The 144,179-nt window shown below is 32.3% G+C and overlaps 9 protein-coding genes, 1 non-coding gene and 2 pseudogenes across 31 annotated transcripts in view; 4 read left to right on the forward strand and 8 right to left on the reverse strand.

Moving 5' to 3' along the window:
• Positions 1-701, reverse strand: part of LOC129303921 (oligopeptide transporter 5-like) — a 7,682-nt gene extending 6,981 nt beyond the window's left edge. The window contains exons 1-2 of the mRNA XM_054943504.1: positions 602-701; positions 1-32 (exon numbers count right to left, since the gene is read on the reverse strand). The exon at positions 1-32 is cut by the window's left edge and continues 429 nt beyond it. Coding sequence (XP_054799479.1) covers positions 1-32; positions 602-671 — 102 coding nt within the window. The 5' untranslated portion in view covers positions 672-701. The remainder of the gene's footprint in view (positions 33-601) is intronic.
• A 20,383-nt stretch (positions 702-21,084) lies between these two features.
• On the reverse strand, positions 21,085-22,787 carry LOC129302162 (protein TRIGALACTOSYLDIACYLGLYCEROL 1, chloroplastic-like; annotated as a pseudogene).
• Positions 22,788-31,880: 9,093 nt separating this feature from the next.
• On the forward strand, positions 31,881-33,817 carry LOC129302385 (red chlorophyll catabolite reductase, chloroplastic). The gene is made up of 2 exons (XM_054941228.1): positions 31,881-32,360; positions 32,885-33,817. The coding sequence occupies exons 1-2, from the start codon at positions 31,998-32,000 to the stop codon at positions 33,497-33,499; spliced, it is 978 nt and encodes a 325-aa protein (XP_054797203.1). The 5' UTR covers positions 31,881-31,997; the 3' UTR covers positions 33,500-33,817.
• Positions 33,818-33,917: 100 nt separating this feature from the next.
• Positions 33,918-40,669, reverse strand: LOC129302383 (uncharacterized). Of its 6 annotated transcripts, none has more exons than XR_008591270.1 (7): positions 40,010-40,669; positions 39,297-39,382; positions 38,866-39,171; positions 38,649-38,732; positions 37,282-37,761; positions 34,146-34,361; positions 33,918-34,054 (listed from the first exon to the last, which is right to left on the reverse strand). XR_008591270.1 is itself a non-coding variant. In XM_054941226.1 (6 exons), the coding sequence occupies exons 1-5, from the start codon at positions 40,628-40,630 to the stop codon at positions 37,323-37,325; spliced, it is 1,536 nt and encodes a 511-aa protein (XP_054797201.1). In that variant the 5' UTR covers positions 40,631-40,669; the 3' UTR covers positions 33,998-34,361; positions 37,282-37,322. The 6 variants fall into 6 exon arrangements, 4 of the variants coding, with proteins under 4 accessions (XP_054797201.1, XP_054797200.1, XP_054797202.1 ...); XR_008591271.1 differs by having other exon boundaries at positions 33,926-34,048; XM_054941226.1 differs by having other exon boundaries at positions 33,998-34,361.
• A 956-nt stretch (positions 40,670-41,625) lies between these two features.
• Positions 41,626-41,727, forward strand: LOC129304279 (U6 spliceosomal RNA). Its single transcript, XR_008591649.1, has one exon. It is a non-coding gene; the product is annotated as a U6 spliceosomal RNA (small nuclear RNA).
• Positions 41,727-46,226, reverse strand: LOC129302303 (WEB family protein At5g55860-like). Its single transcript, XM_054941079.1, is given in 4 exon segments — positions 41,727-43,750; positions 43,935-44,105; positions 45,040-45,198; positions 45,832-46,226. Coding segments are annotated over 4 exon segments (1,944 nt in total). The 5' UTR covers positions 45,859-46,226; the 3' UTR covers positions 41,727-42,163.
• A 2,716-nt stretch (positions 46,227-48,942) lies between these two features.
• Positions 48,943-55,802, reverse strand: LOC129302504 (uncharacterized). 4 transcript variants are annotated; one of them, XM_054941446.1, is made up of 3 exons: positions 55,663-55,802; positions 50,699-51,053; positions 48,943-49,822 (listed from the first exon to the last, which is right to left on the reverse strand). In XM_054941446.1, the coding sequence occupies exons 2-3, from the start codon at positions 51,018-51,020 to the stop codon at positions 49,107-49,109; spliced, it is 1,038 nt and encodes a 345-aa protein (XP_054797421.1). In that variant the 5' UTR covers positions 51,021-51,053; positions 55,663-55,802; the 3' UTR covers positions 48,943-49,106. The 4 variants fall into 4 exon arrangements, with proteins under 4 accessions (XP_054797421.1, XP_054797422.1, XP_054797420.1 ...); XM_054941447.1 differs by having other exon boundaries at positions 50,699-51,127; XM_054941445.1 differs by lacking the exon at positions 55,663-55,802 and adding an exon at positions 51,839-51,978.
• On the reverse strand, positions 51,760-53,659 carry LOC129302503 (pentatricopeptide repeat-containing protein At5g50390, chloroplastic-like; annotated as a pseudogene).
• Positions 55,803-59,951: 4,149 nt separating the features above from the next.
• Positions 59,952-62,882, forward strand: LOC129302613 (transmembrane emp24 domain-containing protein p24beta2-like). Its single transcript, XM_054941526.1, has 4 exons — positions 59,952-60,170; positions 61,145-61,331; positions 61,925-62,032; positions 62,719-62,882. The coding sequence occupies exons 1-4, from the start codon at positions 59,952-59,954 to the stop codon at positions 62,850-62,852; spliced, it is 648 nt and encodes a 215-aa protein (XP_054797501.1). The 3' UTR covers positions 62,853-62,882.
• A 1,643-nt stretch (positions 62,883-64,525) lies between these two features.
• LOC129303238 (poly(A)-specific ribonuclease PARN) lies at positions 64,526-70,599 on the forward strand. 14 transcript variants are annotated; one of them, XM_054942405.1, is made up of 8 exons: positions 64,526-64,975; positions 65,825-65,955; positions 66,383-66,717; positions 66,858-66,971; positions 67,402-67,528; positions 67,612-67,882; positions 69,521-70,275; positions 70,416-70,599. In XM_054942405.1, the coding sequence occupies exons 1-7, from the start codon at positions 64,605-64,607 to the stop codon at positions 70,251-70,253; spliced, it is 2,082 nt and encodes a 693-aa protein (XP_054798380.1). In that variant the 5' UTR covers positions 64,526-64,604; the 3' UTR covers positions 70,254-70,275; positions 70,416-70,599. The 14 variants fall into 14 exon arrangements, with proteins under 14 accessions (XP_054798380.1, XP_054798381.1, XP_054798379.1 ...); XM_054942406.1 differs by having other exon boundaries at positions 69,521-70,261; XM_054942416.1 differs by lacking the exons at positions 64,526-64,975; positions 70,416-70,599 and adding an exon at positions 65,489-65,678 and having other exon boundaries at positions 66,383-66,511; positions 66,583-66,717; positions 69,521-70,329.
• Positions 70,600-73,286: 2,687 nt separating this feature from the next.
• On the reverse strand, positions 73,287-75,651 carry LOC129303699 (probable L-type lectin-domain containing receptor kinase S.7). Its single transcript, XM_054943177.1, has one exon. It carries the CDS (start codon positions 75,516-75,518, stop codon positions 73,479-73,481), a length of 2,040 nt encoding a protein of 679 aa, XP_054799152.1. The 5' UTR covers positions 75,519-75,651; the 3' UTR covers positions 73,287-73,478.
• An 18,603-nt stretch (positions 75,652-94,254) lies between these two features.
• LOC129301190 (NAD-dependent protein deacetylase SRT1-like) lies at positions 94,255-108,291 on the reverse strand. Its single transcript, XM_054939771.1, has 14 exons — positions 108,066-108,291; positions 105,094-105,123; positions 104,893-104,985; positions 103,364-103,483; positions 102,962-103,062; positions 102,206-102,314; positions 101,498-101,577; positions 101,168-101,246; positions 98,868-98,921; positions 96,950-97,046; positions 96,201-96,283; positions 95,637-95,704; positions 95,249-95,351; positions 94,255-94,713 (listed from the first exon to the last, which is right to left on the reverse strand). Exons 1-14 carry the CDS (start codon positions 108,162-108,164, stop codon positions 94,411-94,413), a joined length of 1,419 nt encoding a protein of 472 aa, XP_054795746.1. The 5' UTR covers positions 108,165-108,291; the 3' UTR covers positions 94,255-94,410.
• Between the last annotated feature and the right edge of the window lie 35,888 nt (positions 108,292-144,179).

Raw genomic sequence — 144,179 nt, forward strand, 5'->3', positions numbered from 1 at the left:
ATTTACCTCTTCTTCCCCGCCACCACCATCATCTTCATCATCAACATCAACACAACAGGTTTTAGTGACACAAATATAGAATATATAATTAAAAAAAGATGTGCGAGAGAGAGAGTGGGGGGCCCATTGGTACTGATATATAGGCATATAGATAGAACCAGAGAAAGAATCCGAGCCCTCTGTTCATCAACAACAACGATGACGAGGCTTCAGTCCAATGAGGTTGTGTTAGATGATTAATCAAGATAATCTTTTGAGTGGGCCCCATTAATACTGTTATAGCAGAATAAATATAGAACCAGAGAGAGAGAGAGAGAGAGAGAGAGGAGGAGGAGGAGGAGGAGGAGGAGGAGGAGGATTATGAAAGCCCATTATCATTTCTCGAAGTATCTTGTGTAATAGCTACCTGATAGAGATGAAACTGTTCATCATCACCTTACTTAATAATCTCGTGGTTTCGTTGGAGCCGCACATTATTATGATGAAGCTGCTAAAGGATCAGAACGACGAAGGAGAAGAGAGAAAGGGAAGGGAATTTTAACATGATGATGAAACTGAGAAGGATTGAGAGAGAGAGAGAGAGAGAAGGAATTGGGATTACCTTGGATGTGAATCTTGGATGGTTCGTCGGAGTTTGGCTGATCAATACCATTCACGGCGACTCCTGCCATTGCGGTGGGTCGCCAATGGCGCTAAGCTTTCCTCTATTTTTGTTTAGCGCTCAAGAAATATGATAATATATACACACACACACAGTCACAAACACGCGTCTACTTTAAAAAATTAATTAAAAAATCTTTTTTTTTTTATAAGGAATTCATTAGTTGATATTCTTTTTTTTTTTTTTGATAAACCCATTGGTTGATATCCTCAGTCTTATTATAGTAAAAACCTATCATATTATTAGGTGATGGTTATTCGTTCAACTCATAAATGATGAATCCTCCCTGACTCTTGGCATTGTTCACCGTAATTAATACAGCTTCCTCTGTTAATGAATTAAGATGAATTTTTTCATTTCAACTAGGAAATACATAAAACCACTCTAATTGATATAGTTGTACATAACCTCCTCATCTTTAAAATGTTAAAATAATTAACCTTGTTAATTTTTTATTTTTTATCACAGACTTTATTTCTTAATTATCTTATTAATAAAAATTGTCATGTTATATTAAAAAATACACATTGTAAAATAATAATAGAAAAAATGTGGATAAAATATATAGAATGTGGAAGTACTGTAATATTGGCTATGTTATTTATTGATTTAAAATTATTATTTTATATATATAATTTTTATTTATTTTTACTTTTGGCTATAATTATAATTTATAAAGACTATTATGAGATAGACTATAGTATAGATAGAGTTTAGTATAGTATATATTTTATTTTTTTTTAGGATGATGCTTGAGTCAACAAATTCTGAAAAAAATATATTTTTTTTAATTTGTAAAAGGTGTGAAATATATTTTTTAACCTACATTAGGCCCTAATGAATATTAAAAAGTTACCCTTATGATAAGGGTAATATATTTAAAATAGAAATTGCTGCTTAGATTTTAATTTACGCTGAACAATCAATCAAAGAGTCGAGAATATTTCTCGGGATAAATTTTTTCTTTGATCAAATGTGAGGGAAAACTAAGTAGAAAGCATATTGTTTAACTTGATTTCAAAGTTTTCTCACATATTAATCAAAGGAAAAGTGCAAACATACCCTAAGGATAAAACATTTTAAGATAAAATAAGTACTCCCTTCGTTCAAAAATGTAAGATATTTTTAACCGAATCTCACCCTCTAACAAAGTAGTTACCTATTTTTAAACTAACCCTATCTTTTTATATTTATCCTTATTAAATACCCTACTATAAATATAAAGTTATTATCAATAAAGATATTTTTGAAAAAAATGTAATGATTACACCTAAAAAAACTAAAAATACCTTATATTTTTTAACATCTAACTCTTCAAAAAATGTTTTATATTTTTTTATGAAGGGAGTAATTTTTTTTTATCTTTAATATCCATGAGGAAAACAATTTTTAATATGATATTTTGAGTACACAAAAATAAATTATTTTTGTAATTTATAAATTTTACATTATTTTTATCTTTTAAATATACAAGGGGAATAAATCTAATCTACTTAATTTTAACTAAAACGCGGATTTTTTTTGTTAGAGTTAATCTACAAATAATCTCAGCTATTTTCTTGTTGGTTTTTTTATTTTTTGGCCAATTATTTTCTTGCTGGTTTTTAAGGTACAAACATAGAGGAAATATAGTCTATAGCCCCATACCCTATAGAACAGCTGTACTTGTTGGGGGAAAAAAAAACAGCTGTAATTGACAGTGGTTCTCCCGTTTAAAATCTAAATACTAGGTTTAAATTTTCTTTTAAAAAAAAAAGTAGGATGCAAAATAAAAATAAGAAAACTAACAAAATTTAATGGTTTAGATAAAAGTGACATCCGTTTTTAATTATAGTAAGATATTTTTGAATAAAATTTTATATATCAATAAATTTTATTAAATATAAAAATATAAATTTTTAAAAATATCTTTCATTTAATATGTAATTGGTAAAAAAATTGAAAAGATAAAATATATAAAAAATATAATATTAAAAAAGTATTCTTAATAAAATTTTATTTTTATCAAATTGTTTTATAATTTAATATGTTTAATTTTTTTAAAAAGTGTTTTATAACTTAAGAGGAATATAGTATTAAATATGCTTTTTTTGTTGCACTTTAAATATGTACACCGCACATTCGAACCTCTAATAAGATTGATAACTGTGTATTACACGAATTACTGTCATCACCAAAATCTTAATGTTTTTTGTTTTTTTAGCCAACAACCAAAACCTTAAGTTGGTATTGTCATAAATTGTATAAGAGTAATAAAATGATATCCTCTTTATTTTATCTTAATTATAGATACTTTCCCTCTATTTTTAAAATCCATACAAACCTCTTTTAAAAACAATAGTTACAAAATACAATTTTTCTTTTTATTTTTAAGATTTTATTTCTATCAATCTAACCATTAGTTAATCATTAAATGACAAATGTTGGATCAAAATATCCCTCTTTAAATATAAATACTATCTAAAAATTATTTAAGCTATCCAAAAAATATTCTGGATATATTTATACTTTTTTATTCATATTTTCATTTTTTTTAGTTATGCAAAATTGTTTATTTAGTAATTTATTAAAAAAATAAATAAACATGTTGGGTAAAATAATATTTCAAACACTATGAAAAAAATTAATAAAATGGGAATTTGGTATAGTGAAAGAAAAATTAGTCAATATAATTTATTTTTATTTTTCAATAAATTGTAGAATTTTAATACGGTATTTTAAAATGTTTTATTTAAATATTTTTCATATTTAATTTTTTAAAGTTCCTTAAAATGAGGGGAAGGGAGAGAGAGTAGACAATTAAACTATAAGGGCAAATTAAAAATTTACAATTTTCAACATAATTACAAATAAAAAATTAAGTATTATAGAATCTTTAACAAAATATTTTTAATTATTTTAAAAATTGGACTAAAGTTTATGTTCTAAAAATATAAGGGAAACCTCTGTAATTTTCAAAACCTACATTTTAGTTGATAAATTTTAAGGATTAATAAAACAAAAATTGTAAGTTCTAGAAGTCAAGACCATGAATTTTATTAACGGTCTGTTAAATATCGATCATTATATTTATCATCAATATAACATCGATATTTCTCATTATATTGTAAAAACATGCCATTCATTAACATTAATAAGCATCCGTTCAACGGCTGAATCTCCCTGTGTTTTCGCATTTTTCGTTGAAGGAAATGTAATAGATATTATTATTATTGTTATTATTATTATTATTACACTGTTACCTTGTCATGCGTTTTTTGTCCCATCAATACTTACCTTCATGGATATTAATGTTAATTATAATTATAATTCTAATTATGAATTTATAATTGATTAGATTAGATTTACAAAATTTAAAATACTTTGCAAAAATTCAATAGCAAAGCTAATTAAGATGCATTAATTTTTTTGGTAAGTATATAAGGAATAGGTTTCACATACAGAAAAGAAATATCTTCGTTGAGGTTCTGAAAATAACTAGTAAAGTTTACAACAATATTTTTAAATAAGTGTCAATATTGCAAGAAAAATCTCTCCCAATTAAATTACTACATATACAAGAGTTGAAGTTTGAATTTCTAAGTACTTGTTTAAATGATGAGAATTACATCAACCACTCATATAGCCTTATGCCTCGTTAGGTGCATTGGAGATAATTTTGATAAAAATGAAAATGGATATAGGTTTAAAAACTATGTTTGGTATGTGTTGCAGAATCATGCAATAATTTTTATTAAAAATATATACATAATCTTGAAAAAAAAAAACCAAAATACCCTTGCTAAAAGAAACCCCAGTCTAACAAAACCACCATCAACCATTGGAATCCTTATCAACAACACAAATCAAAGAGCCTTTAAGAAAAACAGCAATCAACAAAACAAAGCAATCGAAGGTGGAGGAGAGGGTAGAATAAAACATCAATGGTGAAGAAATTATATCACAACTGGAGGTGGTTATCGCAAGATCGTAGGTCTAGGGTTCGACAAGGATTTCCATGGCGTCAACTAGAATGTTGTATTTAAGCCTTCAACCACAAGATCGAAAATTGAGAGGGAGGGAGGGAGTTGAGGGCGATGGGAGACAAGGATGGACTACGAAGAATGGTACAAGTGAAGTTCTCATTGTCATCATCATTCTCTAGCCTCATCACTGTTGTAGATCTTCTATGGCTTTTTCATTGGTGGAATCATTGCTATTGGTAGGGGGAAAGAATGATGGCAGAGGGTTGGCTGGGATGGACGATAGCATATCATTGCCGTTGGTGGCGTCGAAGACCAACGCCGGTGAAAATGGTGGTGGGGTGGGGATGTTGAAAATTTGGGTGGGGTTGTCAAAAATGGGAGGGGCAAATCTATCTAAAATTTTCATTGAAAGTACAATCCTATGAAACCCATCTCATTTCTATAAGTCTGCTCATGGAACTCAATTCAACAATTTTTGTTGGAATTCAATTCCACATGGAAGCCCAAGTACATGCAAACCAAACATGTCAAGATCTCAGTTCCATTTTCATTTCTTTCTTCTCAATTCCAGCATACCAAACTATCCCTTAGAATTAAGACATATGGTTCATTTCAAGAGATTTAGACATAATGATTTAATATGTTAAACTATCTAAATCAAGATTCTTTTAAAGAAAAAAAAAATGCTTAGTCATGTTTTTTTTTTATTTGGACTCAAACAAATTAAAGAAGGGCTCTCGCAAATTAAGTAAAATTCTACTATATGACAAATGAAGTCCTAGGCCACTTTTCAAGTTCAACATATTGCAATCAATTGCCCATTAGATATTTCTAGAATAGGGATAATAACTTTAGTTGACTTTTAGGTTCATTGAGATGGATGAATTTGGATTGAAAATTTAAATTTGAAATTCATATATTTTAAATTTTTTGTTGTTTAGATGATATAAAAAACTTGAAATTATAATGTTAAAATCCTTTTATTTGGATCTTAAATAAAATTCTAAATTTAAAATTTTATGTTTAAATTTAAAGGCAACTTGTACGACGTAGATGATCCGATCCTTATCAAATTTGGCGATCCAATCCCGATTAGGGGTGACAGCCCGATCTCGATCAACTCCAATTGTTTGAACCCAGACAATGTCAATGATCCAGTCTTGTGACAGTGCGATCCTAATTGACATCAATGGTTTGGTCTCAAATAATATCTACAAATTAGCATGGGATAATAATAGTAATTCAAGGGACACAAATTAGACCTTGATGATGACACCAAACCATTCTTTTTTACAATAGTGCTTGGCGTCAAATGACAAAGGAGGATGGATTGAAAGTGGTGATCATAGACCGTCCTTGAAAACGACGATGGTGATAGATTGACACTAGCTAGATATGATAGACCGGTAGCTAACTAGAATTGGGTGGCAAAGGAGGGTGATTAAAAGCGAATTGAAATTTAAAATTCCTAAACTCAATCAACATTAGGTGTCTAGTCCTAGTCAAAATCGGCCATTCAATCCTATTTAGCACTGATAGTACAATCCTAAATGGCATTTGTGGTCTGATCCTAGTCGAAGACGGCCATTTGATCTCAATTGAAGTTAGTCATCTAGTCCTGATTGGCCCTAGCAGTCCAGTCCCAATTGACGATGTCGAAGTTGAGAAGGCAACAAAGTCAACATATGAACACAAAAGAAGAGAGTGACTTCCATGAAAAATTTGAAAAAACATAGATTTAAAAAGATTTTAAATTACAAACAGATTAAGGTAGGATTTGGATCAAATCCAAATCCAAATTCATATGCATCTAAATATAGCATTTTTCAACTTAGTGATAACTCACAACAACTAGCTATTTATCTTTAACATATTTTAAATTTTTGTAATTATGAAAATTTATTTATTTAATATTTTTTAAAATTTGTAAATGCATAAGTTTGCTAAAATAATATTTTAGACACATTAAAAAGTTACTCCTTCCATTCAAAATATAAGGCATTTTTAACCGAATCTCACCCTAATAAAGTAGTTACTTGCTTTTTAACTAACCATATTTTTTTATATTTACCCCTATTAAACATCCTACAATAAATATAAAGTCATTATCAATAGGGACACTTTTGAAAAAAAGACAATAATTACACCTCAAAAGACTAAAAATGCCTTACATTTTTGAACATTCAACTCCTCAAAAAATACCTTACATTTTTTAACGGAGGGAGTAATAAAATAGGGATTTAATTTAATAAGATATAAAGTAGTCGATATAATTTATATTTATTTTTTAGATGTTATAATTTTAATACATATATTTTAAAATTATTTATTTAAGTATCATCATATTGCGTAAAAATAATATGACTTCTCCTCCATTTTACCTTAATTATAGATGCTTCTTTTTAATTTTTGAAACCTATACGAGCCTTTCTTAGCATGAATAGTTACAAAACATAAAAATTTTCTTTATTTTTAATATTTCATTTCCGTCCATCTAACATTAATTGATCATTGAATCACAATTGTTAGACTAAAACACCCTTCTTTAAATATAAACGTCTAAAAATTATTTAAATTACCCAAAAAAATAGTGCATATTATTTTAAATTTTTATAACCAAATTACCCTCATCAGCCATTCGAAAAAAAAATTACCCTCATCAACAATATTCCACATTTTATTTTTTTAACTCATTAAATGTGGTTCTTGAGCTTTTTTTTTTTAAAAAAAAAAAGATATTTACCTTTATGGCTAACTTCATGATTCCGCGTCGGTTTTTTTTTTTAAGCTCCTCCATATTTGCTAATTTATTCTAGCAAAAATGACAATTAAGGACCTCAAAAATTGTTAATTATAATTAGAAACCCTGAATTATTGAAATCTCAATAATGAATTATGATTTTTACTTGAAATTAAAAACATATATGAGCTTATAAAATTACACTTAAGTAAATGTAGAAAAGATATTACTAAAATTATTGTGATGGGTTTGGATTATTGTTAATCTTAGTTAGAAAAAATAGGATTCACACTTGGGAATTGGTTGTTTTTCAATATAAAACTAAAATTTACTTGTAAAAACTTTAAAAGCTAGCTACTTGTGAATATGTGATAATCACTTAAAAATTTATCAAAGTTGCTTATGAATGAAGTTAATCATTTGTGAATTTTTTTTTTGTCAATATATAGGTACGCTACTTAGAAAATTAAAAAAAGAAACTATTAAAATTATTATCATGGGTCAGGATTATTGTTAATTTTAATTAAAAAAATTATGATCCCAAGTGTTTTGAGTTGGGATATTACTATTATGGGTTGGGATATTGTTAATATCATTACCAAGTGTAACTAATTTTTTTAATTGAGATTAACAATAGTCTCAACTCATAATAATAATTTTAGTACTCGAGGATAATTTTGTAAACTTATCTATGTTTCTAATTTTAAGTAAGGGTCATGATTTATTATTGAAATTTTAATAATTTGGGATTCTTATTTGTAAATAATGGTCTTGTAGGGTTCTTAATTGTTATTTTCCCATTATTATATGGTCATTCATCAAATCTATTTGTTACTTTTTTTTCCCTAAAGAAAATCGATTGTCGCACAGTAAGGATGAAGCGCTGATTAAAAAGGGATGAGTTTTTCCAACAATGATTAGTTTAAAATAGGGCTAGTAATTTAAGTGGATTAAGTTTATTTGGGTTGACTAGAATGGGCCTGAACTTATAAAAAAAGTTTAAATAGCTAAGTCTTACTTGAACCTCACTAGTACAAAAGATGAAATTCAAGGGGTACTTTCTACATCGATTGAAAGGCAAACGATGTAGAAAGCTAAGGCGGTGGCATTTTTGTAATTTTGGTAATGCGTATTATAGTTTTTACACCGGGTGAAAAGGCAACCGATGTTAAAAATAATTTCTACACCGGGTGCATAGATAGCCGCTGTAGAAACTTTATTTTCTATAGTGGGTGGAAGCCACCCGCTGTAGAAAACTTATTTTCTACAGCGGGTGAACACCCGCTGTAGAAAGTGGTTTGAATTTTTTTTAACTGTTAATGTGTGCTTCTCCTTCCTCATTTTCGTGCCTTCAGAACATTCTTTTGTGCTTCCCTCCCTCATCCCCTTTCCCATACTCCCGTCCTCGACTCTCGCCCCCCGCCCCCCATCCCCGATCCCACCGCCCCTTTCCCCACCCCCCTTGGTCCCTCCCCTTTCCCCAACCCCCCCTCGGCCCCCACCCCCGTCCCCACCCCCCTCGGCCCCCCTCCCCCTTCCCCACCCCTATTCCCCCCTCGGCCCCCAGCCCCCCCGGTCCCCACCCCCCACCCCCATTCCTCCTTGGTCCCCACCCCCTTCCCCACCCCCCTCGGCCCCCTCTCCCGTCCTCACCCCCCTCTGCCCCCTCCCCCGTCCCCACACCCCTCCCCCTTTTTACTGCCATTTCCTCCCCCTGCCTCCTCCTCCTCCTCCTGCTTGCTCCTTCTCTTGTTACTGCCGCCACTTTTGATTGATTAGGTATGGCTCTTAATTTTTATAAAGATAATTTTTTATTTGATTGTATTTTTTTGTTAATTTATTAAGCTGATATGTGTATATATATGATAATAATGATATTGATTATTGTTGGGAGTGCTGTTAGTGGATTTATAAATCCTTAAGTTGTTGCATGTGATCTTTAATTTTATTTAAAATTATTAATTTTCTCTATTAAAATTTTTTAAAAGTCTTGGGAGGTCCAATTTTTAGGGGAGACTCTGTCGAAAATTTTTAAAATTCATTCTTTTCCCTTGAATTGCTTAAATTTAGTTTTTAAGAAGGCCTCATCAAGTTGTTTGCATGTGGTCATTTTTAAGAAAGTCCAATTTTTAACATTAGTATGTTCTTTAGGAGTTGACATATGGATCGTACTTGGATGAATGTTAGACGAACGAATGATGAGTATGATAATGGGGTGAAAGAACTTTTAGAATTTGCTAAGAAAAATGCTGTTGACAATAGTGCAAGGTTCTATTGTCCTTATGTTAATTGCTTGAATGAGAGTAGATTAGGTGCTGCCGAAATAAGAGAGCACTTGATTTGTGATGGGATTTGCAAGAATTATACAGTATGGATTTGGCATGGTGAACGATTGGAAAATTATAATAACACGTCTCAATACGTGAAAATTATCGGCTAGCGGACATGATCCGTAATGTGGGGGAAGAAGCTTTTGAACGAGCACATATGTATGATAACTTGTGTACTAACGTGGAGAAGCCTCTATACCTGGGGTGCACTGATTTTAGTTTGTTATCTGGGGTGTTAAAACTAGTTACCTTAAAGGCAAGAGCTAGGTGGAGTGACCAAAGTTTCACTTGGTTGCTAGAGTTACTTCAAATAATGTTGCTGAAAGGCAATGTACTACCAAATCGTTATTATGATGCCAAGAAGATCTTATGTCCAATAGGTATGAAGTATAAAAAAATACATGCATGCCCTAATGATTGTGTGTTATACAGAAAAGAGCTTGAAGAGGAGAAGAAGTGTCCGAAATGTGAGGCACCACGGTACAAAGAGAAGGGGGCTCCTGCAAAGGTCTTATGGTATCTTCCAATTATACCAAGGTTCAAGCGCTTGTTTGCAAATACTAATGATGCGAAGAACTTGATGTGGCATGCAAATGAGAGGATATCTGATAGAAAAATTTGACATCCAGCCGATTCTCCTCAGTGGAAGAAAATTGATTAATTGTTTCCTAAATTTGGTAATGAGCCAAGAAACCTGAGGCTCGAACTTTCTACTGATGGAATGAATCCTTATAGTAGTCTCAGTAGTATACATAGTTCATGGCCTGTTTTTTTGGTGATTTACAACCTATCACCTCGGCTGTGCATGAAACGGAAGTACATGATGCTATCCATGTTGATTTTAGGACCAAAACAACCTGGAAATGATATTGATATTTACAATTTGAAAATGTTGTGGGAGGTAGATGTGGAAGTGTTTAATGCAAATCGAAAGGAAAATTTTAAGTTACATGCTATGATCTTTTGTACTATAAATGATTTTCTTGCATATGGAAATTTGTCTGGCTATAGTGTGAAAGGTCATAAAGCTTGTCCAATTTATGAAGAAAGCACAAACTATCATCAACTTCAACATGGAAGGAAGACAGTCTACCTTGGCCATCGGAGGTTTCTTAGACGAGATCACCCTTATCATAAATTGAAGAAAGCTTTTCATAGTCACCAAGAGCACAATCATGCTCCGGATGCTTTGACTGGGGATCAAGTGTTTGAACGAGTGAAAGATATCAATATTATCTTCGGTAAGACTAAAAAGAACATTGGTGCAAAAAACATATGGAAAAAAAGGTCTATCTTTTTTGACCTTCCATATTGGCACAATCTTGAAGTGAGGCATTGTATTGATGTTATGCACATGGAGAAAAACATGTGTGATAGTATTATTGGAACGCTTCTAAACATACCAAGAAAGACTAAGGACGGTGTGAACGCAAGATTGGATTTGAAAGAAATGAGAATACGAGAGGATTTACACCCGAGACCAAAAGGTAAGCAAACTTATTGTCCCCCAGCCTCTCATACATTATGCAAGTCTGAGAAAATAAATTTTTATAAGTATTTACATGAAATTAAAGTTCCTTCAGGGTATTCTTCAAATATTGGAAAGCTTGTGTCTGTGAAAGAGTTGAAACAGGTAGGCTTAAAGTCTCATGATTGCCATGTCTTGATGCAACAACTATTACCTTTGGCTATTTGAGGTATATTGAAAGAAGATTTAAGACTTACAATAACTAGACTCTGTTTCTTTTTCAATGCTTTATGCAGTAAAGTTATAGATCCCTGTAAACTAGAAGAGTTAGAACAAGAAGCTTGTATGATTTTGTGCCAACTTGAGATGCACTTTCTTCCTACTTTTTTTGACATTATGGTTCACCTAATAGTGCATCTAGTGAGGGAGGTAAAATTGTGTGGCCCTGTTTATTTACGATGGATGTACCCAGTTGAGAGATATATGAAAATACTAAAAGGGTATTTCAAGAATCCATATCGACCTGAAGCATCGATAGTTGAAAAATATGTGGCCGAAGAAGCCATGAAATTTTGTTCTCATTACTTGTCAAGTACAGAATCAATTGGACTTCCTAAATCTCATCGTGAGAAGAGGCAATTAGGTCAAGGCACACGTGGAGTATCAGTAAAGAGCATGAGTCATGATGAATTACAAGAAGTACATTTATATATCTTAAATAATATTGATGAAGTTAAAGAATACATTTCTTCTCACAAAGAACTTCTAAAGGCAGAAAATTATCGAATGAGAATGACTGAACAAAGGTTGTTGAAAGAGCATAATAAGACTTTTGTAGATTGGTTCAAGCAGAAAGTTTTGAATGAAAGTAGCGTTTCTAATACAATTAAATGGTTGGCAGGAGGTCCTAACTTTGATGTTATATGTTAGAGTGTGTATGATATTAATGGGTATTCTTTCTACACAAAGTCCTTGGATGAAAAGAGTACAGTGCAAAATAGTGGGGTTATGATAGTGGCTAAAGCCGTTCACTTCTCTAGCTCAAAAGATAAGAAACCTAAACTAGCAGCAAGGACTTATTTTAGGGTTATTGAAGAGATTTGGGAGGTTTATTATACAAAATTTAGAGTTCCTGTTTTCAAATGCAAATGGGTTGACATCAACAGTGTTTCTGATGATAAGTTAGGATTTACAATGGTTGATCTTAAAAAACTAACTTATGGGGATGAGCCATTTATTATGGCAGACCAAGCTAAACAAGTTTTCTATGTGACAGATCCAGAAAATAAAAATTGGTCAATAGCATTGAAAGGAAAAATGGTAATTGATAGTGATGATAATCAAGAATCAAGCTTCAATATTTCTGAAACCCCTACCTTCTCATCAAGGCTACCAATTTTGAACGTAGTAGATGAAGTAGATGACGAACATGCTACAAGAAATGATCACCATGAAGGGATATAGGAGAATATTCCTATATGAATTTAGTTTTTAAATTAAAGTATGTTTCCTAAGTTTAATTAAATTTATATTATGTTTTATAACTATGTTATATTTGTTTGTTTTTCTAATTAATTTAATCTATATGAATTAATAGGAACATGGAGTATCAGAGTAAACATGGTGATGACACTCAGAGCCAGCCTACTATTGGCCATCCACTTGGTGATGACTCAAGTCAGGGTACCCTTAGTGAGAGCCAGTCTGTGAGGAGAGGTAGACGTGGCACACGATTGAGAGATTTGACATTAAGTAGGAGTCCTGGGCATAGGTTACCAATCCAATTTGATTGGAAATGGAATCCGATAAGGGAACATAAGGCCAAGTTTGTTAGTTTTCTTGGTCTCCTATCTCGTACCAAGCCCCCTATTGTATTTAAGGACTAGTTTGATGTGCCAGAACGTGTGAAGGACCAGATATGGGAAAGTATTTAGGTACGTAATTAATTTATGCATATAGTTATATATTATTGTTAAATTACTAATTATCATCTTGTGTTTTTATTATAGCTCACGTACGATGTTCCTTCTAATCAAGATTGCCGACACAGGTTGATTTCCTACTATGGAACACGCTGGAGAAATTTCAAGACTGATCTTACTAGGAGATATATCCATATTGAGGTGCCAGAGGGTCAGGCTCCTCCTAATCCTCTCGACACATACCAGTTCCTTGATGAAGATACTTGGCAAGAATTTGTCAGGATTCGAACTTCTAAAAAAGCTTTAGTTTGTTGATTTCTAATTAATTTAAGTTTTGTTTAGTTTTACTTCAACTATAAAATTTAAAGATAATTTTTTTAACAGGAAAAATGAGCTAGAGGGTAGGAAATTGCTCAACAGAATCAATGCCCCCACACGCTGTCTCGTGAGGGTTATACTAGGGCTGACAATATATTGATGGTGGAGAAACAGAAGAAGAGAGAAGAAAAAGCTAAGTCTGATCCTTCCATACTCCTTTCTCTACCATCCCCCGTCTCTCGAGAGGAGAAACGGAGATATGGACACCAATACAAAAAAGGAGGCAAAAAAGGCTATACAAGCGAGACGGCGTGCGAGATTGCTGAGAGGCTTGTAAGTAATATTATTATTTCTTGTCCCTTTAAATTTCTATGCAATTATATATAATATTAATTAATATTGTTATTTTTATGTTACAGGATGCTCTTAAGGAGCAACAAGCCCAAGGAAGTTTCATTCCAAAAGGCAAAAATGATATCTTGACGGTTGCAACAGGAAAACCAGAGCATCCGGGTCGTGTGAGGGGCGTTGGACATGGTATGGATATAAGAGACTACTTTGGAGCACCTTTACGCCCAAACTCAGGAGGTGTAGTGACTAGAGAAGAACTTGAAACAGTGATATCCACTATGAGACAGCAAACTAAAGAAGAGTTTGAAGCTTCATTTGAGGCCCGGCTTTTACAAATGAAGGAGCAAATGAAGGAAGAGATGATGAACCTGATGAACTCACGATAGGAGACGCCTACTGAACCAGTTCATACATCTCCTAGATTTCATAGCATAAAAGGGAGTAATGTTCTTGAGCGTGTGTCAGAAGGTCCTTCTGGTGACAACATTGGTGAACCATACGAGATGTTTCTAGAAGATCCTGATAGACGCTTGGTTGCTCTTGGTAGTATTTACAACTTGGGGTTAACCATCTACCATAAGCAAATTCAAGATTATCAAGTAAGAGTGGTGGTTGAAGATCCAAAAGTACCAAACGCGTTGGTTCCATTCCCTACTGATAAGGTGAAGACTGTAGCAGAAGCTGTTGGCAATTTTATCCTGTGGCCCAAGAGACTTGTGAATATGGTTCAACTTGTGGTATGTAATTTTATTATGTTGCAGCTTTTATAAAATGTTTTTTTACTAACTATTTCTTTCTTTTTTATTATGTATAATAGCTTTTCTCGTCGAATCTCCCGAAACTTCCAGAACCCTCATTAACTCCACACCAACAAATGATCTTAATGGCGTATGATCCATCATTCAAATTCAAAGATTTGGAAATGGATTCGGAGGTTGTGGGTAAGAAAGATATGATAGTGACAATTGAATGGGAAGATTTGCTTGGACTTTTGTCAGATAGTCAGCTTACCACACCACACATTGAACTATTTATGATGTAAGTTTGTGTTTCTTTAATGAAATTAACTTAATTATCAAGTCTAGTGATCTAACACAATTGCATTACTGTAGGTACCTTCATCGTTTGTGCATCACATCGGGCAAAGGTGATAAGTTCAGATTCCTTTGCCTACATCACATAACAGAGAAAGGGAATACTCCAGAGTTAAGGGCCAAGTATCTCCAGCAAAGAATATGTGAAGTCAAGAAAGATGTTTTTATGGCTTCATACGTGTACTCGTAAGGATCAATTTGTAATTAATAGTTTTTTCGATGTAGATTTACTTTAACTAGTCATGTTTTGCAGGGATCATTGGCAGTTGTTTGTTCTTTCAATGAAGAGCAACACTATTATTTTCTTATGTTCCCTCCATTACAAACTTGGGAAGAAAATGAAGAAGACGATAGACTCATAAGTATATTTATGCAAAAATATTTAATATAATTTACACAAAATATTTTAGTTACTAACTTGGTGATCTTGAACATAGAGCAATGAAAACATATCAAAATGTGGTCTTGCAAAAGCACAGACATGAGCTTAAAGATCCTACATGGATCAAGCCAAAGGTAATGCTATACTTTATGAATATGTTCAATTACTAAGATTTTTTTATTGATTTCTTATAATTTATTCTTATACAGAGTCGTAGACAACCAGTGAAGATGAATTTGTGCGGCCTATATGTCATGAGACATATGCTCAACATTATCATATTGGGTATGACGGAATTTACAAAAAAGGTAAATATATTTTTAAGAGTTTTATTTTATTATGTTATTTGAGAGTACATAATAAGTTTCTTTTACAAATTATACTTTAGATGTTTGACAATTCGAATCCATTCCCTGAAGCTGAAATTGAAGACATTCGCATACGTTGGGCAACTTATTTTGGGGAGAATTTGTGAGTTTTGTAAAAAGTTTTGTACAATTTAAGAAGTTTGTTAGTTATAGATAACTTTTGAAAACATTTGTTGACACAATGTTTTGGATAGCTCAATATATAGTTCTTAGATAGTTCATAGATAACTTTGAGTTTTGGATAATTGTTTATTTAAATTTATATTGAAAATTGTAAATAAATTGAGCTGTCTGATTTGGCTGTGGTAATTTTTGTGCACAGAGTAGGGTAAATTTAAAAATATGGATGTTTATTTTAAAAATAAAATACATTTTTTACAGTAGTTATTACCATAACCAATGTAGAAATTAATATTCAACATCGGTTAATGAAAAAGCTGATGTAAAATAGTAAACTTTCTACAGCGGTTGGGGGGCCAACCGGTGTAGAAAGTGTTTCAGTTTTTAGTTTTTGAATCGTTGAACTATTTTCGACATCGGTTATTGTTAGCCGATGTAGAATACCTATTTTTTACAGCGGTCGTATAACCGATGTAGAAAGTTAGACTTTTTACATCCCCTGTAACAACACCACCTATTTAACCGCTGTAAAAAGTCATTTTTAACTGCTGTAAAAAGTCATTTTTGTAGTAATGCCTATTCAAGCCTTAAACTTATTTGAAACGGCTAGAATACTTGAATTGTTGAATTTCTTTAAAAAATTTTAAAAACAATTTGCATTTTTACTTTAAAATTAATTATTTTTTATTTTATAAAAATATAAAATATATTTTTTAATACTTAAAAGAACATAGAAGACTCAATTTTTTTATAATACAAAGATTTATAGGGTTTAAATTTAAAAATCAATATTAAACTATATTTTAAATATTATTTTAAGATGTTTTATACATTAAAATTAATACTTTGAATTTTTTTAAATTTTTAAATGAAATATCTATAATAATATAATCAAATATATGGTCAGTTAGTATAGAATGGACTAAAATACAAAGGAATTAATTAATATTTAATATTTATTCTGAACATAAAAAATTTAATATTTTGCCGAGCCTACCCTAAATTTTTTTAGGCTCATTTGAGGGCCTAAATTATTGCCTATGGTTTTAAGGGTTATAATTGCTTAAACATGAGATCTCAAGTTCGAATATGTATGAATGCAAAAAATATTTTTAAAAAAGTTACTCTCATTAATCATGATAATACTTGAATCCAACCTAATCAAATAGCAATGATTATTTTTGAGAGTTTGGGGCATGAGTCAAGAACATTGGCTATATATGTATTCAGTTATGCATATCTTATAAATAATCGTTGGAGCACATTTTTGAAGGATTTTTTTGTCCTTAATATAAGTCACTTAATGGAGTGTTAATTACATTTTATAATACTATCCTTATTTAAATTCATCAATTATGACATAAAATGTAATGTAAATTAAAAAAATAATTTAAATAGGGATAAAATTAAAAGTTTATTCTATTTTCAAGAAAAATTAATAATTTAATCACCTTTTTTTATTTTAATATGGTAGTTAGACGTATTTTATAATAGAAAATAGAGAGAGTATATATTATCAAGTTTTAACCAAATTAATTTCTTAATACGGCATCATAAATATATCATCAGTTAAATGAATAAATTAAGATTGAAGCCATTTATTAGACCAAATAATTTTTTCTTGAAAACACATATTGATAAAAAAAAAATTGAAATCTAATAGGGATATAACGGGATCAACTTATTAATTATTAGTTTACCTCTGATCTCCTCCCTTTTTGAAACAAACAAAATATCATTAAAATTCCTCCCCTCCACTCCATTTGAACCAAACATACCCTTAAGTTCTTGGTAAGAAAATGACTTGGAAACTAAAATGACAAGGATATATTATTAGTAAATTCACATTTGATTTTTACTAAAATGCCAAGTGCAGTTAAAATTTTAACAAGTAGACATTAGGTTATAATGATACTTTCTATTTATTAAACCTTGTTAACAAGTTCTCCTTAATAATTAGCAAGTAATCATTAATGAAATAACAAGTTAAATTAAGGGCTTAACAAGTAAATGACTTGAAAACTAAAAAATTAAGTTGACAGCATATATTAACTTTTGCATTTTATAACCAAGAAGCCATGGTCGCTTGATGGCTCCAATGCCTTTCAATGAGTCAAGGGGTCTTGGATTTAAACCCCCTAACTAACTTGGAGATTGAATGGGTGTTTGGGATTGAAACTTCGACAGCTAGCGGCTGTCCAATGATAGTGGTGGGGGTGAATTATTATTTTAAAAAAAAAACGGGGGTAGTTTAATCTTTTCGAAACCAAATATAATTTCACTTAGGTCTTTTTGATCCTGCAAAGCGAATTCCAAAAAAAGAAAAGTTGATCCTTTTTCAAAAATAATGTGCTTCATTAAATGCAAATTTTCCTAAAAAAATGGTAGGAACGTTACTATTTCAATAATTTGTCTACAAGGAAAACACCTCCAAGAGTAGTAATATGAGTAGAGCTGGTAATTCGGGCGAGTCAGATTTATTTGGGTCTAGCCAAGTTTATTCAGATCTAGCTTGAAGTATCATACTCTTTTAAAAAGACCCATATAGCCAAGCTTAATCTTAACTTTTTTCAGCAGGGTTCAGGCTAACTCGTTGGGCTTGGCTAAAATTATTAACTTTATATACATATAGAACTAAAAATTTCAGCAATCAATTTTATTCAAGCCGGGCTCAATTTAGGCTAAGTTTATTCGAATCAGGCATAAAGTATTATATCCTTTTAAGAAGCCCCTATAGCTAAGTCCGGCCTTGACTTTTTTTGGTGAGTTCGGGCTGACCCATCAAGCTTGGCCTAAATTACCGACTCTAAATATGAGAAGACACAAATTGATATCAACAAAATTCTTGAAATCTTAAAATAACATATGTTATGTAGGCCCGTATCTTTGGGTCCTTGATTTTAAAAGAAGACAATAACCTAATCTTGGTTGAATCCACAAGAACAGATTATCAAAGCATGAACCCATGTGATATTGTCTCTGCAAAAATCAAATCTTTCCATGTTAAAGAATCATTCCTGAAAGACATGATAAAAATCATCAATCATGATGTTAAAGAATAACTAACACCACCAAAGTGTCAAAAATTTATCTAATGCAATTTTTTGGCAAATTTTTCCATGTTGCATCTTCTATGGGCAGTTCTGGCATTATCACATCATTATCATGGGTTGAGGTTTTAGGTTAGTCCATACTTCTAATTCTTGAAAGAGAAATATATAATTATTCATGTGTAAGAAAGGCATTAGAAGGTATAATTCTACATAGATTGCCTTTGACTTTTATTTATTGTCGCAGCAAATAAGTGAAGGATTACGTTGCATATAATAATATGATCATCACAATCTTCATCGATTTCAGAGTAAAGGAATGATATTTACTTGAAAGAATTCCCATCCATGATATCAACACAATTTTACAAATTTAGATTTTGAGAAGAGTTTTAAATTAACATGAAATAACAATTAAAAATCATATACAACATAATTTGTGTAGGAAATTGTAGAAAGGACAGTATTATTCATGGCATGTTGAACACACACACACACACAGACACAATCTGCTTTTTTTGGGCTACAAATCTATATGATATACAAAATATGCAAGGCCCAACCGATAACAAAAGTCATAAACCCAAGCCCAGCTCGAGCTTGTGGTCAAATTCTCCCAACGTTCGAAACTTTGGTGTCATAATTCATTTGGTCCTCCTAAGAAATAGTTGAAGTTATTAATTTGTAATGCAATGACTATTTCATTTTTATTTTGATTTATAATTTTTTGAATCTTGAAAGGAAATTATAAACTAATTTTTTAACCGGCAATTTAAAGTGTAGATGAACTAAATGAAAGTTAAAAAATTGATACCTCACACTTAAATATAATTAGAGAATGCAATCCGAGAGAGAGAGTAGAGAATACAAATGTTAAACTAATTTTATATTTGTCCTTGTTATCATAAATTGTCATTTTTACATGGCAAGAGCATCAAACTAAGATGTGTTTGGGTATGGACAAGAAATATAATTCAGCATCCATCCATGCTCTTGCTTTCAACTATTTTTAATCCTGTTATTTAAATGATTCAGCATTATTATGCACAAGCATGGGACATGTGTTTGTCACTCAAGTTACCAGAACTTTGTACGCCTATTAGTATTTTCACATAATAGAAGGGGCCTTGTAACTTTTCCAAAAAAAAAAAAAAAAAGCAAGAAGAAGAAGGTGCTTTGTATCCTGTAAATATAAAATAATGACTATATCACGTAATAGATGAAAAGAGTAACAAAAGTGGAGTTTGAAGGGATCACCACATAGCACATGTTTGGTATATGAACAAATATTTTTTTAAAAAAATGAAAAATATATCTAAAAAAATAGGATAGGAACATTTATTATTTTTTTTAAAAAAACATTTTTCTACTTTTCAAACATTACAATATTACTCATAGTAAAGATATCTAAAAAACATAGGATAAATATATTTATCATTTTCTCTTTTCAAAAAAACACTTTTTAACCCATCAAACATTGCAATGGTACTTGTATCTTGCAAGCATCATGCAAATAGAACATAGATCTGCCTTTGGAATGCCACTTTTAAAATTTCGTGGCATCTTAAGCTACATTTGGTTGTTTGCATGTGTGAGTTCACATATGTGCACTAGCATGTGTGTGGGCATGTAAACTTGTAAAAATATATATATATACTTAATTTTATATATTTAATATAATAATTTTTAATTAAATCAAAACATGTTAATGTTTTAAGATTACTTATTTTTTAATAAATTCTAGTTATTAACATTATTAAACTATTAAAATCTAATTGTGGGGATTTGATTCAATAGAAGTATACTAATTATACAACAACAACAAGCTTTTATCCCACTAGATGGGGTCGGCTACAGAAGTATACTAATTATACAAAACTAAATACATAAATCTTGCTCAATTGTAAATATACAATTTTGACTTTCAGGAGACTCAAAGGTTTTGGATCTTTATGTACATATACACTTTAACTAAGGAAAAAATTACACTAACAAAGCACATTTCCATTTCCAAGATTTTCTTCAGTAAATCTTCAAGCAAATATAATCAACAATCAGAAACCCCAATGTAACATAGAGCTCAGATCATGAATAAATTGACGCCACGGGGAAATTTAAATTATCTTAATTGCATCCAGAAAAGAACATTGACTCATGAAACCACAATATATCTATGAGAAGGTTCTGATAGAAGACGAGAACCAGTGCATGAAAGAAGATGAATTTAATGAAAGATTCACTTTGTATAAATAAGCAAAGTTGCATCAGACAAAAAAAAAAAAAAAGTGCAAAGTTGCAGACATACCAGTAGCAACTTATATGCAATTCTCTAGCTGATCTCCTACCCCTTGGAAAGAAGAAACAAGAAAGAGCAAAATCAGCAATAAATATGCCTACAAGAGAGATAACCACTGCCGACGTTGTTGATTCTCCAACACCTATAGCACCACCTAAAGTGGAGACCCCCCATGCACAGCTCACTATAGATATGATGGCATCAAAAACTTGTGACTTGATCATCGCACTAATGATATCCCACGATCTGAGAGCTCTCCGAGCAGAATCCATGATAATGTTAATGCTCACACCATAAACACCTTCAGCAAGGAGACAACTAGATGCCATTCCTAATGTAAAACATAATAGAGTCAAAAGAGTAGGGCGATACATGTGGCAACCACTCTTGGAGTTATCAGGTAATCAACAGGGTCAGAACCAAGAACTCTCAACGTGTCAGTTTGTTCAGAAACCTGCATAGTTCCTAATTCTGCTGCAAATGCACTTCCAATCCGCTCAGCGACCACAATTGATGTAATTACTGGACTTAGCTCCCTTGAGAAAGACAGAGCTAAGACCCCACCAACTGATCTGTTTAATCCTAACCTAGTGAATTCTCTGACAAATTGTACTGCAAAGGCCGTGCAAGCAAAGGCAGAAGTTAAAAGACAGACCCCAACTGATTTCGGACCAACTCTCCAATTGTTGAATTGTATTCCTCCAATGAATCTTTCCCTTCAAAGTCTTAATGATTACCTGTCCTGCAATGATAGGAACCGATAATCCCCTCCACAGGTGCCTTGGAGGAGATCATTTGCCGAGAATTGTTTCTGATTTTCCATTAGGAGCATGGTTTGTGTTTATTTCATCATCTGTTGCAGAAGTAGATGGATGGCCATCGCTTGTGTTTGGAAGCACTAACAGCCTGCTTTGCTTTAAAGGGATGGGACATTTATGATTCTGGGTTCTCCTATTGAATGCACATTCGGGAACAATTTGAGAGCGAGTTGATGCATGAAAGCTCACTGTGCTAGTCTTCACATTTGAGATGAAGTTTCTGCAATATGGTTCATATCTAAGCCGGTTAACATAAATTGAAATATTACAAGCATCATGGCAAATAGCAAAGAACTAAGGAATGAGAGTAAACACCTGCAAGTGATATGGAATAAGGGACGACTATATGATGCTGTTTGCATGGTTGGATTCTTGGTTTACAGACCCTAATTGAATTATGAGGATAATCCCATTTCCTACATTGGAGAGATAAATGAAAACCCCACTGATAGGATCAAATGTCTATAATCTGTAGGACACATTCTCAGGATATTCATAAACAAGTAAAATCAGAATGAAGGGACATGTAAATAATAAAAGAGCAGCAGCAGTTTAAGGTTGGTTCCAATGATTTTTGATAAACTATTTTTATACAATCAAAGCAAGCAAAATGTGCATGCAAGAACATACAATATACATGCAGACTACCATCAGATCTATGAAAGTTATGAATCGTGAGTATCTTGACAATTTACAATGTTCTGCGTCCTACAAGCTGCCCGAAAACATAAATCATGTGACAGGTTTTAATGCTGTCTTCTTTACATGGATAAATTTTTCATAAAATTTTTCATAAAGAACTTATTTTTACAAGCTTTCTGTTCCATTCTTTTCATTAAAAAAGGAAAAGAGAAGCAGAAAAAGTAGAGTGACAACAGTACTAACATGGAAACCAGGATCTTAGCCTCCTCCCTCTCTCCCGCCCAGCACTTCCTCCTCGAATATTGGCTTCCAATCTCTCTTACATTGTGTTTCTCTTTCTTCCACTTCTCTTCCTGTTTTTTTTTTTCCCCAGAATTTTGCTTTCAAGTTTTCTTTCTCAAATAAATAACTCTGCCGCTCTCCAAAAACATTGAAGACTCAAGTTTTCATTCCATGAAGCCGTCGCTTGTTTATCGAGGTAGCTCCACTAGTGCCCGCGCAACAGAATCAGAAAGTTTTAGGCTGTGAAGTGTGTGCGACTCTTCTTTCTTTCTTTTCAATGGACGGTGCAGATTCATCGACAATTGACAGATAGAATGCTTTTGGAATAATCAAACGGTGCGCATCTTCATGCTGCTTGCATCCCAAACCAATCGCTATTTTCCAATCACTTTTTGAATAATCAAACAGTGTGCATCTTCTTATTTTCGTTGATGCTTTTGTTCGATTGAGGTAGCTAATTAATATGTTAGTTTGCAATTTGCAGTCAGATTATTGCTCAGTTCTGGAAAATATATGTTTCTTCTGGGTTCCCAAACTGTACGTTTTATGGGTTTGGGGAGATTTCTTAGGCTTCTGCTTTTTCTTTCTTTCTTTCTTCTTTATCTGTTAATTATACGACGTTTCAGATGTTTCTGGGAGTTACCAGTCATAGTATTTTTATCATTTGATGAAGATTTGGAATTTTGACAGTAATTTCATCTGCGATGGCTAGACTAAGGGAACTAAAAAGGATTGTAGGTTTATGGCTATATGCTTCCATTGACAGAGTCTGAATTCCTTCATTCATTTATTTATTTCATTTTTTTAATCAGCTAACTAATAAGGAACTTCAACTATTGCTTTAAATTTGAATATTCTAATTGGCCCCAGATAATCTTCTTAACATAATGTAGTAGCTGTTAGAGCCTCTATACTGCCCATCGTGGCTCTATAAAAGGGCCATAAAACTCATGTCAGCATTGTGAAGTGAATAATAGAGTGAATTCTTTACAAGTCTGTACCCAAAAAAAAAAAAATCTGATTTGGTCATGTTTCCACAAATTTTTCTTCTGTATTTTATTGACTTTTTGCCATGTTTTTTATACAATACTTGAGAGCTGTGATTATCTAAAGGCAGGAGATGCATAGATTTTAAGTTAAGGAGCTATAACTGGTTGATAACCTCGTATTAGAAGCTTCTTGGCTTTACTTAGTTTTCAGTATTGATCTGACAAAACAGGCAAGTCAACGAGGATAACCTCTTACAGTGAGTGATATCACTATGTGGACCTATAAGATGATTACCCCTGGGTGTAGAAATTGCAGTGTTCAATATGTGGACCTATAAGATGATTACCCCTGGGACTTGATGATTTCCATTACATGTTTCCATATTTCTTGAAATATTGGGAAATAGTGAGATATTCTATTCATTCAATGGAACATAGGATATATGATTCCGTTGCAAACTTGATCATTGAAATAAAGCCTTTTTTTTTTTTACCTGGTTTAACGTTCTGTTTATATAAAATGTTTGATTAGATTAATTGCTAGTTCAGTTAGTTTTGAAGGACTTGCAAGGATACAATCGTAATCATAATTTCATAATCATCATTAATCGAAATCATCGACTTTCAAATTTAATTATCATTTTTCCTGCCTTCAATGTTTAGGTTAGTCTACAGTTTGTTCTGTCAAAATAAACTGAAAAGCTGAGAGAGAAAGATGGTTAGAAAATAATACTATTGAGGAATTACTGGTGAAATATAGACATCTATTCAATAGAAGTAGTAAAATTCTTATCTATGAGAAATTTTTTTTCTTTTGTTCCTATTTTGTATTTTGTTTTGCCAGCATCTCTTTGGATTTGCTACTGAGGGTCTTGAATCGAATAGTTCAGGTTCAAGTAAACCACAGGTCATAAATATCATTGAAATTGTAATTCAATCAAACAAACAATATAAAGGAACGTTAAGTAATAATTTCACTGAATGAACCTAGTTTACAAATGGTTGTGCCCTGGGTCTGTTACTGGTAAAAGCTTTTGTTTGGCATGTTTTATTCATTTCTACAGAGTCATTAGTAATAATCTGTTTAAAAGTTTCAAACTAATATTTTCCATTTCTGCAGCATCATTTTTTTTATTGCATTTTTTAGTGGCTTGAATATAGAGTGCCTATTATTTTGTATTTAGTGGCTTGAATTTAGATCTTTTAAAGGGTTGGGGCTGGAGAAGCCAAGCTGATAAATTGTTTTGAAGGTGTTTAATAATAGCAAAGAGTGCTAGATTTCAGAACCACAGAAAAACATAGAGGATATGAAAGGCACTGCCTGCAACAACGATTCAGAATCAAGCTCAGTATGAGAGCAAATTCTTTTGTGTCCAATATGACACCAAATTTTACTTTGTTCAATATGAAGGCCTCTTTTTTTTTTTTTTTTGGTTCCCAATTGCTAAGCAAAACATAGTTTTATCAAAGTATAGTTTTGTCTAACTTGCATCTCCCATAAAATGGTGCTTGTGAAAGCAAGAAAAAAAAGCATGCATTTTTTTAACAACAATGTGATACAGAATCAAATTCCCGCACAAATATTCAGTTTGGAGTATCCAATCTAATATAGCACTATCAACTATTGAACCATTTTAACTACAAGACACTCTAAAACATACGAAATATATAAAGGAAGACATTCAGATATACAGCATTTTCGAGCATTTGTGGCCTCCTTACAACCTATAACAAAATTTGATCGAACGATATAAAACAAGAGCAATTAAACTCGCAGATATACAGCCCCTGAAGGACAGAGATGAATAAAAATTGAAAGCAAATGAGAGATTGATAACGATAGATAGAAACAGATGGAAGAAAGAGGAAAAGAAAGAGGGACGAAGATTTGGAGAAGAATGAAAGATGAAGAAGAGTCGCGTAGATAGAGGAAAAGGAACCTGAATTCCTTTTTTTCTTTTCTTTTCTCTCCACTTCTCCCATCTCCATCATTCATATTATTCCATTAAATAATTTTTTCAATTAAAAATATAACTTTTAATCTCTACACTCTGCACACGATTTGTTATTGATCTTTACATTTTATTTTTGGTATTCCAAGTCTCTACAGTTTTCTTCGTCTGCACTTTAGATCCCTACACTTTTAGAGGATTGTTGATATGGCACTAACAGTATACTAATGTGGATAATAACACCATTAATTATATGTTGACGTGTCGGTTAATGGTTTGTGTATTATTTTTTATAGGGAAAAGAAAGAAAAGAAAGCTTATGTGTATTTTTTAATAAGTATTATATATATAAAAGTAGGGTTTAAGGCTACGAGAAAATGTCACATATCTATTTTTAGGTTTGCTACAATTCTATACTTCAAAGCACCTTTTTTGTGATTTTGTGCTTCGAAATCAGATTTGAGGTTAGGTTCGAGATGGCTTATTATTTTTTAATATATATATAAAATATATTATTCATATTTGGAATAGTCTAAAATATAAGTTGCTTTGTAATAATTAAATTACTTTTTTTAATTTTACCTTTTCTTAATTAACACGAAAGTATTTAATATAATTTAAACTACTTTGTAATCATTTTTTAAAGTAAAAGATAAAAATGAAAGCAGAAATCATCTTTTATGATAGAAAAAAACTAACTTCTTTAAATATGCATGAAATGATTGAAAGTATCTTATAACAAGGATCGGAGAGAATACATATCAGCTTTTATTTCATTTTTTTCTCAAAAAAAACACATCAATCACTAATTGACACATCAGCGTATAATTAATGGTGTTATTGTCCACATCAATATAATTAACACTGTTAGTGCCACATTAATATCCCTTTGAAAAAGTAGGAACCTAAAGTGGAGATGAAAAAAATTGTAAGAACTTAGAACATCAAAAATAAAATGTAAGGACCAATAATAAATCACGTGTGAAGTGTAAGGATTGAAAGTTATGTTTTTTCTTTTTTTAATTATAAAATTAATGAATGGTGAAAATTGAGAAAGTGGACAAAAAAGGAGAGAAGAAAAGAAGAAAGACCTTCTTCCCATTTGCTTTGGGACTCGGCTTCGACCCTCCTCTACACCAAATAAAATCAAACCGTCAAGATTTAATCTAAATGGTATAGAGTTAAGGCTTTTAATTTTTGTATAAAAATTATTAAAAAAATATGTTGGGTCATCAATTTGGACAATTTATATTTAACACGGATGAGTTAAATTTAATAGAAAAAAATCTCACTCAAAAACACTTGGAGCCTATTATTAGCGAAAAAGGATTCTAAGATTCTCAATTCTCTCTACACAACAAGAAACCTAAATAAAAGTAATATTTTAGGGAAAAATACAAAACATAACCTTGTTGAGGGGAACTCAAATTGCTGCTTGTTAATTACTTATAGTGACTACTCAATATTTGAATGCATATTTGTTGCAGCAAGACCAACACCTATGAAAAATTAAACTAGGCCTCTCATGCTTTTAAACATGTTCATTATAGTGAATTTGGCCATTATGGGGTTGTATCCGTAATTTGAATATTTTGTGGAGGTCAGATGTTTATGTAAGTGTCTTTGAATATAAACTTGTTTTCGTTCACTTAGACTGCCTGCGGAACAATTTATAAAAATCAACATGTTTTCCGCCCTATTTTGTGATTATCGAGTGGTCATATTTGGCTGTATTATACATACGATGTATGTGATTGATTGGAATTATGCTTTGATGAGTATTGTGTGTAATACAAGGCCCAAGGTGGGCTAATGCCAGTGTGAGGTTTGGACACTAGATTGATATGTAAGTGTATGAAAGTGGGTGAAATGGTTTGGATGTCCAAATTCTTTATATGATATTGGATTAGGAAGGAACTAGAGTCATTAGCTAGTTTATAAAATTATCTATATGTGAGTTCTTGAATCACTTAAATCGAACATCACAATAAAAAGTTGTGCCTATTGAAAATTGGTCTAGAATTATTATCATGACAACAAGTTGATGTCATGCAGTGTGCGCCACAATTGATTGCAAGTTTACTATGGTGCATGGAGGTTGGCCACAACAAGATCTCACTGTGTCACATTCCGTGACATGTGTCTTTTGTCACCACAGGTTGTGTTTAGGTTGTATAATTTGATTGATTTGACTTTGTTGTAACTTATTTTAACTTTGAGATGGTTCTCATGCTTTCCAATTATATATTATCCTTTTTGTTTTTTTGAAATGTTGAACCATCTTTTACCAAATGATCTTGGGACCCCATTTTCTTAAGGAATTTTCTACCTGCGATGTAATTTGAATTCTCTCAACGACTTTTTAATTGGGGTTTATTCCTTTATTATTATGGTTGGCTTATTTAATTAAGGTTAATCATTTTTGCCATGGTAAACATATAAAATGATTACTTGTGTTTTAATTATCATGGTGGAGTTTGATTGTGGTTAAGTGTGTGGACAATTAAGTGACTATTTAAAATTAATGTAATATTATCAAATTTTAATTTTGTGGAAGTAATGATTATTCGTTATGCTATTTTAATTGATGTCAATGCATGATATTTGACTACCGTTTAAGTATATTCTCCCCCTCCATCGCAAGGGGAATTAAAGGCTAGTTGTATCCAATTAATAGATAAAAAAAAAAGATATATGTGAATAATAAAAAATATAATTATCAATCTTATAATTTTATCGGATCTTGCTTTTAGTTTTTATATTTTTTTCAATGCTTTTAATTTCAATAGTTTCTATAAAATTGAATGATGGTTGTTCTTTAGATCCTTAATGATATTAAAATACAAGGATTATAAAAGATTTAAAATGATGAAAAGAAATTACATGACTTAAAAGTAAAATATGATGAAATTATAGAAATCAATCATTATGTTTTTCTAAAAAAATATAATAAAAGTTATAAGATAATGAAAGTTACAATTCTAAGAATGGAGATAATGAGAGAGAGGATTGAGAGATAATTTAATTTAAAAATTAATAATTTTTTACTTACACTAGGACTAAATTGTGAAAACATAAATAGTTAAAATATTGGACATATTAATATTATCTTTTATGTAAATATATACTTAGTATATTATCTCAATTATTAAAATATTACATATTTAATAAGTTTTTAAATTTAAATATTTTTTCATAGAGGACAAATAGTTTCAATTACATCCTCAAACTAAAAAAAATGAAAAAGATAATTAAAACTTCATGTGTACTGTGGTTCGATGACATGCATTTTGGGCAAAACCCTCTCAATTCCTTGACATTAGTTGACTAGCATTTGATTACAATAATGTTTTAAAAATTTGGTTTAGACATCAAATCAAAAAGAGCAACAAATTGCAGTTCTCATGGTTCAATTGATTAGACCGACAATCTAACTAGTGATATAAAAATAATATTTACATACAAAAATGTAAAAATAAAACATTCATCTGTTGATAGTACTTGGGATCTCGATATTAAAAGTCAGATGCCTAGATCGCTAGAACTGGAAGCAGAAACATGTTGACACAAGCTTGCAATCTCAAAGCAAAACACTAGAGTTGGAGGCACACCGTTATGTCGCGACTCACAAGCTTTCGATCTCGATGCTAAAGGCTAGATCATAGATTATAGATTAGATTATGCTAAAGGAGAGATTAAAAATTGAGCCTAAACCGTAAAGGAGAGATCATAGATTAGAGAAGAGAAGATAAAAGAGAACTAAAGATTATAGAAGAAAAATTGTGAATATGAGTTATTGAACTTAAAACTATTTAAGTCAACTCAGGTTAATCCAATCCAAATACTCAAGGGGTTTAAATGGTTGAACCAAATTATTTTATTGAACAGTCAATAGTCAAATCATCTGGTTCGGCTTAGGTTTCAAGACATTGAATTATAGGCAATAATGGTGAGTTTTTTTAAAAAAAAATAAAGTAAGGGCATTTTAATAATTGAGACAAGAAACTTAATTATAGTTGAGGGCCTTGGGCACCTGAAATGCACGTATATCCCTTGAGGGGCCTTAGATGAAATATTTTCTTATTTTGTTCCGTCCCTATATGAAATTGGAAAATTGAGAAAAAAGTACCTCCAAAATAAATGATAAATAGATATTGTGAAATGTAATAATTGTCCTCTAGTTTGGGGAGATATTTGTCAATCAATTTTAGTGTGAAAAGTGTATTGTACCCTTATGGGAAAAAATCGCTGGACCCTCAAATTTCCTCGTCCTTTGTTCTATGGTGTTTAGTTGGGATTGCATCATCCCTCACCATTTTGTTCACAGCACCACCACCATTGACCCCAAACCCATACACTGGCAAACCCCTAAGACCCATATCTCCAACCACTCTTATGGAGTTATTCGCATTAGAGAAGCCACAAAGCCAAATACTCCTGCAAGAGCCGTCATTAGGCCACCCTGCAGAGCTGTGGCGTTGCTAGTGGAAGCTATGATGTGACCTTTGAACTGCGCCAGAGAAGGTGATAGGCGACGTAAAGCATAATCTTATTAATTTAAGGACAAAATCTTAAAACACAATAAAAAAAAATAAAAAAAATTATAATAAAAATAAAAAAATAAAAAAATAATAAAATAATGATAAAAATAAGATCCTTTAGAGTACCTACCTTTAAGGACTTCAACCTTCAAAAAACTACAAGAGTTAATTACACTTTTAATCACATCTATTTCTCACACAGGATGCTACCACAAAGCACTAAAACTTATAAGAGTTATAAACTCTAAAATGAATAATTTCATTCAACTTCTCTTCCGTTTATAAGAGGGGGCATGCTTAATTTATATAGGCTCATAGAGAAGACTATTTTCTAAATTTAAAATCTTAATTTTCTAATACTAAAAGGAGAAATAATATAAAATAATGAGAAAATATTCAGCCACGTAATTTAGGAGATGTGATCCTAAAATTATGGAATTACAAAACTTAAAAATTAATAATATAATTAATCCTAATCTTTAACTAGACTCAAAATAGAAAACTAAAACTAATCTTGCTCCTTAAGAAAGGGAGTCAAATTAAAAGACTATTAAAATAGGAAACAATTTAGGAGACAATTAAGGGATCATAAAATATTTAAAATCACTCTACCCTTGACTTCTTCACCAGGGTTTCATACTTCCTTGCTTGTAAGAAGCTCAACTTGTAATCTTCTTTACATTGGACTAAAGTTTGCATCTTTTAGACTTGACTCTTTATGAATTTGGATCTTAAACATATTATACATGTATAGATACTCTCCTTTGGGTTTAAGAGGAGTGCCCCAATGCTCTCCAAGCTCTTCTTGCACAAGACTAAACAATATTTGTTTCATGACTTTAGTTCCGCCTATTGTCATTAGACCTTCAATATGTTGTAAAGGGTCTTTAAACACGTTAAATTGGAAGTATTGGGCTCCTTACTTCTTACCTTAAGCTCCTTTCATGACATCATGCTTATAATTATCAGCTTCAAGTTTCGTTATCATTAACACCATATCATCCATGCCATGGCATCTATCAAAAGGTGCTGGAGAAATGTCCATGTGTCGGTTTCTGGACGTGAGAACAATCACAACAAGCATTTGGCCCTTCTCGCAGTGCCCATTTGCTCTGCTAATGAAAAAGAATGGCCAGGGATGGTCAAGCTTCACATTGGTGCAGCAAATCAACTAACACCATTGCTCGACTTCCCCCTTCACGGAATGGATGTACGATAGATGGGCAGCGCATAGGCCGAACGTGATACTCCAGGAGGTGAAGATGGAGGATTTTCGGATTGAGCAACAATGATGGCGGGGATTGGGATATTTGGGGATATGTTTGGGTTTGGAATCAATGGTGGTGATGATGAGAGCAAAATGGTGAGAGATGATTCAATCAAACAAACAAACAGAGAACAAAGGGTAAGGATTTTTTTTTTTTTTCCAGAGGGACAAAATAGACTTTTCACACTAAAATTATTTGACAGATAAATCTTTAAAAAATAAAAAATTATTATATTTCACAATATCTATTTATTATTTGTTTATTTTAATAGTATTTTTCCATCATTCTGCCTGTAAAATTCTCCTCAGTATTGAATCTACACGGAACGTGCGGGTTGGTGCCAAACTCGTTCCCGGACGAGTGACAACACATTGTGCATCGTAGACGTTTAACACTGGGAGTCACGCTCACGCCATTTGCATTACGCAGAGTGCAAAGCCATGTGGTGCTGCCATCTTTCACGCTCACCGTTCTCCGTCTTATCTTCTTCTTCTTCTGTTAGGGTTCTTCTTTCTCCTCCTCCTCCTCCTCCTCCTTCAAGGACTTCCGTGTACACTTCATCTATCTCCTGCTCTGCTGCTGCCATGGCGGCCCACGACGAAGGGCGAAAGAAGTTCTTGGACTTCCCCTTCGTTTCTACTTCTCACAAGAACCTCATGCTCGATCTTGTATCTGAAGTCGAAAATCGCTTCAATTCGCAGCTTCTTCCTTGTACACTCCCGCCGGACGTTCAGTACTACCAGAGTCAGACAGGTACAGCCCAAGGTTCACTGCAAATTCGATCAGGCCAGAATAACTCCCCTGTAATTTCCCTTTCTACTTTATACTATCAATTTTCGCAGAAACTTATGCTTTTGGGTTTGAAATTGGGATCCAGAAAAAGAATTTGGGGACCCATCCTAACCCAACTTACTCAATCCTCCCAAACAACTCATTAGTGACGACAGAATTGGTTTTTAATTTGTTGTCGATTTTTGTTTTTTGTTTTTTTTCTTGAGCAATCATTTGATATTCCATCTTACATAAGATTAAGAATGAGCACTGTAATAGTAGTATATCGAGAGCACCCTCATGAATTGTACCCAAAGAATGGTTTCACCATTACGAATCTTTGAAATTGTTGGGCATGAGCTTGTGCGTACATGACTAGTTGATTAGTCCAGAATCTTGAACTTCCATGAAAAAAGAAGTTATTTCTAAAGGCAGTCGATGCAGTTTTCTCCACAAAGAGTACGTTGTCATTGACATTCGTTTTTAAGGTGCCTACTCGTTTAGCCAAGTACTTTGTTATATCCTGAATTTGGAGTATTTCTGCCTTGAATCTCAGGTTGACTTTGTATTGGGGAGTTGGGTACACTCTGAACTACCAACCGGAGGATCTCTTGATATAACAAGTCTTTCAGGTTATCTAAATCTCTCAAACGATTCGCCAAACTTCGTGATTGAACTCATTCGGAGCAGTCCAACAATGCTGGTCCTCATTCTTGATCTTCCTCCTCGGAAGGATCTGGTGCTTTGGCCAGATGACCTCAAAACGTTTTATGAAAATACTCAGCTGGACAAACACAGGCAAGCTATTGAGAAAATCCCTGAAGTGAAGCCATATAACTCTTCCTCACTTTATATCCGAGCCGCTTCGTCTCCTACAGCTATCATGGTTTCTATTGGGACACGAGCTGATGATGGTGGAGAAGAACGCATGGAGGAGATCATCAGAGACCATTTGGATCCCATTTCAAAGGAAGTGTTGGGGATATGGTTGGACCATTGTGCTTGTGCGAAGAGAGAAGTAGGAGGAGCAGAAAGAGCTGATCTGAAGAAAAGGGATGGTATTATGAGAAGCAAAACGATTGAAATTGATCTGGGTTCAAGCTTCCCGAGGCTGTTTGGTCCAGAAGTTGCAAACAGAGTGCTTGAAGCCATGAGGGACTATTTTACTTGAAGATAAAGAAGTTACATATTGTCATATGACTTAGTAGTCTGGTTGGCTCAATGTGTGTAAATAATTTTGGCAGCCAAAAGTGGCACTTTAGTCAAGTAGCTCTTTTGAAACAAGTACTTTGGCTCCCTTTATTGTACGTGTCTATTTGACAGAGTCACCTGATATATAGTGGACTTTTATTAGGTGAACATTATCTACCAGATCATCTATAGATCAATCTTCAGATGATTGAGGATTAAAATTGTAGGAATTGTAGGATTAGTGCATTGTACTAGTCTTAATACTAATATAAATGCTGGAATCACGGTGTTTTGGCAAGGAGGTGGTGCAAAGCCATGTGGTGCCTCCATTTTTTAGCTTTCACCGCTCTCCGTCTTATCTTTTTTCTGTCAGGCATCATCGTCATCATCATCATCCACTTCCCACAAGAAGCTCATGGTTGATCTCGTCTCAGCAGTTGATGGTTGCTTCAATTTGCAGCTTCTTCCATGCAAACTCCTGCTGGATGTTCTGAACTTCCAAAGCCGGACTTGTTCTGCCCCAGGATCACTGCAACTTCCATCCAAAGATTATTATATCTAAAGTCAGTCGATATAGTTTTCTCCGCAAACATTATGTTTATTGACATTTGTTTTATGGTACCCACTTGTTTAACCAAGTACTTTCTCTGTTATATGTTCCTTTGAGGCATTTCTTCCTTGCATCTCAGGTTGATTTTGAATTGGTCAGTTGGGTACATTCTGAACTACCACTCTATCAGCAGGAGGATCCTTTGGATCCCATTTCAAAGCATGTGTTGGGGATATGGTTGAATCATTGTGCTTGTGCCAAGAGAGAAGTAGGACAAGCAGAAAGAGCTGATCTGAAGGAAAGGGGAGGTATTGTCAGAAGCAAAATTATAGAAATTGATGCAGTATTTTACTGTGTGGTATGTCTTGAAAATGGGGTCTTCTAAAATTAAACATGGACAGCAGTCAATTAATTTGATAAAGGATATTTTATATGTTCCCAGAACTTAAGTACATGTTTGGTATATAGAGAAGTGCTTTCTAGAAAGGAAAAAAGAAATGTATCTAGAAAGAAAATGAAATATATGCATTTCTCATTTCTTTTTTAGAAAGCACTTTTTTATATACCAAACATGTACTAAAAGAAAGCACTTTTTTACATACCAAAGATGTACTAAGTTTCTTGAGCATTTACAAACATACTTATGATAATTATGGTATTGGTGGATTTAACTTGAGTGGGTGCTCAATGGAGTACAAGGCCGCCACAATGCTCCTGTTGCAAGGGAGTGTTGATCAAGCCCCCTATAAGCTTGGTCAATGTCTGTTCTGCTTTATTACAAGTATCTCAAGAGTTTTCTAGTAGTAATTACGGTTCCTTTATTTCTACCGAAAAAGAATGGCATTGTAAAATAAACTATGCCACCATTCTCACTCTATTAAATCAAAGTATTCAAGGATGATAGTATGACAAGAACTTTCGGTTCAAGTGGCATTAAATCATTCTTGTGATGTTCATATGATTCGAGCTGCATCTGCAAATGTTTTGGAGTTTGCTAAATAAAAAAAAAAAAGATGATAGTGTGAAATTTGATATTGAGAAAGAGCCTGAACCTTCTCAATGTGAAAAGCCATACTCCTTGCCCCTTAAATCGTTACAATTACATGCTCTAAGCCGCTTTATTTAATTAATCCATACAGATCATTGAGGACCATCACTAGTTGTTTTCACATATAGATCCAAGCTCTCCATTTGTTCATCGATGAATATAGTAGAACACATGGGCCTATTAGATCAAGCACAAGAACGAAGCATCGAGTGCGTTCACTCACATCACACGATGAGCTGAAAATCAATTTGATGGTAAGAAGAAGATTTTGCAAAGTGACTGGTGGAAAATTTCAGGGTTTCTCACTTTATGCAAGAATCTGCTAGTTTATTTGGTCACCCTTGTCCACACTGTTCGCCATAGTTCATAGAATGGAGAAATTCTTAGATACTCCCAAAGCACCACAACATCGTTACCCTATCCAATAAAAATATAAAATAGCACCATCTCATTTTTCCCCCCCTCGTGTGTCAATAAAATAACAATCTTCTCTTCAAGTCCTGATTATAGTATCACCAAGTCAGGGTCCATCGAGTTTAACATTGAATCTTTTCAGAGTTAGTTTCTAATTATGCGGCCAATCTCAAAAGAATCATATAATTCAACAAGTCCTAAGGAAACAACTTTAGAATATTCCGTTCATATCAACACTGATGAAGGAAATCTAGTGGTAGATTAGAGGACTTTTGTTCACAAAATGGCTTCCAAGAGTAAAGTGGCATCTACAAGTGCAAGTATCCATTTTACAAATCTTTCCTGAACAAATTGCAATGACTTTAGTGGGGGAAAATTCATGGTGTCTCAGTTTAATGCATTTAGTTAAGAATAGCATTTCGACTTTATCCCTTAAGGTCAAGAACAATAGATTCTTATTTCACTCACAATGTTAGATTTTAAGAGACAAAACCAACGACCATTAAAATCATGTGAGGAGAGCTACTGTGTGTTTAAACCTGAACAGAATTCATTTCAAAATTAGTCGGTATTATCAAATGGATGAGAAAGCAAATCAGAGCTCAGGATGCGTTGGGATCATTCAGTAGTAAGACAAATATTCCATTTTGCATTGGCAACAGGTCAAGAGAAAAGTGTCAACTTTATGCAAGAAATCAACTATAAACTGGATGGTTCATTCTTTGCTCAGTACAAAGAGTTAGACTTGGCTCTTTCTGTGACAAGTTTCTATTGTTATGTGCTTCACCTAAGCCTATTTTTCTTCCTTTCTCATTGACTCCTCCCGCTCTTCTCTAAAGAAAGAGGGTTCAAGTTCATCCAAGCATTATGCAGATGCAGTAGCACGTAGTGAAAATTGCTTCAGACCTTGGCTTCCATGAAATAAGAACAAGCAACGAGATGCGGTTCATTTCTCCAATCACACATGGATTCCACTATGTGGACTCATCAGAGACAGACACAGCCAGAAGCCAGAATCACCCAGACCATAGAAACAGAGTTACCTAAAGAGAAGAACCAGAAGAATGGCCATATCAACTCAAAGTGACTGGTAAATGAGATGGGGGTATACTGGTATCTCTTTTCAGGCCTTATTCTGAGCTCTGACAAAATCATTGTTGGTTATCTGGTAATGTGCTGATGTGATTGATGCCTTCGGAAAACTAGTGTTTTATGCATAGGAAGTGTCAAGGTTATACCTGATATTTCAATGGCATTGGGTAAATGTGTGTATTAACTATCAAGTGGATGAAATTCAAGTCCTAAATCTAACACTCTCATGCATTGAGTTGTAACAGTATTACTTCATTAATGGTAGCCTTATAATTAATATGTAAATATCATTTGTGCCTTTTCGTTTAGCTGCCAAATGACTTCATAGGCCAACTAATTTAACAGGAAGGTAAATTCTTTTTTTAAAAAAATAATAATAATAAGAGCATGCAACCCCGTGTTCTTGAATTTATTAGTTGATAGAAGAAATATGCATGATCTCCATAAAATTGATAGATGTTACAAATTAATTCCTTTTAAGTGAACAATATCAACATATTGAAAGAGCATTCAAATATGTACAAAACTGATTTGATGGTTTAGCTCACACTCTTTCCACCCAAGTCCAGTGAGGATGATTTCCATTTTACAGAGAAACTGCAGTAGCATCATGCAACATCGTCTTGATAAACAAAAAATAAAATGAAAGGTATCTTACCTAGTCCTGAGGTAAAAGTGCTAACCAATTGTTGATTTCTCTTAGCTCGACTGTTTGTAGCAGCCATAGGCAATATAAACAGACACAGCAGCACAGACAACAGCAAGTGCTGCGTAGGTATCTTCGTGCTCCCAGCTATCAAGCCACGTCGGCACGGAAGGACGGAGTTTACGGGAGGCTCCTTTTCTGCTATTAAATTGAGAAATCAAGGTCTCACCACTTTCATTGTCAGCAGAGAACTTTGCCTCGGTCTCCATGGCATCAGAATCATTTGTTTTTTCCAGTAACACATGGTTCTGACAGCAGGAAGAGCCTCCGCTCTCTTGGCAGCATCTCAAAAAGTTATCTTCTTGACTTCCATAAACATCACTGCTTATCTCGTGATTCTTCATCTGCATCAACACTTCCGTGCTTTCTTTCAGCTTAAGCCTTTGTTCTTGGCTTTTCTTCTGTTCATCTTGTGTTATACCCATCTGGCCTCTAATGACAATATTCATAGAAGTTTGCATCAAATACAAGTCAGCATCTTTTTGCAACAGTATATAAGTGCCATCAGCACAATCTTTTATCATCTGTGGAAATCTCTAAAAGCCAACATCAAATTCGGCAACATAGTCCAGAACTCGAGTTCCAGATCCCCGGGGGGAAAGGGGGGGGGCCTGATGTGTCACACCCAAAAGCCGATACTTTTCAAACCTTCTAAGAATAACACGCTTCTGGTTTTTTTAAAGAAAAGAAAAGAAAAGAAAAAATGACAAGGAAAGAAAAATGCTATTTGAAATTCCACAAAGAAAAGTAAACCTAAAGATTATCCGTGAGTAGTTTTTCAGAAGTCAAAATAGATTTCCCATGGGAAGGTTGTTGAATGAGAAAACAAACTTTAAACTCGTAATTTATCAGTGGAAAGGGGCATGTATATCCATAAGATAAGAGAAGAGATCATTTTCAAAATCAAACAGAAAAAGGCCCCATCAAAATAGAAGTGGAATGAGGGGGAAAAAAACTTAGACAAGCTATTGGAGTAAAAGAATTTTTTATATGTTAAAGCTATCAACAACTTCTTACTTATTAACCTTAAATTTCATTAGTTGGCACTTCTGTCATCTTATATTATTTTTTGGAATTTCTAGATATTTTGACAAGAACATGACAACACATCCTCTTATATTACACCAGCAGTCTTGCCTTAGAAATACTATCTTTCGAAAACCAGATACAAGGTCAACCCCTAAATCCTACACCCCCAAAATAAGAAGTCCCGCCAGAGAAACCTCCAAAGCTATAGTCCTCTAAATCATATATTATATAACTGAGAAACTAATCTGTTTATGTAAGCTGCACAAAGAAACGATATTAAGAGTGATTACCTCCACAGTGAGTCCAGAATCTCCCCTCTTATGATATGCTGTTGAAGCAATACAGGCACATCATCTGGAGCAACATATCCATACCTGCAAATTTAAGATAGTAAGAATAGTACCTGATAATCAAGGTAAACAATGTTACAATGGTATTTGTAGATTTTGAAGAAAATAGAAAATCCTAACACTAAATGGAATCCAATGGTTAGGCGTGTGTTCTCACCAATGTCCAGTGAGTTTTCCATTGATACTTGATCCAAATATGATGACATTTCCAGCATACTTATGTCCTCCGATGTGTGAACATGGGCTAACAAACACTTTATTTTGAAGACCTTGTAACTCTATCTCTTCCCTGAATCTGCTCACCAAGACAGGTCCACAAACCCCACATCTACGATCACGGGATCCATGTGAACAAACAAATACATATGAAGTTTTTAAGGCTTCAGGAGTTCCAGGAAGCCATTCGCCATCCTTCACAAGAACTTCTTCAACAAATGTTTCAACATCAAAATGTGTCAATCTCCTGAAAATTCATTAAATCGTAGGTAACAATTTAATGAATAACAACATAAAACCTTCATTTTGGATGAAAAGCAACACAGAACCTTTATAGGTGACCAGAAGTTGCAACAAATAACTTCTACAAACCTGTATCTGATCATATCTGGAAAGATTAATACATCTCCATTTGATGTTTCAGTCCCATCATGCCCCTCACATATCGTTAGGCGAGTCTAGCAAGCAAAGAGACAAGTCTGAGATAATCAACCACATTCAACAAAAAATTAAATGAGTAAAAAGAAAAATGAGAAGAAGAAAGAAATATTTTCAAACGGTGCACAATAAGCAGATGTCAAGCAGTTGATAATCCAACTTACATAAAACGTCACACAACAAACGTCAAGTTGTTCATACATAAGGTTTAACTTTCAAGTCTCAATCCTTTGATCAGAGCATGCCAAAAGAAAATTCTGAGGAATGCACCTAGCAAAAACAAAATCAAAAAGGAAAAGCCAGACCCTTGAATGTGAATTGGCGCTACTCAAAGTTAAACAAGACATTACAAGTAAACCCGTTCCTCAAACTATAATCCCCGGACCTGACAGCATATTCTATAACACGGCCACAACTCACCACCTCCCCGAACTCACCAAGAGGAAAAAACAAAAAAGAGAAAAGAAAAGATCGTCATCAATAGCTCCAACTCAAAGAGATATACTAGACATAATCAACCTTAAAAAAAAAAAAAAATCCCAATTTTGTGAATTCAACGACAATAAACCACAAGCGTTTAAAGATTAAGAAATTTCTTTCTTGCAAACATTTCAAAATTGAAATCAAGCTCCGTGGAAATGGAGTACCTGTTTCTTCATATCGTTGGTCCTGGCCACGACAGCGGCATAGAGCAACCTAGGCAAGCGATCGAACTCGGCAGCCTCAATGCGAGGAGGCCAAACCCCAGGGTTCTTGTAACAAAGAAAGATATGGCGTTCATAGAACTCAACGGTCCCAACAAGTATACTCTGCCAGAAATCAGGTCGAGAAAAGCCGAACTCGGCATCACTGTTGTTGATTCCACCATCCCCGCCGCCGAGCAGACTGTCGCTCTGCAAACTCCCAGTGGCACTCCCGATAAGCGAACTAGGTTCGGTAAGGTAGCTATCGAGTTGGTCTGAGAAGGTAACAGGGGAAGAAGACGATGAAGGGGTCGTGAACGTGAGGGCTTCTTCTCTGTCTCTATTGCTGTTCATCATCATTGAAGACATTGAAGTCTGTGCCAACAGACAAACGAGTGAAGTGTGAAGAGCAGAGACTCTTCGCCGGTGCGCAAGGAAGAGACTCGAGAAAAGAGTGAATTGTTTTGAGGGGTTTTTAACATTATTTGGAGAAGAAAGCAACATTCCTGTGCTATGGGAACTATATTGTGGCAGTGGAATCGTGCCACGACTGGGTGATGTGACACGTGTCACTTGGTAATTCATTTCCTTTTAGGTGAAAAATTAAAAATCACATTTAAATTTTTTTAGAGTGAAAAAATCACATTTGATTTTTTTTAGGGTAGAGAAATCACATTTGAATTCGTCCTCACCTAAGGACTAAGGTCACCAAATTTGTAAATTTCCTATTTAAACGGAGACTATGTTTTTGTCCTCAACTTTAACTATCATTTTTTTCCAATATGTTAATTTATTGTAATTTTATTTCAAATATAATAGTAAAATTCCGGATAAAAAAATATAATAGCCAAGTGATTTTTTTAAAAAATTATTATATCATGCATGACATTAATTTGATCAATAATTAAAAATTTATTCATATACACGCATATGAAATTGTTAAAATATATGATTAAATAATTAAAATATAAAGTATCATCCTAATTTAATTTGAATATATTTTAAATATAAATTATTAAAATTAAATTCATATATATTGATAAATTATCATAGAAAATATAAAAAGTTCAAAATAGAGTAACTTCTTTTTAGTATTCTTTGTTTTCTTTTTTTATTAATATTAGATCTTGCTTTTTCAATTTTTGTCTCTTTTAATTAGGTCATATCACTTTTATGAACAAAGTTATACATAATATATACTTAACTTGTTTAACTTGAAAAAAAATTAATGAACTTGACAAGTTTAACTAAATTTATAAGTTAATTGACATAATTTTATAAGTTAGAAACATTAAAATGACAAATTTGTAAATTTAATTAAGTTTATATTTAATTTGAGTTTACAAATAAGTTGATGCAGTTTTATGAGATAGAAACATAAAAAAGTTAAAATTGAAAAATCAACATAAAAATTTGATAACTATACATATCACAGTAGTCAAATAATATCTATAAAGCCAAACCATATATATTTTTTCATGCCATGCACATGAGAGATAATAACATAAAAAGATCTCAAATACTATACTTACCCTTTCAGCATATAGAGAAATATTGTAAGAATAAAAAATGCACAAAATGTCCCTTTGGGACATCCGATGAAATTGGAACGATGCAAAAAAAATTAGTATGGCCCCTGCGAAAGGATGACACATACAAATTAAGAAAAAATGAACAAAACTTGAATGAAAGAGATCATACCAAATTGGTTCTATAATAATTGGTCCTCTTTACCTCATACCTTTTTGTCTCTAAAATGCTGACATCTTACACATTGTTCTCAAATAGAGATGGCAATTGCCATCAAGAGCCTCTTGACTCATTAACAACCCACACCTCTTTAGAAGGGGAAGGATGTAGATTCTATACCTCAGGTAGTGAAGGAAGAGGCCGGTGTGTGACTTGTGAGTATGATATTGCAGTGATTATGTGCATTTCCCTATATGAAAAAGAGGGAGGTCAGATAAGTACGAGTAGGTTTTTGTAAAAGGCTGACAATAGCAGAATCAAATCAAGTTGGTGTCAAGTGTACAAAAACTGAAAAAAGAATTGTATGTTCCTCTCACATTCATGAGCTGCACAAAATATAAGAAACTTTCATACGAAATTCTGCCCATCTCAAGGTAGAGATCTACTGTCAACCTGTTCTTTTTACCGTTAAAAGATGCTGCTAATTTTGGGCTTGAGTACTTTCTTCGAAGCTGAAATCTTCTCTTTCCCAGAATTTTGTACATCAACAGTCATTGGAGGTGCATTTTGTTTTTGAATCCTATAATGCTGTGGATGTGATTCTGATGACATCTGTGTTTCAAATATTCCAGATGCAGCTGCTGCATCTTTCTTCTGCTCACAATCACGCCACCTTCGAAGTTCACTCTTCACTGCCATACTAGCTGCTTCAGCCATCTCAGCCCTTTTCAAGGCCTCTTGTGCTGTTGCTTTCATATCATTGATTCCCTTCTGAGTTGCCTCTAGCATTTTAAGAGCCTCATTTTCACTAGCGTTCACTGCTTCAACCTGTGCCATGGCAGCAGCCACTTTCATGTCTGCTAATTTATTGGACTCTTCAAATTTATGACTTAACAACTCGAACTCCTCAGTTGAGATTGTAACTTTAGTATCAGATTCAGAAGTTGTGGAACCTGCAGCACTAGTAATCTCAGATAAGACCTTAATATGATCAACGGCAGATGCTTCTGCTGCTTTTGCTACTGCTGCTGCTTCCCGAGCTAGTATAAGCTTTTTCTCTGAATCTTCAAATGAAAGTTTACTGACTTCAGTTTTCTTCTTCAGCTCGGAAGCCTTGTTCTTCATATCATCCGCATCCCGTCGTGCATTTTCAGTTTCAGATGACAACTGGTTCAGTGTCAAGATCATTTCCTCAGATGAACCTCTGACTTTAGATTCTTCAGAAAAGCAGGCTTCATACTCGAACCTACTTGCCTGAAGTTTGACCTGCAGATCGCCAACAATGGATTCAGTTTCTGATTCTTTGTCCTTGGATTCAGAATGCTCTCTTGCCACATTCTTTAGTTCCAGCTTAAGAGTCTGCACCAAGCTTGTAAGAGAGATTTTTTCTTCTGCTACTTCCTGTAGTGACTTCTTAGCATCATCAAGCTCAAAAGTGACACTTTTCACAGAGTCCAATCCTAATGTCTTTATATTTATCATTTCCTTTTGAATAGCCTCAATTTTATCCACTGTCTGAGCCAGCTCGGCTTCAAGATTTTTGGTGAGATCAGGGTTGACATCCATCTTCATAGCAGACAATTTCTTTTGTGACTTATCAAGGGTAGCCTTATATGATTGTTCTAAAACATCTTTCTCAACTGACACCTTTGCTCCTTCTTGTTCCTGTTCTTGCACAGAGTTAAGTTTCTTTTGCTCTATGGACTCCTGTACAGCTGAGATTTCTCTAGACAGCTCAGATGCTCTTTCAGTGTCCATCTTCATCGCATCCTTAACTTCTGCCACTTGCCTGAAAGCAAAAACTCTTGCTTCAAATGCTGAATTATAATCCTGGAAAACCTTCCACAGTTCTTGCTTTGCCTCACTAAGTTTTGTAACAACGTATGCATGCCTTTTAACTACTGTTTCTAACTCCGCTTTGCAAGAACCATTCATTTCGTCTAGTTTGCCACCGTTTGCTTTGTTAAGCTCTTTCGCTTGACTCTTTGAGGCTTTTGTTACCTTAATTTCTAACTTCTGTTACGTTTGGTCTCCGTTGTTCTGTTCCCTCGTTCCACCGAGGAGGTGCTTGTTTAATCCTGGAGAACTGCCGGACGTCGGACGGTGTGCCGAAATAATTCTTAAGGACAGTGTCCTTCCGAGCACGACTCAAGCAACTAATCAGGTGTCACTGTACACGTCTGCCGCCGGTGTAGCCAACAAATTCACCAAGAGTTTTTAGCTTGTGTGTCAAATCATCAACAGTTCTTTTAGCCTTTGCAAGCTCCACTAAGGCTTCAGCCTTGGTAGTTTCTACAATTTCTAATTGTTCTTTCAATGTGTTAAGGTCTTTCCGGGCTAAGTGAATTTGGGACTCATTGGCAAAGAATCGCTAGAGAAAACTAGAATACGAGGGGAAAAAGGTTAAGTTCACGACAAAACATGAAGAAGAAAACAATAACCAAATAATTTAGGGGTGAAAAAGGGTTTGCGCAACAGTTTCCTATTGGACATTGATTCCCTCGTTTTTATTGTCTGGTAAGGTGATAGTTTAATATAATATTTCTGTCTTTGGCAAAAAAAAAAATATATATATATATATATATAATATTTCTGTGAAAAAATAGCATTGACATAGTCTCTTCTGAAACTTGGCGTCATGATTTGAAAGCAAATCAATCACCAAGTAAAAAGAGAGAGAGAGAGAGAGAGAGAAAATATTCATGTAAACTTAATATCTTCCAACGAAGAATTCTGAGACTGATCTTCTCATAATATACAGAATCAAAGTTTTCAGATTATTCGACGAAGCTAATCAATTATCTAGAATTCCAGACCTTTACAGCTTGAAGGTCAGATGGGGGACCATAATTGTTTTTTTTTCATAGGGTCGAAGACAAAAGTTTGGATAGTATCGAACTGATTATGATTATTTAAAGAACTAATAACACCAAAAAGGGAAAAGTGTTGGGAGCAAACTAAAACAATTTCATGTTCCATATTGCTGCAAAGCCACAGAAAAACCTGATTCGGAATGCAGATTGAGAATTTTTTTTTTTTTTTAAGGGATGAAAATATTAGTATGGCATCCTTTCGTGTTGCACAGAGCTCCATTGATCATTCTCCTTTAACAATGGAAAACGCACGCGTTTTCCTCGCTTATATTAGATAATAAGGGACTTACTGCAACGAGGTTCAAGATCAGGAAGTTTAATTGAAATTCTTTTCATATTAAGGTTGACAATGCAATGGGAGTCGGGAGATAAAGAACATGGTGAGTGAGTGCAATTTTCCCTAACCTATACAATTACAAAAAGCACAATTACCTCTGCAGAATGAGGTTTCGCCTTCTTAACAGCAGGTTTTTCCTCAAAGAAAGAACCTTCATCATGTCGAGTGACAGCATCTTTGACAGACTGGAAAGGTGGACTTGTGTTGATCTCTATAACCTCTGTTTTCTTTGGATTAAGAGAGTCAGTAGCATTCTGCCAGGTTTTAGGGACCATTGTGTGTTATATTCAAATAGTGTACCCTTAAACTGAACCTGTTAAAAACCCATGTCACAAGAAAGGAATCGAGAGTTTTTATCCAAAAAAAAAAGAAAAAACCAAAGAAAGAAAGAAAGAGAAAAGAAAGAAAGAAAGGAATCGAGAGAAAAGAATTCCATCACAATATGCTGGTAACGTGATATAGATAGTACAAATGAGATTCAAACTAAAAGACCTAAATGCTATCTACCCCGCATTTTGAATTCAAAGGCTTCTCAGCTCAAACTATGGTTCAAACTTCAAATACAAAGAAAACCAAGTAACGGACAAAAGATCGCACTTCAACAATATAATACAGAAGTGTGACGGAGTAACACAATCTGAAGTCGCCCGACGCATTAAAGAAGTAAAAGGCTTATTAAACAGCCAGAAAATGACAGAAACCCACAAGAGAGATAAAATGACAAACAAGCATGCTGAACGAAGCAAACGTCTTGTTCCAGAATGTGCAAAGAGGGACACGCATGGAACTAGCTAATTAGATAATCCTAAGGAAACCCGCATGATGAAAGCGACATCATGAATCCTAAAATCAACAAGTCCAAGATCAGAAAACCCATTGGAACTTACCTCCCTTACATTCGTCCAGCTAAACATCGATTCTGGCAATCATCAGTGATGATCATGATCCTTCAAAAGTGAAATACTCCAAAATCTCAATGGCGAAGCCAGAAACAGAACAAAAATGTTGGGCAAGCTCTGACTGAAATCGCAATGAAATTCCTCAACCAAAAAATTACTGTTTATGGCATCGGAAGCACCTTCCTGAATTTTCAAGATGCCTTCGTTACTGAATAGCAGAGTAAGATTTCGGCATCGTCAAGATACCAGCAATGCGGGAACAAGAGAGAGACGGGTATGAAGTTTGAATCGAACAGAAATTTTGTAACAGCAAGTCTTGATCAGAGAGATAAAGGGGGCTAGAATCATATGCATATTTTTCTGATTCAAAACTGTTTTCACTGGAAAATTTTTGTTGTACGTTGTGGACACCAGTGCCCTGATCGCTACGTAAAATACTGGATTACAATGTTTGAAGAGCATTTATTTTTTATATTTTATTATTACATCAAATCAAAATACAATCTAATGCATAAAACTCGGATCATATGATTCCAATTAGTAAGAACTCTGTTGGCCAAAAAAAAAAAAAATAGTAAGAACTCTGATTTATTTCATGAAAGTTCCTTTATTTGTGCGAAAATATGTTTAGGTCCATGGAGCATATTTATTTATAAATAAATCTTATGAAATTAAAAAACTGTAATTAAGCCTCATGACACATGAATGTAATTCAAAATTGGGGTGACAAAAATAATGCTCATATTAAAAATGCATTATATCAATCAAGTAATTCACAATTAATTCATCAATAATTTACAATTATAATTTTATATATCTAATAGTTAAATTGATCATGCACTATGAGTTTAATATTTTAATTGTTTACAACTATCTTATTAATAATTTATAACTATCACTCCAATATTTTACAACCATAACGTCTCATATTTAATAGTTAATCAGATTATACATTATTAACAAAGTTTACCACTAATTATTTATAACTACTTTCATAATTTACAATTATGACTTAAACTTTTTATAACTATAACATCACATATTCAATAAGTAAGATCAGTGTTATCTTTACACCTCAATTTTAAATTATACTTAACTTTTTACAACTATAATTGTAATTTTTAAATTTCTTAAAACTCATTTTCTCTAGTCCTATTTATAAGACACTTTTTAAAAATAATTGCTGATCCAAAATATAAAACATCTTGTGATAATTAAACTACTTTTTTTAATTTTATCTCTTTTTAATTAGCATAAAAGTATTTAATATAGTTGTATTATTATTTAAAATTAAAGGTAAAAATGAAAATATCTTTCACTTTTTTACAATATCAAAAAGAAAAAAAAACTAACATTTCTTTATAAGTATAACAGTTGAACATGTTTTATAATAAAGATCGAAAAAAATATTTGTAAATAAACCCACATTACGAGACCTATTTATAATTTATTTATTTATTTATTTTTTGAAAATTTACTTTGGCCTCAAACTTTCGATTTCTCACCAATATTTCATTTCAGCGCTTTGGTTCTTACTTATTTCATGAAATATCAAGCGAGCGTCATTTTCCCGTTACTAGTAATACGGGAATATGGTGAGAAAGAAATTCATTTAGTGGCTAGAAATGATTAAAAAAAAAAGGAATGGATCAAAGAAATAAAAAGAAAAATTAAATGATCAAAATAAAAAAAAGATCAACCATGTTCATTAGGAGGAGAGATAATTTAATTTATAAAGTTATAAGTTATGATTTTCATATTTCTGCTATTAGATTTTCTCATGAGAAAGATAATACTAAAAATAAATGTGCAATCAACTTATTATACTAAAATTGAGACTTTATTTTTGTTTTCATTTATTTAGATAGTGTTTGAATTGATGTATTTGAATTTAAATTTTAGATTTAAAAATCTTATATTTAAAATACATGTATCTAAAATTTTTTATTTGGATAGTATAAAAATTTTTAAAGATAAAAGAAAGATGAATTGAGATTTGAAACAAAAACAAAAATTTGAAAATGATGAACTTACCTTCATTCTTTAATTAGAAAGAGAAGAGAATAAGACATAAGAGGAATGATGAAAATAATAGAGATATCAATAACAAAAATGTAAAGAAAACGAGAGAATTGAAATAACTAGGATTTTAAATAATCAAGGTCTAAAGAAAATTTAAAATTTCAATTAAGTTATAATAAAGCATGCAAGCGCTTTTATATATTCAAACGGAATATTGCATTCAAACGCACCATTAATTCATTTCATTTTTATCCTTTTCAGGACCCATTTTTGGGCACTTTACCTTCATTCATGGACTGCATGGAAGCTTTCCATTTGTCAGTGCAAACTCCATTGAGATAGCCTTAGGGAGCCAAGATACTCTTGGTACTGATTTTTGCATCTATGGTCATCCACCCCCTTCTAAGGCAGTGGATGATGATAATATATATATATATATATATAGAAATAGAATGAGCTAAGTGAGAGCTAGATTCATGTAACATCATTGGCTTCTCTGTTAATTTCCAAAAATAAATAAATAAATAAATAAAAATTCTGAGAATGTAGATACAAGCGACACATTATACATCCTCGTTATTGATGTCACTGTCATCATCAAGCTCGTTGAACTTTTCTTGAAACTAAATAACTTGTATAAAAATTTTAATATCATAATATTGATGAGATGTAAACAGTACAGCTTAGTTTTCAGACTTTATAAAATACACATGACCCGCACTAGCTCAAGTGATTGCCCATCAATGTTGACTACAAGCTGATCCCAAAGAATCTCACCGATTAAAGTTCGTTAAAGGAGATGCCATTAACATGGAAGGTTAAGTTGCTCAGAACACATCAAATAGTAACTGATATATGGAGGCTCCGCAGGTACAAAAGGGACTCGTTTTTATGAACCAAGAACAACTGTTAGGGCCTATCCATGGGAACAATCAACTTATTAACAATGATCAAGTCATGAAAACAATAACAAGCAGCCGAAATCCACTGGATGAGGTCAGTACTCGTCAACAATAACAAAAACTTGAAACATACAACCAATAGAGATGTGGTATTCATGTAATTTAGTCGTGCAAATTGAAGGGAAGAAAAAATCAGCTCCATTCACCTGGACAATAGACTACACAAGTTCCTACACTACTAATCGACATGATGAAAAAAAAACAAGACAATTGACACAATGATCATCAATAAATATACAAATACTCCATTAATGGAAAACTAGGTTTATCTTCAAGAACTTACAACACAATATCATTTTTGGGCATCCATAGCCGGACAAGTCTGTCATAGAATGAGCAAGTAGCCACGAGAGGTTTCTTCTTCCCTCCACTGTGGATTGCTTCTCTTTGCCAGTCTGCTCCATATGCAAGTGAATCATGCTTCTTGTAAGTTTCCAAAACTTGAGTTTCCTCTCCTTTAATGGCAGTAATTGCAAACCCATTATGCATACAAGCAGCCAAAACCAGGCCTGGAATGACGGGGTGATGTTTCACCCTCCAAACTCCTCCACCTAAGCAAACTGAAGTCTCATTAATTGGCTTCGAAATTGATCTTAAATCCCACACTCTCAAGTATTCATCGTAGCTGCCAGTTAATAAGCTATGGGGGTCATGGGGACTCTTTGCAATGCAACAGACACCCATCTTATGCACTTTGGAGTTATGAAACACCATTCTAGAAGGGCTATCACGCAAATCCCAACAGCTGAACTTACAGTCATCAGAGCCAGTATATACCAGATTTGGTTGGTGAGTGTCAAAAGAGGTTGTCCATAACTCATAATCATGAGCCTTCCAGTTTTCTTGGATTTCCAGCCTGGACTCCGAAAGGGAAACAATAGATACAGAGCCATCAGAAAGACCCACTGTAATCAATGTAGCTGACGGGTTCCAGTCCAGGTACAGGCACATGGAATTGCTGATCTTTTCACTAGCTACTTCTTTTAGAGAAGCCCCTACCATAGAATACATAGAAAATGTTATTAACATGAGTAAGGAAATAAAATTCTGTGCCTAAGCATCTTACAATAGTCCAGTACCTCTTAAAATAACTGCCTGGTTTTTCAACCAATCTTAGGTGCTCTATTTATCACATATGCAAACAAGAGACTATAAATGTCGAGGATTATCTATATAGTTTCAACTAACAGAGGATATAGTTAGTTAAGCTAGCTAAGTTGTAGCAGGTATAGCGATTTTACTTAGTCTTATTAGTAACAGAACTCATGACAGTTGAGTACAGATGTCTATATGTACAGCAATTTATCATAATGAAATCGTCTTTCAGCAAGTTATGAGCTGATATTATATTACATTGTTTACAAAAATATCTATTCCTCCGAAACCGTACAATAGAACACCTTGTCACGTTTTCACTTCTAAAAAAAACCAAAACTTGGAACCACCTTGAAAAATAAATGTTGATAAAGAAACAAAAGAAGGTAACTGTGCACTCAAGCCAAACAATAGATAGAAGTGGCAGTGAAATATTCAATACTACTATAAAACCCCGCTACAAAATTGGCCAAACATCTGACAATCCTAAAAAGAATCAAACTTGATATAACGACCACATAGATGTCAAACAATCTCAAAAAAGGTTATGAGACTATTTATTCAGAGTATATGTACACATACAATTCATGCTTAACATCTTTAGCATACTCAAAATAGTTAATACCTAATACATTAAATAAAAGACATAAACTCCACTTTATTGTATTTTTCAGTCAAGAAAAGTAATTTGTTCTCTTTTTTTCATTTTTTTTCCCCAAAGAAAAGGCTCAAAAAGTGTGGTGGAAATGACAAAGAAAAAAAGATTGAATGCACACCTTCAGTTTCACTACAGCAACCCTCCAGCTTTTGAATTCTCAAGTACCCATCAGCATCTGCTTGACCCAGAAAATTATCAGCATGCCCTCCAGGTGGATTCCACTTTATGTCAAATATCCCAGAAGCCTCCACATGATAAACCAAGTCGAGGGAATGCAAGTCGGCATCCACATTAAAGAGTGAAATGCTTCCACATCTACTTGGTTGATCACCTTCTTTTAGTGTATAAGTGGATGCTGCTAAAACATGGTGATATGAGTTGTGTGGGCAGAACTCCACGGCATCAGCATTACCATCTAAATAGCAATGTGCTATATCCATGCTGATGTGATTGCCAAACAAGTTTTAAAGCAACTTCAAGCCACATGACAAAATAAAGTAATATTAGGGGAATTTTATCCAACAGCTATCAACCAAGCCTGAAAGGACTGTTGAAGAAAAGCAATTCAGCAGAAAATAATACATGAAATAAGCAAGCAACAATGAAGTTGTAAAACTATACAAAGACACAACTTCCACCTCCCTTCCTAGTTAGTTATTAATAACTCAACCTGAGCGCCATAAAAACAAAGTTTCCAATCAACCTGAGCACCATAAAAACAAGAAGTTTCTTGTCATAAAATAAGCTAATTAAATTTATTGGGAAACTAATACACTTCCAAAAAGAAGACATGATGTGTACAATAAATTCATGTATAATTTTATTAAGAAAAAAATAATAAAGAACATGCAGTACAAATGTATGAATTTCAAACTGTTCCTCCAAAAATGCAACAATAATATCAAGTGACGGAAGAAATCAGGCTTTATGAGTATAACTCAGAAAAGAAATCTAAAATTTTACAACCATATGCCTATATACTAGCACCTCCCTAGCTGAACAAAGGAAAAATGTTTACACGATTCTCAGGCAAAAATTCTGGAGTACTCATAATGTAAGATCGTGTGTTGCACTGATCACACTTGGCAGTAGCCTTGTATATACGTGTCTCGTATGCAAAATTAATGGGCACTAACTGTGAAGTGCTTGTGTGTTATGAATAAGTTTCATCATCACTCATCACCAGTAGTCACCACAAGAACAAGTCCCATTTCTGAAATGGTGGAATCTGCTAGCATCTCTCAACACAATTTCTCACCTGGTAACCATCGCTGTGTATTTAATTGCATTATGGCAGTCACTACATATGCGATGGCTTTGAGTTATTTGCAAAGGCATCCATTCTTTAGTGCTGATTAATCCAAAAGCTATTGCTAATTTCTCACTATGGTATTTCAGTATGCGCTGTTCTTCTTCATCTATGTCAGGAAGCAGAGTTCTGTTCTCAACAATGTAACCATGTCTTGATATCTCAAGCATCAGATCATCCACTTTTTGGTATATTTCTTTTGCTTTCAGGTGGGATTTGTCTCCAGAAAGGAAAGCAAATGACTGCTTCTTAACTTCAACCCAGGTACATACTGGAAGCATTCTTAAACCCTTCCTCTTTAAGGTGTGAACAACATCAGCAGCTTCCTTCAACTTGCCAGCTTTATTGTATATATTCAAGAGCACCACATAATTACTCAGCTTCTCAGGCTCCATTCCATATAGCTTTTCTGCTGCAAATTTCCCAAGCTCTAAATTCTCATTCATACGGCATGCTGTCAGCAATGCTGCCCACATGTTAGTCGTTGGTTTAAAAGGTGCACTTCTGATTAATGCAAAAGCCTCGTCTAAAAGGCCCTCTCTACCCAACAATTCAATTATACACGCATAATGCATTGCTCAGGGCTGAATCATGTGGTCTTGACTCATGGATTGAAAAATTTCCCAGCCTCTTTCTGATAATCCTGAATAACTGCAACCAGATAAGACAGCAAGAAAAGTGACATGGTTGGGAATCATCCCTTCAGGAAGCATCTGCTCAAACATATTCACTGCTTCAACTCCCTGACCATGTTTGCCATATCCAGCAATCAATGCATTCCAAGATATAACATTCTTGCAAGGCATCCTATTGAAAACATGTTGAGCATCTTCCATCCTACCCCATTTGCTATAGAAGTCCACAAGAGCTGTGTTAGCCACCATGTCAGAACCAAAACCATGACGAACTAAAGCAGCATGAGCTTGTTTTGCATGTTCAAGTGAAGCCAATCTAGCGCATATTCTTATGACTATTGAAAATGTAAAATGGTCCATTTTAACACCACAATTGCGCATCTCATAATACATTTCCAGAGCTTCCTCACTATAACCATGAAGCGCATAACCTGCAATAATGGAATTCCATCCTACAGTTGTCTTTTCTGGCATTAAATCAAACACAAATTGAGCATCTTCAATGACGCCACACTTACTATACATGTCAATCAGAGCACAAGACACAAAAATATCTTCACCCACACCTATTTTCAGAGCACAAGAATGGAACTGTCTTCCTACATGAATAAGACTCAATCCAGCAGATGCTCGAACCATGGTAGCAAAAGTGCGAGAGCAACCATCAGAAACTTCTTTCCACATGATTAGAAGTAACCTAAAGGCTTCCACATATCTTCCAGAGTCCACAAGTCCTGCCAGGATTGTGTTCCAGGACAATAAGTTCCTCTCAGGCATTTCGCCAACCAATTTGCATGCATCAACCATCAGACCACATTTCACATGCATCAGCAACACTCTGTTCCTCATATACAGATCTGGATCAAACCAATTAGTAACCATGTAATGGAACACCCTCTTGACGCCACTTTTTGATTTCAGACCAATGCAAGACTAATGCATCGTATGTGCTGCTACTCACATAACCATTTTGAAGCTCAAGAAATTCAAATAATTCCAATGCCTCAAAGTACCTACTGCACAAAACTAGCTTCTCTATCTGACTACATAATCCTGAAGGGGTTTTTTTAATCTGGGATTTCTCCAAGATCGGTTCTTTTCTTTCATTAAAACTGATTTCTGAAGGTTTGTGCATGGGTCGGGGTCAAAGCCCTTGTTCTATAAAAGAACAATGGATCCGTGAAGACGGTTTCCTCCATTTTCCTCTACTTAACATGCATTTATTGGACGAAAATGCAAACCCACAAGGCATTTGGATTAGATCAAACAACAAAGTTTGATGAAGAGAGGAGGGGATTCCCATGGCTCTGTATAAGAAGCAAATCTAAAGAAGGGTGAGAAGAAAGGAAAAGAGGGCGTAGTGGGGGATGAGTGGCCAACAAGTTGGAAAAGAGTAAGCAAGAAGGTGATGATAATGGAGAGGATGTAGGTGTGAACGTGACTTCAAGATGGGTTAGAAGGAAGTAAGGGAAGTCAAGAAGAGGAGTGTAGAGAAGAGTCGGCGTCAAGGAATCTACTAGATTTAGACAATGAGGAGGAATGAAAGAGGAAGGTTAGGTAGTTGCAAAGATGATGAAATATGGAGTTCCCTGGAACACCCACACCAGTCTTCAAGGCACAACCACCTATTTAAAAAGAAGAGGAAGATTTAATCAACAGAAACACCATCAAGCCAGATGCAAATTTGAATGATAAAGCTGCAACAGAACATCCTATTGCTACTAATGGGGATGGAAACAGGCTAGGCTTTGGATAAATAGGGGTGCACCTACAACAGCGGCCTAAAGCCTTTTTAAAAAGCATACTTAACATGTAGTAAAGGATTAGACTCATAAGTCATAACCAATGATACCTATGCTAAGCTAACACTTACAATCATATGCACACCATCCAAAATAGCAATCACCAATCATCAATATGTCTAAAAATGTGCCTTTTAAAAGCCACCAATCTAAAGTTTATAATTTTTTTGCACCCATCAAGCTTTACTCATGAACATAAAAAACTTTTCCAAACATACGTCAAACAATCAGAATGTTCATATAAAAATACTAAAAAATGCTCTCTTTCTTTGATTCTGCACTATAAATAAATAAAAGGTAAATTTCAAAACTCCAAAAGACCAAAAACCAATCCAAACAATCTCTGCAGAGGGCAGAAAAATTACATTAGCAAACCATTGATGCTTTCTTACTTGCTCCAGAAGACCAGAAACCAATCCAAACAATATGTGAGGAGGGCAGAAAAATTACATTAGAAAACCATCGATTTTTGTTGGGACATACGGGTAGCTAGGTGCAACTTTCTGTTCAGCAACGAGGAGAATGTTCATCAATACAATGCTGAAATAAGTTTGTACAAGGCACTCCAGGATAGGACATTACTTGGCTGTGTCAACTTGCAGGGAAGAAGAAAGTCTCTTAACACCAAGCCTGAACAAAGAAGCTATGAGGTGTGCCACTTGGAGGTGGTAGGATTGACTTCTAGGGAGGGAATCTGCACCTGCGGTGGTATTACATGGAAAAAAAGGGGGGATTTGTATCTGGGTTTTTTCAAGAAACATTTTTCTGTCTCGTATGAAGGTGCTGTCCTCAAAATGTTGATCCTAGGACTCGAATTTTGCTGAGCCAGAGGATATCGTTCTATTGAGGTGATCCTAAACTGTGTTCAAAGCTATAACATGTTTACCAGGGATATCTCGACTCACAGCCCTTGCTATGACATGTTGAGTGAAGCAAGGAAACTCACCTTAAGAGATTGGATGTTTCTCTTATTTGTTCATTGATTCTTTTGGTACCTTTGATCATCAACCCCTTCAATGTTCAGAAGGAGTAGATTTTGAAAGGTAATAGTTGTCTCTTAGTGTTTTAACTTTTTTGTAAATTTGATTGGTGATCTAATATAACGATCCTTTTCCATTAAAAAAAAAAAAAACCTAAGGATGTTTGCCTCCCAAAGTTCCAATGAAATAGCAGAAAACAAAAACAGCAAATGAGCCAAAAAAACACTATCATAAATATGATAGGATTAAATTTAAACACCCAGATCTATCAATCAATCTTCCAATATGAACTTCAAGCAGCAGACCAGACAAGCATGAAGATCGAAGAACCTGGATCGAGAAGAAGGACGACGAACCTGGCACAACGGCGATGGGAAGTGCACCAGAGGCAATGGGCGAGTGAACCAGGGGCCACGACGGCGATGGGCGAGTGAGCCAAGGCGGCGACGGGCCAGTGAAGTAGAGACAGCGATGGAAGGGCGTGGCGCGAGTGAGGAGGCAAGGACTGAGTCTGACTGGCTGAGTCTGGGAGTCGAGAGAGATGAGTGAATCTGAACTCGAAGGGCGAGAGGCTGAGTGAGGCAGAAGCGGCCCGACTCTGGAGGGAAGGAAGTGGCGAGCTGAACGAGGTTTCTCCCGCTTTCCATTTCTATTTTCTATTTTGGGAAAACACAGAGCCCGTTAAATTGTGTGTGTTTGTAATGTTAGTTTTGTTATTACTGTTACTATTATTATTCCTCATTAGTATTAGTATTACTATTACTAAATTACTAATTACTATTATTATTACTGTTACTATTTACTAAATGGAATTAAATCTGATAACATAACTCTTTAATTTTTTTTTAAATAATAAGAGGACAAACTAAAATCTAAAACCACAGTCATGTATGATAAATCTCTTGTTTAAACTCACTTTTTAAGAAATTTAAATTTAAAAAATTAATATCGTTAAGAAAAAACCAAGCATTGAAGCCCATCTTTAATCGACTTTGAAAAAGGAGATGAAGCTTGGGCGGCTTGTTTAGATTGTTTTTATCTTATCCCTAAAGATAAAATATTTTAATACTAAAATTTAAAATATATGTTTATACTATAATTTCTATTATTTATTTTAAATTTTTTAACATTATCATTTATATTTTTGAAATATGAAATATTATAATTTAATATTTTAATTTTTAAAAATTTAAAAAATAATAAATAATAAATACAAGCTTGGACATGAGTCTTATAAATAAGTGTCGGCATTGAGAAAATAATTAACTTTTGAATAATTAAACTTATGGCATATGACCTTTATGAGCTCAAACTTATATGAGCTCCTCAGCCCACGCAATAATAATGTCCTCCTCCAACAAGCTAACTAAATCAAAAGGAGGAAAAAAAATTGGATGAAAACTAACAACACAAGATAAAGCCTATTTGACGAGCACGTTAGGCTATTAATGGCTTCATTAGCATCTCACAAGATGTTATGGACTACCACACTCCAATTGTGAGTTAGTAGAGCTTGAATATCAAAGATAGTATCCATATTTGGGTTAGGAGTGGACCCTCTACTATTAAGTAGATCTTTAGCTTTAAAGTAATCAGTTTCTAGAATTAATTGTCAGTATCCAATAAGATCTTAAAAAAGTTTCAATCTCTACATACAGGCCCAGAGTTTAGCAATGAGAAGGTCACCACCATTCATTTTAAACATGAAATCAGCTTTGAACTTGCTACTCAAATTATGAGATAAAACCACCACAACTAGCAATGTTCTGGATCACAAAGAACGCATCATCCACATTCAACTAAAGCCAATCATCCTTTGGTGGAATCTAGGTGCCTCTTTGCATAGGAACATCTTTTTTCCTCCACACAATATCTTTTAGTTTGCTACAACAATCTTTGAAAGTATTAATAATAACTAAGGTCTGTGCATAAATGGTAGAGTTAGAGATAGTCTTGTAACTTTGTATAATTTTGTTATTGGTAAGATTATGGATTAGACATTGTATAAATAATATAGCTACTAATTTTTCTGTCTGTCCACCCTAATTAAATGTTTTCTTCCTTGAAACTTCTTCTATAATCCATTATGTGTTTAAAAAGAACAACTATTATTAAAACTAAAACTATCGATCATCTTCCACTAGTCTATCCATTCATTGTATGATTTTCATTCCATGAGACAAGAAAAGATTGAGCAGCTATCCAATATCCTTCTATGACATTCTTGTTTCTAAAACCTTACTAGAATTATTCACCATATTCCTCATCAGCCTATATCATTGGTAAAAATAAAAAAAAAGTTAATAATTTAATTAATTCTTAATTTCAGTGATGTAATTAAATATGACTTATATAAGAGAATAAGAGATTGGAAGGAGTATTTGGTAGGTTAATATTTCATTTAAGCCATTTTTCACCAATTATCAATGTTTTAAAGTTTTGTTAGTGCTACATACTACATAGTATGTATAAGGGATAACTTTGAATGTTTTGCTTTCTAAAGACTTAGAGTTTGGTATGGTGGCCATAGGAAAATGAGTTTGAGAAGTGACTTTGTTGAGACTTTAAATTTGATTAAAGTTGTTAAAAATGATTTTCATACTTATTGATAATTGATATTTGAATGCCAAAATTTACCTTGTTGTGATTAAAATGTTGATTTGAGTTACATGTGTATAGAAGATAATGCCAAAGCCAATCATCTCGCGAAACATGTTCTTGCACTACCCATTGGTCTCCACCTTTTGCCATTGGAGGGTGTTAGCTTCTTTATTTCTTGTTCTATAAGATAGTTGTGTTTTATTGTCTTTCTTTGTTTATACAAAGATAAAGTAGTAGCTACTAACATCATACTTGAATACTTTTTAACAAAAAATTATTTTTCATTTTATTAGAAAGTATTACTTCTGTATGAATGAGTAGAAATTTAAAATTAAAGAATATGACTTTATTATATTTTAGGAAATAAAAAAACAATATTTTATTTGAGAAGTTGAAAGAATACTCAATAATAGTTTATTGTATTCTTATATTTATATAATATGAACCAATATTCTTTTTCAGATGAAATGAAGACTCAGGATCACCCAATGAACCAATATTCTTTTTATTTGCTCAAATTGACATTTCTCTATCTCCTATAAAATTAGAAATACAAATAAAATAACATTAACTTCCTTGATCAAATGAGTGAATATTTTCCCCTATTATAACAAAGAGATGGCATTACTTGTGGGGTAGCTATGCATGGTATAACTTTCAAAACAAGTGCATGATTTGCAAATATATGTTTTTCATATAAATTATAGTATAAAATTGTCGTATTTTTGTTGGCAAAACTTTTTTCATATTTTTAAACATAAGAAGATTAATAATGAAGTTTTAAAAATTACTTCTAAAATTTTCATAATAAAAATCATCAATGGCAAAATACTTTAAAACAGAGATGCGTGATTGCAGCTATCAAAAATTGTGAATCTTCACATCGAACATTGCGAATTCACTAAGATCTTCATATTTAACGTAGATTGAATTGGAAGCCAAGATTTCAAGGAAAAAGGTAACATTTTTATTTGTTTGATTATTGTGTATCATATTCATGATTTCTAAGAATAACCTAGAAAATAAAAAAATGAAATGTTTTGGTGCTTTTAATCTCATGCTTTTGTGGTGTTGATGATGATGATGAATGCTTCCATGAAATGGATTGTTTATTCTTGGTAAACAAACACAATCCTTCTGCTGGGCAAAAAAACGAGGCAAGAACAACCATACATAATCTGGTTTGATTTATTTTCTTGTTTCAATTTTGAATTGGTTGAAATGATCTTCACAGTTCTTTCATGGGAATTGGGAATGTCCAGTGTAGTGGTATTTTACACTTCGAAATGTCTTGAAAGATCATATAATATTAATTCCAGATTTTGATTACCTAATAAAAATTTTTGTTCCCTACAATAAAAAATGCAGGGTTTTATTAAATTGTGTGCATATATAAACAATTCAATACTCGTCGTGTGAAAAATGGAGCTTTAGTATAGGAAAGCAACTGCAAACCCAAAATGAAAGTAAAATAAAATGAATAAGGATTGGTTCAAATAGTCATGACTCAAATCTACTCCCAATTTACAAAATGCCATGAATATTTAGTTACATTAGACATAAAACATGGAAACTTGCATGGATATTCAAAATCTATAAGATCATGGCATTTGACATCATGCATCATGTTAAAAATTCTCAGTATTTATCATGCACCACATTTGAATATCATAGTAATTGTTATGTAACTCACTATCCCCATAAAGAAAAGGGAGAATCACATCCAAAAACCTACAATGAAACTTATTTACACAAACAATTATCTATACGAAATGGACCGTTGTTAAAATAAAAATATAGACTTTTTTTTTAATGGGACTTGTTATTAATCTTTATTTATGAACAAATTTCTTGTCAAGTGTGATTCTCCATGAACAAATTTTTTTTTCTTCAACAGAAATCACAAGGATTAATTGTTTTCTTTTTCTTTTTCATTCTTCAGGATTAAAAGCATCAGTTTCTTAAAAATAAATTGCAGAAAATAGAGAGATTCAGATATACTATTATTCATTCAAACATGTAGAGCTTATGTTTTGGTGTAGAAATGAAGGTGGGTTTGTCCAATTTGGCCATAGTCGTGGTACCAATATTGTTGTTAAGCAGCTTGAGTCTGCAAGCAGTGGAGGGAATCAGATTTGTGATAGACAGAGAAGAGTGCTTCTCTCATAATGTTCAGTATGAAAGGGACACAATCCATGTTTCTTTTGTTGTCATCAAGATTGATTCATCCTGGCAATATACTGTAGAAGGTGTTGACATTGTGGTTAGTACCTTGCTACTTTTGTTCATAAGCTCTGAATCTGATTCCTTTTTTGGGAAATAAAATGGGAAGGCCAGAGCCTTAATGAAGACCCACAAGGTCTAAAGAAAATAAGTGTCTACAATCATGAGGAGGCTCTGTCAAAACTATAGCCTCTGTTGTCGTCAATGTTTTGAGTAAAGTAAGCAATGATGTCAGCACATTTATTTGCTAATCTGTAAACATGCTCAAAAGTTACCTTCCAATCCTGCATCAAAAGATTTCCTGATATATTGAACAATGCTGGCTCTAAAACAGATTTTGTAGTGATAAATGGGCATTTTTCTATACATCATATATATTCTAAGATGAGAAAGAACCTAAACTCTGTTGTTAGATGTAGGTAATGTTATGAGAAAGAGAGAAAAATCAATGACTTTATAACCTAGTGGCATGTAAGTTTTTCAATAAATGAGAGGTTGCGAGATCAATCTCACTTGCAATTTCATGCCGTTAGTGACTATTCCTTTAATGAGAGGAGGGGGGGACAGGAAGAGAGAAGTTAGGTAGTCTTAGCATGACAGGTGGCTCCCACGTCATCCCCTCTCTCTCTCTCGTTGCACTGATTATAGATTTATAGTTTATGAATACTTGGTCAGAAACAGAAACTTCTCACAACTAGAAGCTCATTTATGAATATTGAAACCTCAATTGCAAATAGCTAGTTTCCATGATAAACAACTAAATTGTTGATGATTTTCTGGTAAACTTTTGAAATATTTAGAACTCAAATAACAGAAATATAGAAACAGAGTTCAAATATAATTTACCCCTAAGTTTCTACTATACAGAACCAAACTTCATTTTTGAACTGAGTTTCTGGGTTTCAAAGGTAGCTACGTTGTCAACTGAATAGGGTTATTTTGATTCATGGTATTTCTTGTTAATTAAGACCAACAAAGGAAGTTAGTATTAAATTTTTATTTTTTGAATTGAAGGTAATGGGACCTTCTGGTGAAAAAGTTCATGAACTTATGGACAAGACAAGTGAGAAGTTTGATTTTGTGGCTGCAAATAAAGGCCTCCATCGTTTCTGCTTCACCAACAGGTCTCCCTATCATGAAACTATTGATTTTGATATCTATGTCAGCCACCTCACTGCCTATGATCAGCATGTAAAAGATGGTAATCTAACTACTTCCCTCTCTTGAGTTTATATTCATTTGCAAGTCCAGCTTTTCAAATTCAGATTTGGATTTTGAGTGGTTTTTGAGTTTTCAATTTAATTTTTCTCGAGATAATATTTCCCTTTCATGTCGATTTATCACTTGTTATCAAGCATGTTATTTGTTCCACATGATTTCATTTCACTTAGTATAGCAGATCACATGATATGACAAATTCAAAGATAATAAAAAAATTTCTGACGGAATTGCCAATGAAAATCAATCCAACTAATAAGAATGCAACTTATACTTAATGTGAAGTAGATTTAAATCTTGTGATGGTATGAAAATCTCGTTCATAAAAAATATGTTAATCCTTCTTTAAGTACCTTTTGAACCATGAGATTTACACCCTTAAAATCTAACACAACTACAATTTCTGTCTTAAAAAACCAAAAATTCTTAAACTAAAAATCCTTGTGCTGCATTAAATCCAAACAGTCGTTTTTCAATGGCTACACACTTGAGTACACCAGTTAGCTTTTGAAATTGATGAAATTTCAACACATTTTTGTTAAAAGAGTCTAATATGTAACTCTATATATATTGCAGAACATTTCAATCCCCTGTTGCAGCAGATATCAAAATTAGAGGAAGCACTTTACAATATTCAGTTTGAACAACATTGGCTTGAGGCTCAAACTGAACGCCAAGCAATAGGTATGTGTATATATGCACTATCATTACTTGAAACCCCAAATGGTCAAATTGTGTGTCTTATTTCACCAGCAAAATTAAAAGACACTCTTATTACCAAGAAATTAATGCATCAATCAATATCAATATACATGTCAGAAGGAATCATATCATTTACAAACGACACCGCCTATTTTATACTCCAAGCAAATAAATGCATGATATCTATTACGATTTTTACATATCATAGATTTTGCCAACATTTTCATTTTTAAGGAGTTTCTATAACCATATTTTTAATCTGCAAAACACACCTATCTAAAAACATATCATTATTCACTACAAAAACAAGCACTACATAGTAGCAGCTTTGATGAAATCACTACTATGTCTTGCACCAGGTTTGCATTTAAATTTTCTTTTATTCTCTTTTTTCGAGGAAGTTAAAAAATATACCACATCAGTGTAGGACAAACTAAGAAACCATCTTTAGTTTGTTATCTCATTTCAAATAGATTCCAAGTTCAGAGGTTGAAAACCATACTATTCACAAGTATATAAACAGTGCAACTTTTAGCAAACTTTATCTATATTATATATAATGATTTTTTGCACAGAACTAGAAGTTTTGGATTTATATGGATGCTGAATATATGTAAATGAATGAAACAAAGAGTCTAACAAATATTTTGCATGAAATGAAATGACAGCAAACAATGCATTGAGCAGCAGAGCTGTGCAGAAGGCAATTTTTGAATCTGCAGTACTAATTGGTGGCAGCTTGCTTCAAGTCTTCCTCCTTCGTCGCCTTTTTGAGCAAAAGGGTGGTCCTCCAAGGGTTTAAATTCTAAACTTGATAACTATCAATGTATGTTCTCCGATGGGTCAATTATTGTATGATTATACGTAGAGACCGCAGAATTACAAGCAAATACAATCCCTTTTTGTTCCTTTTGTTTTAAAATTTTCATGCTGCTGGAAATATTTTTCATGCAATTTATTAAAAAAAAAAAGAGTTGCATTATTCTTGCTTTTATATGTTCTAGTTGGGAGACTAAAGTTATAGGCCTTGTTTGGATATATTATATTCAACTCTTCAAAAGTGTTTTCTCTAATCTCAAATCTTATTTGGATAATTATAAGATATGTAAAATGACTTTGAAAAAGACATCAAAAGGGGATTTGCCAACAGGCCATTTGGGTGCTTTCGAAATGGAGACGTAATGTTGGAACATTAATTAAAGAGAAGTAATATGTATCTAATTTCTTATTTGACTATGTTATTCTTTGTTTTCATCATCTCTCTTTTGTGCAGAACCCTATTCTTTTAAAAAAAGTATACATTTTCATGCAATGATTTTGAAAACAAATACTCTTTCTGTTAAAATATATTAGATATTTGTGAGGGGTTGGATATTAAAAAATGTAAGATATTTTTAGTCTTTTAAGGTATAATTATTGTTTTTTTAAAGTATTTTTATTAAATAAATTACTTTATATTTATTTTAAGGTGTTTATAGGGATAAATATAGAAAGATAAGATTAGTTTAAAAATAAATAACTACTTTATTGATGGTGAGATTCAATTAAAATGTTTTATATTTTTTAATAAAAGGAGTATATAAATGATTATATATAAATCTTAAGAGCTTTAACAAGAAAACAGTTTTCTTGTTACCATCATTTCTTGTAGTTTGTCATTTTCCTTTCATTTTTAAATAACTAAGGTTAATCTCAAAATACATCTAATACTTTTTAAATTAGTAAAATGACAATTTCAAAGTGCATCTAACAGGTTTTTTTTTTTTTAAAAAAATCAAAATAGGTGGTAGAATAGCCCATAATCGTCTACCACAGAGTAATAAACCAAGAATGACACAAGCAGAAATGAGGACGTTAGTTGCCGCAGAGCCACGAACGTAGAGCGGGTTAGTTTTAACACCACCGCCATTATTTTAATTTTTTTTTGAAATATTATTTTTTAAAAATATTTTTTACATTCATGTGAACTTCAACTTCAAACTTTCTACATTCATACTTTTTTAAAAAAATTCATTATTTTTTTTAAATTTCATGATAAAGTAATTTTTTTAAAAAAATTATCAATATCCCATAATTTCATGTAAAAAAAAATATTTTTTAAATTAATGTCATAATTTTTTTAAAAATTATAAAAATATTTTAGGAAGAATGACAAAGAGATATTAAAAAAATCAGTTAATTTAAATTAAATTTTAAATATTAAACTTTAAAAATTTATAAATATATTTTTTAATTTTATAATTGTATTGTAATGAATTTATAATTTTTTTAAATTTTAACATTAAAAATAAATTTTTTAACTAAAATTTAAAATATAAATTATCAAATTTATTATAATAAAATGATAAAATTAAGAGATTAATTATAAATTTTTAAAAAATAATATTTAAATTTTAATTTAAATTAATTGATTATTTTCAGGTATCTCGTTCACCAAATGGAGCATACATATAACATACATACATGCATATATGTATGGGCTCTTCTGTTTGTCCCGGCAAGTAGCAATTCAATATTCCTCCGCGAAACCTAAACGCTCGATTCATCAGCCAAAATGCAGAACTGGCGAGTGACGATGAAGGCTCAGAAAATTGCCAGCTGGGCACTCGCACGTGCCTTCAGCTCTGTCTCCTCTGCTTCACTACCTCAATCGGGATCGGCTTTCCCTCTGAAAACCGTCACCAAATCAAACTTCGATGCCTCACTAGCTGAACTTCGTTACCATGTCCAAGCCGCGGACTTCGTCGCCATTGACCTTGAAATGACGGGAATCACCAGCGCCCCATGGCGGGAGTCCTTCGAGTTCGATAGCTCCGATGTTCGCTACCTCAAGGTTAAGGATTCTGCGAATAAGTTTGCCGTCGTACAATTCGGTGTCTGTCCCTTCCGCTGGGATTCTTCGAAGCATGCGTTTATCTCTTATCCGTGAGTATTGTTCTTCGCCTTTTCCCCCTGTATCTGAGAAAATTCAATCATAGTAGAACAAAATTATTAGCTCAGCGCGAGGGAATTTTTAGTATATTCGTGTTATATTTCAACCTCCAAGTAATAAAAAAGGTTTTTTTTTTTTTGTTTTTATGTTATGGGAAGTTGTTCATCTTTCCTTAACTACAAGTGATAGATGAAGGCGAGAAAGGAAAATATTCTCATTCAAGTCACTGGAGTACAGAGCATAGGACATACTTCGTCTCTATATACACACAGCCTAATAAAAGTTGATTATAATATTAAAAGCATATCAACATTTCAGTTTTGTCTTTAATTATTGTAAATAAAAATAATTTTTTAAAGTAAATTAATAAAAATAATTATCTTTTTTTTTAATTTAATAAAAATATAATGATTTATTTATTAAAAATATGTTAACAGATTTTTATATTTAAAGATAAAAAAAATTGTCAAAAACCATTTATGTATTGGGACAGAGGGAGTATACCCTATCCCAATTTGGACGGCTCCTAACTAACTTCCTCACAGTTTGTTAATCCCTTTATTCCTTCTAATACATTCTGTTACAGCCCGCGCACACTTCACTTTGGCTTGTAAGAACAAGCATTCAAATAGAGTTTGCGTGACTTATGGTTCTGCTCTAAATCAGCATAACAATTTGGTTCTTTCCATTTAGAGTGTGAGGCATCTGCTTCAAGAAGTTTTCCATGTGCTTCATTTATGTGAATTTATGGAATATATTTCTTCTAGTATTTTTAATTTATTTTCTTTCTTTTGATGGAATTATTTGACTACTGTTCAGATTAAGAAAATTCTTTTTGACAGGTACAATTTTTATGTTTTTCCACGTCAGGAGCTTGCAGGTTTGGGTCCTTGTTTTGAGTTTCTCTGCCAGACTACTTCCATAGGTTTTTTGGCTAAATACCAGTTTGATTTTAATGCATGCATACATGAAGGTTGGCTTACTTTTCCTTCTTTTACCTGTGGTTACCTTTGATGTCAAGCTGGTTATTATATTGGTTTGCTTACTTTATTTCTGGCAACGACTCATTCAAAGCTTAAGTTGTTATGTGAAGGTGCTATTATTGTAATCTTTAACAATTTCTTTGCTGGGAAAGGTAAAGATGTGGAAACCTCCCTATTGGATGTTTATAGTTTGAATTCCTGCATTGTTCATTTGTTCTGAGAAAAAAATGGTCCATAAACTGAGGGTTATGGATTGGCAAGCTGGAAACACTTTGGGACATCTTTGGAAATTAGTAGTTGGTCAATGTTCCAACAATAGTCTGTGAATAGGATGGCATTCGATCTGTCTATACAAATGTCAACTCAAGTTCTTAATGTACTTGTAGTTTGAGAATTTGTAACCTTGGATAATGTCAGGAATATCTTATTTATCCAGAGAACAAGAAAGTGAAGCTGTAAGGTGCTTGAATACAATTAATGATAGTGACGGGTTTGATGAAGATTCAAGGTTTGGCATGAAGAATGTCAAAGACATACCGTCAGTCAGTATGTCAGATATTTTGTTCACTGAACGAGTGAAAAACAAATTCAGTGAATGGCGTGATGGGTTATTTCAGGACCAAGATGGGGAAGACAAAATTCAAAGATTCTCAGAAGATTCAAAACAGCAACTTCAAGTCATTTTCTATAAGATGCTTCCAGCTCTTAGACTTTGTGGATTCACCTCTCATCAGCTTAAGTTGATTAAGTTGGTAAGGTGGTTTAGTCTTGTTTCCTAAGTGAATATGTTTACCAGAAGTGAATATGATTGTCAGAATTGGTGACATTGTAGTATCATACATATATTAGGTTCTTGGAATGGCTGTTGGTGAATGGGTTTAAAATTTTGCAGGTTGTCAGAAAGCATTTCAAAGATATTTTTTATGTCAGTGTAAACAGCGAGGATTCTGGTTTGCAACACATGGTTGTGTATACAGACTCAAGGGATGAACTGAAATCACTTCTGGTAAGATGTCAATAAACTCCTCAAAACTGGCTCTATTCTTTTCCTTGTGACAATGCAATATGTGCTCGACATTGCTGATGACAAATAGTATCTGACTGCATCATGGATGGGTGAAAAAGGAGATATTGGTTTTTGTGCTGATTGTATTTGTTGATCACCGCCAAAATTGATTAACTTAAATTAAAAATATAGAGGCCTCTACCATCTCTATTTTGAATGGATAAGATTTTCTTGGAAACTGGTCTTAATCCTTTCGAATGGACACCAATTAAATATACTATAAGTAGTTTTATGTACTCTGGTAATAGGTTTGACATCTAACTTATGAGTGTGAAGGTTGAGAAATGAAAACAGAACTTGTGAACTGATATTCAGTGGTATCTTTGCAGTTTATTAAGTCATTGAATGTGTATGCATTAATCTAATGCAGAAAGAAGTGCAAGATGAGCATCAAAGGGAAGTAGAGATGAAGATTCAAGCTGCGGTAGGATTCCGTCATGTTGTTGACCTCCTTTCCTCAGAACAGAAGCTGATAGTCGGTCACAATTGCTTTTTGGGTATCAATGCCATTCTCAATCCTAAACAAGCTTTATATTTTTTTTTTTATGCATTACTAAGACGATACGATTCTATGATGCAGATATTGCTCATGTATACAGCAAATTTATAGGTTCTCTTCCAAGCACTGTTCAAGACTTTGTCTCCTCTGTTAACAAGTATTTTCCATACATTGTTGACACCAAAATACTCTTGAATGGCAATTATTTGCTCCAAAAAAGGATGAAAAAATCCCCAAAATCACTGGCCTCTATATTTGCCTTTTTGTGTCAACAAATTGCTGTTGGATTCAAAAGCAGTGACGTAGTTTCTCTGACAGCCATGAAAGTGGAGATCGAAGCGAATGATTCAAGGTTTGGTTCTCTATTCTTTGTTATGAATACTGACCGAGTAATTTGTTATTTAACTTATCCTATTAAAAACCTACAGTAAAGAAGATGGTGGTACAGATTTTGTGTGTATTTCAACATTGTTATTTTTGTGATGCATATTGAAGGGGACATGTGATGCCAAATCATGTGTGAAAATGAAATCTATTATTCTACTTTTGAGTTCTTAAATGAATCCACCAAACCTTCATGTTGTTTTACCTTCACATATAGTCATTTTTATAGGCATCTTCCAACAATTTTAATACTTGATTAGGCCCATCAGTCCACACAATTGTCCATGTACCATAGAACATACAGTAGCTATCATGGTATTTGTTTCTTAGGGAAACTGTAGGTTAAGGAGTCTTTTTGGCTTCATAGTTGTGAGTATAATAAGAAAATTCATAATATGATCTTTAAGACTAGCTTTGAATCAGGCATTTGCTTTTGTTTGTGTTTTGGGTCACATAAATCCCTCCATTCAACTCCTGGATCCTCATTCATAGATACCTTGAGTTAGGGTTTGGTATCCTGCCCTTTTGATCACCACTGATGGTTTCTTGTTCCTTCACAGGAGAAAGTATCCCTAAACAAAAATACAATAACTTAAAATGAAAGTTGCCCATTCTGTGTCCAAGTAATTCTTATTCCTCTATCAAAATTTTGTTGGTTCTTTTTCTTTCTGCAATCTTCCTTCAATTTGCTGGATCATCACTGCATGACCAATTGTAGGTCTCAAATCCAGCCAACTGCTGCCAATACGTTGTAACTATAGTGAAACATTGATATGCAGCCATCTCTTCCTGTTTAAATCTTGGAGAATTCTATCTCAGAAAGGGCTTCTGTTCACTCGAGGAACTGGCCTCCTGAGCAACTTCCCAAATGCTTTTGATTTTCACACACGGGAGAATTCTCTCCAATGTCATTTGTCATGGAGTAGATGAACCTTGACTTGACCATATTTTGCCCTCCAATTTTTGAATTTTGAATCAATTTGTTCATGCTGTTTGGTTGCTCTAAGGAGCTAGTTTTCCTTTTCTCAGCCTCAAACATACTTCAAAACAAAGTGAGACTGCTGAAGATGGTTATGTCCATATAGATGATATTGTGATGAGAACATGGGTGAGTTCGTTCGCTCTGGCTGATCGAAGTGGTGAGTAGTGGCGTTTTTTCTTGGTGTTAACGACATTGGTTAGCCAGGTTTGCTCATAAAGAAAGATCAGGCCTTGGGAACTCCATTGTCACGAAGATTTTCAAAATAATATTCCTCTGAAATTCATGCTGTTCATTGATAGGAACAAAATTCATATATATATAGATATTGAGACAGTGAGCAACATCTCTGCCAATCAATTCTGGTAAAAAGGATGCAATATGACTGAAAACAGTAACAATAAATTATAGGGAATAGAAAAGGAAAACCAACTTTGACGGACAGAGTATTAAAGCACTAGAGTAATGATTGTGATATGCGTAGAATATAAGTTAATATCATAAGATTTCTGGACTTGTAATTTTATTTTAATCGAACTAATATTGTCTCCTATGTTGTTACTCTGTGGAATCTGAAGGGCCATTGTAGAAGCTCCCATGATACCAGCATAATATGTACACTTGCAGGTCATCTAGCTGGAACCCTGGAGGCAAGCATGAAGCTGGATATGATGCTTTCATGACCGGATGCGTCTTTGCCCAGCTGTGCAGTCATTTAGGTGTTGATTTTAAATCCAATGACTCTTCACAACATTTAGCCCTCAATGAGAAAATTCGGAAGTACATCAACCTTCTTTATCTTAATTGGTTGCATGGGGACATTATTGATCTAAGTACCGGTGATAGAGTTGGAGATTTTGGGATTCATGACCTCAAGAGACAACAACGGCAGAAGATTTTGTTTGAGAATGTAGTTCTTATATGGGGACTTCCTTTCAAGCTCAGGACAAGTGAAGTAAGAGATTGTATAACCAAAGTTTATGGTCCAACTTCTGTAGTTGCAGTCTATCGCCTGGATGAATCTGCAGTGTTTGTCCAGCTCAGCAAGACTGAACTAGTCTCGGACTTTCTTTCATTGAAGGACAAATTAGAGGGACCGGGTAGTCCACTTTCGGTTTCACATCCTTTTGCAAAACTCTTGGAAGGTGGAAACACTTGTGCTGCTTCTTATGATACTTACAAAGAGATTTGTGGTTCCCCACTTTCAGAAATTTTGTTTGCTGATCAGGCAAAGGCGGTTGGTATAAAGTGGAAGACAAAATTAGTAGAACACAAGGCTGCCCTGGAAACTGAAGAGAAGATTGAGCCAACCACACTTGACCAGTTAGGAAATGCTGTTGAGAAGTGCATGTTTTTATAGTTAAATAGGTATAGATTTTGAAGTATATTGAATGAAATTTATAAATATTTTATATCCATTTAGTTTATTTTATCTATTTTCCCCCTCTAAATTTTATTGTTAGGAAAAATAGAATTTGGATAGGAAATCTATTTATATTTTCTCCTTTTTTTTCCCATATAGGAAAAATAGTAAATCGAGAATAAATAAGGAAAATCAATACATGTAGCGCCCATGAGATAGAGGAAAGGAAGCAGCAGTTTTGCATACCCTCGAGCAAGCGGCGAACAAGCGCGCACACGCAACGCAATATAATATATGTAATTATGCATACAAGGAAAGCAAGCTGGAGAGAGAAGAAAGAAAAGATAGAGCAGTTATTTGAAAAGATACAAGGAGGCCAAACTTCACGTTGATGGTTTGGTTAAGTATAATGGAGTTACTGGTAGAGGAATTATGAGATAACAAGCGGAATTAGATCAAAGGGTTTACAAAGAACCTTGGTTATCAATTTAGCACTACAGTCGAATTGATAATAATTTTGGAAGGGCTTAGCATATGTTAGGATAATAGGATTATCAAAGTGAATGTTTATTTTGATTTTATAGAGGCCCGTTCCCTCATTAAAAGTAATTTCAACTAAGGCCATCCTCTTGTATCAATTTTAAGGAATATCCGTAACCTCACAATGAGAAATTGAGAGATCACTTTTGATCTCGTCTATAGAAAAGTCAACTGATGTGCTAATTTTCTAACTTACAAGACTTTGAGGAATTATTTCAATATTACTTTATTTGACATACTGCTTATTGATTATAGAAGTCTTATGGCTTCTAATATGACCTGATTTTGGTCTCTTTATATGATTTTTTTACCATGGCCATGTATAAAAAAAAAGATAGAGTAGTTAAAAAAAGAAGGTGAAAAAGCAAGAGATGTACGAGCTACTTTAATGTTTGTTTTTCAAATCTGTTTTTTTAAATAAAAAATAAAAAAATTATTTAAATAAAAGTTTTGAATTTAGTTGATGTCAAAACTATTCTCATATTAAAAATAAAAAATAAAAACATTTTAAATATGCTTTTTTATTTTTTTTTATTTTCAAACAATACGGCAATTGATTATTAGAAATTATAGTTAGTTTAACTAATTGGCATGATAAGCTATCACTATTAATAATTAGTGATCACTACTATCAATTGATTTTTTAATTCAAAATGATTTTGAAAACATTTAAATTCAAAACAGATAAATAATTTTTTTTATTTTTTGTTTTTAAAAATAGAAAATAGTTTTTGAAAAAGAGACATAGGATATTGGAGTTCTACATGGATTGGGAACGAGATAATTAAGAAATTCTGTACATCTTAATTATTGAGAAACTGCATAAAGTGGAAGATAACCACACTTGACCAGAAAAGAAATGCTGTACCTCGCGATCAAGTCTCAAACGATGAGATCTTGGCATCATTTTGAGCAGCTGAGGTGAAACAGATCAATGCTGCCAATTTTTAATGATGCGATAAGATTTAGATAACTTATTTCATGTGTTTGCCATCAATTTTTTCAATCGAAATACATGTAAAAAAGGTAAGTTTTATTTGAAAATATCAATCAGGAACAAATAAGTTATGGGCCAGCCTGCATGAGATTGAAAAAACCCAACCCAATCTCCTCTTTTTGTGGTCTGGGCTAACCCATCCCATTTTTGAGAATGCATATATTTTTCCAGCCCAACTTGCCAAAATTGACAAGCTAAAAGGTTAGATCGTTGGGTTGTGCTAGTTTTCCTGGCTTTAATAAAGCAGTATCAAATGATTAAAAAAAAAAATGATGTTCTTACTGAAAATTTGATGGCAAAACTAATAACTTTAGCTTAGTTTTGTCCTTTGTAATTCCTTGATTCTCGGTTTTGTAGGCCATCAGCATATATGTCATATATGTCAGTTTCAAGACTTGGCTGCTGAGTAATGCATTGATTTGAGAAAGTAGGTAACAAAGTTTGTAGCATTTGATGAAATTTCACATTATATGACTTTGATATGCTCCATATACAAGATAAAAATTTTACAAGTTGCATCATTTATAATAAAAAATAATGTGACTCATTTTTTAAATTTTATGCAATGCACAGACTAAAATCAATTATTTGTTAATAGTGGCAAGCTAGCAATTGTTTTAGATTTGTGATTGATGAAGTTCATTTTCAAAGACATTGTTGTATTCAAACATGACATAATTGCACTAACTTGGTAAGAACATGTTTAATAGAATTAAACTAGAAGAGGGGTACATGGTAAGAAATGATCCAAAAACATAACTTCATAGATTTTAGGTCATTGAACTAATTTATAATGATTTTTGTGCATTAAGGTCTTTTAGTTTTGATTTGTGTATAGTTATTTGATTAATCATCCTATCATATGATACATATATAGAAGATCGATAAAATTTTTAACAAATTATAATATTTACAAGTTATAAATAGTTTAATATATTCTTTAAATTCCTTACAATGCATAGACTCATAATAATTATTTGTTAATTGTAGTCACTATTTGAGACTTGTAGTTGATAAAATTCGTTTCCAAAGACTTGGTTTTGTTCAAAAACATGACTTAACTACACTGACGTGGTAAAAAGAAGTTTCATGTTCAACATAATTAAACTAGAATAACGGTACATGATACGAAAGGACCTATAAGCATAACTTCCAAAAGTTTAGACCCTTGAGCATAACTCTGAATGGATAGTATCATGAGAGTGTGTTCAAATATTTGACTCATGTAGCCGTTACAATAAATATTCTGCTTCTGGGGACTCTCTTTTCTTTGTTTTTTTCAATGGTTGTTGTTTTCTAGTCAGTGTCACATGGTCCAAGTTCAGAGGTGGAGGTGATGATGGGAACACCAATCAAGTGCTCTGCTGCGCACTTCCAATTTTTTGAATAGTTGTACAAAACCTATAAAACCATTACTGAGACGTAACATGAGAAAAATTTACAACAAGCTTTGTTTTTTTTTTTTAAATCATTACTGAGATGGAACATCGGAATCTTAAAAAGGGATATAACCCAAAAAAGAAGGTCAGTTTCATTGTATAACTGAACTCTTATATGGTGAGTAATACACAAGACATTGAAGTTCAACAGATTGGTTTTGAACTCAAGTCCCTAAACAGACCTTCCCTAATGAAGAATCCTCCACAAAGAATCAAGAAATGAAATGAATGACTAAGTCGACACTTTCAATCAATTCTTATCTCGCACAAAGATTTGTCAGTACTGGACTCCTCATCACTCTCTGAAACAATCTCATCTAGACTCAAAGGCAAGCTACAAGAGAAGGTGAGGCATGGCTTCACCTTTGGCACAAGAAGTGTGCTTGCTGCTTCATGGTTGCTGAGAATCTGCAAAACCCTGGTCATAGTGGGCCTTTCAGCACTATCTGGGTTTGCACAGCTCAACCCCAAGAGCAACAGTTTCTTCATCTCTTCCTCTGTGAATTCTCCATTCAATCTTTTATCAGCTGCTTCAAGTATCTTCCCCTGAGAGTGAAGACCCCAAACCCAATCCACCAAATTGACCATGTTTTGGCCTTCTCTTTCAATTGGCCTCCTCCCACATGCCACTTCAAGAACAACCACACCATAGCTGAAAGCATCAGTTTTCTCAGTAGCCATCCCATACTGAAGGTATTCAGGCGCAAGATACCCCATTGTTCCTGCTGTTAATGTTGAAACTGGGCTTCCGTCATGATCCATCAGCTTCGCCAATCCAAAATCACCCAACCTTGGGTTGTAATTTGCGTCTAGCAATATGTTTCCGGTCTTAATGTCTCGGTGAATGACTCTTTTCTCACATTCTTGGTGAAGGTAAGTCAGAACAGAAGCCAACCCAATAGCAATATTAAGCCTACGAGACCAGTTCAACAAGTTCTTCTGGCATTCTTCAGATTCTTGATAGAGCATCTTGTCTAAGCTTCCATTGGGCATGAAGTCATAAACAAGCAGCAATTCTCCTTTATCTACACACCAACCTTGAAGCTGAACCAGATTCTTGTGCCTCAAACCAGCTATGATGGAAAGTTCAGCTAGAAATTCTGTTTTGCTATCATGAGAGTGTCTTGACCTTTTCACAGCGGCAATGGTTCCCGAAGGTAGAAACAGGGCTTTGTAAACGGTCCCAAATGATCCTTGGCCAATGATCCTACTTGAGTGAAACCCTTTTGTGGCTACTTTCAATTCTTTGTAACTAAATTCCTTAGGACAAGCCATTAACTCAGTTTTCACTCTCTTCGGTGTGCTGCTATTCCTCCATTTTCGTACAGAAATACACCCCAAGCTTAACAGAACTACACAGAAAAAAGCTGGACCAGCAATGGCTACACCTAACCCAAGCCTTTTGTCATGCTTACTGCTGGAATTATTTGAGGATTTCTTATGAATGTCCTCTGTTGCACTCACAAAGCTATCAGAAACATTACGAGAATGAAACTTTGGTGATGTTGCAGGAATAGATCCGTTACTCTGAAATCTCCAGCTCACAAGCTGATGAAGCTCAGTGCTTCCCTCAGTAGAAGCAGAAAACCCCACATACGCAGTCTCATTGATATATCTAGAGAGGTCAAGATCATCAACATTCAGAATCGGGTTCTCAGGCTTCAAGTTTGAACTAGAATTGGAACTCAAGAACAATAGGAGCTTCCTCTTTTCACTGTCGTAATCGATCCAAGCTGTGATCAATTCCCCACTCTTGAGATCAATGCCCTGTGAGATGGTATCACCGGTGGCGTTGATCAAAGCGACGCCGTTTAGATCCAACTCAACGCCATTATCACTGGGGTTGAATTCCACGGCGACGAAGTCCGAACAGGTCAATTGGGAGGAACAGAGGAGACCCGAATACCCGCCTGAGCTCCCAAGAGTGTGGTTGGCGGGAAACAGAAAGAAGGATAAGGAACCATCAACGAGGGAAGGAGGATTGTTCAGGTTGTTGGTGACGGAGAAAGCGAACGATGTTGAGAACGAAGAGGAAGTGTTTGATTGTGGGTCGAAGAGACAGATGGGATTGTCATAGATCACGGCTCCGGCGCTGGAAGTGGGAACGTCGGAAGACCTGGTGAGGCCGACGACGCCGTTCCGAAGAAAGGAATCGCCAATGAGAGTGATGTTGCGAAGAGATGTGAAGGAAGGGAATTCGAATGTGAGGTTTTGTTGTGCGAACACTGTTGTAGGATCAAAGAAGCACAAGAGAAAGAAAAGAAGCAGGGTGCTTGCTGAACACATTATAGTCTAACTGATAAGAAGAGTATGATGATCAGAGAATGGAGAAAATGACGATGATAGAGACGGGGGAAGAAGAAGAAGAAGACGAAGATGGGAAATTGCGAGGCTCCATTCCAACCGTTAGAATGAGTGCGTGTCGGCAAATGTTTTTAAAAATGGATTCAACTGTTGTGTTGGGCAAATTGAGAGAATCTAAGAAAATGGTGGGACCTCTTTTGCCTTTTTAATCCCACTTTATAGACACTTTATTTTTACCTGATAGAAAAAAAGAACACTGAAATTTTTGGCCCTCAAAGGAATCGGACACCCCGATCATTCATGCAGGTAGACATGAGTCTTTCCATTTTTTGGTGGAATACTCTTTCCATTTTTATGTCTTAAATCTACTTCATTTTTTTCAGTTTTATTTTTCATTTAATGTCAACTTTATTTACTAAACCTTAAATGCTTGAATTTGTAATAAGTCATTTATAACAAGTCATTTCATTTATTTAATACCTACATATTAAAAATATTATTTAAATTCTATAATTTATCTTTTGACTAAAAACTAATCAAATTTTAAAATTTCTTCCTCCAAGAATATATCCATATAATATAAAAGTTATATTAAAAATTACATTATTTCTATGTTTATTTTTTTCTATCCAAAATATTAGTCATTTTTTTGTTCAACTAACTTTGGTTCAAAATATCGAAAGTTCAGTATTTTTCAAAAATTATTTTTCTCATTTTATCCTTATATTTATTAACTTAATTTATTGTGTAGCATGAGAATTTACCACATCATTTTCAATCTATTGGTCAATTCTATATTATTTTGACTTTTTCACTTGACATCTCTCATTAAAATTTATTGATAAAAATACCCTCTTTTTGATTTAATTCATCATTGATAGTTGAGACAAATGATAAAAAGAAAAAACTATACATATATATATATATATAACTAAATTTGATTGGTATACAATGTTGGAAGATTAAAATGGTAAGGCAATTAATATGTTAATTACCTAATTTATTATTAATCCTTAACCTTATATAAAGGGTTGAATATAGTGTACTAAGGTAGGGGAAAGTTGTTATATAGTATAGTCTCACATTTTCAAATGTAACATGGCGGGGTAGTATCATAGACTAGTAAAGTACACCAACAATCCCTCAATAATATCCATTTGTGCTTGCTTGATACCATTCTTGACCTACTGTGTCCCAAATATGAACCTTGATAACCTTATCATCGACTCAAATGCTTTTGATACCAATGGTAGACTTGGATTCAAGGCTAAATTCATTCTTGGTGAACCTTAACAAGATATTTAATTTGTCTATATTCGAAATCCAGATCAGCATGACTTTAAGCAAATAATCATAATCATCAATGGTTATGTATGCCCCCAATTGTCACACACACTTTTTCTTGAGTGGTAGGCTAAGAGGGAGAAAGAAGGGAGGGAAAAGAAAAATTAGAGAAATTTTCTTTTGAATTGTTTTTTCTTAGAGAAAGGGAGTGTTAACCCTTTATATAGGCTTAAAGATTGATAACAAACTAGGTAATTAAAAAACTAATTACTTTATCATTTTAACTTTCTAACATGCAGATTATAATTAAAATTTGTTCAAAATTTAGGGAGAATTGAATTTTTAAACTATGAAGTAGGGACTCAGCAATTTAATTGTATCATACTTGTATTTGTATTTATGGAGCTTTTGATGGTCAGGGTATTTATAAAGTTTTTCTTTTGTTAGAAAATTTTTATGGGATTTAAAGCAAAAGGTGTAATAACATTAAATCAAACAAGAAAAATAGGGGGTTGCAAATTCGATTGATCCAATCTACTTCTCTAGTGATACCATTTCTCACAGCCTAAAGACAAGAAGATTTAGATACTAGATGTTGTTTGCAAGTTCATATGTCGAAGGGTCTTTATCTATGCAAAGTTTTTGGCTCCCCTCTCCGTCTAAACTTGTAGAAGAAGATTCTATCGGTTCCAACCATGGGTTTAGAGACTAATATGGCATAAAAGATGGGTAGGGTGTTTTCATTCATCCCTTTAACATCTTATTTCTTTACTTTTGGGGCCTAAAAAAGAAATCCAATTTGGGTCTTGCCTTTCTCACTCCCTAACTTCAGTATTTGAAAATTTTATATATTGTATTTATGTTGCCATTAATTGCTTTTAGTTGTGTTCTAGCGTGCTTTGTGTGATCGCGTGTGCTTTTTTGCATTTTGTAGGTCAGATTTGGGGTGTCCTTTGTGTTGTCCATTGATTTTCATTTCTATTATGTTTTTAATGTGTTGTGTTTATGTTTTTTGTTGGTTTTCCTTGTTTATCATTTCAATAGGTGAATTGAAAAATATTTTGATGTTGTCTCTTTGGATTGGGCTTCATGAGAATGCTTTCTATTTTAATGATTTTTGAAGGCTTTGTTATTGCACAGTGACTTGGCTGGTGCTAATAAGTAAATCAAAGGAGCATGCAATAAGACTTAAAACTCACCATGATAAACTCTTCCTCATTATCCATATGGTCAAGTTGGGAGTTAGAGATTTCTACTGGCGTGCAAGTGTTTCCTATACAGGGACCATGGATTTGGCATCTTTGTCAAATCTCTCCTTGTTGATTTCATCAAATCCATTAGGGGTAGGTGTTGATAATTACCCTTTACAAGGTTTAATATAGTGGTATAGCTCCTTCATTTTTCTATCCTTGTGAAGAGTGAAATTACCTTTGCATCCCTATAGTAGTTTTACTCATTTTAAGGTGTTATGCTTGTTTTTCTGGCATTTTCTTTGGCATGGTTGAGCTTTTTCACATGTACAAATATGTTATGCTTTTAGATTATTTTATTATGGGTTACGAGTTATTAGTTTGTCTTAGATGTGTATATCTTGTTGTCTTTATTGTAATTATGTTTTCTTATTAATGCATTTGCCTTTCACCCAAAAAGACATTAAAAAAAAATAGTATCAATGCTCAATGGCCAGGGATGGAGTGAACATTTTATACATGGGAGGCAAAATTTTAAATAACATAAAATATAGGGGAGCTAAAATCAATTTTAGCAATCTTAGTAAAGAAAATTTTAAAAATGTTCAAAGGGAATTGGGAAGTACGTGCCTCTGGGAAGTGTCTCCGTTGGTTGCCATAGCCCATCCAAAAGAGAGCAATTTTTTTTTTATAACTCACATCAAATATTTTTGATGAAATCAAGAAAAAAATTAACATTTATTTTTTATCCAAAAATTTAATAAATTTATAACTTTATTTTTATTAAATATACAAATTTAATAATATTAAAGGCTAGCAAATCTCAATTATCATGGTCTAATAGGTTAGAATAATGGTTTGATGGATGGGGTAATAATTAGATAAAAAAATAACATTAAATACATATAAAAATATATATAATAAATAAACTAACAATGTGTTTAATTATTAATAAAATAATATAACATGAACATAAATCAATAATAGTGTAAATTATAATTTGGGTCAGAGGAAAAATTTGCCTTAGAAGTTTTCTACCAAGTATTTCTGTTATCTTTAACTTTTGATTTGTGTAATATTATCTTGAAAGTTTCAAAAATGGTGTAATACCACCCTACAACAATGTTTGACAATGTTTTTTTTTTCCAAAATAATGTTGACAACATTAATCATTATTTTGAGCGTTAGAAGGAAATTTTGCTTCTAAAATTTGTTTGAAGGAAATTTTTGATTGGCACATTATTTTTGCATTATCAACTTTCAAATCAAAAGAAAGACTTAACAAATTGTCATAACTCAAAATCAAAATAAGATTTTAGGTTAGATTATATTGAACACCTCCCAAGTCCAAATTCAGACTAATCTATGTTGCCCTCGAGAAGGTCTGAACAACTTTGTATTTAAATATGTGCAAGTCAAGACTGACTCATGGAAAAAATAAAGGCAAGTACAGATTTTAAAAGAGAATTTGTAGAGTGCTTGGGGTAAAATCAATTTTTCATCAAAGTAATATCAGATAAAATCTCAATTCGAAATCTAGAAATATGAATCATTTTTAATAATGAAAATGGGTTGTAATAATTTTCATGCATGATCATGCTCAAAAGTATTTGCATTTGAATCAATAGGTGTCAATATCATATTAGAAAAATGATCCCAAATTATATTATATCACCATTATCAAAATTGGACTGGACGGATTGATTCGATTGGTTGAACTAAGAATCGGTCTGATTCCACCTAAAAATCATTTTTCCTGTGAACCGTTGATTAACCAATTGAACCTACTGCCAATTGGCCAAAACCAATAAAGTCGACGAAAAATCGGTTGAACCGGCCATATTACTTTTTTATTTTTTATTTTTAATTCATATTTCTAAAATGTAATTTATACATATTTGTAACAATAAGTATGATGACATTAAAAAATGCAAGAAATATGAATAAATTATGTATATATATATATATATATTTTAAAGTTATAAATTATAAATTATGAAATAATTATACATATTTTGAATGAAAATGATGTCATAAATTATAAATTATCTTGTTTGAAATTTATATATTCATTTTTCTTGTTATATATAATTATTTCTTTCTACTTTAAATATATAATATTTAAAATATATCAATTTATTTATAATCGATTGGACCTTGGTTTAGTGGTCTAACCATTGAACTGTGAACCGATACTTTAATCAATTTAATGACCAGTCTAATTTTCATAGCATTGTATTATATATATTTACAGGATCCAAAATTGAAGTTAGCTTTTAGTAGAATTTAATTTTTAAATTTTCTAATAGTTCTTATATTATGTTTAAACATGTCCACTTCTTTGAAAACCAATCTCATTTCTAGCTCATCTTTGATTTCCAATTCAACTTTGGTCAATCCCAACTCAATTATAAAAATAATTTTTTAATTTAAATTGACTCATTAATAACTTTGCTCAACTGTCTAACTAATTAGATCATTTGGTTCGGTTCGTAAAATAGTGACATAATAATAACATGAAAATAAAATGATTTTCATTTAAAAAACCAAAGAGGAATCTAATTCTAAAAAGGTAGGAGTTATGTATATAACCTTATATATTTATATCAAATCAAATCATGACATGTAAATTTTAATGTATTAATTTAATTAATAACAAAAATTTATTATATAAAAAAGAATTTATAAAAAATTCACACTATTGTATATAATTTTTCTCCATCCTAGAATTAGGGCCACAAGATGATGTGACTGCTTCAGGTTAATTAATGCATTTAATTGGAAACCAATGTATGATTACACCCAATGATATGATATATACATGTATAGCCGTTATGTTACGTTACATCTCGTTTCTATGCTTCCTTGAGACAGCAAATAAGACTGGATGCTTTGTTGTACAGTACAACAGCCAACACGTGATAGTGATTAGTGTTTGTATAATACTTTATTTCTTTTATAGTGACTGTGTTCAAATTATCACGAATTCAAATTAACGTAACTAATAAATGCTCTCGTCATTTAAACAAATAAACAGAAATTTCAATTCGTATATTAGTTTAGAAAAGTTTGCTATTAGCCTTCATAATTACCCGAGAGGAGACACTATCTGCTATTCATTAAAAAAAAAAATAATACTCCGAGTTTATCACCAAACACATTCAAATTATCATATTAGTAGGAATTGTGCCTCATCTTTCATGTTAAGTAATAACCAGGTGTCTTGAAATTTGAATTGTGACTAATATGCCTGATAATTTGGGTTTTATCTTGTTTTATATGCCTTCTAATTTAAATTTTGTTAAAAAAAGAAAGAAAGAAAGTATGGCCAGTGCCACATTGGCTTGTGACTTGAAGTCCAGTAAAGAAAAAGTTAAGAAGATGAAATAATTATAGTGAAGCCTTTTTAAATTTTAAAATAACATTGCAACAACATGAATGTTTGTTGTAAATAAGTTTTAAAGCTCAATTTTTTGTACACATTTTGCTTTAAGCATACATTCATCCATCATGGTTGCTGGCACTAGCTGCAAGTGAATTGTTATTAAGGATGACCAATACGGGATTTGAACGTGGAATTTTTTTTTCTTTTCTGAAAACTTATTTAATCATTAGGTTACTAATAACATTTAATTTTATCATGCAAAATATTAAACACACACACAAACTTAGTCTCAGCCAATTAAGAAATAATATATAATGGTAAATTTCAAAAGTTTAGTTTGTAAATTTATTAATTTATTATATAATAAAATTGTGAATTCTAATAGGATAATTATCAATAAAGTTGTTCTGTCGACGTAAAAGAAATGAAATTGGTTTCAGAAATTATTACTGCCCTTTACAAGTCATATTTAACTAATTTACAAAAATTAAATAAGTTAAAATTATTTGATATTCTTAAGATTCTCCCATCTTTTCAAAAATATCAATAATTAAATTTACTAAATTCTTACCCAATTTTATTCATTTCTCTCATACTTTCAAATCATAATTAATGAATAATATCCATATTATGATTATGAGTGCTATTGTAAAAAGCATCGGCGACTTGCTTCGTAAATTTTACAAAATAATTTATAAACATGAACATAGAAGGTTTATAAAAGATGACTGAATTATAAGTTATAAGAAAGAAATTAAATACTATATATTTTTCTTATCAAATGAGATATTATGTAAACAAATATATTAAATTTACCAATCTTAATTGTCGGGTATTGGTTACATTTTCAAAAAATAAAAAATATATAGTTATCATTGTATCAATCACTATATAAGAGTATGTATATAATGAATTAGTGCCCTTTGATTTTTAATGACCATATTCGTTGATGTGACAATTAATCATTTTAATAATGGGTAAAGTAGCAAATTTGGCCACAAACTATTTTTGAAAGAGTATCTAGTAGCCTAAACTATTAGATGATATAAAATAAATCACAAACTTTTAAAAATGGAGCATCCAATAGCTCGTTGTTAACTTCAAGTGATGGACGTTATGTAGGATCTACAATGACACGTGGCATGACGTGGGCATGGCACACTAGCATATAAATGTGCAAATTTAGCCCCAAATTATTTTTCAAAAAACATTGGGTAGCCTATACTATAAAAAAATGGATTATCCAACACTTTCTTCTTAATTTTAATGAAACACTATTTATTTTCATACTTATAAGGCCCATAAAGCATTAATCTCCTTAATTTTTTTACTTTCGTTCTCAATCTTAGCTCAAGAAAAAAAAGTTCAACAAATTCTTATTTGAAGACATTCACAAAGACATGTATGCTTTGAAGCTCAGTGTCTTTGTTTTTTTTTTGGAATAAAAATGAAACCATTAATACAAATGATCAAAGAATAAAGGCATTACAGAGTTTATTTCTTTCACTTTCCTCCCCCTCTCTAAGCCAAGAAGGTGGCTAAAAATGTAGTCATAGTCTGGCATTATTTGTGCATACTTAGCCATGGAGTTTGCCATTCTAACATAAGACCTATGCTTAAATAATAAATTAACATTCCATGATCTGCCAATAAGAGCTCTAGCTTCTTGGATAATATCAACAAAAAGGGTGACTTTGATTAATATCCCTTGTGATCAAGTTGATTGCATTTAGACAATCTGATGTCACTTTTACCTGTTTTATTCCCAAGTTTTAGTAATGGTTTAACCTAATAATGATGCTTTTGACCTTCACAATTGATGGTTGCAAGGGTTCAGTTTTGCTGCAAAATCCTAGTACTCCAGTTCCGTCATTCTATCTAATAATTCCACCACAAGCACTACTTCTTGTTGGATAAACTGACTTGTCCGTCTCTAGAGTAAAACAATCAGATATAGTTCTCATAGTTGTCCTTTCCTCATAGTTCTTCCTTTACAAGTAATGTTTTAGATGTAAATCTTGCAAGGCTTTAAGATATAGATTGAAAGAGAAAATAGTATACTCATCCTCCTTACTCCTCAGAACCAAACATTTTTTTACATCTTGAAACCCATATATCCCAACAAGTATAAGAAAAGATAACACTCCAAGAGACATTTTTAGCACAAGGTCTACCCAATTCCTTCTTTAAGTTCTATTTAAGCCAATCCTCATTGTTTAGACTCATAAAACCATCCCAAAGTTTAGGTGAAATCAATTCAAACCATATCTCTCTAGCATGATGATAGTCCCGAAGCAAATGCATAAGGCTTTCTTTAGTGCCTTTGTTTTAGAGAAAGTATCATTGTATTAAAATTAGTGAAGATGAATATTAGCTTCCTTGTAGGTCTATTACTCTATTTTCCCCCACAATATAATAGGTTATGGCATTTCTACTACATAATTGGAGGCTATTAGGTTTTCTTGAGTATGTACAATAATTTTAAGGTTATTGTAATATCATGACAAAAAAAAGTCTTCCAATTGCCAACATCATAAAATTGAAAACCCCATTTGATAAACCTAATCCTCTGAGAACTCAAAAGTTTCACAAGAATCAATTTTTCTAAATGAGTAATGTAACACTTGCCCCGAGTGTTATCCAAAAATCACACAATTCAAATAAATTAAGTGTGGTTAAGGAATTAATCCTAAAACCAACTTAGGAAATAAACCATTTAAATCACTAAACAAATACACAATTGCAAAGTAAACATTTAAAGCCTTTAAAAAAATTTATAGGTTCTACCCATAGCACGCGGAAGCAAGCTAGATGAAAGTGAAATAAAAAGATGCTGTCATGACAGCATTAAATTGCTGTCATGACAGCCCTCCTGGGCCAACTTTCAGAAGGCACCGTTTCATCATTTGACCTCCAATCGAAGTGATTTTAAAGCTCACACGTCACATTCAAAGGGTACTATAAGTATATCAAATTTTAAAAAGATCCAACGATCGGATTGAAAATTAGACATGTTAAAAAAATTAATTATTTTTGCTGTCATGACAGCTAAAGCTGTCATGACAGCACTTCCGGACCAACTTCCGGAGTGCACCATTTCATTATCTGACCTCCGATTAGAGTGATTCCAAAGCCCACATGTCGCTTTTAAAGAATACTATTAGCATACTAAATTTTAAAAAGATTCAACGGACAGATTGAATTTTGTGCAGGTTACAACATCAACACTGTAGCTGTCATGACAGCAATTTAATGCTGTCATGACAGCACCTCCAGACCAAATTCCGAAATGCGTCGTTTCTCCGTCTGATATCCGATCGACGTGATTCCAAAGCCCACACGAAGCTTATAAAAGGTTTTACTTGTGACCCAAATTTTAGAGAAATCCAACGGTCGGATTAAGATTTGGACACCCGGATGCAAAAATGCAGCTTTTTGGTAAAAACCATTTTCAAAATTGTCCAAATCTCATCCTAATGGTCACAAACCTGTGGGAACACTTTGCACACATCAAATAAGACTAAAAACACCTGAAAGAACATTCAAATGATGGAAAACCCTCATATATCAAAATTTGACCACCCGGGTGTCATTTCCCAAAATGGACCCTAAACTCCCAAAATGCACAAATCATACAAGAGTGGTCACAAATCAATCTAAATACCATGTATTTATATAAATACACATGCTAAACATTTTCACTTGGCTCAGAGCTCCTTGTAGGGCCCACGCACCCACTCTCTCTATCCAAAGTGTATGTTTGCCTATAGTACACCATTTGCAATGCAACCACTTTGTATTTGCTTATAAAATCACATATATATCAAAATAAATATCTTCTTATAATAGAAACTTGGTATACTAATTAAACTCATCAAAACTACACACCATAACCAAGTTTCCTAGCCACAAGTCTGTAAACAAACAAAAATACATACACAAGCACACAATCCACACATATTCACACACACATATATAATCATATCCTACTGGCACCCTAATCGTAAATACATTACAATATATTTGCTCAAAAGAAAGGGGTTGCAGTTCTTTACAAATCACAAGCAAACCCCTAGCTTTGCTCTTTTCCCTGTCCACCACTGGATCCTTCGCCTGGACCTAAAATATTGAAAAGAAAGGGGCGAGACAACCACAGTCTCAGTAACAGAGAAATCTACATTGATTATTACAAAGTAAGCCATAATCAAATAAACGAATAATAAATTCAACATAGTATATAATTTAGTCATTTAAAATGCATGAATGCATGACCTAGGTCGGTATGGCCTTTCATGACCAACAGAATGCCCCTTGGCACTCTTTAACTCGCAGGTAAACCTTATACCTACTTGTACCTCCACAGGCACAAAACATAATCTAAGGCATGATTTAATCCACCGACCCTCCTATGCCCCTTCGACATGAATCCTAAGCAGTTGAAGCTAACTCCCTCCCAGAGCCAGCCCAACTTACTTTCCATGTGAGGGCTACCTTGGCCTAGGCACTCAACCTCACACTTCATATGTTAAATTCCCTCCCCCACTGAGAGGTGTTGAACACTCAATACACTAACCACTTTAGTGCACTGAGCCCACAATTCGTAAGACAACACTGAGTACTGACAGTGTGCCATAGAATATCAAAAGTCCACACCTTCTCATTGGTGAACTCCCACCGAGATCATGCCTTTTACTCTTGTCTACCTTTCCTGAGTATTGACCATTCAACACTCTATAGTAGTATAATATTTATAAATCTCATTTCTATAAAAACATTGTTATTAAACAATTAGAAAACATATTTGTACTATAATCAAAGTAGTACCCCATAACCCCTTATAAAACACATTTAATCTTTTAAAACATGTAATGCATGATAACTAGTAATATTTATTCAAAAATAGCCAAAACAAAGTAATAGAAAATGTAAATTTTTCCTGTTACCTCAACCCTTTGGTACCAAAAGGGTTCCCCTTATACACAATAGGGCTCGGCTTGTTCCTTACTTCTCAGTAAGTTCCACCAACAATTTTCTACAACATATAAGTGATCCACATCACTTATCATGACAAATAGCATTAATGAAGACTATAACTCATACCACATAACTTAGGTCAATGAGTCATAATCCACCCTAATGGTCCGTATATTAAACCAACCATTCACATAGTATCACTTAACCACCAAAACCATTTATTAGCCATCACTAGGCTAATTTTCAATTTATATAATTTTTTAATCAATTAAAAACCTTTACTTAGTGCCACCAACTTTCATCATTAGCCCTTATAATGAAAACCAAACCTTAATTTAAATCTTATTGGGCTCAAATAGCAAAATTATAACTAAATCAATAGGCTTAAACCATTGAGGAGCAAAAACCCAATTTCTCAAGGTTTATTTTGTGCCCAAAACACCTCTTTTCATTCAATTATTCACTCAAAACATTAGATCATTATATAAAAACTCAAAACATGCTCCCTAGGATCCAAAGAAACAAAAGCTTACAAGAATAAAAGCCTTTGGGATCAAAATCCAAAAATCTCCTCTTTTAAAAATTGAAGAAAATCAAGAGAAAGGGAAGAGGATTGAAGTAGGGAGTTTACCTATCGTGTAGCCGAGCTTGCAACGGTCGTAAAGACTCCTAGATCCAAGCCTAACTCCCTCCCTTTCTCTTCTCTTCTTCCTCTCTCCCTCTCGTACGTTTCCTTTCCTTTCCTTTCCAATTCAGTTTCTGCGTTTCTACATCAGTTTTGGTCTTTAAATTGCTGGTCAAAAAGTTTGAGAAAAATTACAAGAAAGGGCCTAACATTTTTTATTATTGCACAAAAGCTCGGGTTAACTTTGATAATTTTTCCCATAGTTAAAAATCAAATAAAACCAAACTTTTGCTTAGTAAAATTCAAACTCTGAGCCTCTATTAAATTATTTTAAATTTTAATTTAATTATATATATTTTATTTTATTTTTAAAATAAATTTGAGTCTTAACATTTTTAGGATGTTACAAGTAACAACTATAGGATTAATTTTTATAATAACATTTGAGGGTTTCAAAAACCCTACCTTGAGACTATTAGAAACTTCCGCTTTCCTAATGTGCCTACTAACTCAAGTATAAGGCCTAATATTTGTGTTAAAAAAATTGTGTAAGTGCTCAATATGTGTAGAGAGCATACCAACCTATTAATCTATATTCTATTAAACCCTTATTTACTAATCAGATTGTGAAATTTGATATATCACATTAAAAAATAGAAATAATCTAATTCATAAAATGAATTAGCACAAAAATAGTAAGATAAAAGAATCATATACAAATAAGGAAAAAGGAAATAAGTGAAAAAGAAAGAAATAATAAAAAAGGAAAAAATAATGATTCATTCTTATAGTTTCATCGGCTTTCAGTTCTTGTAGTCCCTTTAGTCCCTAATGGTGTTAAATTCGCTGAGGTGTATTTAACATTGTTAAATATGTTGCTGATTTGTTAAATTTGTGTCCAATTAGCAAGAAGACTTATTAAGTTTTTTGTTTCCCTAAAAAAACATTTACTGCTTCAATGAGAAGACGCAACTGGTGAACTTAGGAGGAAACACAATGAGGGTGACTAGGCAGAGGAGACATAGCAAGGGCAGCCAAGATATAGGAGATATTGTTTGAAGATGATGATTCCCTCACCATATGGTTGACATCTAAGCAAATCAAGATGACATTTTCTTTGAAACAAAGCAAGAGGTATAAGTTCATCGTATAAGTTCATCACCTTCTGGTGTTTATTAATTTTATATCCATAATGAATTCATTCATTTGAAATAACTATAATTAAAAGATATAACTTTTAAGTATTCTCAAATAATTGTATAGCAACTCCCTCCCCTCCCCTCATGTCCCAATGTTGAAACTTCAAACCATGATTCCAAAAAAATAAAATAAAATTTAACATATAAAAAAAATGAGAAGATACTCACCTAATTTTCAAATTTGAATGGTTTTAGATTGGATACTCATTTTTTGCAAGGGAAAAAATTTCATACCCAAAATTGAGATACAGCCTCGACCAAATTAGAGGAAGAGCTAGATTTCAAGTCCAAGAAATTGGGATCATTTGTAGAAGTAGCTTGTAATGGAAGCGCAGGCAGTAAAAAATGGCCATTCCCTTACTAAAGCAATTCTCTAAAATTGATTATTAGATAAGGTACCATTCATTTCCATTTTGCACAGACAAAGATACAAGAATATGACAAGATAAACTTCACGTTATTCTTCTATACCTAGATGCCATAGTTGCATCTCCTCCCAAGATCAATAGCTAGCTGTGTCTTTTAGTTTGTCAAAATATCTTTTTAAAGTATTGGGTGCAATTTGGAGTTTTATCATTTCTAAAGCAATGAGAGTTTTGTACATGTAATTTAAGATGTTGAATTTTTAATTTTAAGTGTCCAGTAGAATCGATGAAACACTTATTAAGTAACTTTAAGTCTGTTCAATTGTTTGATTTCTTTAGTGAATAATTTCTTAATGATAAAGAAGATGAGAGGAAGAAGGTGAAATTAGGATGGTGAAGGGTGGGGTGCATATAATTATTTTTATCATTTTCTTTTTCACCCAAGCAAAATTTTAATCTTAAGAGAAAAAATTATATGATTTCCATATCAACATAAATAGGTCTACTAACGGTCAACATAGTCAAACTATCATGTCAGGGTAACATTTCACTAAAGAAAAATTTCAAAATATCAATTGTGCCTATGTGAAAATTTTGAAAGTAATTTTATATTTTATACTTTATCTTTTCTTTTTATATGAATATAAATTTATATAAGTTAATATAAGTAAACATCATAATGTGTGATAAAAAATATTACCTACAATAACAGTTTCTAAAAATATATGATCATTAATGTTCATTTTAGCTTATTTTTTAAGGTATTTTATTTAGTTTTAAAGTTAAAAAAATTAGATATTATAAGGATGAGCTCTGATACCACTTATTGAGCTCTGATAACATTTGTTAAATTTATAGAGGTTATGAATTCAATCCGTACAATTTGTTTCATCTATTTAAAAATTCATAATATAAAATAAAATAAAATTTTATACAAAATTTTAAAAGTATACATCACATGAGATATTGTCAAAATATCAAATATAATAAATAAAAATAATACTTATAAATTTGAAGGTAATGTCATTGTCAATAAAAAGATTTTGAAGTTTTTTTTTAAAGTACATAGCAATTCAATAATTACAAAACATATGAATACAAACGAAAATGATGTCTATTAGGTTGATAGGATGAAAATCATATAGCTCACTATCATAGTTATGGTGAATGACTATGGATTTTATATTATGTATCTAATGACTTGTAGCTTTGAAGTCAATATTTAAAATACCAATTTATACATTATTTTTTTATGGATATAAATCCAAATAAGGAAATGAAGGTCATATATATAATGTTTGGAGTAAAATAGTCAAATATAAAATTTGGTAAATGTTAATTCTTCTATTAAATGCCTTAGAAAGAACTTTTTAGAAATGTGATTTTTAGAAAGTTGTTTTTGGGTAAAATTTGATATTCAAACAACTTTGAGCTTCTTAAAAATGCAAAAGAACTTTTTGAAAGTGAAAAAGTGAGTTTATCAAACATTTATAAAATAATACCAAAATGTCTTGTAATTAAAATTGTATTTTGTGTCTTGTAAGTTAAATTTTGTCTTATATATGTTGTAATTATGATTTTGGTTCATCAAGTAAGCCAGTGACTTGGAGTCTAGTGGAAAAAGAGTTAGAAGGATGAAATCCACTCTATCATTGTAAAGTCTTCTCAAATTTTAAAATAACATTGCAGCAACTTGATAAATTAAGTTTCGTGACTCATTTTTAATGGTTAAAAGAGGATATTATACCACAACAAAATTTTAAAATATCAGATACTCCTATTTAAATAGTCAAGTGTTAAAAATATCTTTTACCTATAAAAGAAATAAAGATGAAAAGAAACCTTAAGAAGAGGGAGTGTGTGATGTTAAAATCTTTTACTCAACAGGCTTTGAAGTCTAGTACCTTGTTCAAGAGAAAGCAACACTGCATAAAATTAGTGAAGATAAACATTGGTTTCCTTGTGGGTCTATTTTCCCCTTACTGCAACAAGATATGGCAATAAAACTGTAACATTCTAGATTTTAAATTTTGAAATTTTAAGTGTTTAAAAGTAAAAACTGGTAAAATTAAGCGATTAATAAGTTCATGGTGTTTTTGGATGACTAATAAGGTTTTTGGACTTTTGAATAGCTTGAAAAATGAGCTAAGATGACATATGGATTGACTGGACTCGAGTGAGTGGCCATATTGACATGTGGCATTTTCTATGCCATGTGCCATGGCACACGCACCTTGCGCTGCGATTCATGGCTAGTTTCTGGGTTAAATTAGACACAAGATTGTGTTTGATTTTAGAAGGGGAAAAGAAAGAAAACGTGAGAGGCAACTGAGAAGGCTCTTGGGTCTACTAGGGCTTAACTTTTAGAGCATTTTGGAGGTATTTAGAGCTTGCTACTCCCTTGGGTAAGTTTTCTCTACCTCTTCCCTCTCTTTTATGTGAATTTTTAGTAGATTTAGATATGGTTGGGGCTTGATTTTGTGTTTTTTTTTGTTTTGACTAAACCCATTGACTTAATTAAGGTATTGGAGAGTTAAATCAAGCTTCTAAATCTATATTTATAAATTTTGTAGTGATTTAAAATTTTTGGTTAGGATTTGGACTAACCATAAGTGATATTTGAGGGTTTGTAAAGCAATATGGGTAAATATTTAAGCCTATTTAAGTGTTTAAAGGCTAAATAAGATTAATGGAGCGTGTTTAGAGAGTTGATGGTGTTAAAAAGGGGTTAATTAGGGTGAGAATTGATGTTAAATGTTTCATCTTATAGATTAATTATTGATTGGGCGTTGTTACACTAGTAGACACTTGAGAAACCAAGTTTTGACCATGGTAACCTTTTTGTTGAGATAACTAAATTGTTTAAACTCCCGATTTATGTGTTTGGATGATTGTGTAGCAATTGCAAAAACTACTATTGCTTTAGACTAGTATAGTATTAGTATGAAAAATGATTATATTTTAGAAACATTATGCAAAGTAGGATGAATAACTATGTTTTGCACAAGTGGGGTTTTGGAAGTTTTATGCTAAATCTTATGTTTATATATATCTATTTGCTAAATTATATGATTTATGGTGGAAATGATTATTCAAGTGCAAATTTATATGTTTATGTCTATGTGTGAAATTGTTGAGTATATGTTTGGCATGATCATTGTGAGAGAGTGGGAGTTCACCCTAGTATTGTTGTCGAGAACATTGTTTGAAAATCTATATGATACATTGGCACCATGGAGGCCCTAGTGTATAGTTCTATATTTGTTTGAAAGTCCCAATACTATTTAAAATAGAATAGGCATACTACACCTCGGATATTTATGGAAAGGGGGAATTTGTAGTCTATAATGGGTGAAGGCACATTTGGCCAGGACTGCCTCCTATGATTGGTGAGCTTGAGCCTATTCAGTCATATGGATTCAATTCTATCGAATTGTCAATCTATTGATTCAGTCAGAGGAAATAAATAGGATATAAGGCGGTGTGTTAATCATGCATATCTTTAATGTATAGCCATGTGTGTGTGTGTGTAACATGATATGTATGGAATATGCATATTAAATGTCACTTCACATACTCACTAATTGTTCTTACACATGAGTATTTTGTTTATATTATTTGGTTACTAAGTCCTTAACTCACCCTATGGTTAAATTTTACAAGTGAAGGCTCCGATAGGAGCAAAGAAAAGAAAAGTACTATAGAGAATTGAGGGACTTGTGATGTATAGTTTTCTCACTCTATCTTTTGATTTTGTAACGAATGATTTATGTTTATGCCAACTTAGGATCATGTGCCATTTTGTAGTCACTTGCACAAGAATTTGTGTAAATATATGTATCTCAACCTAGAATGATGTTTTTATGTTGAATTGGTTGTGAATGGTTGAGATATTAGTGTAAGTGATGTTTTGAGTTGCTTACGTATTGAAATGGCCAAAATGATGTTTATTGTGAATTATTATCACCTCTTGAATTCATTGTGAAATTGGGGTTTTGGTGGCCAATTTGTGTTTGGATTATTTTGGTTGTTGTATAATTATTTTATCAAGTTATTTATGGTTCATTTGAGTTGGTTTAAGTGGCTCCAAGATTATTGGCACTAGGTATGTGGCTTTGGACCAAGTAGCCACAAGATCATTGGCACTAGGTATGTGTCCTGGACACTCTTGTGGTTGTTTTGAAAGGAAAATGTCTCATTTTATATTTGGATGTCCAACTTTTATATGATAAAGTGTATGGGTATGAGATCGATGCCAATAGTTAGGTGGCTCAAAAAGCCACATGTGAGCACTTGAATCGCTCAAATCAAACGTCGAGTGGCAAAACAACAAACTCTAAAAGTTAGTTCTGGAGTGCTATCATGACAATTATTTGCTGTCATGACAACAGGAGTGTGCTGCGGAGCAAAATAAATGCGCTGTAGTGCACTGCACAAAGAGGGACGTGGTCCCTTTATACCATCTGCCACAACGAACGGTGCTTTTTTGGAAAATTCCCAAAATGCTCCAATTGAAGTATATAAGGTTGTATTGGATTTTTATGCTTTCACTATATTGTGTAACTTATTTTAAACTATAGTTAGAGCTCAAATGTCTTTTTAAAAAAAGTTTTTTAGGATCTGAATCTTTTAAATTAATTTTTCTTAACCCTTGTGTTATGATTACCTTACATAAGGAATTTAATTAATCCTAATTATGATAATAGTATTTTGTGTCTCGTATTTTGTGTGTTTAGTAACGTTAGAGCAGACATTACAAAAACCATATAGAAAAGGAAGCAATCTAACATGGAGAAGGTGCTCTTAACTAATATTTGTCAAATAAATGTTAAAAAACCATATTAAAGATAGATTGATGAATCAACAATTTGAATAATTTAAGTGAAGTAAAAACTGTAGAAATGGCATGAATGACGACATTTTATGGAACACACTGCAAAATCACGTTATAACTTTAATCATTACTACTAAACAAAACAAGATAAGAAAGATATTGAGTAGAAATGTCCTACACATCTAAGATACACATCTTATAAAGATTGATCAGATGAAATTTAAACAGTACAAATTTGGATTTTTTTTTTCAAAAAATTTCACTACTTTCATGTATAAATCTAAGGGAAAATTACAAATAGGTCTCAAATAATATATTTATCTACAGATAAGTCTTTCAAAAATCAAAAATTACAACCAAGTTCTTTGAAACGTGAGTGTAATTTATAATTTGAGTATAAGGACAATATTGTCCCTGATAATTTGACTTTTACTTACAACCACAAATTTACAATTTACAAATAAAACTTCATAATTAATAAGTCAAATTTCTTATTTAACACTTCATATAATATAGAGTCTTTATAAAGTTAATTATGCTTCTTTAAGTTATAATTACATGGTGAACTATGAATTTTACATCTCAATTAGACCAATTATAGCCTTAAATAGACTTAATTAACTCCATAGAGACTCTATATTATATAGAGTGTTAAACAAAGGCAGTTGTTGTAAATTGTGAAGTTGTAGTTATAAATGAAATCCAAATTAACAGGGGCAATATTGTTTTTATACCCCAACTACAAATTACAACAAAGTCTTATGGGACTTTTTTTTTTTTTCAATTTTACAAGACTAATTTGTAAATAAGTCTACTATACGAGACTCGTTCATAATGTTTTCTAAATCTAAGCCCTTCATATTTGATAAACTTTGACAACATGGACGCCATTTACTCAGCCACGAAAGGAAAGACTGAGTGCAATATCTAACAAAATTCACCCAGCCTTTACATATAACCATTTGTGTCAGTTCTAATGCATTATGCATATACAAAACTATACCTAGTCCCTAGGAATCTATAATCTGGATTTACGCTTCTTAGATCTTTTTGAACGCTTCCTAGATGATTCTGTACCATTTATACTAGACACGCTGTTTTTAAGGTCACCATTGGTAAGAAAATCAGGAAATGCTTTACATGTTTGGCTGTACTGAATAACATTGGTCACAATGGCATGAACAGTGATATCACTTCTTGGTTTCGGGATTGCCTTTCTCTCAACAACAGCAATCTGCCCACATTTTGATTCCCCAATTGCTTTGTCTCTCAGCTTTTGGAACACAACATCTTTATCAAAGTTGAAACAGTCAATTGAAACCTGCAATGAAGATACATTGTTGGATTAGTCAAGGTTATTAGTGTCAATCACCTAGTTAATTGGTGACCTTAAAATCTATATAAAGGTATCACATTGTATTAGAGGTAAGGAGATTGAGTCCTGCCTAAAGGAAGGTTAAAGCCTCACCTCATGCATTACACCTAAAGTCCTTCAAGTGAAGGATTTTCTCATTAAGTCGGGATCAGTTCTCATCACCTCTTTGTGAAGGGTGGATTAATTGTTTCTCTTGTTAATATTGATTTTTGTTGGTATCAGTTTTGGGTTTCTTTGTGTGCTGTTAACCGATCTGGTTTTGTTCAAGTTAACATACATGTAATAGTTGTCCATGCTTTTATCAACATACATGTAATAGTTGTCCATGCTTTTATCAACATACATGTAATAGTTGTCCATGCTTTTATCCTTTGTTTTTCCTTTTGGGAATAATTTATTATAGGATATAATATTATCTTATTCCCATTCTGCATTTCATCACATCAAAAAAGAGGAAGCAATTATTACACAATCCTCTCACCTGAAAATCGACTGGGACGTCAATTTCAATGGAAGAGCAGCCACAGCCATCACTGAAGTTGAGTTTCAAAACCATTTCAAAGGCTTTGCTGGGAATTGTTCTCCTGATGATCATTCATCCAAATGTAAGGTGCAGGCCACGACATCTATCCTATCATGCACAAATTGAGAGAAACTCTACAAAATGGTGATTTTGCTTTAGAAATCTTAATTTCTTTTTCCTTCTAGAATTTCTCAAACTGCACCAATTCACTTTATTCTTCTCAAAAATGAGGGAACCAACCAACAGGTGAATATTTCAACAGCAAAATACATGCGATGCAACCACTGCTTCTAACAAATAAATTCTTTTTACCAAAGTAAAATAGCAGAGCATTTCATTATTAAACCTTTTAAGCCGAAATGGTTGTGTTGTTAGTGTGGCGGCTTTGTAATCTTCCTTGTCCAAGAAGGAGACCTGCATAGGAAGAACAATGTGCTGATTGCAAAGTAAACTGTTTTGCAAATAGCATGAAATTATAAATTGGTTTAAATAAAATGCAGCTGGATCAATTAGGTTAGGAACTAGTGAGATCCATTCTCCCTTCCCAAATACAAACGAGGCAATAGCAGGGTTTTACCGGTTTAGCACAGCTTCACTCACTGTCAAGCTAACAATTTAGAAAGAAAGTTATCTTCTCACAAACTTCAACAAATTATCTGTTTACTTTCTTTGTTGGGTTGGCAGACCCGGAAGATCCTATATTTAAAATTCTAGCAAAACATTAGCCTATTAGACAATGTGATGCGAGAAAATACCAGCATCAAGGGGTCCAAAAGCAATGACATAATTTCATGTGAAGTGAGGGGTCAAGACATGTAAATAAACATCTAAAAACGAGTCCAAGCTACTAGGAATCTGAATCCAGTAAAAGAAAACATGCAAAATTAGCTTCCAGGTTTAATGTATTCACCTCCACAGACTTAATGAATGGCAACACTGCTTTTGGTCCATGAGCACTTGCAACCTGTAGAGTCCAGTTCACATATCTTCCATCTGTAATGCAAGTGAATGTACCATCACTAAAAACGAAAGCCTCATACAAGTCAATGACACCAGTGACTTGGCCTTTTATGCTTTTTGTGTGAAATTTGCGCAACCCGGGATCTCATGAGAATACCAAAAACCCACCCCCATGTCTTGGATTGAATGAGTTGACAGATACAGAACAACGAAAATAGGAAATAATTAGACAAAGAATCTTACTACATGCAAAAGAATCTTATCCAGTAACATTTTCAATAGAAGAAATATAACGACGTGGTTATATAAAGTCATACAATTTCATGTAAAAAAAAAAAAAATGATATTTTGTGCAAACCTAAATATATATATATATATATATATAACTTTATTATACGAGCATGAAAACTCATTTAAAAAAAATTCAGCATTTTACAGTCACAACATACTGAAGCTTGAAAACTCATGAAAAATTTCAGCATTTTACTGTTATGGTGAACCAAGTTAAGACTTATGAATTAGTCAGATGTGGCCATCAACTGTAGCTAAAACTTCTAACTGCCACAGCGAGCCGGGAGCATAGAATGCTAAAGGACAACATCATGACTTCCAAGCATGCAAGATGCTCAATGTTTCAGAATTTATGTCCATCCTAATGAAAGAATATAACGGCAAAGTTACAAATCAAACCGTGGTTACCAATGCTCAAGGCTCGAGTTAGAATGATTTGGAAAAGATCAATTCTGACAAATGGAGGAATCTGCAGATCCAGCAATTCCATAACACCTGCAATTACCTGTTCTTGTTTAAATCAGTACAAATTAAATTTATGAAAGTCACATCAATATTTATCTCAGATAAATATGTAATCATAATTAACCTAGTGAGTGGTTGACATTCTCTGGATAAAAACATCATAAATTTGTCATTCATTTCACTTAATACTTGCACATCCAGATATGAAGATAGTGAGCATGTAGAAAGAATACATCGTGTACTATTATGAAACTGGATTATAAAGATGCCAGTAGGCATTAGCAATGTAAATCATATCCTCAGAAATAGAATGCAAAAGGAATTAATAAAATATCTTGAATTTCTTCCATGTTATCTCATAATGGAATCTGTTAAAGCTTCAATAAGAGATAGGAACAGCTCATAAGTTTGATCAGTTTGCATTAAATTTTTTTTTTAACACTCATTGGACATTATGCTTCAATGATCAATACGGTTGTTGCAATGGTAGGGGGAAGCACCAAGCAGTAGCGAACATTTCTATAGAAGATAAACTAACTGTATGGGGGGAAAAGAAAGAAGACTTAGAAGTGCTTCACATTTTTCAATTGACAAAGAATTATAAAACTAAAAATTTGCATTAGTTAATTGGTATTTGGTAGTAAAGCAATATGAAATTTTTATTCAAAGATCTTTCCTTGTAACTTAACTGCAAAGTCATTCTTCACCTGCAACAAACTAATGTATATAGCTTTTCAAATATTATGTTTCCAATATCAGCTCAGTACTCTTGATCATAAAAAAAATGTTTTAAACTTTGAAAAGAAAAAACTTATATCAACAAGAAGTGAAGGAAAAAAAAAAAGATCAAACATAATCCCATAAATAGCAAATAAAATTTAAAACAAAACAATATCATTAATATAACCTCTTCCATTGCTGTCAGTATGGGTAAAGAGGAAACTAGAGGACTTCTGGTATGGCATAGCATTATAAGCTATTCAACTACTTCTAAGACCATTTACAATATAATTTAAGGATAATATGTAAATTTAATTTGAATAGTTTAGACAGGCTAAATTGCCTTTACTATTTGGCTATAAGCTAATATATTTATATCATAATAGAGACCATACTGTAAATTATTTTCAATGTGGTGCACATCTTCACAAGATATTCTGAAAGACTTGTCACTCAAGATGTTTATGCCATAAAGTGGAAGTAGTAGAGATAAGGATGCTGAGATAAATGTATGGGTATGCACAAAAAGATAAAATCTATAATGGGCACACATACAAGAAAAAGTAAGAGTGACATTTATTGAAGAGAAGATGGTAGAAAATCATTAAAAATGAATTGGATATGTACAAAGAATGCCATAGAGGCTTTGATGAGGAGAGCAGAACAGATTGCCTTAAGCCCTATAAAGAGAGGCAAAGGAAGACCAAAGAGATCACTCAATAAAGTTGTTAAATGAGAACTTTTGATTAACAAAAAGCCCAAAGACTTGGTTGTTGATAGAGCACAATGACATGTGCAATACATATAATCGACCCATTTAGTGGAATAAGGCTTATTGTTGTAGCTGTTGTGTAGCCCAGATATTTATTCATTTTCACAATATTTCTATAATCAGCTAAGTTCCTGAGTACCAATTCAACTCCCCTTGTTCTTTCTAATCACAACAAAAGGTTGAACCAACATCATTCTTAATAAAAAGACCTTGCTTTCCATCTAAATTGCCTTAGCCTAGCCATTGACTCTATCAATGACTTTTCATTACATTAATACCAATGTAAAATGAGTTCAGACAAAACTATAAAATTTTGTTCAATGAATAAAGGTAATAGGAAGTATTTAAATAGAATTCAGATTAAAATACCTTGTCTACTAGCCCATGGATGACCAAACAAGCCTTTTTATCCTTGGGAGTCTTCTGTGGAGTCCAAAATAGTGCACTTCAGACAGCTAATATAGTTAGCGTGCATCAAAGTTAAAACTAGAAGAACTAAAATTGAGAAGCCAACGATCAGTTAAAAGAATTGAGTTGAGCCTGAATCTAATTTCCATCAGCATCTAACCGTGATAAGTATCACAAATCAGAAAGCATGTTTCCACATTTTATTAGAAGACAATCAAATCCTAAGATTCAATAACAAGTGAAAAGTAATATGAATTATAAAATATGGCAAATTTATATCATTTTAATATGCAAAAATACGTCTAGCCAGAAAGTTAAGAATAGTAGTAAGGGGGCGTTTTTGACTGCATTGTAAATATATCCCACTTGTGAGAAAAGTGACATCTCATTTTATCAGTATTTTAGTTTCTAATCTAACAAGCAGAGTTAAAATAGCATCGTTGTTCTTATTAAAAAACATAGCATTCTTTTCCCTTCAATATGAGCAATGAATTTGACATGTCATTCTTTAACTCTCAAATTTTGTTACAAAAGAAAGCAAAATAGAAACTAACGGATCTCAACTCCAAAAATTCACTACCACAAAATGGAGGGAGAGTTGATAAAGAAATAAAAGAGAGGACAAAAGACAAGGAAGAGGTAGATGTGAAGGTAAGAGACAGCTATTGAGCCAAGAGTTTTATTAAGGGACTTTTGCACATATAGTCCACTTAATAGGACCGAACAAAAATAATAGCCTAACATTTTAAATATTTTGCAATGTGGCCGGATTAATATTTAGTTAAATAAAAATGACAAAAACACCCCTTCTTCTCAAATCTGAAATCTTATTCTCATTTTCAAATTTGAAACATATTATGCCCACTAAGCTGATGGTGAAGTATTCAAAAGTGTTCAAATATTAAAGCAATATATGGTTGTAAATGAGCCACGATTATAATAATTCAGTTACGAGAATTTTGTTATTCTGTTGCACAAGTTTTTTTTTTATTTGTTTTAGAGATCAAAAGGGAAAACCGCACCCCAACTAATTGTAAATGGGCCACATTCCAAAATTTTCAAAAACTTCTTCCATAATTTTGGGTTAATATATCTTTCATAATCAATCAAAAAGAGCCAAGAGATAAAATACATTAAAATAAACAACTCTAATCCAAAATTATTCTTAATTAAAATACTCATAATCTTATTTCAAATGTTACTTTATACATTTATCTGTAATTTGTCAACAAATAATTAATATCATCTATCCCATTCTAATTTCATTCTCCATCATTCTACCAGGCTGGAGAAAACTCAAGCTTGAGTTTTAAAGTGGAGTAGCAGAGAAATTCATCTTGGAGGTCATGCTGGAGCACTACTATTCAAAAATGTGGAAGCCAAGATAGCTTCAGATTCTCTAAGATATCTGGAATAACAAAATTAGGTGGGCCTAACAGCAGATTTGGTTGAATCTGAACGCAGAATTCTAAAGATTATACTTCAAATTGCTATACATAATCATAATGAACTTCATTATCAAAATCTAGATCCAATTGCTCATAAAAATCTGTGATGTTATCATCATCATCAATATCTCACGGGCAATCAAGTGGACTCACAATGATAATATTGGGCATTGTTAAGATAGTTTTCCCTAAAGCATTGGATTCTTGTTGAAGACACTTCTACCTTTAACCATTCCAAGCCTTTGCTAGTGACTTGTCTACATAGTTGACTAATGGCACCTAAAATATGTCACCCCAACATTCAATATTACCAAACCTACAAGGGATAAAACCTTGCTCTGTTACCAAATTGACCGAGAACTAGTTGCAAAAATAAAGGAAAGGGAGGGGGAGGAGACAGATTAAAAAGGGAGTGAAGAAGGACTGAGAAGGAAAGACAGCTAAAACGAATAAAGTTTTATTAATAATCAACCAAATAGGCTACTCTAAACTTTATATTGAGAGCCAAGAAGATAAAATTAAAAATGCAAGATAACAAGGAAATCTTAGAAAAAGAAAACCATAATCCTACACACAAACACACACACACACACAAAATCCAAACAAAATAAAATGAAAAATAATTATAATTTCCAATTCAAATCCCAATTTATCCTTAATTAAAACAATCCTGACGTTATTTAAAATGCTATTTGCTATATTTAATTTTAATTTGTAATTTTTAAATAATTAATATTATCTTTCCCAATCTCTTTTCATCCTCCATGACAACCATGATCACAAAAACAGATTAGAAATCAAAAGACAAAATACCTGGAGATTGACAATGACAACTTTACCCCCACCACGAAGTGCTTTTAGAGGCAGATTGCATGCTGGAGTAATTTGTAGACTGCATAAAAATAAAATGGGCATACATCAATGTAGAAAAGGTCTGTTTCAAGTAAAGATCTCATCCACATTTAACAAAAAGCTGTTTTCCTACGAGTGTGGACAAGCAAGTAGGAAGAAAGACATGAGCATTAAGCCATTAATTTATATATAAAAAAGAAAAAAGAAGGCTAAAGCAACAAGGGAAGGGAGATGGACACTTTGGGGGGGGGGGGAGCAGTTTTACAGTTAAGTAACAAAACGAGTTGTTACCTTGTCCCCAAGCACAACACAATATCTGCCATCCTACAGTGCTTCTCAGCAGCATCCATCTCGTTTGGAGGCAGAGCATCCTGTACAGAGAGATCAAAATCAATATGTACTGAAAAATACTATAATAAAAAACAAAATGGAATTTTCCCCCAGTCCTATTTCATCATTATTAACAACTGAGAGCAACAAGTAGTCAGTGTCACTACATTGGTTAACTTTGGTCAAGAGGATTTGTCACAATTACTTGAACTAGTTCAGAGCATAAATCACTTCATTTTCTCGACAATATCCTTTTAATAGCATAAAAATGTCACCCTGATAGTCAGAAGTGAAAGAGCTGCACTTCAGACAGAACACTAATTTCAGTAAGTCAGCTACAGTACATCAAGCCCTGGTAGCCAGAGGTAGATGTAGGAAAGAAGGTGTGCTAACACCAAAAAACAGCAGAACACCTTTTTCTCTCCAATATAAGAATAATCTATAAGAAGTCAGCTGAAAGCTCCAGCATTATGTTTATACAAGTGGCAGCATAGATGTAATCAATGCGTACAAACACCTAATTGTATCTAGGGCAACAAAAGCATTATCAAGCAGTGGTGCTGGGGCTAAACAACATATAGTTTGAAATCCTGTGCCAATCATAAAGTAAACGACAATTCCAAGTGATACACCATGCAGTTGCCAGCAAGAAAATGAACATCACCATACCTCCCAGTCAAGAACTGTATCCTTCAGTCTTGATCCACATTTTGTATCTGAACAGTGCCGTGATGTCTCCTTCAAACCAATAGTTTCCACCTCAAAATCTCGAAAGTACCTTAACAGGTTTATTAAATATAATTAAAAAATTTTCATGATCCTTTTAAGAAAAATATTAAAACATTAAGGACATGGAAAAATGAAAGGCATCTGACAACAAAAATGCACACCAAAGAACTAGCAGAAATATGAAAGGGTCAAAAGTGGAGGCTCATTAGCCTCTGAACACAGGAAGCAATCTGGATATCCTTGATAAGATATTAGTTCTTGTATACAAAAGAAAATAAATAAGTAAATAGCTAAATAAAAAGTCTAGTTGAAGACAAATACATGGAATCAGTCATCATAATATCAGCCCAAAGCCATTACTTGAGCATGGGAGAATTATCAAAATCAGGTCAAGCACATTAGAACACAGCCTACAAAGAGTGCTGCAAAACAGAAAGAACTAACTTGTGTTGCATCTGAAGACTTTAAAATCAACATAGAAATTACGGCATAGAGGTTTCACTAAATAAAATGGTTTTTGATTGCTTAGTTTTTTAACACCGCCTCGCATCTTCACAGTCAAAGTTTTCCATTTATGTGACAATCTGGTTTGCCAAACTTAACACCATTGCACAAAGCATTTGATTTAGATATGCTTGAGTAGTTAACTAATACTAGAAATAGAAAGCTTAAAAACTGCAATTTAAATAGTCTTACTCAGCTCCACAAGAAGGACAAGTTTCCATGAAAGAGTTCCCATGCAATTCAGCCAGTTTCTCCCTTGGAATTCCAGATCGAAGATGGAGACCATCTACATTCTACCATGAGGAAAAAAGCATTACTTTCAGAAATTAATTCAAAAACAAAAGCTTAGCTTCAGCCCTATAATGACCATTATGATGGAATGCAATGCCAGAAACCAGTGATTAAAGGATACCAAGAGCTGTACACAGGAACAAGTAATACCAACTTGACGGCTTAACCCTACTAAAATATATAATCCATGCTAAAACATATATAATTCAACTTCATATTAACAACACTGATTCCAAAATATTAACATCACATATCTAATGGAATCATGTATATACACATAAAGAGAAAAGGTGACATCATTACCTGACTGATAACAAACTTTAGAATACCAGCCTTTTCTAGGGCGATTAAAGCCATATGTGTTAAGCTTGGCACTGCACGATGAAATGGAAGTGATGCTTCAGGCAATGCTTTGCCTTCACGCTGCAGTAGACATAAAATAACAGAAATTAAAATAGCTCATATGAAGTCCACTAGAGCATGACCATTTTAACTGTCATAATAACAGTGAAGAATTCTGACAAACAAAATGAAATCCAACTGTTTTTCCAATAATTAATACGATATTAGACAGTAAACATCAATAATATGATAAAAAAAAACATTTCTTATTGTATTACACCATCACACTTCATGCATTTTTCTTGTTCACTGTTAAAGAAAAACCAATATTTCAATATTTCACCCTCTTTATATCTTTCAAATAATAAAACTAAAAAGTTTACAAAGGAGGCATGAAGCTCTTGTTAGCATTAAAAAAAAATTTCATTCACAAAGCATAGATGAATTGTCACTAGCTCAATAAACATTTGACTTAATTGCCTTACTCGACTATTAAACATGAAAGTCAAGACACAGCATCTAAGTTAAAAATTTTAAAAATGAAATGGTTATTCATAATATAAACATTTTAGTTCAAATAAAGTTTGATCTTTATTGCCACCTAACACTAGCTCACATAGCAAGGATACAATGGGGCGTGCGTAGAAACCCATGGTTCAAACCCCCTTAATGTAACAAAAAAGAAAATCTGCAACACTGTAAACATGATAAACAGAGGAGACTTCACAGAAGCCTCATAGCATACTTTCTAGACATCACCATCAAAATCCTAGAATATCTATTGAAATAAAGATGAATAACGAAAGAAATTAATTATAGAGACTCTTTACTACAACAATGAAGATTAAGAATGAAAAAGCTGGACTGAACATTGAACTAAATGAGGTATTGGTTTAAAGGTCAATATCGAACCGTGGTCAAACAAATGATGATTAAATTAATATATTTTAAATATATCCTAATTATTTTTACTAAGAAATAAAAAATAATAACAAAAATCTATAAACAAAAATGGCTTCAAAAAAATACAACATTAAAATTAATTAAAAATATATGGTGAGTAAAGAAAAAAAATTGAAAAATATAATTTAAGGAAATTAATAAATATTTTACAATTGAAAAATAAAAAAGAAAATAATTATGAGATATTAATGTAATATTTAGATAATGTAAATCTTTCAAAATTTATAGTTTTATAACACATACACACACACACACACACACATTTCTTGCACATTTCCACACTAGTCTTTTTTTCAATCCTAGCTTAGACAAATGATTTAATTTTTTTTTTAGGGAAAAAAAAAAGAATTGACTGCTTCAACAGTTCACAATTTCATGCCGGTTTGACTGGTTCTAGACTGATTCCTGATTCTCCCCCAAATTAAGACTAGACACTGGGCTAGTTCCCAAACCAACCAATTGAACCCGATGATCCCGTCTGGTTTTTTTCATCACTGATGAAAATTGACAAGCAGTAAACTAATCACCTGAAGTGTCCAAATTCCCTTTGGACCTCGAAAATCAGGTATACCACAAGAAGTTGATATTCCTGCGCCTGTAAACACGACTAGATGCTTACACTGCAAGTAGAAAGAGAAAAAAATAAATCAAAAGCACCTATCATATAAACTGAAAATGCAGAAAGGAACTCTCTACTCTCAAGATAATGAGTAGCTGCAGATTCTTACCTTTTTTATTAGCATAGCAAGTCGTTCTGTCTGTTCGAAAAGAAAATTAATGTCAGCAGGTATGAAGGAAAAAGCAAAAAACAAAAAAAAAAGGGCACAATACATGATGTACTATTTTATCAGGAAAACAGCAAGAAATCAAGTTCTAAACAACTAAAAGAAAACATACGAAAGGAACCCGAAGCAAAGAAGCATAAAAGTATTTCTAATTTCAATGTTTATTCCCATCTCTCCATTAATTATAAAAAACTAAAATTAATAAAAGTGCTCAAGATTCTTCAATTCAGAATGAAATAACAGTATCATGGAGACTCAAGTAGTATGAGATGCTTAAGTCCAGCATTGAATGGTATGGGATGCTCTATAAGACATTTAATTAGATTGGCTTTTTTGAACTCAATACCTAGCTCTTGGGGAAGGGTTTCTCAATCCACCAGGGTGCCCATTAATTGTTGTTAGAGTTATGGTTGGCAGTTTTTGAAAGGGCTACCTGCAGAAGGCTCTAACCCATAGAGGGTTCTAATTGGCAAAGAAGTCAAATGATGTGCTACCAAGTGAAATGTTGCAGAGTATAGCCGCCGAGATATCAAGTCTCAAGGGAAGCCAATTGATGGAGACTAAGGTAGTATGAGACGCATAGGTCTCACATTAAGTAATGTGGAATGCTCTATTGGATATTTAAGTAGATTGGCTTCCTCAATAACTAACTTTTGGTAAAGGGCCCCATCCTTCTTGGTTGCTCATTAAAGAAACTCCAATGGTTCAAGAGCACAATTTGAGGCAGAATTACCATGATTTAACACAACATTAAGGCAAAGTAAAAGATATCATACAGGCAATGAAAGACCAACAAAGCAACGTATCACCATATTAAAGAAAAAGGCTAAATGAGTTGTATAGATCAATCCCACCATCATTTGACAAAGAAATAAGAAACTGAACGTTTATTCTGGATCCTATCTCACTCAAGTTAGCAGTACATTATCATCATTGACAAGACATTGTGTTTTCTCTTAAGGAACCTTCTATCATTTTAATCATTTAATTAGAATCAAAAGATTTAGATCAGTGACCAGAAGCAATAAAATGAATTGACATAAGCATTTAACACTTGAACTCCTAGAACACATACCAATTAGAAACCAAATACAAACTTCAAATCATTACACTCAAGTATAGTTCATGTTGTAAAGTAGATCATGTATGCTTCAAATTTATCTTAGTTTCCATTCAAAGTCCCATATTTCTTGGTGAAGGTCCTTGATGGGTCCCTTCTCATTATATAGAATTGAATAGGTCAGTTACTGCTTATGGTGTTACATCACATGGACGATAGGCTCAAGCACATTGGCCATATAGATGCACCACCCTGCCTAGCATAGGATGCATGGGTGTAGATTTGAGTCTTGCTTCATCTCAATTTCCATCTGCTGAATTTTAGCTGTGCGTGTCCAAGCCTTATCTATTGTAGAAGCCATCTCAAACTTAGATCCAAGCTGTGCTTTCCTACAGATCACTTTTATTTCCTCCTCTTAGCAGGTCTGGATATGGTAAAGACATGATTTGCGCATATTGCTTGGATTCTCTCTTGGTCTGCCTTCTGCAGTACTCCTTTGCTCTTTGTTTCCGTTGGTTTCTTTGTAATTCCCACTATAGTGTGTGTTGATCATTTATGGGGCAAGGAAAGGATTGTTACCTGCTTATGAGGATTGGAACTTGGATATGGAGTGCATGACCAAGTGACCCACATCTGATCCTGGGGCTAAGGGTTAATGAAAGATCTTAATAGCACTATTTGTAGTAAACTCATAGAAATCCTTCAATCTTCCATTAGTTTCACTTCAATCTTGTTAGTGTCAAGATTGGTTGAATTCCAATTATGTATCTGTTAGGATTGATTTATTTTATAGTGGCAGCTACATCAATGGTCTCCACTTTCCACCCCAATATCTCCAACATTCAAACTCTTTAATCTTCGGACTGTTCTCTTTCTTATCTGTTAAAGTCTGCACTTAGGATCTAATTGGTTGGAGGGAGGGGAGGGGAAGGGGAGGAGAAATTTTCGCTCCTCTCATTTGGTTAGGAAAATGGAGGGAGGTCCTCGTTTGGGTAAAACAAAATAGAGAGAGAAACCAAAGCATCATTTGCAAGATGTCTGAAATCTGAATAAGTTATAAACAACCAACTCAGGCATCTAATTGTCCTGGAGCTGTTGTTTACAGTATGTTACAACTCAATCAGGAATTAAACACTTGAATGACTACTACACCATCGATTAGTGATGAAAAGTGGGAAAAAAAAAATTGGTAATTCTTTCTGAAATTAAAGCCGGTCTCCACTAAATTCTATATAACAACTTCCATTTCTTACGATACTCAAACTGAGAAAAGGAATTGGAATTTATGTAAGAGAAGCCTGATTTATGCACAAAAGCATGAACATTATTGATTACTCTCATATTAAACAATGTCTAGTAGGAATATATCACTCTGCAGTCGAATTCAATTTCAACGAAACCCAAGCATACTCCTATTCAACATTCAATATTTTAAAACATTAATCATTTCATCAAAACAATCGTGGGAGCACAAATTCACTAAATTCCAAAGTGTTTCTCAGACAAAACAACTAATGCGTATCGTAATCTTGCATCATGTTGATGATCAACAATGGCTTCTACATACGAACAATATATCCATGAGCAATCAAATTTCAGCTTAATCAGTACAACCCTAGCAAATTCCTCAGAAATTGGTAAATCAAACGGCTGAAACACAGGCGCCAGATTGCCAGATTTAACCAAGCGAGACAGGAACAAAAACAGAATAATGTTTCGCAGCATTAATAAGCATAGAAGTTAGAGGAGATGATCAAAGCTAGTTTGAACAACGACATGTAAAAACAAGGGAAAAAGAGCACAATAACTTAATGAAGAAGAGCAAGAATGTGAGTGAGAAGAAGAAGCAACTCACTTTTTCTCGCAAAGCGTGAGTTGAGTCGAAGTATTCCTTCATTCCAACGTTGCCGACATCTTCAATGAACGAAAGCCTCTCGGCGTATCCCAGAGACATAGTGGCTGACTGACTCTGCAGCCCGAAGAACCGTGTCTCTGGACGGGTCTCTCAACGAAAAGGAGAAAGAGTTCTTTCCTCTTTCCCTGAGCATGAGAGACTACTTTGTTTCCCCTCCGGAAGTCCCCAAAATGACAATGTAATATTGCCCAAAACAAGCAATGCTTTTAACCCATGGTTTGGACTCTTCACATTAGTTTCATTACAAATTAAGTTTCGAATTAACAATTCATGATTGATATTTGATGATTAATGATTATATTTATTAAAATGTATATGACTAGTCTTATTTTTCAGTATTACTTGAGCATGGCATAAATTTTTCTCAATAGCATGCTTTTTCCTACTATTTTTAGGGAGCATTACTTAAGTTAACTTTTTTTTTTTTTGGATGCAATGATCTTAAGATCTAATAATATTATATCATTTAATGAATAATTTTCTAAAAATATTTTCTATATCTACACAATCTCAAACTTAAGACTTTATATTCAAGCAATTGTAATCCCCTCTACTGACTTTTATTCTTGTGAAATTCAAAAATTAACAACTAAATTGCTTATTGAGTTGCTCAAACTTCAATAAAGTTAAAATTAATTTAGAATTTATGCTTTAGAGAGTTTCTTGATTGTTGTTATTTGTTTTGTCCCTTTTTTCTTTCTAGTTTTTTTGCTTTAGTTATGTTTTTGTTGTTGTTCTTGTTGTTTTTTGCTTGTTTGAATATTTATTTTTAGCTTTGTAACAAGGTCATTACTCTAATTTAATTTATATGATATCATATTTCTATGGTCAAGAAAAACTTTCTACTAACAACACCTATTGATTTACTTAATATTGATATGATAAATTCAAAATATTAACTTTTAAAAATAATTAGAAAAACTATATACATAGGGGGGTGTGGAACTTGTAGCAAATAAAGCCTTGAAAATTATGATACTTTCTCCTGCCTTAAATATAGGATCCTTTCTGGGGTTTTATTATAATCATTAATAAAAGATCCAATTTACTTTTGTTTACTCCATTAAATATTTTAAATCTTCTTCTTCCTTAGCTAAACATGGTTTTATTTCCTGGCTCAGAAGAATTACAAATGCCTTGATCATGGATAAAGAGTTTTATCTCCTTGAAAGTATTTTCACTTTGATTAATTGGCATAAAAGAAATCTAGTTCTACATGAGGGAATCAAAATCACTCCCAATTAGGTCATACAAGAATTCAAGGGTCAAATGAATTTCATAAAAATGGCTTGCAATTTAGACTCTACTCTTCAAGTTCCAATAACCTCAACTCTTAGTATTGACAAGGGCTCTTTTTGGGAGACTAAGAATTGTAGACCAAATTGTCATGGAGGCTCAGATTAGATCTAATACTTCAATATATTCATGGAGGATAGAATGCATGAAGTTCAAGAAAAATAGAGAAATTCCACATAGCAATTGGAATTAAATTGGATGAAGTTCACTTGTAGGGTATAATCTTCAAGAAATCCCCATTTTTGTTTTTGCAAGGATTTCCGATTGTATGTATTCATAACTTACTTCATTAGATTCATCAATATTGTAAAGGATAGAATTGGGATTTGAAAGACCTCAAGTGGATTCACTTCCTCTAGTTTGGGACTATGTTAAAGGATGAAGTTGGGAGTATTTTGTTGGAAGCTTGTAAACGTGACATTGCACATCTTCTTCATTCTTCACCTTTTTAGCAAAAAGTCTATTTCCTAGTGCAGCTCTACATGTTCATTTGATATTTTTGTTACTCTTTGTCCTTGTAAATACTATTATATCTAACTTTTATTTTCTTTCCTTTTATTGTATATATTTGACTTTTTATTAAAAAAAAAACCCATGAGGTTGAACCAGTTGATGATGAATAAAGAATGTTTGGTGCTTTAAAAAAAATTACTTTTTAGATGTATTTCTTATTTTTTAAAAAATGTTTTTCTATCTACTAAATATTACATAAGTTTCTAATTTTTATTGAGAGAGGTGTATATGTTTATTGTTAGATACTACCTCGAACTGGACTTAATTAATAATTGATATTGATGATTATATTAATCAAAATACATGACTAGTCTTATTTTCCAGTATTGCTTAAGTATGGCATAATTTTTTCTCTGCAATAGGCTTTTTCCTACTATTTTTATGAAGCATTACTTTTAAGTTAATTTTTTTCTTTTTTCTTTTATATATGATCTAATATTATTACATCACATTTGAATATCATTGAATAACTTTCTTAAAATATTTTTTATATTTATATAAGCTCAAATTCAAAATTTCATGTTTAAAAAATTATTATTTTATTCCATATAATCAAGTCCATTAGGGTTGATTCTTTTAAACCTAAATGCCATTTTTAATTCCTAAATTACAAGCTCTACCTTGCCTAATTTTTGGCTTAAATGAGTCAACCCAACCGACCTAACCCTGTTGTCCTAACTTTACTAGAGAGAATGTAAAATTAAAATTATTTATCATTATTTAGTTACCACCCCCACTTGAGATACTTTTGGTAAAAATTCATCATTTTAAAATATAAAATATTTTAACAAAATAATTTTTTTAATATTACACTTCTTGTTATATCACTTCTTTTTACTATTATTTTTTAAATAAAATTTTAAATAAAAGACATTTTTTAAAATTTATGTTTTTTATTATAAAAAAATAAAATTATAAAATATATTTAATAACTTTTATTGATATATATATGTATATATAAATTTTGTCTAAAAAAAGCTTATAATTTGGCCTCAATGAAGTATTATTTATCCATTATTAATGTCACATCGGCATAAATGAATCATTTATTGTTTATCATGAAGTCATGACAATATATCAACATGTATGGTGTGTAATTTATAAGAAGTTATATAATTCATCTGTCATAACTCATAAACTTTAGCCCATCGTTTTATCAATGAAATGCATCAAAAAAATCATCTAATTTTTTAAGAACACAAAAACTATATATTTTTAATTAAGTTTTCAAGTAAAAAAAAAGCAACGAATATTCTCATCCCATGTGAGTGTATACAAGTTTCTAATTTAAAGCACAACGACAAGGAAAACAAACAGAAACAAACAAGTATTAAGCGTTTTTTTTTTTTTTGTGACCTGGAACAAGTATTAAGCATTAAAGTTATAAAATCTGCTAAATTTCTTTGGTGGGACCGGGGTAATTGTATATTAGTGTTAAATCATCATAGACTAGCTAGTGAGCACTTATCTATTTCTAGATATATGAACTTAATGAGAAAATAAAAAGTAATTTGGGGACACTATCCATTTAGGGATTTACATTATTGATGTCTAGCTGTCACTGAGTTACATAATATCCCCACCAGAACTTATTGATTGCTATATTAAATTCTTTGAGAATTTTCTAAAATTGGATCAATATCCAAGATTAATGTGTTTGAGAGGGACTTGCGAGCGTCGAGTCTTGAGGGTTAAAAAAACAAGAGAAAACACAAATTGATTGCATTGCAATTACTTCATAAATAATTTCTTGTTGTATTGGTAAAGTTAATTTCACTATCTTTAGCATCATTTTCTTCATTTCCGTTTGATGGTTCAATCATGTGTTGATTCTGCCATGCCCACTGAAAAGAGAATTATATTATAAGAAGGTTCTAAGTAAGAAAATTAATTATTTTTTTCAGCTTTATATGTCGAATTTCAATATTTACTTGTCAAACTTAGCTTCAATATCTACAAATAGATAAGACCTATAGGTAACTAATTTTTTTATATGAGACTTGTATATAATTTTTTCGCATTTAAATTTCAGCCATAACTTCTGCCATTTGGTTGTTGGAATTGTTCAAAAGGAGAGTAACAATTGAAAGCACATGTAAAAAAAATTAGAGTAAATAAGTAAATTATCTCTTGAAATTTAGATCTAATAGTATTATAAAAACTAAACTTATTTATTGTGTAAATTATTCCCTAAACTTTTTAAAAAGATGCAATACGCCCTTGTTATTAATAAAAGTTAACTTTAATCATTAATTGATTAAAAAATGATAAGAAAAAATTTAAAAATTGCAGAAAATGACTAAAACTATAATTTTTGAGGTAAAATAAACTTTTGTTAATGACAAGGTCAAATTGCACATTTTTTAAAAGTTGAAGGAAAAATACAATAAACGAATTCAAAATTTACAGTGCCACTTGATCTAAAGGTCAAAAGAGTAATTTGATCATTTACACAAAAAATTAATATAAACTAAAGAACAGCTAACTAAATTGAAAGAACTTGGCAGATACAAATACTATGTCAATAATAATCAATCTGTTATATAAAACACTAGTTGGAGTCGCTTCTACATTTTCTAAACATGGAAAGCTGTAGTAGGTATTTCTTCCGATCTTATATATAAATTACCTATATAAAATTGATGGCACTTCACATAAATAGATGAAATATTAATTACTCCCATCCAATTTTATGCCTGCACAATTTTCTGAGTAGTAAGAGGTTTCATATGAGAGAGAAAATGTTTTTAAATTCTAAAAAAGAGTATTTAACAGGGGAGCCATTTCTCTCCTCACTCCAGCAGTTAAAATATATAAAAAAATATAAATTTTAAAATAGTTGTATATAGTTTTTTTTACATTTAAATATTTAAAATTAACCCCCTAACTTTTAATTTTATTTTTCTAAATCCCCTACAATTAATGAACTATTATTTTATTAATATAGTTATTATCATGTCATAGTAATGCAATACACATGACACATAACATGCAAAAATATTTTTATTATTTTTAACACAATGTAAGGAGGAGCAAACTTATAATTTTTACTTTTAATACACATGTTAATGCTTTTATTTTTTTTAATCGAGCAGCATTATTCTCATTATTCACAAATAACATAATTTAAGAGAAAAATTATAATTTTATTATTCTTTATCAATTAAAACAACTTTTTATATTAAACAAATATAAAAAAATATTTAAAAACTGTCATTAATAAAAATCATATAAATAACAATTTATCATTTAATATAAGAAAACAATGTTCTTTTACAAGTTGTTTTTAACAAAATCGATACAAATCTATAGCAAAAAAATTATTTTAAAGTAGCACATATTCCATTTGTAACATACCAGTAACATACATTTTTGTTTGAATAAGCATTGAAAAATTCATTCAAGAGAGAAAATAACAGTTACAAATAAATATGACTATGAAAAATAAACAAAGTAGATAATGAAATTTATATGGATTTTAATAATTATAGCCTTTAGATATTTTTATTTTCATTTGTTTAATATAAAATATTGTTTTGATTGATAAAGAATAATAAATTATGTTTTTTTCTTAAATTGTATTGTCCTTGAACAGTAAGAATAATGTCACTCAACAAAAAAAAAACAGAGAGAGCATCACCACGTGTGTTAAAAATAAAAATTATAATTTTACCCCTACTTAAATTATGTTAAAAAATAATGAAAATATTTTTCCATGTCATATATCATGTATATAGCATTAATATAATATGAAAATAAATATATTAATAAAATAATAGTAAATTAATGGTAGGGAATTTTGAAAAACAAAAATAAAGGTTAAAGGAACTAATTTTAAGCATTGAAAGGTGAGAGAAGTCATATGTAACTTCTTCAAAATTTAGAAAAATTTTATGTATTTTAACCCTAATATATTTATCATCATGCCATAGCATTTCACATTCACTAGCACAAACTGACAGGAAAAATCAACATGAGAGAATTATACTCCATTTAATAAGGGTGAATAGAAAAAGAATTTTTTAGACAATATTAATAATTTAACTATTTCTTATTTATACTGGTAAGATGATTAAAAGTGATTTATGTATATATATTTATACAGTACCTGGATTAGACACATAATTGTCCAATTAATTACTGAACGCTTAATTAGTGATATCATCATGGAAATAAAATAAGACTAATAACTGTGTGTCTAAAATCTCATATTGCATATTTTTGCTGCAAGATCATCTATATATTATTTGCTTAGAATCATGTTGGTCTAAGATCAAACAACAGTGGCCATATCCTATAATTATTTAATGGACAAGATTTATATACTTATTTTTATATACTTAATACACTTTCATCCAATCAAATCAATACATGTGAATTTTGATATGTTAATAATATTAATATCAAGAATTGATTAATAGATACACATATATTGATTTAATTGAAAACAAATACCTTAAATATATAAAACTAATTATATAAGTTTTCCCTTTATTTAATTTAATCCCTTCCCAACACAACCTGCCAATCCAATTAATATGTGATAATAGCATTAGATCCAACAATTTCTTACCACAACTTAATTGATGAAATCACTCAGCAAACCTGTTTACTTTGCCAATAGAATTAAATGTTTAAAACTAAAACTCTAAAGTTTAGTATTTTGAACATCTTTACCATTAAATTTAACTATTTATGCCACCTCATCTTTTTTGAAAAAAAAAACAAACAAGTAATATGTCATGTCACTCTAAAAAAACACTTGGTATTGACATGAAATTTCAAGTATTTTAACTATTTTATTGTGATTTAAAAAACATGTAGGGTCATTTTATTATTTCCCTAAAAAATCCTCTTTTATTATGACAAAATAGCTTTAGGTATTTTTAAAATCTTAATAAAATAATTAAATGTTCAAAAATTTCATGTCAATGTTAAGTGCCATTTGTTGGAGTGATATAGCATGCATATGCTTAATTTTTAAAAAAAAAAAAACAAAAGGTGAAATGGCATAAACTATTAAATTTAACCGTAAGATGGCCAAAATATAAAACTTTAAACTCTTAATTTTAAACATTTAAAGGTTATAATGGTGATCGTACACCCAATAATGTTTAATTAGAAAGGTTTTGCATATTTTAACCTAATTTAATTGATTTTACCTCTTTCTTAATTAAACCCTTGATCAAATACTATTATTACTGAAAGGACAATCTAGAATTGGATGTAAACTTCAAAACTGTTTGTTGCATTTCGTAACGTGACACTTCTTAATGAGTAATAATCATGGCCAGAATAAATATATGTCTACAAAGTTTGAGAGGTTAGTTAATTGTAATTGTAAGACTTTATGCATAAACCAAATTGGACTGATTGGGGTGATAATTAATGCATTAAATAATATAGCGTTTTATATCCTTAAGTACTCAGTAGGATTTTAAATAAATTTCTTATATATGGATTGTGTGGAAGGAGGACAAGGTTTTCACAACAATAACGACATGGTTTATCCTCCTGAATCGGTTGTATAGATCATATAATATCATTATGTTTATTTCAACAACTAATTCTTTATATATATATATATATATATATATATCATTTAATAGAACCTAACACAATTTGCCTAATTGTCTTCTCTTCATCAATATAAATAATAGTGGCAAATAATGTCCAGGTGAAATCTCATGAGTGAAATCGACTATATAGATCATGAAATATGATCATTGTGTTTATTTCAACAGTTAATTCTTTATATATATATATATATATATATTCATCATAAGATCACTTTCGATAACTTCCTTTAGGCTATGAGTATCCATCTTGATTTTTTTTTATTTTTAGAAAACTTATGTATAGACTTTTCGTGGAGCAAATTTATTTACAAATGCTATTTAAAATATTTTTTAAATATTTTATCATTATTATGCATATATCTCATCCATTATTAGGAGATATTATTTAATATTATTATATAATTATTATTCATTATTTTGTTATTTATTTCTTGATGTATATATTTTATTTTTTACCTCCATCATAAATACAATATTTTTCATATCTCTCCCTTTTGCTCCATAGTATTATTGATACCAAACTCGCTTCCCAAGGAAAGTTGCCCCTATCCTTGATGTTTTTTTTTTTTTTTTTCACAATCACAATTTACCTCACAAATGACTTAATGTGCACGACACCGGAGGTTGGTAAAGCATGTTGCTTTTTTCATCTTCTTGGTATGCATATGGTTCTGCACTTGCTTCAGCAATAGTCTTGGCAGTATTTTTGTTTTTTTTCCTTCTCGTACCTTTTTGATTCATGTTACTTCTCGACATTTGAATTTTTTTTTATTGACGTTTTTCTGATTCTTTTTCTTAAAAATTGCAGAATCAGCTATTGCTCAATCCATCATAGTTACTTTTAATGATTGTAATTACCATCTTTGATTGAAAAAATGTGATCTTGCTCAGTCTCCTTTAAGATCTTCTCCTATTGCACTTGAGGCTCAGTCTACTTTGGGACCTAGTCAAACTCAAAACTTCGTTGTGCACACTCATCTCATGTTCCTCTAGCTCGTTTACCACCCTTTCTACTCCCATTGGTAAATGCACTTGGTATTTTGACTATACTTGTTGCAATCACATGACCTGTTAGGCAAATTTATTCTCCTTTATGACACCTAACTCCACTACCTATTCTATACACACTGTTGATAATTTTCAAATGCTTGTTGGCCACATTGGTACTGTTTCCTTGCCTTCCCTATCCGTTTATGATACATATTTTTTTTTCCTATCATTAGCTCCAACCTTCTCTCTATTGGATAATTTGTTAATATGGGTTATATGATGTATTATTTAACAAATGTGGTTGTATTGTAATGGATTCTTAGATAGGATAGGTCGTCAGTACTAGGCATAAAGTTAGGCACATGTTCTTCATGCTCACCTTAATGCACCTACCTGAAGTCACTACTCTCACATTGTGGGCTACCTCCACATCCTCTTCTCCTAATTCCTCACTCAATTTATGGCATCTTTGTCTCGCTCACCCTTTTGTGAGTAAATTATAGCCTTTAATTTTTAGTGGTCTTTTATGTTATGTTTATAATCAATATTTGCAATGCGTTTCTTATCTGACTGTAAAGCAACCCACTTTATCTTTCCATAAAAATAATTTTATTGCTGCTTTTCTATTTGATTTGATTCATTCTTATGTTTGAGGTCCTATAACTACTCCCACTATAGGGGGATCCTAACACTTTGTGATTATTGTTGATGACTTTTCTTATTTTACTTGGATCTATATGATGAAATATCGATATGAATTACTTGAACTTTATATCAAATTTTTTACTTTGATTCACACTTAGTTTTCTAAAGTAATCAAAATTTTTCATCATGATGATGCTTTGGAATATTGTGACTCTAGATGACTTAGCTTTCTTAATTCTCAGGACACTATTTCTCAATATTATTATCCCTACACTTCTTAACAAAATAGTCACATTGAGCATAAACATCATCATATTCTTAATTTTGTTAGAGCATTATTGCTCTTCTTCTTCTCTTGAACGTTTTTAGGTTGAAATAGCTTTAACCTTTGTCTTTTGCATCAATTGACTCTTATCTTCTACCATTAATAACCTTGCTCCTTTTGAGCATCTGTATGGTTATCCTCCTAATTATAGTCAGTTAAAAGTCTTTGCTTATGCTTGTTTTGTTTTTCTTTCATCTCATAAGAAAAATAAACTTCAAACTCGTGCTCGTGTTTGTTGATTTCTTGGTTATGATTTTAAATATAAAGGTTATTGTTATTAGGATACTCTCTCTCATTGTTGTCTTTTGGGAACAAATTAAGTTTTCATTTCTGACCGATCTTGCATCACTTTCCTCTTCTTCATCCCTTATTTTTACAGATATTTATGTTGATCTTTTTCCTAGTAACTCAAGTACAGACTCTTCTACTAAGCTCATTTCCACAACTGACGCCACGCGTGCTCTAAATATGCCTACTATCACACCAACTGCCCTTCCAACACAAGTCATGCCTACTGAGTCGATATCATCTATAGACTCTTGGCCCATTCGTGTAAGAAATCTTCCCTTTTACCTCAATGATTACTATTATTTTTCTACTATTCTCTAGTTTTATGAACCTAAATTCTTTAAGGAAGCCTATCATGATCCCCTCTAGCATCAAGCTCTAGATGAAGAATTACAGTCCCTAGAAAAAATGCATGTTTGGGATCTTGTTAATCTTCTTTTTGGTAAAACTCTAGTTGGGTGCCAATAGGTTTGCAAGAATAAGACTCATTTTGACTACTCTTTGAAGTAGCGCAAGGCTTGCTTGGTGGCCTAAGGATATACTTAGGAGTATGGTGTTAGTTATGATGAGGCTTTTCCACTTATTGCTCGTATGACTTCTATTCGTAGCCTTCCAGCCATTATTGCTGTTAAGCATTGGCCTTTTTATCAAATGAATGTTAAAAATGCTTTTCTAATAGAGATATAAAGGAAGAAGTGTATATGAAGCCTCAGCCCTAGTATTAGCATATGAAAGACAAGGTTTGTCATCTTTGTCAAGCTCTATATAAACTCAAGCAAGCTCCCCATGCATGGTTTGCTAACTTCAGTAACATTATGAGTCAACTAAGTTTCACTTGTAGTCTTCACGACTAGGCTCTATTTATTTGATCTATTGCTTATGGTATTGTTCTACTGCTATTGTACGTTGATTATATGATTATCACAAGTTGTGATGATATAAGAGTCTAAGAGCTCAAGACATACTTGGGCTAACAATTTGAAATGAAGGATCTTGGCATACTAAACTATTTTTTTAGGCTTGAGGTCCACCTTGGTAGAAATGGTATATCTCTCTTAAGTTAAATATGCTACTGATTTGATATCTTAAGCACACCTTTCTAACAAGGAGGTTAGAAATACTCCTATTAAATAGAACATTTACTATGCATCCATTGATGACACATTATTGGATAATCTGATCCATTATTTAGTTAGCTGGTTAGGGGCCTCACTATCTTACTGTAACCCATCTTAACATTACTTATACGGTCCATATTATCATCCAGTTTATGTTAGAGACTGAACTACTCACTATGCATTAGCTCTTTGAATCATTCGACATATTAAAGGTACTTTGTATCATGGAATTCACTTCTCATCTAGCTCTCCTCTTGCAACGCGAGCTTACTCAAATGTTGATTGGGTCGGTGATTGTGATGATCAATGATTTACAATGGGTTTCTATATCTTCCTTGGTCATTCTCTTATCTCATGGAGAAGCAAGAAACAGACATTAGCCTCCCACTCCAATATTGAATCAAAATTCCATACACTAGTAGACATGACCACTGAGGCACTTTATCTTCGTTGGTTACTTGATAAGTTGAGAGCATTTTAGAGCTCTTCTACATACATCTATTGTAACAATCAAGATGTGTTCAAGATTGTTTATAATCATGTGTTTCATAAGTGAACCAAATATATTGAGATTGATTGTCACTTTACTCAATAGCATATTGTTTGGGGCACCATTCGACTTGTTCCAATTCAGACAAAGCATCAGCCTGCTAACATGATTATGAAGTCTTTTCATCTAGGCCACTTCCAGTTCTTGATAGACAAACTCAAATTGCTCTCTGTTAAACCATCTTGAGTTTGAGGAGGATGTTAACTAAAATATGATCTAAATATTCTATCATTATTGTGTATATATCTCAGCCACTATTAAGAGATATTGTTTGATATTATTATGTAATTATTAGTTATTATTAGGTTGTTTGTTTTTTTGATGTACATGTTATGCTTTTCTGCTCAATAACAAATACAACATTTTTCATATCTCTCTTGCTTATTTCAACAAATAAATCCTGTGAAACTTTAAAACTACAACTAAATCCTTTGAGACCTGAATATAATTTGAAATTAGCGTACAAAGACAGTAATGACCCTATTAAAAACGCATGATGTCAATAAAATTAATTTACAGTCACTTTATCAATAATTTACAATTATTACTTCAATTTTTTATAACTATAACTTCGCATATCCAAAAGTTAAACTAATTATGCATTATAAGTTTAATATTAATTGTATACAACTATCCCATCAGTAATTTATAGCTATCACTTCAATATTTTATAACTATCACTTTAATATTTTACAACAACTTCACATATTTAATAATTAAACTGATCATGCATTATGAACAAAATTTAACACAAATTATTTACAATTAATTCATCAATAATTTAAAAATATCACTTTAATTTTTTATAACTTTAATTTCACAAATTTAATAATTAAACTGATCATACATAACAAGAGCAATATTATCTTTATACTCTAATTTTAAATTACACTCAAGTTTCAAAGGACCTTGTTGTAGTTTCTAAATTTATTGGATCTTGTTTGTAAATAATAAAGTTTGTTTCATGCGGTTTATATGTAATTTTCTCTTAATTTTTTTGTTAAAAAAAATTAGGTGAGTTTGATCTCAATAGTTCACCAGGGCACAAGAACATGTTTTTATATTAAAAAATGCTTGCAAAAGTACATATAGATTACTTACCAACAAGATTCTCTTATATCAGCAATGAAATTTAATTCCACAATCTTATAGATTATAACTCTTTAACAATTAGACCAACTGTTGTTAATATATAGTATCCATTTATAGAACTAATAAACACATTTTGTTCAATTCTCCTCAATTATAGTGGCAAATAATGTGCGAATGAAATTTCATGATTTTAAGCTGTCACACCATGTCATCTATATGTTACAAAATGCTTGAGGTTTCTTAAATAATATACATCCCTAGTGGCATGGATAAATTTTTAAAAAGTGTTTTAAATTAAATACTGTAAAAACCACTCGTACAAAAATGACTTTTTACAGCGGTTAAAAATAACTTTTTACAGCGGTTAACGAGACGATGTTGTTCCAGGGGGTGTAAAAAGTCTCTCTTTTTACATCGATTATAGAGCCGATGTTGAAAGTTATATACAAGAAAATTAAAAAAAATTTACTTTAACTTTTTACACCAGTTTCGATCCCAACCGGTGTAAAAAGTGCACCTTTTACACCGGTTAGGACTGGAACCGGTGTAAAAGGTGAACTTTTTACACCGGTTATTAATAACCGGTGTAAAAGGTGCACTTTTTACACCGGTTGGGATCGGAACCGGTGTAAAAGGTACATTTTTTACATCAATTATGACCATAACCGGTATAAAAAATATTATATTTTACAACGGTTGTGATAATAACCGGTGTAAAAAGTATTTTATTTTTTTATATTATATTTATTTTATCAATTTTACCCATTCCTGTGCATAGAAATTGCCAAATCAAACAGCCCAATTAATTTACAATTGTTTATCAAGTATTTATCAACTATACAAAACTATTTAACTATTAAAAAAACTAATAATTGTCTAAATTGTCGAAATTGCCATTCCTGTGCATAAAAATTGCCAAATCAGACAGCTTAATTCATTTACAATTGTTTATCAAGTATTTATCAACTATACAAAACTATTTAACTATTAGGAAAACTAATAATTATCTAAATTGTGTCAACTATCAAAATTAAAACATGTCTAAAAGTAACAAAAAACCTCACAAGTTCTCCACAAAATAGGTTGCCCAACGTATGCGAATGTCTTCAATTTCAGCTTCAGAAAATGCATCCGAATTGTCGAACATCTAAAATTTAATTCATAAACTAGGCATATTAATCAATCTCAAATAACATAATAAAATAAAATTTTTAAAAATATATATATATTTACCTCTTTTGTAAATTCGATCATGCCTAATGTGATAATATTGAGCATGTGCCTCATGACATATAGACCGGACAAGTTCGTCCTCACCGGTTGTCTATGACTCTATATAAGAACAAATCATAAAAAATTAGTAAGAAATCTTAATGGTTGAATATATTAATAAAGTATAGCATCACCTTTGGCTCATTCCATGTGGGATCCTTGAGCTCATGTACATGCTTTTATAAGACTACATTTTGATATGTTCTCATTGCCCTATGATCAAGATTACCAAGTTAGTAAAAATATTCAAAAAAATTAAATTAAATAGTTTAGTAAAAGTATTCTTACAAATCTATCGTCTTCTTCATTTCTTTCCCAAGTTTGTAATGGAGGGAGCATAAAAAGACGACAGTGTTGCTCTTCATTGAAAGAACAAATAACTGTCAATGGTTCCTGCTAAATATGATACAAGTTAAAGTAAATCCATATTAAAAAACTATTAATTATAAATTGATCCTTACGAGTGCACATATGGAGCCATAAAAACGTCCTGTTTGACTTCACATATTCTCTGTTGGAGGTACGCGGCCCTCAACTCTGGAGTATTACCTTTCTCTGTCATGTGATGAGGGCAAAGGAATCCAAACTTATCACCTTTGCCCGATGTAATGCACAAATGATGAAGATACCTACAACAATGCAATTATATTAGTTTACTAAACTTGATGATTAAGTTTACTTACAACAATGCAATTATATTAAAGAAAAATATACTTACATCATAAATAGTTCAATGTGTGGTGTGGTAAGCTGATTATTTGACAGAAGTCGAACCAAATCTTCCCGTTCAATTGTCACTATCATGTCTTTCTTGCCCACAACCTCTGGATCCATTTCTAAACTCTTGAACTCGAATGATAAATCATACGCCATTAAAATCATTCGCTGATGCAGAGTCAACGAGGGTTGTGGAAGCTTTGGGAGATTCGACGAGGAAAGCTTCTACATAATAAAAAGACAAGAAATAGTTAATAAAAAATATATATTAGGAAGTTGCTACATAATAAAAATTTATGAAATTTCATACCACAGCTTGAACTAGATTCACAAGTTTCTTGGGCCATAGGATAAAATTGCCAACAGCTTCAACCACAGTCTTCACCTCATCAGTAGGGAATGGAACCAAAGCATCTGGCACTTTTAGATCTGCAACCACCACTCTTACTTGATCATCTTGAATTTGCTTGTGGTGGATGGTTGACCCCAAGCTATAGATGCTACCAAGAGCAACCAAGCGTTTATCAGGATCTTCTAGAAATATCTCACATGGTTCACCAATATTGTCACCAGAAGGACCCTCTGACACATGCTCAAGAATATTACTCCCTTTTGTACTATGAAATGCAGGAGATGTATGAACTGGTTCAGCAGTTGTCTCCTGTCGTGAGCTCATCATCCTCACCATCTCCTCCTTCATTTCTCTTTTATTTGTAGAAGCCGAGCTTCAAATGAAGCTTCAAACTCATCCTTAGTCTGTTGCCTCATAGTGGATATCAATGTATCAAGCTCTTCTCTAGTCACTATACCTCTTGAATTGGGACTTGCAGGTGCTCCAAAGTAGTCCTTAATGCCCACACCATATCCAACGCCCCTCACACGACCCGAATGCTCTGGCTTGCCTGTAGCAACTGTTAAGATATCATTTATGAACTTTGAAATGAAGCTTCCTTGGGCTTGTTGCTCCTTAAGAGTATCCTATAATATAAAAATAACAATATTAATTAATAATATATACAATTGTATAGAAATTTAAAGGGACGAGGAATAATAATTTTACTTACAATCCTTTCGGCAATCTCCCGTGCTATCTCACTTGTATAGCCTCCTTTCTTGTACTGATGTCCATATCTCCATTTCTCCTCTCGAGAGACAGGTGATGGTGGAGAAAGGAGTATGGAAGGATCAGACTTGGCTTCTTCTTCTCTCTTCTTCTGTTTCTCTACCATCAGTATATCATCAGTTTTAGCATAACCTCCACGAGATAGGGTATGGGGGCATTAATTCTACCGAGCAATTTCTCGCCCTTTAGCTCGTTTTTCTTGTTAATAAATTAAATTTTAGATTTATAATTAAAGTAAATCTAAATAAAACTTAAATAAATTAAAAGTTAACAAACCATAGCCTTTTCAGAAGTCCGAATCCTGACAAATTCTTCCCAAGTATCTTCATCAAGGAACTGGTATGTATCAAGAGGATTGGGACGAGCCTGACCCTCTGGCACCTCGATAAAGATATATCTTCTAGCAAGATCAGTCTTAAAATTTCTCTAACGTGTTCCACAGTAAGAAATCAATTTGTGTCGACAATCTTGATTAGATGGAACATCGTATGTGAGCTACAATGAAGACATAAGATAATAATCAATAATTGCCCAATAATATATAACTATAAAAAAATTTTAATTTTTAATTACTTACCTGAATGCTTTCCCAAATCTGTTCCTTCACACGTTCTAGCACATCAGGCCAATCCTCAAACATAATAGGAGGCTTGGTACGCGATAGGAGGCCAAGAAAACTAACAAACTTGGCTTTATGTGGCCCTATCGGATTCCATCTCCGGTCAAATTGAATTAGTAACCTACGCCCAGCACTCCTACTTAATGTCAGATCTCTTAATCGTGTGCCACATTTCCCCCTCCTCACAGACTGGCTCTGACTCGGCTCCTCACTAGGGGTGCCTTGACTTAGCTCCCCACTAGGAGCAACATCACCAATTGATTGGCTCTAAGTGTCATCACCTTGATTCTCCATATTCCTATTAATTCAAATAAATGAAATTAATTAAAAAAATAATCAAAGATAAGATAATTAAGAAAAACAATCCCACAACATAAATTTAATTGAACTAAATTAACATACTTTAATTTCAAAACTAAACTCATATAGGGATATTCTCCCATATCCCTTCATGGTGATCACTTCTTATGGCATGTTCATCATCTACTTCATCTACCACATCCAAAATTGGTAGCCCACTTGAGAAGTTAGGAGTTTTAGAAATATCAAAATTTGATTCATGATCGTCATTACTATCAATCATCCTTTTTCCTTTAAGTGCTATTGACTAATTTTTATTTGCTGGATCCGTGACATAGAAAACTTATTTAGCTTGGTCTGCCATAATAAATGGCTCATCTCTAAAAGTTAGTTTTTTAAGATCAACCATTGTAAATCCAAACTTATCATCATGAATACTATTGACGTCAACCCACTTGCATTTGAAAACAGAAACTCTAAATTTTGTATAATCAACCTCCCAAATCTCTTCAATAACCCCAAAGTAAGTCCTGAATGCTAGTTTAGGTTTTATATCTTTTGAACTAGAAAAGTGTATGGCTTTAGCCATTATCATAACTCCACTATTTTGCACCGTACTCTTCTCATCCAAAGACTTTGTATAAAAGGAATACCATTAATATCATAGGCACTCCAACATATAACATCAAAGTTAGGACCTCCAGCCAACCATTTAACTGTTTCAGAAACACCACTTTCATTTAAAATTTTCTGCTTGAACCAATTCACAAAAGTCCTATTATGCTCTTTCAACAACTTTTGTTCTGTCATTCTCATTCAATAATTTTTTTCCTTTAAAAGTTCTTTATGAGAAGATATGTAATCTTTAACTTCATCAATATTATTCAAGATATATAAATGTGTTTCTTGTAATTCATCATGATTCATGCTCTTCACTGATACTCCACGTGTGCCTTGACCATATTGCCTTTTCTCATGACAAGATTTAGGAAGTCCAATTGATTCTGTACTTGACAAGTAATCAGAACAAAACTCCATAGCTTTTTCAGTAACATATTTCTCAACTATTGATGCTTCGGGTCGAAATGGATTTCTGACATACCCTTTCAGTATTTTCATGTATCTCTCAACTGGGTACATCCATCGTAAATAAACAGGGCCACACAATTTTACCTCCCTTACTAGATGCACTATTAATGAACCATAATGTCAAAAAATGTAGGAAGAAAGTGCATCTCAAGTTGGCACAAGATAGTACAAGCTTCTTGTTCTAACTCTTCCAGTTTATGGGGATCAATAACTTTACTGCATATAGCATTGAAAAAGAAACAAAGTCTGGTTATTGTAAGTCTTAAATCTTCTTTCAATATGCCTCGAATAGCCAAAGGTAATAGTTGTTGCATCAAGACATGGCAATCATGAGATTTTAAGCCTACCAGTTTCAACTCTTTCACAGATACAAGCTTCATAATATTTGAAGAATACCCCGAAGGAACTTTGATTCCATGTAAACACTCACAAAAACTTGTTTTCTCATATTTGCACAATGTATGAGAGGCTAGGGGACAATAAGTTCGTTTACCTTCTGGTCTTGGGTGTAAGTCTTCCCGTATTTCCATTTCTTTCAAATCCAATCTTGCATTCACACCATCCTTAGTCTTACCTGGTATGTTCAGAAGCATTCCAATAATACTATCACAAACGTTTTTCTCCACATACATAACATCAATACAATGCCTTACTTCAAGATTGCGCCAATATGGGAGGTCAAAAAAGATAGACCTTTTTTTCCATATGCTTTTTGCACTAGTATTCTTTTTAGTCTTACCGAAGACAATATTAATGTTTTTCACACGTTCATATACTTGATCCCCAGTCAAAGCATCCGGAGCATCATTGTGTTCTTGGTGACCATGAAAAGCTTTCTTCAATCTACGATATGGGTGATCTCGTCTAAGAAACCTTCGATGGCCAAGGTAGACTGTCTGGACAAGCTTTATGACCTTTCACGCTATAACCAGACAAATTTTCATATGCAGGAAAATCATTTATAGTACAAAAGATCATAGCACGTAACTTAAAATCTTCCTTCTGATTTGCATCAAACATTTTCACACCTACCTCCCACAACACTTTCAAATCTTCAATCAGAGGTCTTACGTAAATATCAATATCATTTCTCGGTTGTTTTGGTCCCGAAATCAACATGGATAGCATCATGTACTTCCGTTTCATGCACAACTTAGGTGATAGATTGTAAATCACCAAAAGAACAGGCCATGAACTATGTATACTACTAAGACTACCATAAGGATTCATTCCATCAGTAGAAAGTCCAAGCCTCAAGTTCCTTGGCTCATTGCCAAATTCGGGAAACAATTGATCAATTTTCTTCCATTGAGGAGAATTGGCTGGATGTCGAAGTTTTCCATCAGATATCCTCTCATTTGCATGCCACATCAAGTTCTTTGCATCATTAGTATTTGCAAACAAACGCTTGAACCTTAGTATAATTGGAAGATACTATAAGACTTTTGTAGGAGCCCCCTTCTCTTTGTACCGTGGTGCCTCACATTTCGGACACTTCTCCTCCCATTCAAGCTCTTTTCTGTACAACACACAATCATTAGGACATGCGTGTATTTTTTTATACTTCATACCTATTGGACACAAGATCTTCTTAGCATCATAATAACGATTTGGTAGTATATTGCCATTCGGAAACATTATTTAAAGTAACTCTAACAACCATGTGAAACTTTGATCACTCCACCTAGCTCTTGCCTTTAAGGTAACTAGTTTTAACACCCCAGATAACAAACTAAAATCAGTGCGCCTCGGGTATAGAGGCTTCTTTGCGTCAGTGCACAAGTTATCATACACATGTGCTCGTTCAAAAGCCTCTTCCCCAACATCACGGATCATGTCCTCTAATCGATCTTCATTCATTTCTACTTCATCATCAAGATTATCAACTCCCACACATTGAGATGTGTTACTATAATTTTTCAATCGTTCACCATACAAATCCATATTGTATAATTTTTGCAAATCCGATCACAAACTAAGTGCTCTCTTATTTCGGGAACACCTAGTCTTCTCTCATTCAAACAATTAACACAAGGACAATAGAACCTTTCACTATTGTCAACAGCATTTTTCTTAGCAAATTCCAAAAATTCTTTCACCCCATTATCATACTCGTCACTCGTTCGTCTAGCATTCATCCAACTACGATCCATATGTCACCTCCTAAAGAATATAACTAATGTTATTATCTTCAAACTATTTTAAAAAACTAAGTTCCTAATTAAATTAAGATTTGAAAAAATTTCGGCAGAATCTCCCCTAAAAATTGGATCTCCCAAGACTTTTAAAAAAAATTTACAAGAGAAAATTGACAATTTTAAACCAAATAAATGATCACATACAACAACCTGAGGCCTTATGAAGCCACTAACAGCACTCCTAGCAACAATTAATATCATTAAAAACTAAATTTAAAAAAATTAAAGGAAAGAATAAATTCAAAAAAAATTTCGACAGAGTCTCCCCTAAAAATTAGACTTCCCAAAAGTTTTAGAAAATTTTACACGGAAAAATTAACAATTTTAAACCAAATAAATGAATCACATGCAACAACCTGAGGCTTTATGAAGCCACTAACAGCACTCCCAGCAACAATCAATATCATTAAAAACTAAATTTAAACATTATAAAATTTAAAAATTTATATTCAACACATACCTGGGTGGTGGCAGCTGCAGCAACGGCTCAACACTGAGTGGGAGGGAGAAGGAGTGGTGGAGGGGGCAAAAGGGAGGGAGAGTTGCAGGGGGTGGGAGAGTAAAGGGGTGGGCAAGGGGAAAGGGGGAGGAGGAGTGGGCGGCGGGACGAGGTGGAGGGGGAAGGCCGAGGAAGGGGGAGTGGGAGGGAGACGGGCGGCGGGACGAGGGGGAGAGGGTGGGGATTGGGTCTAAGGGGAGGGGAAGGGGGTGGCCAGGCGAACCGAAGGGGAGGGGGAGGGGGCGGCGGGACGAGAGGGAAGGGGCTGGGCGGACCGAGGGGGAGGGGGAGTGGGCGGCGAGGGAAGGAGGGGGAGGAGGCTCGGCAGACGGGTGGGAAGGCTAGGCGGACGGGGGGAGGGCGGTCGGTGAGGGAGAAGACGAGAGGGAGGGGGAGTGGGCGAACGAAGGGGAGATGAGAGGGAGGGCGCGAGAAGGAGGAGACGAGGGAACTGATGAATGAAGGGAGAAATGAATTTAAAAAACAGTTTTTACACCGGGTGTCCAGGCACCCGGTGTAAAAAGTATATTTTTTACACCGGGTGCCTGGGGACCCAGTGTAAAAAGATAACTTTTTTCACCGGGTACCTAGGCACCCGGTGTAAAAAGTGTCACATAATTCAAGATAATTATAAAAATACCACCGCCTTTATTTTTTACACCGTTTGCCTTCCAACCGATGTAAAAAGTACCCCATAAATTTTATATTCTGTACTAGTGAACATTAGATTTTTTGAAAATGATTGACAGATTTTATATTTAGTGAATAAGAGAAACAACAATAATTTGGATTATAAATTCTGACATGGATTTCCTGAAAGAAACATCAACGTTACAATCATCACAATTGATGGCCATCAAACATCCAACATAGTAATGGGATTTTATATGATGAGCTAACTAAGATCTCACAATTTGGAGCCAAAAAGAAAAATTAATATCTCACAAAGAAAACAACTTCCCATGATGAATTATTTAATTATCCACATGGATTATGTGTTCACAATTACTATTCCATGTAAGTGCTTTTAATTATTGAGAAATATATTTTGATAAAAAAATGGCCTTATTATATTCGTCAAAATTGGCATGTTTTTATTTTATTTTATTATCACCAACTGCTTCTTACCAATCCATAATTGTCTTAAATTGTCTTAGCAATATGTTGAACAAAAGTTTTCAAATTTTGGTGATTATTAATATTTTGCATTTTATTGCGAATCACACTTTTTGATTTTTTAGGTAAGCACATTTGACTGTTTAATCGTATAGATTTCTGGAAATTTCTAATTACTTGCGAGAGACTCTCATCAACACTTTCACATTTAGGTAACTAAGGTCCTATTTGGTTATTAAAAAAATAGAATGAATTGAAAAAATTAATATAAAAATAAATTAAATTACCCTTTCCTTTCATGATAATCATGATAAAATTCATTAATATATATTACAAACACACCCTCTAAAATTTTTTCATGAACTAAATTACTCATTTTTCTTATGAATATGGTTCATCATCCCTGTTAATCATCTCTTTTTTACTTTTATTTTTTCAATCCATTTTATTCCTTTCTAATAATCAAACAAGACTTAAACTTTCTTATAATCTTCATGATGAAGTATTTAATAAACATTGATCTAATTAATAAGAATTTAACACATAATTCATAAAATTTTAGGTTCAAATTCCACTACCAATGTAAAAATCTTGTTGATAACTGATTTGTAAATACATAACAAATATTCTTTAAACTCAAAGTTATGCCCCGACTATTTGATAAGCTCTTATTGGAATTCAACTCACCTAAAGATTTTGTTATTAAAAAAAAGTATGGACTAACATATGTTTGGACGCGTTTAGTTTGAACCTATACATTTCAAATTTTTAAAACAAACATTATAAAATATAAAATTAAGACAAAGTGAATACTCCCTCGACCCTATTTTTACAACTCTACCTATTGATACTCAATATAAAACCCTTTAAAAATTTTAATGAAATATTTATTTCTAATTTCAGAAAAGTCATTGTCTCTTCCACTCTAGACTTAAATAATGACTTTAATTTAATTAAGAAATTTTAAATTTTTTTTGAAAATTTAACTAATTTTAATGAATTTCTTTTATATTATAAAAGCAGTTATAGGGTCTTATAAAAACAATCAAAGATAGTAAAGTATTTAGACGTCCAATTCAAATATACATGCTATATATTTCTAAAGATATGGATCGAATTCAAAGGATAATTACGATGTGTAATAGTCATACTTCTAAATGAGAAGTCCTTTATAATAAGAAATATCTTTTCTTCTAAGATGCTTTGTATTTGTCATGTTCTCCTTTTCTTCTTATCATGGTTTTGTGCATTTTTTATCTTCGAATAGACTGACTTCCTTGGAACATTATTTTCATTATAATAGTTAATTTTTCGAAGTTGATGATGAAGACTTTTAAATGTGGTTTCATTTCATTTTTCTCTTCTTATTACTATTTAATCTTTTTTATTTGGGGGCCACTAACTTAATATTTAACCTTTTAATCAAATTTAACTTGTGTATCAATCAAACCTTGTCCATAACATTACAATGGCTTAAGTTTGAACAAAAAGTTAATATGATATCAAAGCCAAACCATCGTGGAAGTAGGAACCATATAGTGTGTGTGTGTGGAGTCAAGGCCTCTAAGGTTCAAAAGAATAAGCTCAAGAAAAAGTTAGGGAGAATTTCAATAAAAATCCATTGACTATATTTATTTAAATTTAAAACTCTTAAATTTATGAACTTTCTTTGTAGTTTAGGAGTATTAATTTGATATTAAATTTATTAAAAAATGATAAAAATTATCATTCATTTAAATTAATATCAGAATTTTCATACTTCATTCGTTAATTACCCTATTTCACTTGTTCATTAACTTACGAAATATTATTAATTAACAATATTAATAAGTGAAGTAGGCCAACTAATAAGAGTTCGAAAGTAAATGTATAATATATAATATAAAAATTAATAATTTGTCTTAAAATGATTTAAACATCTACAATGAAAATAAGTTTAGTAGGACAATTAACAATATTTTATAAGTAAATTATTAAGTAAAGTAAGATAAGAATAAGTAAAGTACAAAAGTTTTGATATTAATTTAAATAAGGAGTAATTTTATCATTTCACTCAAAAATTTAATATTAAATCAGTACTTCTGAATTACAGTGTAATTTAAAAAAATTAGGAGTTTTGAATTTAAATAAGTGTAGTTAAAGGGTTTTTATTGAAATTCTCCAAAAAGTTATAAGACCTCTAAAATTAAATACATGCAGAAGGGAATTAAAAACAAAATTGAATCAGAGAGAAAAGGAGCAAATTTGGAAATAATTAAAAATAGATGAAAGCCTCACATTTAAAAAGTAATGAGAAAGATCGAGGGTATCTTAGTTTATGAAAATTTTAACTAAATAGCTTAAATTATTTTAGTGACATGAAAACGCCAAGCACAAACCTTCACAAAAATTCTTGATAATTTTTGTTTCCTTTAATTTATGAGGTCTTTCTTTAGTTAGCTTCCAACTAGGCTAGTACCTTAGTTTACAAAAGATTGACATGCTTCCTTTATTTTCTTAATTTTCTTTTCACGTGTGTAAAGTCTATTTTGGTGTCACTTCTTCCACATTCTGAATGACATAAAAGTTGCTGTGACCATTTGAAGCAACTTTCCGCAACTTTCCTTGGGACTTCATTTTCATCCTCTAACTTTTCGAACAAGTTGAGGCTTAAGATTTGTTTTAGTCAATAATAAGAATTTATTGTCTCCGAGGGTAAGTTGGCAACACTTATGTTTATAAAGTTATTGGGTTAAATGGTAAATTAACTTCTTAAATTATAGATTTAGAAGTGTGTAAAAAGTTAAACTTATTTTTGATGAAATGTTCTCCTTTAATTTTTAAAAATAATACAATGCCACTCTTATCATTAATAAAAATTAATTTTAATCATTCATTAACTAAAATATGGTAGAAAACAATCTAAAAATTATAAAAAAGAACACAAAATTTTAAAAAAATGATCCCAAAAATACAAAAAAAATGTCTGAGAAAATTTTATTGGTCTTTTTTTTGTAATTTTTAAAGTCATTTTTTAAAATTTTTTGGTTAGCCAATCGTCAAAATTAATATTTATTAACAGTAGACTGTTTTAAAATGTTGAAGGGGAATATTGTATTAAAAATATATTGAAAATCTCAAACACTTTTTGATATATAGTTAAGGGGTTAATTTTCCATTTAACCTGAATTTATTTTGTACAAAACATATCTTGGCAATAGTAACCCCACCCAAAAAGCAGTGAATTGGGTATTTATAAAATTTTCTACTATATTTTGAAAATAGAGCACATTATATATATTTGAGTAAACTAACGTTCAAAACTTGTTTTGAAGAAAGATAATTAAATTTTACAAGTTCAATAAATACTGAGATGTTTGAAATAAGTTTTCAAGTAAACTTGCTTTCTTTATATTTATGTTTGCAATCTTCTCAGTGACACATGATATTGATAACCTTAATGTCTGCTTATTCAATATTCACTCTTCATTTTCCTTGGACATTCTACAATAAAGTATTTTTCTTCCAAGACCAAGTAGTTAATCTAAATTTTCATTTATTAATATGCACGATATAATAGCATTTTGATCAACATGATATAATAGCATTTAGTAATATAAAAAGATTTATCATGCATATGGAATTCTCATAATATATTCATCCATGTGATATGCAAAGAATGTAACACCCTCAATTATAAAAACACAATTAAATCAATATATTTAACCAAAACATGTCAATTATCATTAATGAGATGAGAGAATTACAGTCAAGTCCCACACAAGAAGATTAATTATTATAAGGTTCATTGATAATTGAATTAGACTGCATTGTTGTCAATGCAGTTTAGTTTAGTTATCAATAGATCTTGCAATAATTAATTTTTTTGTGTAGGACTTCAATATAATTCTTTCTAATGGAATTCCAACAATTAACAACCATTGATTGAAGCCCAAAAACAAATTACAAGCAAGCCCAATATAACAATATCCATTCTACAAAACATAAAGTACTAAAGATGGGACATTGGGGCACCTTCTTTTAAGAATGAGAGCTGAGTTTCATAAGCATTGCATCTTTGGCTAAGTGTATCCTTAGTTTATAACTCTAGCTAGTAGTATTGGTTGGAAAAAAGGTATAAAGCCAGGTCAAGGTGAAATGCATCACTTGTTTGTGATTGCAAATAACAGTTGCCACATGGTGTACCACATGGAAGGTAACAAATAACAGTCTAACATTCTCCATAACAGTTGCCTCAATCATAATTCCAATCTTATACTACCTACAAGTACATCACATCTAACATATTCATAAACAAGCATACTTGAAAAGATTTACAATACATATTATGTTTTGACAATAGATATACCATAATAATGCTTGAAAAGCTTTAAAGTACAATTTTTTGACACATTCAAACATACAAACACACTTGAGAAATTCAAAACTATACATAGGGAAGATCTCAACAAGCAAGCATGCTAAAAGAGGTCACATACAATCACTTGTATACATCAAATGACATAACATTGTTACTTCACAAAGACATAATCAAATATTTAAAGAAATAGAAGAATGAATTGATTTTGTAATCAAATCAATATAATCCCATTTGATTAATCTTATATCAATTTTCAAGAATAAAGATAGAACATGAAAGTGCACTTGAATCTAATAGCTTAATTTGATATTTGAATTTATGAATGGGCATGTTTCTAGGATTGCTATCGGAGGGAATTTTTGAATGTTTTTAAAAAAGGAATGGAGAATGTTCCAAGTTCTCTGACAACTCAATAACCACATCTACTTATTTATAGATTTTAGTTTGTGGCATTTACAATTTGGCTCTCAACAAACTATAAACATTACTCTAGTCTCTATGCATTAATTCCTTAACAGTTACAACTCTAAGCCTTAAAAATTTGATTTAAATAGATCACTTTACTTAAGCTTAATTAAATAATGACCATATATTTTTAATATTTACATGTGTGGCCCCATATGTCAAATTTTATTTCCAACACATAACACTAGCATGCTTGAAAAGAAACAATGTTATTCTGTCCAATCAAAATCACGAGCATGCTAGAAATGATTCATCATAGTTTGCCATTTTAAAATATATAAACAATATACACAAATAAGCCTTTCATGGACATCAATGGCCTTAGAAACCAGAATAGTTAAAATTGTATGAATTCCCACTACATAAAAGAGTAACCAATGTTACCTTCCTCTAAAGCTTACTTAACAAAAACAAGGTGAGTGTCCAATCAAACACCTCCAACAAAACAATAAATCTACATAATTTACAATTAGCCTTCACTAATGTCAATCACAATCAAATAATTAGGGACAAACCAAATGGCTAGTAATACAATTTCCATTTGCCCCAACATTTATCTCCCAAGCCACCATTTAGTTCTCAAAACAATTTTCCCCATTTCTTACTTCTTACACTCAATTAAATTCACAATTATCATTAATTTGCCTCAATTCACTTCAAATCCCTAAATTCTCAAATTATGATCCAATACTTAGTTTGTCCAAACACCAAATCCAACCCTAACCAACATTCTAAACTGATTAAACGTAATTTCCACCTTAGATAAATTCATCCAAGCCATTTAATTCCATACCCAATAGTAAAATCACTAGTGTCCATCCTAAACCTCAATGATTATTCCAACCCTAGTTCCAATATTTACAAAACATTAAATAGAGAAAAACTAAGTTGATTAAATCCTTAGTGTAGTCCCATTCATTCATCAAAACTCAAATTAAATGGTGAAATCCTTACCAAATTTGAAATCTAAATTTCCCATAGGTTCCAAACAACTAAAAAAAAATAATGATAAGAGAAAAGGTAGAAAATCAAGTTGGAAGTCTTGCATTATATAGTGATTAGAGACCCAAATCTCCCCCCAACAGATAAAAAATGTGAGCCCTAGCAGAGACAAGGTTTGGCTCCCTTGAACTTTTATTTTCTCCCCCCATATTTTCTGTTATCTACCACCACATTATTGTGTTGTTTTTTATAATGTTTCAACTGTAGCCTCCTAAATTCTCTTAGTAAGATAATGATATCCTAAAACCTAAATTACCATATTTTATGTTGGATTTTCTCCCCAAATTTGATCTAAGATCTTTACATGCTATGCACAAAGTTCCTTGCCTTCCCCATGCAAATCACAAAAGGTGTCATTTTTTCTTTTATTAGCCATACGAATTCTCTTATTGGAAGCAATTGTATTTGAGACACGATTGATCACTAAATTTGGACATATCTTCCAGTAAGGATTCAAACATTGATTTGACACATTGTAAGGGACTACACCCTTTTGCTAAACTCAAGCCCGTTATTTTTTTCCAAAGCCATGCACGCTTCCAAATGTTTTTATTGCTGTTGTCATAAGTCCCTTAATATCAACATAACAAGGGAAAATCATACTGAAGGAAGTTATTTGTTAAAGATGACCAAAACATTCTGAAAACATTCTATAGGATTGAAGGACTTAAATGAAATTAACTTTCAATACAAATTGACTGAATTACTGCTAAAACTTAAATCAAAAAAATGGAGCATTTTGAGAACTCTTTTTTGAGACAGACAACAACAACTTCAACTTCCACACAACCTCATCATTGAACCTCATCTTTTGTGTTTGGAAAGTGATTTCTTGAGGTTTTTGTGCAATAAATGTTGTTCATTCACTTGATCAAAGGCTGAGAATGGTAATGCAAACTGAAGTGTAGGCTGGGTGTTTGGGATTTTCAGGATTCATGGTTTCTATTTGTTGATGTTGGAAGTCATGAATGAAGGTGTGTATTGAAGTGTAAGTTTTTTTTTTATAAATTCTGCATTATGATTTATTTCATCTTCATAAAAGACCATTTAGTCATGTGATTTTACCCCTTTGTTGTGATTATGTCCTTATCATGAGCTTGCCTCTTCCTATGTTTATAAACCGTTTCATTGCACCTGCAACTGATTTTAGAAAATGACAAGTATTGAAACCATTTTGTGAGAAATTAACAAGTGGTTTGCCATTATTTTTAATTATTAAAAAATAAAATAGAAGCCATGTCACTTTATGCATAAATGACTTGATATAACATAATTTTTTGAAAATAAGTAAATATTAAATGAGAAATCACGCCATTTTCTCAAGAAGCAACATGATTTTCCTTAGCCACATTTCTTTTTTATCAAAAGTGATGTGAGAAATCATTCATTTATTTATCAAAATGTCACTACACTATTTTCTACTTCACTTTTTTTAACAAGTGACGTAAATTAGGGAAGTAAAAGCTATTTTTGTAGTAGTGAGGAAATTAACAAGTGTTCTACCATTATTAACAAGTATGTCCTAGGTAATAGAAATGACAAGTTGAGTATGACAAATTAACAAGTCCCCAAACTATGATGACAAGTATATAATTGAGTAATTTTAAAAGGTTAAAGGTCATTTTTGTTTTTGGATTATACACGAAATGTTATAAATATTTTTGAACTCAACTATAGATCAATGCTACCTCTTAACTTTAAAGATTTTCTTCATTTATCACCCTGTCATTTTCTCACCATTAGTTGATCGTTAATGGGGCTCACATTATATTTTTTTTAATATTTTTATTATAAAATATTTCAATTGAGAGGCAAAAAATAACCCTTCGAATAGAAATTGAGAGATAAAAATCATCCTTAACCTGATAAAAAATATTTCAGCTACATGTGGACAATTGAGTATGGTCATTAACAACTTGAGCAATTAGTTTTGTTGAAGTTATGTGACTATACAAGTTATTATTTGCATATTTGCAAATTGAAATATTAATATTGATATTTTGTTTTAAACTTTTGACAAGTTGTGCTTTGAATTTGTCAAGTAGTGTTTTAATATTGAGAAGGATATCTAGAAAATTGACAAGTATGACTATCATTATGATTCACAACCTCCATGCTTAGTATGATGGTGAATTGAATCAATTTCATATATTTATATAATATTAATTTGTTGTGCAGGAAGAACTTGCATAATTGAGTGACTTCTTGTGCTAGCTAGCTAATGGATCATTTGAGAAGAGAAAAAAACTGCAACTAACCTTGCTCACATAGGAGATGTCAAATACAAACAAAGGAAAAGAAGAAGAAGAAGAAGAAGAAGAAGAAGAAGAAGAAGAGATGATTGTCGGATAGCAACAGTTTTTTTTTGTATATCTTTTGTCAAAGTTAGGAAACACAGAAAGTATTGTTTAATTAGAGTGACATGTACATTTTGGTGGATCTCTTGACGTGGCTAGTAGATAATCCTAGCAATGAAGTATCTTCAGATACATTCAGTGAATTCTAGCTCCAAAGCACAAGCAAAGACATGACAATGACTTCTCGGTGTTGCAGTTATGTTTTATTTTGAACTAACTTCAGTGTAATGATAGTAACTTAGACTTACTGCGATAGGAAAGTTAAAATGGAAAAAATGTAGATCCCTGACTTGTGAAGTTCCATATTTTGTATTGAGCACAACACTTAATTGAAAATGGCATGCAATTATTTTGACTATTTTGACATGAGTATGCGACATTATTTTGACAATTGTTGTGAATTGTGATGTCGTAAACACTTCGCAATTCAGGAGGAAAAAAAAAAACAAGCTTCCATTCCTTTTCAACACAATCAATTTATTAAATAACAAATTCAAAAAATAACTATTTTTATTGAGAAAATAAGTGTTATGATCTGGTAAACTAGTCACCATTCAAAAAAAATTAAGTATATGTCAATTCCTTAATTAACAAGTCTAGACAATAACAATTTTCAATGAGATAAACAAGTATTCTAATATGATAAACAAGCCACCATTCCAGAAATTATAAGTTACTATTCCATTTTAACAACAATTAATTTTTTAATTAAAAAGTTTAAAAAATTGCAATTTTCATTGAGAAAAACAAGTGCTGTAATTAAGTGAAGAAGTTACTATTCAAGAAATAACAAGTCTTCATTTCCTTTTAACAACAATCAATTCTTTAATTAACATCATATTTGCTGCACTGACATATACAAAAGACAATAAACTGTTTAAAAAATAAATAAATAATACTATAATGGGAAGTTTGTGTTGAAGGAAGATGTATGAGTTGAATTGGGTCCTTGGCTACGATCGTCCCACGCAAAAATGCTGCGGCAAATCAATCCAGATTACCGAACATGCAAGTTTCTCTTTTCAATTTGAAAAACAAAATGCCACATTACATAAAAAATCTCAGGCCCAATCCTATTGTGTCCATAGTTGTAGCTTCTTCAATTCCTTTAAAGCCTGCACTTAGAGGCCCAAAAAGGGTCTGCACTCACATTCTCAAAGTATATTGTAGCGTATTAAAATTTATTAGATAAATACTTTGTAGTTATATTATATTAAAATAATATTATAGTTATTATGTATTTAAATTAATTTGAAATTCAAATTATATTTTATTAGGTTATATTTAATTAATGATATTATTTTATACAGTTTCCTTAATTCATTATGATAGTTTTAGTTTGTACCCTTGGCCTCTACTTACATTTCACCCTATCCTTATGATCTAACCTCACCTCATATAGCTTATTTTATAGAAATTTTAATAGATTTATAGCAAGAGAAAATTCCTAACAAGTGTATTGTGATCAGAATATCACATGCCTCATATCTCATTCTCCAAGATGAAGCAGACCACAGTTATTTTGTGGGACAACTTCCCATCCAATTTATTTTCGTTTCTTTATTTTTGTTTTTGGGGAAGGACAAGGATTAAGCTATGCCGATAATGAAGAATATCTCTTATGAAATATTAGTAGTAATGGGTTGACTTATTTTACCTAATTAAATTGCTATATAAACTCCTAACCATTTATTTAAATAATGAGAGGCTTTATTGCTTATCAGGCTAATTTTAATTGGTTAAATTATTTTCTTTCTTAGTTACTCATCACAACATTGCAAAGAGTAAACATAACTCGAAAAAATTGATCCTTTCACAAAATTGCATTTTCTTGCTATCTTTTCAGCATCCTATCACAAATAATATTTTAGAAATGTTTTTTTTTAAGGGGGAAAAAAAAACCTTCGCCTTCATTGAGGCCCAGAAGTGTGAAGAAATTTAGACAGAGTACTGTGGTAAAGTTTCTAATCTTATAAATGTGATGACATTTTCTCTTGTTGAAAAGAGCATTAACATACCAACGGGTTGAATTTAATGAAAGAAACTAATATTTCATAACATAGAAAACAAAGATTGAGTCCTCATTGGAAGGGGTGCCCATACATTTAATATCTGACAGTGCTTCAAATAAGATTATCTTCAATAAGATAATACCTATAAATAACAAAAAACTAAAAGCAAGCTATCATCTCTTAGTAAAATTTGGTTCATTAATTGACTTTATCAAATGGCTTGAAGGAAAATTTGATTCATTAACTATTTAGTGCATGCTTGGATCCCCTTCAAAGTCAAGTTTTAAGACTAAAACTAAAGTTTTGTAAAAATATATTCAAATCACTTTATAACACGCACACGCCAAAATCAATTATGTAATTAAAAATATTTAAACACCCTTTTAATCCATTAGATACAATATTTGATCAATATTCTTCCCTCAGCTGTCGAAAATCAAGCCAATTGATTATATATTTTTTTAAAGAATTATTGCATATAAAATTTTTCACTTGAAAATTATGCTATCATGTTTTGTTGGCTAATTGCCTTTACCTAATGGCTTGAAGAGGATTATTTGATTCAATAATTGTGCAGCAAACAAAATAGTATTTGAATTCTTATTGAGATACGTGTTCATATTTAATCCGTACAGAAAGAAAAAATATTATCTCCAACAAAAGTATCTATGCGTAATTAAATAGTAACCTTATCATAACGAAGCACCTCTTAGTCATTGGATCAAGCCCATTAAGTAGGGGAAGGACATGTTTTTTTCATCAAAAGAAAATAAAATTATCAAAATCGTTTCAATGACAGCAAAACCATGTGTGTTTTCCATATTTCCAAACATAAACTCGTACGTGTTGGTTCTATTATGTAATATTGCTGAATATTGTGGACAACACGCGTACGTGTTGGTGTAACGTCAACGCATAGTTAAAGTACTTCCTTGATTTTCTGGTTTGGTTTTATATCTTTGACTTTTTCGTATTAAAAACATGAGTATGTTGAAGAACTTAAGGGAATGTGTGTTGAAAATTAATCCCCTCTTCACTAATACGTAATACGATTGATTTTATTTCAAAGAATTACATGATTTTCCTAATTAACCAAGAAAAAAGAAAACCTTCGATGCATGTATCTTATGAATGGTGGTCAAAGCAAGTGAAAGGGACCTTTAAACACGGTCAAGAATAATTTATACCTTGAAGATGGAGAAAACTACGTATACGCTAGGCAATATTTTAAAAATCAAATTAAAGAATAAATTAAAAAAATTGGTGGGTCATGATTCTCATGATTTAACTAGTTAAACTTAAAAATATTTAAAATCAATTCAAAATCGATTATATTGAACCAAGCCACAACACACGCAAACACTTCAATTTTATGATTATAAAATAACTTTGATACCTAACTATTCACTAAATGTTTGATATTTTAAACTTAATTTTTTTTTACTATTTGAAAATATTACATTGGACACTCATATCTATCATTTTGCAACTACATGGTGAGTTCATAACTTCCTTCTACATGTTAACAAGTGAACTTTAGTAAAAAGAAAAATTCAATGATTGTTTTTTATAATTTCATCCAGTTTTATTTTTAATTCTTATAGTTTTGTTTTATTATTCTCGATTCCTATAATTTATGCCAATCTAAAACCTTAGTCCCTTTGGTCTTTCACGATGTTAAATTAGTTGAGATGTAATTAACACCATTAAATTATGAGGCTGACGCATTAATTTGTGTCCAATTGGCACATATGACCCAGCATGAGTTAGAATAAAAAAACTGAGAATAAAAATTGGAAGACGGTTCAAAGTTGTTTTAAGAGTAAGAGACGCAAGACCCGAACTGAGTGGACTAGGGCAGTGATTCTTGACTATGCTTTTTTTTTTTTTTCCCTGGGTAACGATTCTCAGCTGAACTATCATTTAAACCATTTCTAGATTCTCCTGTTGTTGAATTCGCGTTTTTTTTTTTCTCTATTTATTGCTCTTTCGACTTCTCTGAACCGTCTTCCATTTTTTATTCTCATTTTTTTTTTTGTTTTGTTCTCATTTGTTATTCCAACTCATGCTAAGTCATATGTGCCAACTGGACACAAACTTAACACGTCATCCTCATATTTAACAGTGTTAATTACACCTAAGCTAATTTAACACCACTAGTGACCAAAAGGACTAACGTTTTGGACGGCAGAAACTATAGGAATAAAAAATAACAAAACAAAGCTACATAAATTAAAAGCAAAACGAGATGAAATTATAATTAAAGACCAAACATTATGTTTTTCTCAAATTAAAATTACAACTTCACTTATGTTTGTTACGATTAGCCTGCTAAATCATAACCAAATTGAAAGTGCAGACTATTAACAAACTTAGTTTAATAGTAACAAATATAATATACTAATTCCACAAGTAGCCACCTGGATTATGATTAACCAACAGCTCCATTAGAAACATAATTCGAAAGTAGCCTCATTAAAATAGAAGTACAAGGAATGAACTAATACACTTCTGATTTTAAAAACTAACAGTAAGATGGAAGCATGAAGTACAAGTGGATATATATAGAGTTAACAAATGTCATTATGAAATCAACAAGCTATCATTATGTCAAAAACAACTAAGTTCCACGTACCGCAGGATTTGTTAAGTATTGTGAGAAAGTCCAGCGCGACAACTAGTCGCTAAAAGAGCTGTTGAATCTTCGAAGGTCTCTATTTCACTTAAATCACATAGAAAACTCCTTCCCTCTTATTCCCTCTGTTTTGAAATATAAGAGAAACTACATCATATTTCTATGTTTTTTTTTTTGTTATAAGCAAAACTACAAAATTTCAAAAAGCATGAATTATATTTTTCCTAAATTGTCCATCATAAATGGATTATATCATTAAATTATAGGGAAAAAGTAGATATTAATTAGAAGCTTATTTTAGTCCAAATATTTCAAGTTTAGACTAACTTTATTAAATTGTGTGAATTAGTTGAAATTCTCCTATATTTTAAAACACAGTGAGTGTTTCATCAGTTTATTTCCTCTAAATTTTTCTTGTTTTGGAATCTCACCATCACACAGACTCAATTGCTGGGATAATGTTGGAAGCTTTGACTACCAATATTTCAAAGACATAATACTGAGCGGTCCTTACTAATTAGTGGAAACACGGAGAGCCATTGGATTCCATGGGGACTTTGAACTTGATCATGATCATTTTTGTCATTTCAAAAATAATGGAAATTAGGTAATTTAATCAGTATCAAAAGTTAATTTCATTTGAGTCTTCAGGTACTGCAAAACAAATTTAGAATTCATTGGTCCTATCATGAAATTTCTTGCTTCCAAGGGCCTTTAATGAGATTCTTCCTTTTTCAGAAAAGTTTAAAGAATGGATTTGTATCATTCATTTAGAACTTTAAAACATTTTAATTTGTCCTTTATTAGAGCTTGGATATGCAATGTAATAATGTGATTTTTTTCCCAAAAATAAAATAAAATTATGAACGTGTTTTTAACCCTACCATGAACCTGATCAATATTGGCTAGGCTCCAAGAAATTACTAAATTTAGAATAACAGCTTTTGGGATTGAGTCTTCATAGGCTAGACCCATCAATTTCCCAAACTATATAATTGCGTGAGAGATTGGATAGTCTATAAATGAAATATTTTTCATTCAAAGTAGTTGTGTTTGTTATTTCTTGTCTAAAGTTTGGTCCATTGGCTTGCTTCAATGACTTGAAAGGGCTTGATTCAACAATTACAAGGTAGTGAACATGTTTACCTAAAAAAGGATGTCATTGGATCAAAGTAGCCTCCCAACCTTTAGTTTAAAAACCAATGAATCGTATCCATATCTTCGATAGAAGAGGACAATATAGTTTTCAATATAGGAGAAAATGACAGAAAAATATTGGACGAAATGCATTATTTCAATGCCATGAAGCAATGTGTTTTGACAAGATGGAGCATATATATGGTTCACCGAATATGAAAATCACAATATTTCATGACTTATGAATAATGGAATATCTCTTTATAAATTTTATATTGTGTCATACGCATGTGCTTGCAGGTTCCCTCAACCAAACAATTAACTTCGTAATTTTGCAAATGCCTTTGAGGAATACATATTTACGTAAAATTATTTAAAACTCTCAATTCTTGATGGAGGTCACTTTAATTTAAGGGTAAAAGGGTAAATTAGCTCCAAATTAGAGGTTCAAGTATGTTTGAGACTATAAACTTATTTTTAGTGCAATATTCTCCTTCAATTTCTAAAAATTATGCAATCTAACCCTATCTTTAATAAAAAAAATAACTTTGACTATTAATTGAATAAAAAAATAATAGAAAAGGATATCAAAATTACAAAAAGAAAAAAGACCACTAAAATTTTCTTGATCTTTTTTTTGTAATTTTTTAGATTATTGTCTATAATTTTGGGGTCATTTATGTAATTTTTGTCTTTTTTTATTTTTAAGGTTTTAATGTGTCATTTTCTAATTAATTAACGATTAAACTTAATTTTT

This window comes from Prosopis cineraria, unplaced genomic scaffold (assembly GCF_029017545.1).
Source record: "Prosopis cineraria cultivar Desert tree isolate PC_DT_omini unplaced genomic scaffold, ASM2901754v1 PC2, whole genome shotgun sequence".
NCBI classification, from domain to species: Eukaryota; Viridiplantae; Streptophyta; class Magnoliopsida; order Fabales; family Fabaceae; genus Prosopis; species Prosopis cineraria.

Excerpts from the sequence above, each read along its gene's own strand:
- LOC129302385 (XM_054941228.1), top strand. The coding sequence starts at position 31,998 with ATGTGGTGCTGCCATCTTTCACGCTCACCGTTCTCCGTCTTATCTTCT. Across the intron at positions 32,361-32,884 it reads CAGGCCAGAATAACTCCCCT|GTTGACTTTGTATTGGGGAG; the intron begins GTAATTTCCCTT and ends CTTGAATCTCAG.
- LOC129302383 (XM_054941226.1), bottom strand. The coding sequence starts at position 40,630 with ATGAATTACCAAGTGACACGTGTCACATCACCCAGTCGTGGCACGATT. Across the intron at positions 39,383-40,009 it reads CCAACGATATGAAGAAACAG|ACTCGCCTAACGATATGTGA; the intron begins GTACTCCATTTC and ends TTTGCTTGCTAG. Across the intron at positions 37,762-38,648 it reads ATTCTGGACTCACTGTGGAG|AGGCCAGATGGGTATAACAC; the intron begins GTAATCACTCTT and ends TATTGTCATTAG.
- LOC129302504 (XM_054941446.1), bottom strand. The coding sequence starts at position 51,020 with ATGGATATAGCACATTGCTATTTAGATGGTAATGCTGATGCCGTGGAG. Across the intron at positions 49,823-50,698 it reads TTGCTGTAGTGAAACTGAAG|GGGCTTCTCTAAAAGAAGTA; the intron begins GTGTGCATTCAA and ends ATTCTATGGTAG.
- LOC129302613 (XM_054941526.1), top strand. The coding sequence starts at position 59,952 with ATGAAGGTGGGTTTGTCCAATTTGGCCATAGTCGTGGTACCAATATTG. Across the intron at positions 61,332-61,924 it reads TGATCAGCATGTAAAAGATG|AACATTTCAATCCCCTGTTG; the intron begins GTAATCTAACTA and ends TATATATTGCAG. Across the intron at positions 62,033-62,718 it reads AACTGAACGCCAAGCAATAG|CAAACAATGCATTGAGCAGC; the intron begins GTATGTGTATAT and ends ATGAAATGACAG.
- LOC129303238 (XM_054942405.1), top strand. The coding sequence starts at position 64,605 with ATGCAGAACTGGCGAGTGACGATGAAGGCTCAGAAAATTGCCAGCTGG. Across the intron at positions 64,976-65,824 it reads CATGCGTTTATCTCTTATCC|GTACAATTTTTATGTTTTTC; the intron begins GTGAGTATTGTT and ends TCTTTTTGACAG. Across the intron at positions 67,529-67,611 it reads CGGTCACAATTGCTTTTTGG|ATATTGCTCATGTATACAGC; the intron begins GTATCAATGCCA and ends TCTATGATGCAG.
- LOC129303699 (XM_054943177.1), bottom strand. The coding sequence starts at position 75,518 with ATGTGTTCAGCAAGCACCCTGCTTCTTTTCTTTCTCTTGTGCTTCTTT.
- LOC129301190 (XM_054939771.1), bottom strand. The coding sequence starts at position 108,164 with ATGTCTCTGGGATACGCCGAGAGGCTTTCGTTCATTGAAGATGTCGGC. Across the intron at positions 103,484-104,892 it reads AGGGAATTTGGACACTTCAG|CGTGAAGGCAAAGCATTGCC; the intron begins GTGATTAGTTTA and ends TGTCTACTGCAG. Across the intron at positions 94,714-95,248 it reads ACGTCCCAGTCGATTTTCAG|GTTTCAATTGACTGTTTCAA; the intron begins GTGAGAGGATTG and ends TCTTCATTGCAG.